The sequence below is a fragment of the Lutjanus erythropterus genome, chromosome 18, assembly GCF_056507025.1.
Source record: "Lutjanus erythropterus isolate fLutEry1 chromosome 18, fLutEry1.hap2, whole genome shotgun sequence".
Taxonomy (NCBI): Eukaryota; Metazoa; Chordata; class Actinopteri; order Lutjaniformes; family Lutjanidae; genus Lutjanus; species Lutjanus erythropterus.
The window spans coordinates 8,754,761-8,861,358 of NC_139334.1; the positions used below are offsets into that span (position 1 = coordinate 8,754,761).

The window sequence follows — 106,598 nt, forward strand, 5'->3', positions numbered from 1 at the left end:
TGTATTGAGTAAATAAAAGCAATGAAACAGACCAACTCTGCTAAACAAATTTATTTGAAAAACCTGAAATCATCAGCTAACAAATTACACAAATAACCAAATATAAATACCAGCTAACAAGACACAAAGATTACATCCAAATCAGCATCGGTGAAAGGAAAAATTGAATATCAGAAAAGGGACATTTGACAAACATGAGTTTCATTTCAGCTCTCAAACCTGCTGAAGGAGGTGGATGATAAAGCAAAGGGAAAATACTATCCCACTGAGGACGAATAGCAGCAACACTTTGAGCAAGAGGATGAACATTCAATTTTTGCTGGAGTTTGTAAACAACCACTGAAACATGATCCCACACAGCTCTGTGGCACTTAAAGGTACTTCCCAATTTCAACAATCACATGTGCAATGTGGACTGGGAAGGGAGGGAAATTTGCTGGGTCACCTTCTTTCCTGCTTTAGCCAACAAATGTTTATAATCTTTCGCAGCAGAGTGAAAGCTTTCAGTTTGCAGCATATCAGGTCCAGGGGATATTGTTGTACTACATTAGTGCAAAAAGAAAAGATTGGGAGGTAATTTTAAAGACATACAAACACATCTTTAGGTATTTACATAAAACAACAACAGAATGTGACCAACTAATGATCAGATTTAGAATTTTATACCATTCGTTTTGCCAACTTAAATGCTAAAACTATGTCTCCTGTCATGTAAAGATCAGAGGTCACCTCATGACTCGAGAGACTAAAGAAATATCAAATCTTACCACAGTGCTCTGATATCTCTTAAAGGGGAAGTTCGGAATTTTTGAAGTGGGGTTATATGAGGTACTTATTTACAATGAGTTTATTGTCTACAGTAACTGGAAGTTATTTTCACCACTTTACCTTGCTGTCAGTCAGTGTCTTCCAATGGGAAACCACCATTATATAAGTCAAATATCACTCACTCCAAAATAACCAACCTCCAAAAACAGCAATTTTACCTCAGAGAACATTGGAGGTGCTGGTTAACTGCTGCTACAATCGGTTAGTTTGTTTGTGTTCTTGAAACCAAAATAACCCTTTAAAAGTCTGAAGTCACACAAACAGAAATACAAGCAAACTAACTGATGGAGGCAACTGCAGTGTTCTGCAAGGTAAAATGACTATCTTTGCCAAAGGAGCTTGGTTGGTATGGAAAGAGCAACAGTTTGCTTATATAACAGCTGGAAAAGGCTGTCTTACGGCAAGGTAAAGTAGTAAAAGTATTCTGAATATAGTGTACAATTAAACTGATATTGATTCATTAAGTGGCCTTTCTTTTTAGGTGGTTAAAATACATTTTGTTGCTGACCCTGTCCACAACCGTATATTGCTTAGCTTCTTAGGGTACTGCACGGCCCTTTCACTCTGCTGCCATTCTGACCCCCATCTACTGTAGTTAACACACTGGTTATGAATAAGTACCTCATACAACCTCACTTAAAAAAAAACAGCCAGAACTCCTTTTAAGCATATGGAGGTTTAGGTGTGATGTGTTAGTACAAACTCAGATGGCTTTCAGTCATTTTATGATTGTCTTTGGCCAAAACCTCTGAACTATCTGTGCTTTTCAGACATGGAAAAAAAAACAAGTTTCAAGCCTCCAGCTGTAATAAATAAAAACACTTTTGAGAATGCAAGAAGGCAGGAATGCTTGAAAACTCTGTTTTATAGCCACTTGAGTTTGTGGTTGCCAGGTGACTAAATTACGGAGTCCCTCCTCCTATTCGGACTACGCATTCCTGAAGGATTTTTATCTCCACTAGGACAAAATATAGTGAGCTGGACAAAGTCACTCCACTGGGAAATGTTACCAGAATAAATACAAAAGAAACTGGCTGGTAGCAACTGTGCAATACAACAGTAATTGGTCTGGCACTGGAGTCTACTAACTCTCCCAAAGTCATGTTGTCTCGGTTACAGTGTCTCACAAAAGACCCCTAATAAATACTTTTTACATTCTTTGATTAATCTGGTCCACAAAAGAAGGAAAAAATATATAGGGAAATATAAAGAAATGCAATGATACAGGTACATAGTACACAGACATCTGCAAGGTGTTACTGTAGTTCTTTCTACTCAAAACAAACTAATAAACTAATATCATCTCAAAAATGTGTCACTAAACACACATAACATACAATATTTATTTATTAATAGATTTCCCTGAGATGGTTCTGCTCAGGCTGGTTTTCAAACAAACCAAATAATTACAATGAGCTTTTAAAATCTGCAATGCGGGTCATATCATTGGCAAATAAAGAAGTCAACCTCTTAACACACAGAGAATCAAGTATAGCTTTGAAGCCTGTCAGAGGTGAATGGGAGAAGTATTTTGTTACTTCCTTAAACCATCACCTCACATGTGGCCCTCTCACTGAGCGTACTTTAATGGCATTAAGTGCAGGCATCACTGTGTGGGTGTGTAGTGCTCATAGTGCAGTAGTGTTTGGATATCCGGGAGGCTACAGTTCTGTGTATCACTTCCCCTGGACTTGGTTTCATTGTGTGCACAACGGTGCAACACCTGGGTTTGTGGGGTTACAGCAGAAGTTCAGCCACACATCTCAGACCAAATATCCCTCTCTGAGATCGTCTGGCGTCACGGCTGCTCTCCTGACACTCTCGCTGGGCCTTGGGCCGCCGCCACGCTTGGAGGCAGAATGGACTGTTCTAAAGTCTCGAGAGGGGGGAGGTCTGGAAGACTGAACTCCAGATGAGGAGGAGACCTTGGATGCCTCAGGCTGTCCGCCAGGCTCCATGACTGAGTTAATGACTGGCGGGAAAAAAATGTAGTTTTTATCTTATTATTTGGGTTCACAATACAAAAGTATTACAAAAATTATTGATGATTTGCATCTATATTGCTTATAAAAGGTCAAGAGGACTCACCCTCAAGTTGTCGTTGAACTCTCCTGAGTTCTTTCAAGATAGATGTGATTTCCTGAAATACAGATGTTTATATTAACTCAAACTAGTAGCATTAAGTGGTATATTTAACTTGAAAATTAACAAACGTAAGTCACCAACCTTGTTGGAAGTTTTGACAACAGGAACATCATTGTCAGAATTAACCTTGGCCTCGATTTCTTGCCAGATATCCACCCTGTCCTGGAACAGTACCCTGTGTGCATAAAATGTGTTAGAAGATGAGCTTTTTTCAAAGGGACGATCCACACTTTTGTGTCCAAAACATTGTTGATTTGTCTCAGGCCCCATTACTAAATGAAACAAATTTCAATTAAGACATGCTAAAATACACTTTTTCTTTGATAAGTTATCGGTGTTTTTAAAATAAAAGTTGGAAATATACCTAATTGGTTTAAAGCTCCAGTTGGCAACATTGTTTTGGTACAATTGAGAAATAATTTCATAAAAACCATTCAGCATATTGTAAATCAGGGGTTCTGAGAGAGAACTAGATTTCTGGACCCGCGGAAATCATGGACCCGCAGACCGGCCAGACCAGAGCATTTGTTTTTGAAACTTCTGAGATGAAAAATTGGGTTTAGTTTTACTCCTGCCTCACAGCCCCTCTGCAGCAGTGGTTCACGAAACAATTACTGGTGTGCTGACCGTCCAGATAAGACTTCAGAGTCTGTTTATTAAACTTTTGGGATTAAAAAGTGGATTTATCTTCATGTTTGCTTGTAAGCCTGTGTGCAGCAGCACCATGGAGAAGCTGACTGCACAGTTTACAAGGTAAATAAATAACGCCGTGCTTTTGTACTGACATCTTTGGCCGTGTGTGTTTTTTACTGTCAGGTGTCTGTTTTATTACACACAGCTGTTGTCTGTCAGTCTGTGCTCGCTCACGATAGCCTTAGTAAACGGTTGCTTACACTCATGAAGGGCATGCTGCTCATCTAGTGGGAGGGGCTAAGGGTACAGAAAACGAAACCTAACTCAGATGAGAGTCAAAAATCAGTTTTCAGGCTTTCTACCTCCTGCAGCTTTAAACTTTTATTTTAGGAAAAGATTTACTAAGTTACAGTCAAACTGTGTGTCATATGTACAAAAGTGGCCGCTGCACTTTTTGTTTTGACTTAACAAATTGATTGGCCCTTTGTTGTTGTGTTTTTGTTTTTATGTTGTTTTTTGTTTTTCTCGCTTTTTCCCTAATGTCTCAAGAAAAGGTTGTCTGGCTTCCTAACCGGTTTTTGTTTTAAAGCTTAGATGAGCTACTGAACCAACATATTATTTGCAGATCTTTATTATACATCCCTCTTTCAGAATGTAAAATAGTTACATGAAATTTTATAGTAAGGTTATTGTTTGAAAAAGAGGAGAAGGGAATAGATTTAAATCATGCAGTTCATATGCTAGAGTCTTGTTATCCTTCCTGCAACTATAAGGCTTTGCCTTTGTACTTTAAATACTCTCAGAATATTTTAAATGAAGACTTGCAACAAACAATGAAATTAAAAAAAATGTGGCTTCATCTCACAACGGAAACTTTTACAACACCTCCAGTTTTCATCTGCATTAACCTTTGTTGAAGATTACATATCAGTCCCATACTGTCAGTTAGACTATATGTCTGTCCGCTGACTCACTCAGTTGTGCTACTTTAATAGGATTACAGGCTCAGTGCAGTCTCGTCAGACAAAATCATTTAAGTTTTTCATCAAACTCAGATTAAGTGTGGGAATAAAGGATGTTTACATAAGAGTGTGTGATGTGTGTTTTCTTCACAACTTACTTAATTTTGTCAGCAAGTTGCTCAGTGTTTTCTCTGATGGCCATGATGATCTGAGACACAGGATTGAGCATCAGATTGTCTACCATGACCTGGAAACAAAAAAACAAAAAACGAAGTACTTTATAATAATGATCCTCCAGACAGTCTTCATTCAACTGCTCTGCTCAGGATTATTATCATGTTCAGTATGTCTCACAAGTGCTATTTTGGTTGCTGGTCAACTCTCTGTGATTTACAGAATTTCTGATGGACACGTATCTTTACTTGTTGCTGAAGTAGTTAACCACCACTGATAGTTAGTCATGTATTCCCACAGTTTTTGAGCTCTTGTCCAGGCAGAGTCAGCTGCATGTAGGCTAAATGAGCTAACAAGCATTTAACGGCTAAACTAGCCAGTCACAAACACCAATCCCAGTTTTGCCAATCAGGAAACTCGCCAAAAGTTTGAACAGACAAGTTGGAGGAAATCACAGAGAAAAACAGAAAATATTTTCTCCATAAAATCCACAATCCAGCTTCTCTAAAATCAGAGAATAAAGTTCTTTTTCGGTGCAGTAATCAACACCTGGCACCCAAAACTCCACTCCCCAGTGACTGTCACTTTGGTGCTCACATGCACTGGGTGCTGCCCCTCGGCAGGCATCAAAGAATTTGCCCAATCGGAAGAAAATGGGTTTTTCTGGAAGGGCTTAAAGGCACAAAAGCTAAAACAGCTTGTTCAGACAGAGGATGAATTAAGGAGCTACATTAAGGGTCACTATAAAATAACTACTGTTTCTGAGCTGTGAATCATGCAAAACTACTCTAGTGGAATCCTAGAATAAATACATAGAGCTGAAAAATTAGCATAATAGGTCCTCCTTAAAAATGAGTTTGAGCATCCTATTGTGTCAGACCTCATCTCTGCTCCGAGCCCGCTGCCTGGAGGTGTGTTCGTGATCACTCAAGCTATAGTCAGGTTCCCTTGTAGTTGTAGAACTTGGTGGGACTCTCTGGTAGTTTAATCCAGCCTCCGGGATACGATGAACCAGCTGAAACACAACCAGACTTTAGAAATTAGTGTTGTGATATGAGACAGACAGAATGTTAGATGTCAGTGTGTTAGATTAAACAGCAACAGCCTCTAGGGTAACGTTTGATGTACTTGTTCACGAGCGGTCACCATGGAGACAGGTGCACTACTCTCCGCTGCAGGGTTCTGTGGATCACCATCACCTGCCACATCATGGATCTCTCTGGCCAAGATAGCAAGGTCTTTAGCCAGGTCCTGACTCAACCTAACAAGGAGGGAACACATTAGAAAGATGGCTGACGTGCTCAGTTTAGGTAATGTGTGCATAAGAATCTGTGCCATTGCAGTAATTTACCTAAATCAAAATTGAGCACTCAAATTACTGTTACTAATGTAATGTGGTATTGGCTCAATTTAACCTTTGGAATCCTATTAGCATCTACACCAGGAAAAAAAAATCCTTACCGAGCAATCTCAGCACTGTGGTTGGACCAGCTGTGGAGAGCTTCTCCCTCATGGTTCTCCTCCTCAGAGTCTCTGCTGCGGGATTTTGGACGCAGGGCTACCACTGGTTGAGGCCTGGGCCGAGGCTGACTACGTGGGCTGTGGGAAGCTGAGGAAGGTTGGGAGCGTTTGTGTTTAGGAGTGCTCTGGTTTGAGTCATACTCCTCGTCTGAGGTAGAGGTATAGTCAGAGCCTTTCTGTCGTCTCCTGGAGCCTTGGCGTCATGAATTGGTTTGAGTTATGGAGGATGAGGATAGAGAGGTTGGGAAAAGAAAAGGAGAGAAAAGGAAATACCATCAAAGAATACAGCCGAGAAAAACCACCAACTATTTAGGATGTGTCACCAAAATCCTCCCCACACCCAGAGACAGAAAAGCTTCTGTGGAAGAGCTCATTCCTACAACTAAACTTTATCAGAAAGATGGCTCAGATTTTTACTTCTCAGATTCAAAATTCATAAACTGAAATGAGTGCTTGACTTCCACAATGCAACAGATGAGTACGAGACAAGTGCCATACAGAGAAGCAAAAATCATTTTGTACATGTTAGTATTGTAATTTTCATCATGGCCACAAATTCTTCATAAATCATGACAGCAGGAGAACACTGTGCAGAGTCGAAAAGAAAATCTATTCTATCTATGTAGTATTGCACTATGAGGGCCCTTTTTAATCGTGCAACAACAAACACAAGGCAGTAGGTGTTGAGAGCACATCTGCTATCGTGGTTCAAATATGTGCAGCACTGAAGATGGATATAGATTGAAGGGCACAAATCTGCAGCCAGAGGCATACATGTGGGGTTTGTAACAGTTAATTAGTATGATGATGACAGGAATTAATAATAACTAAACAGTCTGGCTTTTACATGATCGAGGGCTGCCACTAAGGATTATTTTCATTACCAATTAATCTGTCGATTAAATTTTTTTTTTTGAAAAATCATCTGAACTTTCTAGAGCCTAAGGTGACGTCTTAAAACAGCTTCTCTTTTCCAGCCAACAGCTGAAAACCCAAAGATTCATAAATGGGGCAGAAAAGCAGCAAATCCTTACGTTTAAGATGCTAGAATCAGCAAACATTTTTGCTTAAAAATAACTGAAACGATTAATCGACTATCAAAATAGCTGGGAACTAATTTTCTTTCAATTGACTAACCTATTAGTCAACTGATCAATGCAGCCCTGATATGACTGTAGCAATGTAACAATTTTACGTTTTTCACGTTGCAAATGGTTACATCACATTTTATAATGTGACACAGCAGCGTTTGCTCCCTAATTCATTTCAAGAACAAAACATGAAGAGCTTTTAAAAAAAAAAATTGAAAAGGACGCCCTTAATGCTGATTTAAACAAATCTACTGGTTGGAGAGTATTTCATTAAAAGTCTCTTTACATTTAAGTATTATTACCTTGTTCCTCCTCAATTGCTGCAAGTTTTTAGGTTGGATTTCCTGACAAAACATTGAAACGGGAGCTGAGTGATGTTGCACCAGAAAAATATGGCCCTGAATGTTAGTGTTAATTATGTAAATGAAGTCCCAGAGTCAATTCCCTAATGATACTTGGATGAAAGTATAGAACCCAGATGTTGTTTCCTGAAACATACAATATATTAACTGAAGAAAATTACGGTATCAAACCAATTCACCACTGTGGTTGATTTACAGACCTTGTAATAACTCCAATCCAGTCATTTTTTTCAACAATACTTGGTTTGACTGAGGCATGACATATTACACTGAAACAGGTGAATGTCTGAGTATCTGTATTATACTCACTTGCAGTGCTGCTGGCATATTTGGCGCTGCTTGAACGTCCGCGAGTGATCGGTGTCTTGTTGAGTGGTGCTTTCTGCGGCCTTTCCACAGGCTTTGGCCCCGGAGCAGAGGCTCTACGCACAGAGCTGCCGCCAGATTCGGTGCTGCGGTTGGAGAATCCAGTGCTCCTGCCCGTCCACTGCGGGGTGGAGGAAGTCTCCGTGTCACTGGGTGTGTTGAATGAGCTTGTCCGCTTGCGAGGCATTGCCAGCATGTCCAGCCTGGAGAGTTTCTTGGGTTCCTGGGGCTGCTTAGCTGGGGCGTTGCCTGCCTCCTGGGACAGCCTGTCCGTTTCTGTGCCCTCATTGTCTGAAGCTTCTCCCAAGCGAGCACGCCGGAGCATGGACGCTCTGGTGGGCCTAGGTGCTGACAAGCTGTTGGCACGCGTCAAGGCCTGGGACACTCTGGAGGTCTTGCCGTCCTCCTTCTGAAGGGGAACTGTGTATTTTTTGCGTGTTTGGTGGCTGTTAGACTCCTGGTCAGAGTAAGGTAAGCTCTGAGGGTCATCACTCAGATCTGTGGAGCCACATTTTCCAGCACTACGTCTCAGTCCAACTGGCCTCCTGAAAGACTCATTCTTATTGTTGCTGTCTACTCCCAGAGTGCGCCGCTTCTCTGAGTCCTGACTAGCTATACTGGCTGAAGACTTTTCCCTGTGGAGGCCACTAACGGATGGCTTTTTAGTCAGTGTGTTTGGTCTCGTCTTACTGCTGTGTTGGCTCACTGTGCTGGATGTATCCACATCAGACTCCCCGGAAAGGGAGTCCATTATTGGAGACGGTGTTGTTTCTGATTGTCCTGCTTGGAGTTTGGCCTCCAGGACAGCCAGAACGTCCTCTGTCTCTTTGAGGTAAGAATGAGTGTCCTGATTAGAGGCCCCCTGGAATGATTCAGGGCTAGAAATGTTGGGTAATCTGGCGTTGCTAGGCCGCTCCTTGGTGAAGCTCTCTTGTCTGATTAATGGTGTGCCCTCTCTGGATTCTGGACTCTGTGTCCCCTGGCTGAGGACGGGAGCCGACACACTGGGTTTGACTTTTCCAGAGTCTTGGTTACTTCTCGGTTTGGTCAGGGTTGCTGTTGAGAATGTTTTGGTTGCTTGTTTTCTTTCAGTCCTGGGAGTGCTGGGTTGTTCAGGTTTGGACACAGCCTCATCTGAGCCGATGTAAAATGATGTAGACTTTCCTGTGAGTCTGTGTTTGTCCTCATTTTTATTCTTCTCTGTGTCTGACAGTGGTCTCCTCCTTTGCTCTATGATGGAACCGTCGTCTGACTTGCTGGCGTCACTAAGGCTGTCTGGCTCGACGTCGTCCTGCACCGATAACCTGTGAAGGCTGTCCTGAGACGTGGGTCCCATTAAGCTCTTGTCCTCTACATCAAACGTCGAATGCAAGTCGTAATGAACATGAATGCTGGGAGTTTGAACGTCACTCTTCTCCCCCTGTGGTACCTGGGGCAGGATGCGCCGAGCTCTTGAACCGTCTGAGTCGGTGCTGTCGTGGTGTCGGCTGAGGGTGGCCTTGTGGATGATGGTGCCTCGTGCTGAAGTGAAACAGTTTTAATGCATATTAACCACACACGCTGAAACTGAATATCATTCATATTCATCAGGGTGTCTCATTATCATTTCAAATAGACCTGTGTCTCGTCAGGTGGCTTACCCCCTCCCGACAGCTCCATCTGGGAAGGAATGTCAAAGAGGCCAGACGAAGGGCCAGATTCTGTGTAGCTGTCTGCCAAGCTGGCCCAGCAAGACATCCACTTAGGAGCCCCCTGTACCACTGCACCTGCTGGCTGAACCTGCATGACACAATATACAACTTATTCAATACCTTTAAAAAAGACAGAAGATGAAACAATTTATAACTTCCTTATTCAGAACATGGCTAATATGACAAACAACAGAATATCCCATCATTTCATTAGTAAGTATCAAGGAAAGTGGTTATTAAAACATGGATTTTTTTCTTACATCTGGTTAGAAAGAAAAAACACAACAATGAAGAACCCAGATCTTGTGAGGAAACATGAGACAAATCTAGAAACCAAGAGAGAAAGACCAAAAAAAGAAACCCCAGGAAGGCAGATCAAGACCATACTGATTTGTGTGTTTTAACATTTACTGACGCAACATATTAATTAATTGTCATATTGATTATTCCATCCAGTGATTAATCACACCCAGAGGAGGACAGTTTACAATTACCAGACTCTGTCCCTGCTCTGGCAACTGGCCTCACCTCCCCACAGCTACTCTGCCTATGCTGCTCTCTGCCCTGACCAATAACAGGCCTAAATGCTGATGATGTGTCAGCTTCACTCTGGTTGCTTCGCTCTGGACTCTCAAAAACTCCAAACACCTGTCAGGAACAAAGCAGTGCAAGTGGATAATAAGTGCAGGAACAGAGAAAGTGTGACTGCCAATGTCTCATTCTGAGATCTTGTATACACACATATAGATATTTTCGATAACGTGTTTCCTCAATATATTGGCCTCTCATCCACACAGAGTTAGATTTTAAGGTCACTAAAATGCTTTTTTTTTTTAAAACTCCTTCTAAAGAAGGAAAACCCTAGTCCCTGAGTATCCATGTGGACATGAAAAAAAGAGGATCATCACCTCAATTCACTCATGCCCATTGTTGCACATGCACCCGCAACAATAATGGCTGCCTTCTGGTTGGTTTACATTTTGTTAGCACCTCTAGGCTGTGTGCCAGAAGGGTGTTAAATAAATAAAGGTGAAGAAATAACTATAACAATTAACAAGCAAATATAAAATTATTTACTGTTGTTTGTATTTTTAAGGTACTCCTGCTGAAAAGAAAATGAGGTCACTACACACGCTCAAAATGTGCTTTTCTGGTATTGGACGTATTGTTGATGTAGACTCTATCATCTCCTAGTGGCGTTTGGAATCGTTTTTGTGTTCTCATGTATATGGAGATATTTTGTAAAACAAAGGTCAGGACAGAATTATTTTTTTTAAATATAAGGGGAAAATATCTGTTTAAAAAATATTTGTATACATGTAGACAAGACCTGAGATGGACTGTCTCCTAAGAGACAGAGGACACTAGTGAATTGCAAAAGTGACTTATTTCCTTTAAGTAAAATGTTGATTATTATAGGCCATAGCAACTTCATGCACAGAATTTAGGGATGCACAATAAACTGTGGCCAAAAAACTATCATCCAGTAATAGGAAGTGTATATATAATTTATTATTCCAATAATGAAATTAAAGTCATTCAATATTGCCCATCATAATATCTAATTTGACAGATTATGTTGTATTTTATTTGAAATCTTAGGCAAAATGCCCTATAAAAGCTAGTATACAGAAGTATATTTGTGAAGTTTTTTGATTAACTTTACTGGAAAAAATAATGGAATATTTGAAGACTCAGAACTGTTTTTTTGTTTTTGTTAAATAATGATGTCTGCTAGATTTGGTTTGGTCAGAGCAATGGAATATTAAATCATCCATGATATGTTATATGAACCTCTTTTAGAATGCAAAAATGTGAAATTATCAATTATCTTATTGGTATCAGCCATAAGAAACAGGTAATGGCATTGGCAGAAAAAAATCCATATTGTGCATCCCTAACATAATCTATAATAATTAAATAGAGAAAGACACATGCCTGGTCAATCTTGCCCCGTGCTTCTTCCAGTTCTCTATCTTGACTATCTGCTTCGATGGTGTAGGTTCCTGCATCGCTCAGACTGTCCTCCTCTTCATGTTTGGGGCCGACAGCGGGGCTCTGGACCTCTGCACTCTGAGACACCGGGGGCATTACAGGGACCTTGAGGGGAACAGGCTGGTGGATAGGAGAGGAGGTCTGTGGCTGGTGGGGGGTGTTAGATGGAGGCTGACTACTCTGCGATACTACCACTGTCTCTGTTTTTGCTGCTGTAGTAGGACTGGTTGTATTTTTCTCCCGGCTGGCAGGAGACGACTGTTTCGCTTGTTTAAGGAATTCAGCAGTAAATTCCTGGGCAAGTTTGGATCTCCGGCCCACGCTGCTAAAAGGCCTTACAGACACAGATGATGAGGAGCGAGAGGAAAAGCTAGTGCTGATGCGGTCCTCTGTCTTCTCCCTTCGTAGAGAGCCGGCTCTCTGGGGGCCTGTGGACGCAGGGTCCTTCAGGGGGATGGTGTATCGTTGTGTTGGGGGAGTGGTGGAGGCTGGAGACGGGACTAGTCTTTCTCCAGTCGGGCTTGAGCTCTTCCTCCCCTTCTCCAGCTGGGTCCTGAGGCCTGAGGGCTCAGGTGGGGATGCGTTATGGGTGAAGGACTGGGAACGCTTCTTTCTTGAGTTATCATCAAAGAATTCTATGACAAAGGCCTGGTGAGGCTCAGCCTTGCCAAGACTGGACAAGGATTGAGACTCTGGTGGACAGTGGGACACGGGCTCCTCAGAGTCGGGGGAAACGTAGCGCTGTGGTGGGGAGGCTCGGAGGGGTTCTGATCGGAGGAAATCATTTCCATTGATGGCAGGATTCCCTGAATCACTGTGAGTGCCATCTTCACGGTGGTTTCCTGGTGAGGAGAGACCATCAGTAAGCCATAGTTAGCCAGTTTTAATTTCACTGACAAATAATTTTTATCATAGTTTTCATCCACAACATTTTTTCACTGACAGAAAAAGATAACTACATAAAAACTAATTTATGACGACAAAACCTATAACAAAATCTATTAATCCACATAATCTCTTTGTGTGGTAGGAAGGTTAGTTACACACAACTAGACAGTACTGCCGTACCTGGAAGGCTGACTAGCATGCACTTCCTACACAAAGTCATAATTTGCTACCAATATTAACACTGCAATTAGCGTATTATTGGTATCTAAGCCAGTGCTGACAAAACAAACAAACAAACAAACAAACATATAAATAAACAGCAGCTTCTGTGCAAGCAACTCACCCTTGGTGGTCTTTAGAAGTAATGGGTCACTGGTTGTGCTATACAGGTCTTCAGCATGTGACCTCCTCCTCATCATGCTAGCATTGCTTTGGACCAGCCAATCAGCAACTTTGCTTTCTGCTGACATCACCTCAGTAGGTGTGGTGACCTCTGTGGAGGGTTGCTTGCGCTGCTGGCGAAAAGAAAACTTGGTCACGTGGTCCTTTATCTTCATTTTACCTGGTGTGCACTCATCAAATTCGATGGTGAAGGAGGCATGGCTTTGGACCACAGGAGGTGTGGGGGTGGAGGGGACACACTGAGTCTGATCGGGAGTGTCCTTTGTGGGAACCTCGTGAACCTGAGACTCTGGCTTTTTGGCAGGTCGCGTTTGGGATTCCTTTGTCGGGATCTCAAAGTAGCTTGGCTCCCGGCGGTAGGAGAAGATGGACTTGGCCTGACTGTCAGACAGAGAACCATTGACCTCATATCTGGACATGTCCTTAGAAGGCTCTGTTCGCAATGAAAAGTGGAGAGAAGACAAGAAGCACAGAGATACAAAGCCAGTATTAGTGATAGTTCTACATACTGCAACCCATTCAGTCAGGATCCCAGACTTTTTCAGCTTGAGAACCAAAAGAGAAATTTGGAGTCTCCCCATGACCCAAACTTACAATGCCAGAATGTCTACATTTATAAACTGATGAAGACCAAAAAAACAAACAAACAATCATGAAATTGAAATGTATATGAAGTGCATTTATTTCATTATAAAAGTACATCACAGCAATAATCAAATTTGCTGAGTGTGATGTTTAGTTTCTCACCACCTCATAAAAAACTTTTACTGTCCACTGAAATACTAGAGGGCTTTTAAATTGAAACAGATACAAATGTGTTGAGTTTGTATTAAGAGTGTAATGCAGTAACTTTAACAGCGCAAACAGGAGCAGATCAAATCTAGACTTCATACTAAAATATTCTAGTGACCACCCACAATCCAATCATGCATGGGATGAGTAGTCAGTTCAGTTAAACACACAATATGTAAATTCTGCTGTGAGGGATCTCTCTCACAAATAACACTAACAAAAGACTTAGTTTGAGGACGTTGTGAAGTGGCGTGGAATCATTATCATCATCATCATCACTATTAAATAACCACCATAGCTGATGAAAAAAATCTATCTGAAATGTATCAGACAGAAATCTTGTTCATGGACAAGGTTAGAGATGATAATGATTAATCGATGATCAATTACACATTGTAGCTTTAAGTTGTCTTTTTTATGTTCCAAACATAAATGTTTTTGTTAGTGTTTGCACCATGTTCTGTTCATCATGTCACTGAGGGTTACTTTATGTCAGTCATTCCATGATGCTTTTCAATATTTGAGAAAATACACATATGTGGTATGCATCTGACCCAATAAAAACAGGGCAGTGATCCATTTTGGCTACCAACCCAATGTTTGGAAAAGTAATGACAATAGAAAGAAAACAATTTTGGCACTCATAATAGAACTATATGTATATGGTATGCTCTTTTGATTCAAGTTCTTCTTCAAGCTTACATCAGTGCTAAGTCAATCAAGCTGAGATACAATGATTGGGATGTCACTAACAGTTTGTGTATCGTGTCAAAATCCCTGAAACTGGGAGTTACAAATCACGCAACGATTCCAGCTGTTAGACTGAGAAAACAAATCCGCCAGCCGGTCTCTGGGTGCTAGTTGGATGTGGCCAAATATCACTTTAGGAGCTCAGAGTCCAGCGGAGGGTAGCTGAGCGAGAATAATCTGTTTCAGCCTGGGCAACATGATGCAAACACCCCACCCCCCCACCCCCACCCTCAGCAGCTATGAGGGTCATAATCCATCACGAGGCAGACAGGCACTGCCCACTGGCTTGGCATGGTCTGGTCTGGCCAACAGACCACAACTGGTGGCATGAGGCCTGCCTTGGGCTCAACACCATCCATCTCTCAGTGACCCACAAAGGGCATCAGATAGCAGTGGCATAGAAAAACATGTCAGTACAAATTAGGGTCTAATTCACAGATGTGGGAAGATCTTATACAATTACTATATAAAATACATTTTACTTTAAAGATATAAAGACTTCATTATAAACACCATAATTAAGTCTGTTGCTTGTACATATATTAGTAATTAGTAAATATAAAACACTTTCTCTGACCTGGAGACTCTGGCGATTTTCCACCTTTGTCCTGCTTTTTGTTAGCTGGGTCCTCATCCTCCCCCCACCAGGATGGTTGGCCATAGAGAGGAGTAGGCTTGGATATCGGCGAATCTGTGGCAGCTAACAGATACACACACAAACACAAGCACAAACACAGACAAACACACACAGTTAGCCACATGGATACACTCAGGTACAGGGAGCAAAGAAGAAACAAAGGACTGAATTTATACGGCCTCTTGTATTTATATGGCTGTACGTTAATGTCACATGATCAGACCATGTTGTGTCCGGTTTTGGACTTGCAACAACAAAAATGTTGCAAAAGACTGGAGCTCAGAAAGATATGGTGTTACAATTACACACAGTCTCTGAACCTTTCACAATGTCAACATTTTCCACACATTGCCACACAGAGAGTAGTGGGGGTCAAACTCTAATACACATGCCACAAAAACATAATCCTTCTCGTGTGAATCAGGACAAAGCTAATCCTAATCTTCAAAGAAAAAAAAACCAATATAACACAGCATATAGGATAACAACTGTATGTACAGTGAGGCTTCTTGTAAACAGTAACACCTTGTTTGCAGACTGAGCCCTGCATACAGGTGTAACCTGGGGAATGATGGCTATTTCCCTGATGCTGTTTCTGAACTGATGTTTACCCGGTGACTTGCCAGTCCACACGTGCCAGTCAGCCTATATGCCACTAATCAGATCATCTAGATGCTGCTTGTTGGCTTCATGCTTAGACTAAACAAGCTCCCTGGATTTTAATGTGGAGGTTTCACTATTCTAAGTATTAACAGCACTTCACTGCACAACTGTTGCCTTGGACACGCACAATAAGACATCAACACAGTGACGGGAGAAGCAGACGGGCATGTTGCTAATTCCTTTCCCCTTACCCAAACCCCTCCTTTTAGCTAAAGAAAACATGGGCGAGTGTCCCGACTAAAGTTGACTGAGCACAACCCTGAATATAAAATGAAAATATCCCTATGTTAAGTCATTATTATGACATAAAAAGGCATACTTTTGACATGAAATGTTGAAATTATAAGATGAGAAAAGATCAGTTGGTCAAATGGTTAAAGGAAAAGAAGAGAATAAGCATTAGGACACACTGAATGAGACTCTACTGTATCGGGGACTATGTGAACAATCCATTTCATGCCCCTTTAGAAAATACTAAATTGCCCCTGGCAGACTGAAATAGGCCTGACTGAGTCACACACTGTACAAGTGAAGTGTCCTGCCCTGCAGACAGCTGGAGGATTGGACACACTCCACATCCTGTGCAGCTGCAGGGGAAAACAAGCAAGAGAGCACACAGAAAGAGATATACACAGCTCTCTCTCAGCACTCCATAAGTGACATGATTTGCATGATCAAAGAAAACAGACAGAAAAAAAACTCAACAGAACCAATCCAAAAAATACAGAGTAAACTAAAGAACTTTATCAAGGCCTCCAGTCAAATAAATTCAGCCAAAGAGAATCAATTTGCATGAAGTCAACAGAGGTATGCAGGCTCAGTTTGTGCTGGGCAGAGGCTAGTTCAGTTATCTCGTTCTTGGACTGGGTAACAACAACACAGAGCAAGGCTGCTGTCACACTCTCACCCCTTGTAAACATGACTTCAGTGAACATGTTCAACAAAGTGTATGCAGTCACAGGTTCACAGGATCCACTGTGGTTAGCTTATAGCTGCAGGAGATACAACCACACTCTCGTCCTAGTGAGAGACTTCTTGCAAGCCTCTCTAAATGTTTTCCAAAGTGCTATAGCTCAATGACTTATTTGTGAGGCAGTTTAAGGGATATGTGCCTGGAAATGTCCTATTTTAAGCAGCAGTTATAGTTTTCCCTCTAAGCTCACGGGGTGAAAAGCAGAAAGAGCACCAGCAAAATCAACAACAGCTGGAATAAGTTTTGTTGGCGTGAATGAGCTTCATTCACAAAGAACTAACAATTCTCTAACTGTTCCACTGCTGCCTCTACTGTACAACAGGATTTACTCAGCACAGCTCAAGGCCGTGAAGGCAACTGGGAATATGAGCAGCAACAAATCCACAAGTAGCCACATGGGCAGAACCAAAAAAGCCAAGACACCTTTCTAATTCTTCTACGACGCACGTTGAACTATCATCGGTGTGTTTGGCAGCACCCCACCTCTTGTCAGAAGTCAGGCGTGGCTCACAGAGATAAGACTGCTCGTCCTTAACTCTTCACCCTTCGGCCTGTCTGGCAGGCTCATGTATTCTTATTCAACTGACCTCCAGGATATCAAGACAACTTCTTCACTGATACCATGGGATTGACCCCTTAGCCTCTCAGCTCACATGGTAGCCTAATCTCACACCAGGGAAGCTCTTTATAAAAGAAGCCACAACCACTTTATCAAGTGATCTACAACCAAAGTCATGCAGCACATGCAGACAGAAAGACTTCCTCTTCCTCATGTGTGTCTGAACACAGTATTCAAATCCACTTCAGTTCCTCTCAGGCAACAAGAACAATTGACTTGCTCCTGTTATCATAAATCCTGCTGCCTTCCTGCTAATATCTGCTATGATGGATTATGTGTGTGGGCAGTGCCGTTTACCTGTGAGGGAGTGAGCTCTTCGCTCTGCCCTGTCCTGCAGTTTGACATTGGAAACAGAGGCCTTGCTCTTCTCGGAGCTCTGGAGCTGTTGTTTCTCCTTCGCTTTTGCCTCCAGGGCTTTTATGCTTAGCTGCAACTGACTGGTGTACTTCTCATGCTGCACAGAGAGACAGACGGGAAGCAGGATGTGAGAAATCTTATGTCAACAAACAGCACAGATGTAACTATCCTCAGACATATCCACCAGGGGCTTCTGTTCAGTGTTAGCTCTGTTTTATTATTATTAACAATGAACACTATTTACAGGATTAATTAATAAACAAATTTTTTTTCATACAATTTTCATCTTTTTTTTAAATTTGCAAGTATACATTTTAAGTCAATGCCCTTTGCAACCCTGTGGTAGATAACTAAACCCCTTTGACTGTACATAATAGGCCTTTAAATGTCACATTTTGGGGCATCTATCATTTGCTAGGTGTAGGCAACATTTAACTGGGATAGTTATTAAGGTGAAGCTAGAGACTGCACACTATCCTTAAAATAGATAAATCAGCACCAATTTGATTGATAGTGCCCTGAATGCACAAGTTAAAAACATAATTTATTAAAATAAAAACTGGAACTACTATCTTGCAGTAGTTTGGCAAAATGGAAGTTATTATTATACTGACATGTATGATTCCAATGAATAATTTTCAGTGAGACATAAGCTGTCAGTTTTTTTTTTTACAGAGGAGTTCAAAGGAGTGTTGGACAATGGAAAAGTGTTTCTACAGAACTTCATGATATTATTAGAATGTTACAGTGTAGCTGACCTTTGACCTTTTGAATGAAGATGTTTTGGGAGTTCACCATGACCTTTGATCTCACTCTAATTAGTTCTGCCTTGAGTCCAAGTGGACATTTGTGCCAGATATACTGAAATTATCAGCATGTGCTTCTGATTGGTGTCCCTATCACATTCAAGAAAAAGGGGCGAACTTGAGCTCACAGTGACCTTGAACTTAAACCACCAAAATCTAATCAGTTCATTCTCGAGTTAAGGTGATCATTTGTGCCAAATCTGAAGAAATTCCACTGAGGTGTTCTTGAGGTCACGCACTCATTATATCACATTTCACTTCTCAAACTAACACTTCCACATTGGATAGTTTAGTCTGTTAATTAATTAGTTAATTGAAATTTATCAGTAAAATGACAAATATTTTAATGTTATGGTACTTGCTTGTCTGTTTGCTCCTTGTAAATTTAAAGCCTCTGTGTTTTTGACCTTCTGTCAGATGAAGAAGTTCTGCCATTTATATCATTATCAACAGGGATCCTTGACAAGGATTTTTTCCAAGCCTAAAAGAAGGCACAAGCTGTCAATGTTACTTACTTTAAGAGCTTCCTCTGGGACCTTGTGTTGACTCTTCTCCAGGATATATACATGAGCATGTACAGGAGAAGTTAAAGTACACAAATATACTTTAATTTTAGTAAATAAATATGATAATACATCCATTTACACAGTACATTCACAGTTTAGTGACTGACAATCAGTCAGTGGGGCAGGGACTAAAGGACTCTGCCTAGAATTCACCTTGTCTCCTACAGAGGTCAAAAGTGCCTTCTTCTACTAATACAAGTGGAAGGAAAACAGATAGGCAGCAGCGACCTGTTACAATTCAAAGAAGCTCATATCCTCAGAGACCCACTCCTTGAATCTTGCTGAACCACATGCCATACACTGGTCCCAAACACTCCTAAATGTCTCTGTACTCGACAGCTTCAAGTTTCACCATTCATGAGTTTTCTGTTCTGGGGGTCAAAGGGTGCAAGAGATTTTCTGTCCACAGTTGACCATAATCTAAAACCCCTGACTGAAAAACAGAGGGGATTAACATGCCGATGAAGTGAAAGACCACAGAGTGGGGGAAAAAATGCTAAAAATGTGCTTGAGTGTGGGCAGCCAATCACCAACTTAAACTGTTCCAGCTGAAAAACAAAAAAGTCTGCATTACATGATTCAAAGTTAAGCCAAACATGTGACTAAGATTTTAAAAAAGGATATCATAACCGAAGCGAATGACATCAGAGAGCTTGAGGGTGATGTACGTCTGATCTGGGATTCTCAGGTCATTCACAAAAGTCTGCAAAACAGAAAAATAACACCAAATCATTTTCACAGGTCATTAATGAAGCAAACGTGTTGACTCACAGGTGACAGGCTCTCTAATTCCTCACAGCACGTACTGTAAGGTGCTTTGCAATTGGCCCTTTTCCCACCGAAAGTTAATCCAGCCACACATTAAAACTCTGATGAGATTAGGTTGTTATGCAACGCTCGTCTCGGTTTTTGAAGAATGCTTAAAGGCCAGGTAGAGGTAAACACATGCAACACTGCTTAGTTTACTGATCAATTAGGCTATCAGCTGCCTAAACTAACACAAGTAGAGACTGTGGTTCCAGAGTTTGTAAAGAAAGATAATGCTGCATGAGAATGCAGGAGGAGATCCGGTTCTAAACAGACTAAATGAAGATAACTGAGGGAAAAACAAAAAAAATCAAGCCTTGTTGGATTTCAGTTACCGTTCTGCTCTGATTAGTTTGGCTGCAGTTACTGAAGCCAAAAGAGACACTCTCTGAGAACAATGAATGGTTTCTCCCACTGCTCAAATCTGGATTTCACTGGGATGAAATGGTGCAGTGAAGTGGCAACAGAGCAGTGAAGGGAGAGAGGGGGAGGCTACAGAGTGAGAGAGAAAGAATGGAAAGAAAAAAAAGGAGGGGGGGTCCAGGCCAGCAGGAAAAGTCTCCAGTCTCCTGATTACAACTGTTCTACCAACCGTCCCCATCTCTGGCCCACAGAGAGGACAGGGGATTTTGTGCTCTAGAGTCTCCAGGGAGGCCAGCGCCTGGCTCCTTTATCACAATGGCCAGGGCAGGTAGTCTGACACTAGAGACAAACTCACTTACCCCGTTCAAGCTGCCCAGGTCCTTCACCATGTGCTCATCTGTGTTTGTGTCGTAGTTGATCACAGCATGCTGTTTGTCCACACTGCGAGACTGCAACGAAAGTAAAGCAAAAGTCATTAGAGCTGAAACCATTAGTCGAGCGGCAAAAATTAATCAGCAACTATTTTGATCATTGATTAAAGTTAGGGTAGGTAATGTATTTCAGAACCATTTTGTTGTATTTGTGGAAATCCTCATTCTATACAGATAGCAACTAATAAATCAAATGATCTGGTATCTGTGGCTGTTGCAAGCCTGTATTAAGACCAATCAGTCATTTCATTCAGCTTGAGTGACATTATTAGATGGTCTACCTTCTTGCTTACCTACATACCTGCCTCCCAGCATGCCCTCTGCCCGTGCACTCATAGTGCATGACCGGAGTCTTCCACAAGTCTTGTCAGATATATTGCTAAAGCAAGTTTGTTGCACATGAATGGCAGAGAATGTGCAGCCAAAATCTCCCAATACTAACATGCTAGTTTTACAGGTCAGAATAGTAACAGTAGCCATGTTTGTGGCTTATGTTCAGTATAATGATATTAGTTTTTTGTTCCTGTCATGTGAATAAGAGTTGAGGTAGTTGGAGGATATGGTTGGCAACTTGTACTCTAGTCAGGCAGTGTGCGTTCATGTGTTTTGGGGAGGTGGCTTCAGAGGGTGTCCTGTAGGCAGGGGGTGGGATTTTTTTGGTTGGATACTGACAAAATATATCTTACTCTTGCTGGTTTCACCAGTGTTACAAACCCTAGTTTTAATCATTTAAAATATTTTTCAGGCAAAAAAAAATAAATCAAAATAAAACAAAAATTCTGTTCTGTGTTTTAAAAACACAGGAATTTATGTTATGCACTTTTGTTTTATATCATTGTAAACTGAGATTCTTTCGGTATTTGACTGTTGGTCAAACAAAAGTCATTTTAAAACAATGCCTTGGGTTCAGGGAAACTATACAGGCTTTTTTTCTTGACACCGCTCAGACTAAATGATTAATCGATTTATTGACCAAATAATTATTAGACCTTTTTTCAGCAATAAAGTTAATTTCACACTCCCAGGACTTGTGGATAAAAATGTAACATTTGAGCAGAGTCAGATAGTACTTCCCCTGCATAAACTACAAACAAGCCTTAAAGGTGGAATCAGCAACATTGTTTGTAAATGCACCATTCAAAGTTGGCCCCTCCGCCTCAGCTCAACGAATGGGAGAGAGGGCGAGAGGTACAGATTGTGAATTAGGAGAGGGAGCGCAGGTAGTGAGAACAAAGCAGTGAATTTTTGAAATGAAATGTTATTTTCTCACTGTTGCACAGAATTTCTGACCTCAGAACCTGTGTGCTGTTAGCCTGGGAGCTACAAACCACTGCCAAAAAGACCAAGCCAAGAAGTGTCCCAAGTAAAGCAAGACATGAAAAAATAAAGAAAGGCAGACAGAGGGCAGGGTCTCTTCAGATACAGACACCACCACACACTTATAGTATGTCATAAGTGATGATTTAAAGAGATAATGTTTATACAAGTCTATAAATTGTTAGGAAAGTGGCATATTATGCCTTTAAATATTACACTAATAGCTAGTCTTCATCTACAAAACTCTGCCTGCATGCCTCAAGTCACTGTCCTCATGGTCTACCTGCCATTAATCAGGGGAAAAATGTGCTTATGTCTAAATCTGCTTTCAATAATTAAGTGCAAACTGTACACGTGATTCAAACTGACTCACTAACTCTTCTCTGCTCATTAGGCACTGTGGGCCTCCTCGTCACAAAGATTGAAGGTGACTGCCAAACTCATTTGCAAAATTACCACCGTCTTTCAATGGTCCATTTACAGGGTTGACATACACTCTTCCACATCGCCAACTAACTGGGATAAACAGCATTCAGAGGCTGTTTATATTGTCTTCTTGGGCCTATTCACTCAGTGGACCGCCAAATAACTTAATGCAAACACTGTACTGCATATAAATACATGTTCAGTTAGCTCTAGCACTGGGAAAAAATAACTACACCACTGTAGTAGACAAAATGCAGTTACTATTATTGCAGGAGGCACATGTTCCAATTACTTGTCATGGAGATACAGACATTGATCAGACGCCAGTCGTCATGGAAAGTCCAAACATTCAAGTCGAGGCCCACGGCTATGCTACTTGACACAACTTCACTTCCACTCTTAATCTCTGCTTTTCACGCCAAACAGGATTCTCATGTTACAGACATTCAGCTGTGGTTTGAATTTGAAAGAATTTAGTGGACTACAAACAGAAGAAAACAAAAGATTAAAGGGTTAAAGATGATTTGGAGCAGAAACCGTCTGTGTGCCAACTCAGGAAGCAGTCCTGAGCACTTAAGCAGAGCAATAGAAATGTCTGCATCATTTCAGACTGGGAGAAGAAGGCTGAGGTTTTTTCCTTGAACTGGCGACGCCTAAATGTGGACATGAGCAACTTTTGAATCTAACCAAACTCTGTGGTTGGCATGGCTTTTTCTGAGCATAACGTACTGCAGTAAGGAAAGTATAAACAACTGTTTCTGAGGCAACATTCCTCTTTCACTGGGCTAAATACAGAGTGAGGAGAAAATGGGAGGGAGAGTATCATACAAAGACCACAAAGAAGTTGTGTTTATGACAGACGCCGCATAGAAAAACAACACAGAGGAATGCTTTAGCTGTGTTTTAAGTCATTGTTTGAAAGGCTGTCAGGGGCAACTTTGTATGAATGTCACCAGGTTACACACAACCAAGGCATGCAACGAGCCTCCCACTGCTGTTTCACATATTTATGTGACGAGCTGTCGGGTCAGACATCAGTGAAGAGTCATAAAGCTCAAACTACAGTGAAGACCAGTTAGGGCTCATACATGACATGTAGGCAAACACACACACATAGGACTTTAAATAATGATTATTTTCATTATCAGTTAACCTAGAGATAATTTTATCTATCAATTGATTAGTTGTTTGGTCCATAAAATGCCAGAAAATTGTAAAAAAAAAAAAAAAATGTAATCATGTATCAGTGTTTTCCAAAGCTCAAAGTGACATCCTTTAATGTTTAATTTAATAGTTGACAACTGATGGACTAATTGTTGCAGCTCCACACACACACCCACACACAGCACTTCAGTTGTGCTCTTAAACAAACAAGGTGACACAAACCTGCAGCATTAGCTCGCAATCATCCCGGCCAACAAAGATCATCTCCCGTGGCAACCGGTGGCGTGTGCCAGAGCTGCTGACCAGGAACCATGATGTCACACTCATGTTGGTGCCGCCACGAGTCAGGATCTTCTTAGCATCCTATGAAAAAACAACAATAAGAAGATGAGACAAAATGACCAGGGAGGGCATTTCAGTTAGGACCACAAATAACAATTATTTTTATTATCAATTAATCTGTCAGTTATTTTCCTGTTTAATTGTTTATTCCAGTGGTTTCTTGTTGTGGGTAGTGGGCACTTAAAGCTGCAGCAATTAATTAGTTAAATGTAAACAAATTTATCCTAAATTATTTTGTTAAGTGATTAATTGGTTTGAGTAATACTTTTAACAAAAAAGTTAAAATTCTGTGATTCCAGCTTCTCAAATGTGAATATCTGGTTAATTTACTCCTCTATGACAGTAAACTGAATATCTTTAATTTTAAACAAGACATCTGAGGATACCTGTTTGGGCTTAGGGAAAAGACCTGCTTTAGACCTGCTTTTCCAACCAAGTCCAGTCTGGCTATGTTACTACTGAAATAATAATGCAATTAAATAACCACTGTGAACATACATTGTGTGCTGGTGAGTCATACAGGTTAGAGGCAGACAGGTTTCCATGTGTCAATAGAGGATATTCATTGTTTTCACGGTCATTAAATAAAAGCAACAGCAGATATAAGCCTTTTTAAACAGCATCTGTTTAATGACATGCTGGGAAACCTGTTGCTAACCTGAGTAACGTTAGCTAACAAACTTCCTGTAACCTTGGCTACCTTAAGACTATTGTCAAAGAAATATTAGCCAGAAATAGTCTTCATAAAATTAAAAATAAATAAATTTAAACCTACTATTTGTCTCATAATGACAGCGGTAATGTAGTTTCAAATTATACGCTGAATTGTGTGTGTGTCGGTGACAGTGAGGTTGTTTAGCTAACGTTCGTGAGCCTCCCTCTGGGCTAACATTACACCGAATCAAGCTTTTTTTTTCCCAACGGTTTGCTCCCAACATGAGCGTTACGTTACCTTTAAAGCCTTCTCCGTCTTACTCCTGAGTGAAGCCAGTATTTAAACGTCCAAAGGTAGGTGAAACTCGACGACTGGCATGTACAACAGGAAGGCCAGGTGACACTGAACAGGTAAACGTCGATCACACCCTCTTCTTCTTCCTCTGGGGAATGACACCCGGCCGAAACTCTCCTCCAACGCCCCTTCTGCTCCTGCTGCCGACACGGTGACGTAGACCGACAAGTCCCATCAAACTACAGCTTTACGAGCCTGAGCTGAGAGGTGCAGGGAGGTAAGAGCTCTCACTCTGTCTGTTTTTCCGGTGCAGAAAAGGTCAAGGTGGGGAAAAACGTACACACCCTCTGCTATCGTAGCTTAAACTACAATATTTAGCATAATTATAATACTGAGCATGATTTAAAATATTTCATTTAACACGCTTACTACCACTACCACCACCACTACTTCTGATAAAAAAAAAAAATTAAAAAAAAATAAAAATAATAATAATAAGAAGAAGAAGAAGAAGAAGAAGAAGAAGAAGAGGAACAACAACAACAACAACAACAATAATAATTCTGTATATTGCTTTTTTCCCTTGCCACAGGCAAAATAAAAATAATAATCAATAAAAATGGTGCACAGACAATGCTTAAGTAATTTAATTTAAAGACAGTGTAAAACTTGTGAATTAAGTGAATTCAGACCATAAATCCTGTCTATGGTTTTTAAGGAACTCCACAGTTTCATATTCTTAGGGAAAAATGACAACAACATACAACAAAATACAGTAAAAGTAACAAAAGAAGTACACATTATGCGGAAATGGCCCATACAGAGTCTTATTTTATAAATATCATCTTACTGGACTAATATTACTGATGCATTAACATGTAAGCAGCATTTAAATGTTGAATTAAGTCTAGTCAGAATAAATTTTGTCTACGTAATATTGGTGCTAGACAGATAAGTGAGCCAGACTTTCCTGGATCCAGACCTTTGAATCCACCCACGCTGGCTGAGGGAGATTCTGAAGATGGAAATGGAGTGTAATGAACTGACAATTCTGTCTGATATCAGGCATTAGCCAGACCAATATATTGGCCAATATTGGCTTATTGCAGATATCTCTATCAATATGTCAGCTGTTGACTAACAAGAAATTGCAGTACAGAAACTCCACAGGGTCATTTAGAAGCATTGTCTTTATCACATAGTCTTTGCAGCAGAGAGCACTGACAAGTAAAATATTTTTTTTTATTTTTTTCCCCCTAATATTCAAACTCCCCAATATCAGTGACAGCCAAAAAAAAAAAAAAAAAAAATCCAGTATTGATCTCAACATACTTTAGACTTAGACTATAGACTTTTGGATTAGTTTATCTTATCATTTGAAAAAAAAAAAAAATAATCATTTGAATCTACAAAATAAAAAGCTCATGTACATTAAAATTGGTCTTAAATACAGTGACTGAATGCCTTCATCCAATATCTTGTTATAATGAATATGAAAGATGAATAATTATGCATCATACATAAATTATAGATATTTTATATATTAATATTAAGGCCACAAAACACTTTTAATGTTAGAGTAGCAAGACACATCCTGCTGACAACATTTTTACCAGTCTTTAAATATTTTATTTAATATTTTACAATCACTGCTTTATTTATCTGCTTTATTTGGGCTCCAGTAGGAATCTGTGGCATTGCTTGATAAAATAACGTTGCAGGTGTAGAGCGCATGAGTACAGATAACAGATCATTTTTTTGCAGAGCGGGATAGTTTTAAACATCTGGTGAATCATCGTCTTCATATAGACGATCTTCGACTCGGCCTGATAGGACTTTGTTTATCCTGCGTTTCACGTTTGCACAGTCGTGCGACACAGAAGAAAGGGACATGGATCAGCTTAAAGTTGAAGAAAACAATTGATTTTCTTTGGCAACGACCTAAAATAATAGTTGAAACTGCCAGAGATTCAAATAGTGTGGACTTTCTTTCGTTAAAAATGTTTAATTGCATTCAAATATCATATCCCACGGTAAATTCAACTCACAGTACCATCTCAGTTTATCTTATCATTTGCTCTTAATTATAACCAAACAAAGCATCTGACTATGGTGATGTGTGGATGTGAAATATTAATCCAGCAGGAATACTTTTCACATGAGTCTAATAGCCGCTAGATGGGGCTCTAGTTCCAATTTACCACGTAGATCTGCAACCCTAAGATTTTTGTTACAAGATTAATTCAGGAAATTTAAAGACAATTCCACCAGTTATAGGCTATATCATTTCATATATTACCTATAATTGCACTGCAACAAAAATGCTGTAAAGTTTACTGTCACTTACTGGCAGCAATTAGCTGGTAAGTAGCTGTAAATACATTTTACAGTATGGTTACTGTAAAACAAAGATACTTTTTTAATCACAAAAATTTGATTTATTTCAAATATTGAACTTTTAAACACTTACATACATTTTAAATTTATTTTTTGAAGTGTTTTAGTTTGGCCGTTTCACATTAATCAGTATTAAGTATCTAATGATGATCATATATAATAATATATCAGACTTTTTTGACAGGGGTGGCCCAGGTGGGGCACCCACTTATGCAGGGGTGGCATGCAGCCTGCGGACACATCGACACACACGCATACATTAATGTACTATTTCTCATATCTACTTTAATTACTAACATGATAGTATCTTACAGTTTCTCGTTCCTATAATTAAAATGTGTATATCAAAAATAAATAGTCCAACTAATCACAGCTTCCATAAAGATTCCATTCTTTATTCTTTAAGTCCTTACAATTTAAGGAAACTGCACCACCATTTTTTTTTTTACATAACTAGGATTTACATGCAGGACTTTGCCTGGTCATGAAATGTTTTTTCATTGCTGTATTGGCACTTTTACTTAGGTAAGATATTGGAATACTTGTTTAATCGGTGGTGTAATGTCTTTTAGTTTTAGTTGACATTGCAGCTGCAGAATTCTGAACCATTTGAAGACTTTCCTTGTAATAAGTTTAGGTGGGTTTACGCTCCAGTTCACCTCTGCTCTTATGAAGAGACTTGTTAAACCTGTTTCTAAGGGCCCTGACCTTTGTCAAACTATAACTCCCCACCCTCATAATGAAAAAAAAAACAACAACAACAAAAAACACTCTTTCACCAGATCATGACACCAGTTTCTTCCACCAGTGCCCCTCCAGTTAGCAGTAGGACTATTTCCCACTGAAGACATTTTGACATGGTGACCTGCATGACACCACATTATCTGTAGCGGTCAGGTAGCGGTTCATGTTTTATCTCGTCCTGTCTTGCTCTCACTATCTCCAACTGTTTTTGTGATGTGTTTTGTTATGGTTGTATGCTTTTGCTGCAGTAACAGCAGGACAGTGCAGTCAGTAAAGAGAGCGCAAGTGCAAGCGCTGTGTGAGGCTGCATCTTGTCCATTTACACTGAGCGAGCTCCAGGCCTGTTTAGATGAACTGAGAAAGTTCCCCCAAGAAATGTTCTTAATTAGGAGCAGCTGAAAGTTAATGGTTTTCTCCCCACTTTCATACCTACTAGGTCCTGACAGCACTCAGATCTATTTTGTATTTATTTTAATTTGCATGTGTAAGCATGTCCACATGGATTTAAACCAAACTATTAAATAAACGTGGATTTTCTAAACAGATTATTTTTTTTAATTGTACAAAAGAGCTCTGCTTAATCTTAAATCTGGATTTGCTCATTTTAAACCTAGTTTTGCTAAACCTTGATTATAACTACTCTCATATCAACATTGTTGTATCTTATTTAACAAGCAGAAAATAGACGTTACTTAATCTTGATTTTGAGCTGCACCTGCTGTGTCTCATGTGTCTCAAAAATTCAGAATCTTCATATTTACATATATTCGGCCTACATTAATGTCACCCCCCCGCTGATCCTATATTGTGACATATAACAGGAACATTTTAGTCTCTAGTACAGAGAGGAGCTGTGGCTTGCAGGCCGTGTGAGTGACGTGTTCCCCACACAGCACAACACTACATCACCCAGGGGAGGCCTGCTGTGGCAGAGCTGCAGCCCCGACTCTGCGGTGTGTTTTGGGCAGTGCAGCTGGAGTCAGGTGAGGGATGGTTGTCAGGTGAGCGCCACACTGGGCCAAGCTTCGGTCTCGCAGTGTGGCGCTGTGTATTGTAGCTGGCCAAAAGACAGACTGTGAGCCCTGGCTGTCAACATCTGCTCCAGAGACTGTACCATCTGCCTGAGGCCCGGGGGGAGCATCCCTCCCGTCTCAGACCAGCTGCAGAGCCCCAGACATGGACCTGAGCGGTCCTGCAGAGGCAGAGAACACGGCCAAGACACAGTCAGAGCCGCTGAGTGCTGGGACATTTGTCTCACACACTTAAACCGTGTTTTATCTGCAGGGTGTGATCACACTGAGGTTTACATAAACAAACTTCCTCCTCCCATTGATTTATTGTTTACTTCTTAGTGGCAGAGTGAAGGTGCTTCCTACTGATGTGGCTATTAAAACTCAACGGAACAGTTCAAATATCTATATAAAATACAGTGTCTGGGATTAGTGAACCAGTAATTTAACATTTTGCAGTAGTTTGGTGATAGTTCAGCTACATTCATATTGGCATTGTGATTCAAGTAGTTAAATTACTTGTTGCCATTTTTGTGTAGTTAACTACCGAAACTTAATGCCACAAAAGGAAAGGAATGATTTATTTTCATTTTTATGCCTCCACACCAGCAGCAGCTATGGTCAGAGGAATTTTGTTTTCAGGTTGTCCATCTGTCCTTCCCTTTTTTTGTCAATGTGATATCACAAGAACGCCTTGAGGCACATACTGATTAGATTTTAGTGGTCAAAGGTCAGAAGTCAAGGTCACTGTGACCCCGTGTGCATCACATTCTCATGACTGAACCCTTGGAGGGAATTTCTTCAAATTTGGTACAAACATCCACTTAGACATGAGGATGAACTGGTTAGATTTTGGTGGTCAAAGGTCACTGTGACGTCACAAAACACATTTTTGGCCATAACTCAGGATTTCATACGCTAATAATAACAAAATTTCACACAAATATCTAACAGGATAAAATGATGAGGTGATGACATTTTATATTTAAAAGGTCAAAAGTCAACAGGATGGATGGAAATAGCAACTTGACTTGATAGTCAAGTACCTTTTTGCTAGCATGTGACTTTTTATATATTATTTTGTTATGATTTTGTATCACGTACATTGTTAATTTTTTTTTTTTTTTTTACAAAGCAGTTTGAACTATATTTTCTAAGCAGCTTTAGTGAGCTAATCTAGATATCTCTTGCAAAGCTTTGTTGTCAAACACTGGAGAAATGCAACTTAAAGAAACCAAGGAGAAAAACAAGGACTAAAAGATGAGGACATGATCAGGTGCAATCAATGGGACTGGGAAGGACATTTGAGTGAAAAAAAATACATAACTGCAGTAGAAAAGGATAAAAAGATGAAAAGATGCGATGCAAACTTTTTCTCCTTCCTAAAAACTCCGCTCATCATTGTAACACCATGCATTCAGTGGTTCTCAATCTGTGGGGCGGGTCCCTCTGGTGGGGCCTAGAGTCACTGCAGGTGGTGTATGGATGACCAGGGGAAAAAAACATGTTTATGACTGATGCAAAGAAAATAGACAAAACATGAGTTCAAACTGATGCTATCACGCTGATTTTTATTTTACTCAAATTCAACTTGGATTCTATTTCATTGGCTGCTTTTCTAATCACTGTTAATGATTGATAGAAAATTGCAGGTTGGGTATTTAGACAAAGTAACCAATATTTCATGATATAGTTTATTTAGTCAAATATGAGATTAATTATTTCTTGAGTTAATAATAATAATGTGGGTCTACAAGGCAGCAGTGCTTAAAGATTTTACAATAAAAGACAAGTCTACACAGCTTCTTGTTAAGACCTTTTATTTCATCAATTTGAAAGGAACAAGTAAAAACAGTGTACAAAGTTTATATTATTTGTTTACTAAAGCTGGTGTCCTCAGTCTCAGGAATATGGGAGGGCAGGTACAAAAAAAGTTGAAATAAAAAATAAAAAGTATAAAATGAATTTCCCTATTTTCAGAAGTGACAGCAAAAAGGGTGAGCGTGCATAGGAATAAGTAACAATGAGATTCAAAAACTGAACACAAGGTTTGCAAACGATTGAAGTGAAAACAATATCATAAAAACCATTACATTCAATAAACGTATGATGCACTTTTTGAAATCATCATCTCAAAAAAAAAAATTCTGAAGCGCTTTCTTGGAAGCTTCTTTGTACACTTTTGAAATAAGAGTTTCAGTCTCAGTTTAGCCTCAGCTGTCTGTAAAAAGGGGAGCAATCATTCAAACGAGCAATTCTTGTTTTATTTGTATCCACAACATTTGAATTTACATTATAAAAAGAAGCTAATTTAGTCTTTACCAACCATAAAGTACAAATAAGAGTCCAAATACAATCATTTTGGGGCAGCAAAGTGCATATCATTGGCACAGTAAAACTCATTTTAGTCAATGCTGGTCTCATATAAATAACTCAGAAGCTTGTGAAGGGAGAGAAGTCCCCCAAAGAAGCAAATCAAAGATGACTTTGTGTGTGTTTTTCCCCTGAAGCCCGGCTTGTTTGCAAAGTATTCCTAAAGATGTGTATTATGTTAAAGTGACCTCATTGAGGCTGCAGTGACTGCACTGGGTGGAAAACACCCAATACTCTTAACTGTACATGGAGGAAAAACCCAGAGGAGAAAAGAGTTTCTGATGGGTCAGCAGCTGACTGACCCTGATCAGAGGGAAACCAGGAGGTGTCTGCAGCACAGCATCGAGATAGCAAGGCATCAGGAACTAGAAGCACTTACTTCGGGGGGGCTGGAGGAGCTATTTATTATCCTGAACAGGAAACTACGGGTCTCTCAGTGACTCTGATGCGCAAACAGTGATGAGGAATCCACTGCAGGCCAGCTTTTACCTTAATGATTAATCACTCTGGCATTCCTTACATCAGACTGCGCTGCACAATTGATTGGTCAGACTAATGCATACCGATTATTGGTGTCAGTTTTGCATCAGGGAAGAAGAGAAGTGATGAGAAATCCTGTCCAGAAGACGGTGTTTCAGTCATAGGAGAATCAGCCAGGTGTTACAACACTTAAGTATGCAGAAAGATTGACTTTATTTGAGACGGTACATTCACCTTTGAAGCCAAAAATGTCTTAAAGTCTGAATTTGAATAGTTCAGAAGTCTTTAGAGAGGAAAACATGGATTCATTACTCTCTGCTCTTGTGGCGTTTTTGGTCCACAGTGCGCCTATTTCGATTTGAAATGGTTGATATTCAGTTGCACTGTAAAAAACAATGTTGAGAATGTTCATTAATTCAAGGCAACCGGCGTCACTAGATTTTTGAATCCAACTCAAACTCTTAAGTTTTGAAATGAACTAAAAGTTTTGCCAACCTATAATCTTTTGTTGAGATAATTTACTTTTCTTCTATAGATAAACTAGAATATTTGAGTTTTAGAAACCCACCAAGTTTTTTATCTGACACAATGGGCTGTGGACATGATTTGTCATTATTTAAGTACTTGAAAATGAAATGTTTGCAATTGAAAATATTAATTTATTTCCCATTATTACACAGCTTTGTTAAATACGCCACTAATTGGAATGGCACTCTAAGATCTGTTATTTCGGCACAGCAGACCGTTGCTATAAAAAAAACTGTTGCTATGGATGCTGTTCTGACCATAGACTCTTAAGGAACAATAAAATAATTTTGACATTAATATTTTGTGTCAAACTATTGATTTTCTTAAGTAAGTAGTTGTGTAACAAGTGGAATTATGTACAGTGTCATTACTGCAAAATAAACCCGTTTCAGGGTGATTCAAGGTCCTGGACCATGCTGTTGGGCTTTATTTCATAATAATTACCTGCTAACTGTACATGATCCCTTACTTATTCACTTTCATTTCAATAAGTTCACTCAACAATTTTTGAAATGCAAATTTTTTGGGTTTCTGAAACTCAGATAATCACGTCTGTCTAAAGAAGAAACATTAATTATTTCAACAAATCCTTATTAGTTGGAAAAACTTACTTAAAAACTCAAAAAGTTGCCTTGAAATTTTGAGTTTTCTCAACTTTTTCATTTTTACAGTGTGCATATTTTTAATACAAAATGGCCCTTTTCAAAATTCACATCCATGGCCTAATTTGTGCACAACATGACTACATTTCCCCTTTCATTATGGTGTATGGATGCCTGCTCAATATACAACATAATGACCAGGAAATGCAGGGTAGTGTTAACTCTGTCTTTCTCTGCGTGGTCAGTCTTCAAAAGGCCTCGCAGAACGACCACGGTTATCTTTGTTTTGTCTTGAATTTCCTCCTTCCTGGAAAACACACCTTGCAGATTGGAAATGTTACGTCCACCGACGGCATCTGCAGACAATGCTGGGAGGACAGGGGGCCGCGGGCCCCCGTCTTTCGAGAGTGCAGTCAGGTGGGGTGAGGGGAGACGGTGGGACCAGGGGAATGTATCAAAAGTCGTTTAGGCCGTCCCACTGGCAGAGTAGGAGAACTGGGGGAAGTGGGGTCTCCGCTCGCTGTCGAAGGACTCCATACTGTCATCTGAGGAGAGAGGCCAAAGAAATGATTACGTCTTGTAGAGCACAGGGATGGGTGATATGACAATATATAAAACTGTCTATTTTTAGTGTACTGTTCAGCTGTAGTATAAGAAAGTTAGTGACCCGACCCCAGTGTTAAAAAAGGATGAGCCAAAACCAAGTACTGTGTGTCTGCACCACAAATTGGTTAAATTTTCTGTACTTTGGTAAGTGAAACAAACAGTTAGTGATGCACCTGCTTGGTCATCAAATCCACATTTTTGTGTATCTTTTGAAAGCTCCAAATGTTCATCTCTGACAAAATGTTCCTTCAAAAATATAACTTTGTTTGATAGTGTCAATATCACCCAGTGCAAATAATCCAATATGAGGTTAAGGTTACTTTACTGTCTCCCACAGGAGAAATTCTCTTGTATTAAAGAGAAATGGTGCATCAGACCAGACATCACAAAAAGAAAATATAAATAAATAAATAAAAAAAAATAAAAACACATGTGCCTGAGGACAACCAATCTATTATATTACTACCATGTCATCTCTTACATTTTACAGACTTGCTGCCATTCACATGCATCTGATAACTGTGTCATGATATTCTGTTTCAATGGCACAGACTCTCCAGAAGAGGGGAGACTACACTCAGGGGAGCTCAGTACACCTGCAGAATGGTTCCTTTACTCACAAAACTAACCCAAGTCTCACACCAACAATGCTGTACAGAAAAAAAAAAACACTCAAGGTAACCTCTGACTAAGTGATTTTGTTCCATTTATAAGTTTCTCTTATGAGCCTGACACCTTACATTTCAATACATTCAAGAAAAAATGAAAGAAAGCTGTGTTGATCATTTCTAGTTTTCACATGATAACTGATACAGTGACCCTGAAACGCTGCTTTCGTCTTGGTGAAATGAAAGTGTAATTTCTCCTTCTTAATAACGTCTCACAGGAGGTGGAGGGAAATTTATCAAACAAGCACGGTGGCAATTCTTCTTCTTCTCTCACACAATCCCCAGCTCTCATCTGCCTCACTATCACTTTCAAACACCATAAAGCTCCACAATAAGGACTCTGATGATGTGACGTTGTGTAAGACCACCTAGCTGAAGTCGTGTCCAGTATACTGTATGCGTGTGTATGGTTTGGTGCTACCTTGTCCGGGTGGCGTAATAGTGATGGTCTGTGCTGTGAACTCCTCGTCAAAATATCGTGTATCCGTCTCCGAGGTAACTTGGGGCTTAAACGGCGGGACCAGCTGTTGGAGAAGAGACGCAAACATATCAGCACATCAGCACCGTCAATCAGTTTGATAACAGCTGTCCTCCTGATGACAATCTAAATGGTTTATACATGCTGGCCTTTCAAGTGACGCAACCATATTGATCCCCTGGGGGCAAAAGAAATGACGTTTATCTGAGCCTGGTGTCCTGTCAGTGACGACAAACGCACACAAAAAAAGAGGAAGACATGAAGCGACATGAACAATTTAGAAACCGACCTTCTTCTCATAAACATCTTGCCATTCAATTCCTGCGAAGAACTTGTGCTGCATGATTTCCTTGGCATCATCAGGCCCTCCACCTAACCTGAGAAGTGCAAAAGGACAAGTTATGTCAGATTATTAAACATTAATAGATATGCAAACTGGAAGCTGCCTCTTTTCATAATTTTATTAACACTTTTCTAGGTATTTGAGTTATTTGAGTAAAGATGTACTGATCTGATTTTGGATATCTGCTGATAACTATTCTATATGGTTAACAACACTCTTTTTCCTTGATGTTTATGATTATTGTCATTAATATTATAATTATTAATATTAAACATATTATTATCAATAGCGGTAGTAGTAGTATTACCATTACCAATCAACTATTGTGGGGTGCTGTGGGATTCTGCCTTGTGACATTCACATGCACAGCTGATAGGCTGAGAGATGGCCCTCATTTGCATAATTATCTCATGATGTATTGCTAAGAGTTTATCTTTGCCATTTTCAGGTATAAAATGCAAATGTTACTGTTTGTAATGTGTTTGTTCAGAACATGGTAGTTAATGTTGGTAATCGTCATTTTGTCGCTGGTTTATTGTTACACCATGAGTGAGGTGGCTAGCATATCTCTTCAATCCAGCTGTTTAATGATACGGTAACTGGAACATGTTTCCCTTGTATTAAGATGCAAACGCAGAGTAAAAGTAAAAGTGCTATGTGCACTGTGTAACCTAGTGCTTGCAAATTGAAAACACATAACAAAGATGTGGTGTTATGAATGAGAGCCTGACATGAATATCACCGATATCAATTCGATGTAGAAGATACAGTAGATGATCCTCACCTCTGCATCGGGTCTTTCTTGAGAAGGCCGGAGAGCAGCGAGCGTGCCTCGGGGCCGAGTGTGCGAGGGAAGCGAATGTCTTCCATGAGGATGAGCTCGAATAGCTTCTCGTGGTCCTGGTTGTAGAAAGGCAGTCTGCCACACATCATCTCGTACATCACCACCCCCAGACCCCACCAGTCCACAGCACGGCCGTAGTCGTTGTCTTCTAGCACCTTAGGGGAGAGATAAGTTTGTTTAATGCAGCTGTTTGTGTTGCACGTCAACTACTAAAGTTTTTTAGTATGCATGTTTTTACATGACAACACTATGGTCTTATAATGCAGCAAAAATGTCTGACATGTTTTTTCACTTAATTTTTGTACAAAAAGATAAAGAACATTTTTTTTCACTATCTGTGGCCATATAGGACGAGAACCTCCAAACATCAGACATTAATGTGAAGTGCTTCAGCTTTGGAATATGTCTGATGTCTGATCAGAGACATACTCAAAGATAATTAATTGGGAAAAGACTAGGAGCAAAGTGTTTCTCCTGTATAGAGAAAAATGATCTGTTGATATATGATGAAAGAATATTTATAGCGTAGAACCTTATGTGAAGTATAATTTAAACAAAAGACAAAGTTCCCTATATACACAGGTACGTACAGGAACATTACCATCAGCATGTTTAATGCCACTACACTCCAGGGGAGAAGAGACATTGTTGTGTGAGCTAGTTGAAAAAGACAGTGAAGTTTTGTTTTTGCTGTACAATCTGCAAGGACCTGAGAGAGGTACTTCTTTACTAATTTCATCCATTTATGTTGATTTCTTTTGGCTGGATGAGTATGAAAAACATGAGTTCTGCTTTAGAAAGGGAACATTTTTGTGGCAGACTTTATTTGTCAAACTTGGGAGAGAAGGCAGAATATTTTGTGTAAAAAGAAAAGTAATATTATACTGAAAGGCAATGTAATGAATTCTTTGAACACTGTAACTGTACTTTTGGTGTCTTGTAAACCCATGAGGGTCGGACACTTTGGGTGCATGACACAAAAGTAAAAATCAAGCCCAAGCACCTTTTTCCTGTATTTTATGTTCTGCAAAAAAGTTTGCATATGGGTAAACATAGGCCTGTTGGCAATACTGCAATATCTGTGATAGGCCCACATCAGGCCAATATGGGGCTTAAATATCAGTCAGGCTCTAATGTTGCTACAGTTTAAAGTTCAACCAATAAGGCTGTGTTTAAACATCAGAGGGCGGTGAAGACAGCAGCTCTTTAGGCTGAATATACAAACCCTAAAGCAACTGGGCTGTCCCCATCATCCCCGCCCCCGCCCCACTAAAATCACCTGCTCTCCCCCCTGGTCTGGGCTTTTGAGGCCGCCACAGCCAACACTGACTCACATCTCACATTAGGAGTGAGGATAGAGTTTCCCCTGGAGCCCTGCATATTTAATCACCACAGGGCCGTCCACACGCACGCACACACACACACACACACACACGCACACACACAGATCAACAAGCAGCAGAGGTGTGGGTCGCTTAAATAAGCAAATGTGTGGCAACAAACATGGCCAAGTCTTACAAACAAACCGCTCAATGAACTTGGGCAGAGTCACAGAGAGGGAAATGTTTAGTCTTATTATTTCCATAGGATGACTTTTCTCCACAGCTCCTAATGAGACAAACTCTTCCAGTGTTAGTGTGCTTACAAAACAGTGCAACCTGTTGCATGACTAATGTGCTGCTGAGCAGAGTTGTTCCAAGGTCTCTGGGGACATGTACTGGATTCTACCTCGCCAGGCGGATGTTGAAGGTGAAATCAAGACAATGAGAACAGTCTGTTCTCTTAAACCTCGAGCAGCGTGATGCTCGGCAATTCAGCCCTAAGAATAGACACTTAGGTAAAAAGACGTGGGCAGATTAATAGAATTAGATATGGACACAACAGTGCACAGGCCGAGAGAGGGTCCTGGAAAACAGATGGACGGATGTGTCCGTAAAAGGAACAAAACTGCTGCTTGTGTGTGCACGTGCACGCAGCCGCGCGTGTGTCTGTGGGCACTCCGCCTGGTGCTGCGGTGAGCGGTGAGCATCGAGGAGGAGGATTGGGAGGGCAGGGGGAGTAACGTGAAGCCGGTGTGGGGCTAGGATTACTGGGCCGTCTCTATTTCCAGCGCTGCTGTCGTGTGATTCACACCGTGCGACAGCTGGGCCCGCAGCTGCCCCATATATGTAGAAGAGCGCCACAGCTGTGAAGCTGCCAGGAGCGCAGGAGCCAAGCTCATCCCTCATATACGTAACCAGGACTGCTTGCCTGCCTGCTTGGGCCTCAGCCCCAAACTAATACTGTTACACTGCCCCAAAGGAGCCTAGACGGGGGAGGAGAGGAGGAGGAAGGAGCAAATAGAAGCAAAAACACTTGCTGGTGCTCTGGAGCTTCACTCTGTGTACTTTTTTTGCTCACAAAGTTCTGACAGCCATGTATCGTCTAAGCTCATAAACCCTGATCAGATATGTATTATATATGCCAATTTTAATCATGTTCAGGTGCCCACAGATAAGATTTCAGCAATCTTATAACTTTATTGCAAGCCACACTGTGCCACATGGATCTAATGAGGTTGCGTACGATATGAAGTTTGATGTATGTAGACTGCATGTTAATCACACCTAATGAATATTAGGCTACGACGCAAGTCAAGAAAATATCATCTGCATCATTCATCTTTGAATAATCAAGCTGCAGCAAAAGTGATAATTGTGTGTCTGGACAAACATTCAAGTAGAGGAGAAGGAGAATGTGGACCCAGTTGGGAACAAAGGCCAACTTAAGATGCTAATTTTGCAAAGACAGCTTGAGTTAACATTAAGACAAATTATGCCAATTTTTGCATAAGTGTAGGTCATGGCTGCTAGTTTTATTTATTTTATTAAAAAAGAAAGGAAAGGCATCTTAATTTAACAGGGAAAACAAATGTTATACTAATATAGAAATGTTATATACCTATTTCTTAGCATGCATAAATGTCATTACATGCTGTATACCTACTGTTAGTTAGCAATGTGAAAGATATCACCATATTTCTTTCAAGTTGGCCATCTTTCATCTGGGACGGCCCAAATTTGCACAGTGTATACCCAACAAAGCATTCATTGACCGCCATTTATCTTCCAAGTTCATGAATCCTGGTCAGATATGTAGAAATACGTCAATATTTATTCAGGTTTTAAGGTTTTAATCTTAGAGATTAAGGAAGCATGCAAAATTGATATATTCACTTCTCTGACAACATCGCTACAGTTTTTGTGTCCTTTGAGATTTCTAATCCGGGTCTGAAAAAATGTTTTAATTTGCCCATTTCATATTAATTAGCATTAAAATTAAAGTAGAATGTTCGACGAATGAGTAAGCATTTGTTTATGAATTGTACAAAATCAATAATCTTGTAGAAGGAGTAGATGTTTAAAACAGTTAATTTAGCAATATGTTGGAATCTGGCAGGCAGTCACTGAACTACAAGTCCACAAAGTGTAATTTCAGAGCAGTGAGCTTTTGTTTTTGGGATGACAGGCTTAGCTTTAGATTGACAGACAACTGACAGTTATAAAAAGCTGATCAACTAACAGTGTAGGACTCATCGCCATGTATTATTGTCATGTTATAACGTTACACTCCTCTTGTGCAAACCTGCCTGATCTTCATCGAGTCTGGGGAGGAGTGGACAGGGGAAACAATTCACTTCAACAATAGATTGTATATTAAATTGGGCTTCAACCTATTTAATATACTGTGTGCGGCTTCAACTCACTATATGGACTGCAGTACTAATTTTTAGACATGCAACTGCTACATATTGTTGCTTTAAGGAGCCCACAGACTGTGAGATTTCAGTTTCAGTGGCAAGATTAAACCTGCGCAAGTTTTTCTTTGCAAATATTCCCCAAAAAGCTAATTCCCTCAGCCAATAATGCTTTTCTTCTTCTAAGTACTTAATAAAAATGACAAAGTGAATTTGTCCCACTCCTTACTCCAGAGACAAACTGGTCAGGCTTTTGCAGATTGGGTCTCCACTCCCTCCCTCCCACTCTCTCCCTCTTTCTCCCCCCTGCTCTGGGTGGAATATTCCCAGACGTTACAGCATTCCTGTGCAGCACACACAACAAGGTCATTGTTTACTGCAGAACAACCTGTAACACTGCCTGGCCCGCACTCCATAGAGACGCTCGCCAGCGACCCTGTTGCCATGGTAACGCCCCCTGATGTCTCCATGCTCTCCGCTGCCGAGGCTGGAACTGTCATAGACTGTGCTGCTCTCTGTGGATGAACGAAGTGGAGCTAGACAAGAGTTAAAGGATGGACAGGTGGAGAACTCTGAGGAATGTTTAAAAAAGGTTTATGAAACTTTAAAAAACACACATTTTTCTATGTGTGATGTGAGGAACATGGATATTCACATGCTAGCCCAGCTGATGGTTAAAGGCAGGTTTGCACTGACTGATGGAATAAAACAGGTACATGTTCCTAACTGAGCCAACCTGAAGCACTGTGGGATAGCGTGCTCATGATGTTTCTGTCTCTGCCCAGGTCAGGCGAGGCATCCAGGGCAGCAGTGTGGGGCTGTAGCTCCCCTGTTGCCACACAACAGCTGTAACCCAATGTGGTCTCTCTTTTTTTTTTTTTCACTTCCAGTGGCGGAAGCTCACGTTTCCTGAGATGTTGCCAGCCAATCACCCCCTCCTTCTGCTTCTCCCCTGACCAGAAAATTCCAAATGGAGGCTAAAAACAACGATGCAGCAACTGTGTCAACATGGGCACCCTACTCCCGGAAAACATTTTTACGGCAACAGGCGAGGGGCAAGTGCAAACACTCACACACACAATGGCATATCGGGTTACACGGCCCGCTCCAACACTTGTCATACCTGCACGCAATAGGGAGTAGCCACACCCCTCCATACAGCAAATATGAGAGCAGGCTGCCCTGCCCTGGGCACACGGACTGCACACTCATTAACTCACAGTCTTCAGCTGCAGATTAGAAAGGCATTTTGGGACAGCTGCCCTTTCTTCAACATGCTTCTCATCCCCTGATGTCCAACAAAACACGCTGCACTTTTGTTTGGAATCTCAAGTCACGTGTGATTAGGACCAACATTCACTTTTGGCCGCATGATGTTATTCCTGGTCTACTTTAAATGATGTCACTTTGTAATAAGCAAGAAAAGACAGAGCTCCCAATACATACATACATAAAATATGTCAAAGTAAAGAAATATAATATATGCAGGAAACGAGGGTTTACTGGATGGGTTGATAGTGGCCTTACATGTAACTTTGAGACTCTAATTTGTCATCTATTTGACTTTGTTCCAAGAAAAGCTGAAGTCAAGACTTCAGGTAGGCTGAATCACTGTCGTGGTTACCTCAGGTGCTAGGTACTCTGGTGTCCCGCAGAATGTTTTCATGGTGGCGCCATCCTTGATCCCTTCCTTACACAGACCAAAATCTGTGATCTTTATGTGTCCGTCTTTGTCCAGCATGAGGTTTTCCAGCTGAAGGGGAACAGAAGGGAGTCAAATGTTAGCATCATCGTAAAATGACTCAGAAGTAAAATCATTCTGGGAGGTGATGGGGATATTAACTCATAATCATACAAAAATACAGGAAGTAAGGTGTCCATCAAATTACTGAGCAAGTATTAAGTGAATTTCTGACATAATTGCGTAATTAAATCTTAATGGGCCCTTTTTCATCAAATAAGCCCCGGTTCTTAGACTGGTTCCTTTCAAGATCCTTGGAACCTTGGAAGTAGGGGCTGATTCTCTAAATAGTACCACTAGTGGAGTGGAACCATTGTAATCAAGGATGTCTTCCACAGAGGACACTGCACAATATACAACAACCTGTAGAACATGACACACTCGCTTTGGTTCCCAAGGAAAACATGCTATTCACTGGTTTGTGTTGGGGACCCACTTTTTAAGGTTCTGAACCAGTTTATTTTTTGGTGGAAATGCTCAGAATAGTTCAAGAGGTTCTTTGTTGATCCATGAACTATCTTTATACAAATTCAAGAGGATGTGACAAGGTAACATAATCAATCATGTTACTTTGATGACATCCATCATATCACAATCCTTAAACATTAGTCATAATTTTTATTACTTAAATTAAAGATATACAACTCCACTTGGCCTTTTGACTTGAAAATACTTGATTAATTCCTCCGAGCCGAATGATTAAAAAGTATGTTATTTAAAGTGTGCCATGAATCAATTCACTTGCCTTCATTTTCTAAATTAACCAACTTTAATACAATTCATTCTTAGCAAGTCAGCACTTAATTCTCCACATCCATTTTGTTTGAATGAATCCGAAAGCATCCAACCAAGCTGTAGCACAGAACCATGAAGAACTAATGTTACGTTACTGAGCCCTAGTTGTAAAAAATTATACATACATATACATACACTATAAATAAAAACTGCAGTAGTCAAGAAAAAATAAATTGCAGTATGCAAAACATTTGGGTCGAGAATTACAGACGTAGATGCAACAATTTTCAACTTTGCTGGGCATTTGAAGTTGCAGTAAGAACAGCAAGTCGAGGCTCTTGGGACTTGGGACTTATCAGTCTTGACTTGGGACTTGGGATCAAAGGAGGATCAAGACTCTGGGACTGTCACAGTGCAAAGACTTGACACTTACTTGTGACTTGCAAAACAATGACTTCCTCTTAAGGATGTCTACATATATCAGCAAGGTCAATACAAGACTTTTTAATTAAATTAAATTTTGCAAAAATTCTTCACATCAAATGGGAAAAATAAAGGTGTAATCTTCTCAGTACATACAGATACTGTCCGTTCAAAATTATACAGAAGGCCAAATGACAAAAACTGGTTCAGTTAAAGAACATTTGTCCACATATGTTTATTATCATATACCTAACAGACAAGATAACATAGGCCTTCGAATTCAACTCTTGCACTGGAGTGAAATTTAGATCATTTTAGATCACCATTACAGCAATGGTTTAATTAGTAAATGTGAATTTAAGACATTTTAAGACTTTTTAAGGAACACTGTAGTGATAGAAAGACATGTAAAAAGGGCCTTCCCCTTGAATTAAACCAAAAAAGTTTGTCATCACACAGTACACCTCAGCTCTTTTTATTCTTAATTTCATGACTTTCCAGTGGAGCGGAGGCATGTAATGATGAATGCTAACATGTCATGAAGGGCTTTTCTGTAGCAGAGTAAACTGATGTGCAATGACAAAGGTCTATTAAAAAAATCTTTTTCTGTCACCTTCTCTTTTTTAAGAAGCCAAGTATCAACATTTTCTTGCAAAAGTTGAAAGTACCCTTAAACAGCGTACGTGCAGTAGTGATTTCATGTCCAGGTATGGGATGTGCATCATGCAGCGTCATGACATGAGGTTGCTTGGCCTTTTAATATCACTGTGTCCTCCCTCCCTCCCTCTCTGTCTCTCCCTCTCAGTTAAAGTCACCTGGCAGCTGTAGCTCACACGTGGCCGGCAGCGCCCGGCCAGAGTCAGCACATCCTCCAATCCTGCTACCCTGGCATTTTCAGGAGAACCCTAGCAGGCTGGGAGCCTGCCTCATAAACCCAAGGGAGAGAAGGGAGGAAAAGAAGGGAGGGAGGAAGAGAGTGAGCGCTGTGCTGACCTGACTGGTTTTATCAGCTGGAGGTAGTGGGGCTACAGATGCCCACTGCAGCACTGATAACCCCCCACAGCCCTCCTAAACCCAAACATGTCCTTATCAGTCTGCAGCATCCATCTCTGATTCCATCTTTAGAGTTTGAGAGGTTTGCTTAGTAAATACTTAAAAAGGCAGCAGCCTTTTCACTTTACAATGATAATAAAGATTTTCTCTTTGTGAACAAATAGAGTTGTCCTGCCAGCATTTAAAATGACATCAATCACACTCAAAGTGCTCAGATATCCCACTGTGGGCACTGTATGCATGCTATAACAGGAGGCGGCGGCGATCTGTTCAAAGAGGACTGGTGGTTATTTCTGTCGAGCTGCAATAAGCGTATGGACCAAGCCTCCCTCCAGCTGCAGTGAGGTCTGGAGACTGATCTGGGGGAGGCAGATCAATAAGCGCTGGCCACTGCCACTGCTCTGGATGAAGGCGAACCCTATTTATATCCTGCCAGCGGAGAAATGAAGGGAAAGGGGGGAGAAAGAGAAAGACAGAAGAGAGAGGCTGACAGTGAGGATGCGTCTCTTCGCTTACCTTTAGATCTCGATAGACCACGTTTCTTTCAGCATGCAGGTAGTCCAGGGCTGACACTATCTCTGCACCGTAGAACCGTGCCCGCTCCTCTGAGAACACGCGGTCCCTTGACAGATGGAAGAAAAGCTGAGGGGAAACAGGGGAGATTGGCAGCGAGAAAGCAGAGGACACAGAGTTCGTTAGTCTTTCACAGCCTGTTCAAGGTGGGACTGTTGCACTATTATTCCGCCTTGCCATTTAGTATAGAAGTTACTTCTACTTCCTACTTTGTAGTGCTTTGTTATGGGGGAATTACTGATTATTTTTATTTTAAATCATTGTGTGCCTCTTTCCCAAAATCAAGGCTGATTTCAAGGTAAATGGACGGACAATAACATATAGAGAAGAAGAGTCCTTGGTGTATACATCAGTACATATCACACATTACAGCCATAACAAGACAAAAACAACGTAAAAGATGTAACAAGACAAACCAGGCAAGAGAAGGAGACTCGACTAAATAGAGAAGGTGAGGTTCAGTTAGCTTTCCACAGAAACAGCTGAAAAAATGTCCTTCAGAGGGTGACTTTTCACTTTTATACTTTGAGTACATTTCAGAGGCTGTATTTTTTCACTTTTACTTGAATAAAGAAAGTATGTTTACTAGAGTCTTTTATTCTTTTTTTTTACACAAGTATCTGTAATTCTACTTGACTAAGAAATGTGTGTATTTTTAGGGGCAGAAACAAAACCAGATTGAGGTCTATGTAAAAGGGTGAGCCGGAAGAACAGGACAAAACACTGTTGTGTTACACCTTCACTGTTGTTTGTGATTAGCAATGGTCCTTTTATAACGTTACTATTGCAGAAGAATTGATGCCCCATTTATCCAGGAACACGTAAAAAGCTTTGTGTTAAATTATTAAGGTTATCCGCTCTACATGTGATTAGAAGAGAACAGAGGAGCAGAACTGCTTGTCGACCACTGTGGTCTTCACACTATATCTTTACAGTGTTGTGTTACGTCACACTGTTTTTGCTTCCACTACAAGGGGTGTCACAATTTCAATATCGAAAATCAAAGATAGAAACTGTGATTCTCCCAGTATTTTCTTCTTCTCTCCACCACATGCCTTCTTGCAGCATCCCACATGTGTCTGAAGAAAAAAACAACACTGACTAGCTTACCGGCCACTGTATCAAACTTAACAGACTTCTTTTTAGAGAAGAAGAATTTGAAAATATAAATGTCTGTCAGGGTCAGGCCATAAAAGCAAAGATCTGTTGTCTTTACAAATCAAGTCTAACTCTGTTCTAACAGTGGCATAATGGCATGTTTAAATCTAAAAATCTAATTGAATCGTAGCCTTAAAGTCAAAAGTCAAATCGAATTGTGGATTTGGAGGATTGTGGCACCCCTAACTGCAACCGCAGCATGCATGTCAATGAAAAATAGCAAAGGCAGCGTAGAGAAGTGTGTTTGTCGCCCCATCTCTTTGTAAAAAGGGCTCCTGAGACCTTCAAGTGCAGATTTAGTGATGGTTAAAATGGCTTACCTCACCACCGTTTGCATACTCCATGACGAAACACAAGCGGTCATGTGTCTGGAAGGAGTATTTCAGTCCCTGCAGACAGAGAATGAGAACGCTTAAAGCAGAACTAGATGATGTTTCAAGTCAATTCAAGAGGAAGCTGCCATTTCAGCAGCCAAATGAAACACATAAACATTACACTGCATGTTGCAGCTGTGACCCCACAGTTACATTTTTAAAACATAAATCAACATCTTTGAATTATCAGGTTCTATCTGTCTTCTGAATGGTTTTGAAATATTGAGCTTCAATGTTTTTGCTTTCCTCATAACAAAAATGATGTGTGGAAGAAGTCTCTTTCATGCATGAAAATGACAGACACCCTAAATGTATTTGAAACATACAACATAATCATTTAATGAACTTAAAGGCTTAATAAAGCCTCATATTTACGAAGTTTAAGACCATTTAAAATTTTTAAAGATAGATTTAAGATAGGATTTGTCCAAGCTGTCAGTAAACACACCAGAAAGATAGCTGATTGTTGAGTCTCATTCCCAGGACATCAAATACTGACATTTTAAGTTGCCAAAGCAGCCCAAGCACAGGTTCTTTGCGCTCTCTATAAATGATGACTAAATGAGATTATGTTTAGTCTATACATTATTTATATCTTTTTTGTTGCAGATAATGTCTTTAAAGGCCAAAATTGCTTCTAACTTCACACCTCACATAATGTTAATAAACTATCACAGAGAAAGAATGTGTGAATAATTCAATTTTGACAAAAAAGAAAAAAAAAAGTCAGGTAGAACCTATCTATCTGCTGTTTTGTCCAAGGGGACAAATCATCTCATGAGAAGAGCATAAAAAAAAAACAACAACATAATGTATTCAGGCCTTTCCACTACTGTTGTATGTTAAACATTGGTCCCATTCATTGCACAAAGCACATCACATTATGTGTTGCCTCCACCCACCACTCAGGCTAACATTGTTCGAGGAGCTTTTCACTACAACCTACCTCAGACATACAGAGAAAGAGTTAACTGATAAAAAAAAAGAAAAGCTCCAGTGTTGCCATAAAAGGCCCAGCTCGACTGTAGCCTTTGTACGAACAGCTCTTCAAAACATTCCTGGTAAAACTGCCCCTCTCTTTTTCTGAATGGATGCTGCTGGGTTGGAGTGAAGAGGCTCCCTAGGATCTGTGTGAGTTAAAATAAGGTTTGGTTTAGGTATACGAAGAGGCTCCTTACTGTCAAGAACGGATGCTTTGAATTCTGGAGGACTCTGTTCTCTGTGAGTGTGTGCGCCACTTCATCCTGGAAAAAAAGCCATAAAGAGTGTTTGTGCAACTCTCACAATGGCTAACCATTTAGGTATCAGTCATGTGCTCCACTGCCCTCCCCCCTCGTTGGCATCCACTCACTTTTGCTACGATCACCTCCTTCTTCAGGATCTTCATGGCGTAGTAGCGTCCTGTGGCCTTCTCCTTTACCAGGATAACTTTGCCAAAAGTGCCTTTTCCCAGGAGTTTGAGGTATTCAAAGTCGTGCATAGTCTGGAGAGCCAGAGCAGAGAAAGTGGCATCTGGTTACACACAGAAGCATTAACAAACTCATGCTCTAACTAGCCAGGACACACAATCCCACTGACAACAACACAGAAGCATTAAAGGCACTATTTCACCAACCATGCAATTTCCACTGCTCTAATGGTTTAGCCTATATGTGGTTGTGTCTCAGTTAACCTCTGACCTCGGTACTGACGAGAATGTTGAAAATGGTTGTGTGGTGGACATCCAATCCGGTGGCCTTGGACCTTTATGTCATGACACATGTGGGGGTTGTGAAACCTGGTGGACACGCTATCTGGTGCTAAGCCACCCACGGCTGATGTTAGGAAAGTAGAGAGTGGCTGGTGAGGGGCAAAAGAAGGTGAGCTGAAGTGGTGCAAGTGCAAATAAAGAAGAGCGAGGTGAAGGAGAAGAGCAATGGTCAACTTGGAGGACAAGGATATTCCACAGAGCCTACAGGTCTGATAAGTGAAGCCAATGCAGCAGTGTGGTAAACCTGCATTCTTTCTAATGGCCAGCAGGGAGCGACTCCACTGGCTGCAAAGTGAAGTCTGATTGTATGTACTCTGATGGCAAAATGATCCTACTTCTCACTTGAGATCAAACTCTCAAACTAGACAGTGCTTACCAAATTACATGTGTTGTTATATTCCTCTATTGAGAATAATTGTGGTATTAAAAAATAAAATATTCACATCATGTTAATAATGCACATATGATAATGTAATATGTAAATAATCCTAGCTCAAATATGAATCAAGATCACAACAAGATAGCCACCAATGTGTGTCTGGTTTCACCGTTTCACATAACTCTGATCAAACTGTCAAACTAGGCAGTGTTGGCCAAATGTGGATCAATATGCTGTTACAATGTTGCCTGTCTCTTTTCTGAAATATATTTTAGTGCACCATTTAGCTGTAATATGAGAAACTTTGTGGCAAGGCAGACCGCCATCATTTCCTGCTGAACAGATGAGCCAAAACGAAGCACCACGCACAGCTCCACGCTCTCCTTGGTACTGTGCATGCTCTCGTTGCAAAAAACAAAGATGGCAGCCCCCATGATGCCAAACTCAAGGCTTTAAAATGGTAGCCCACAAACCAGTGGGTAGTGTCATGTTTGTTTCACACTTCGTATTAGAGCTGTCACAATATCAGATTTTCACTACACCATTATCATGGCCAGAAGAATTCACAATAATGACATCATTGTGATATCTAGAGAAAATGAGGGGAAAAAATACTACCAGTCAAATTCATCTTTAACTTTGTTTATTGTCTGTTTTGACTCTTTTTTTTAGCAAATTAATTACACTCAAAATAAATGGAGGGAGATGGAGAGATAGTCTGTAGCTTTAACTGTACAAAAGCTACAAAAAGTGCAATTACACTTAACGAGTAGAGAAAAGGTGTGTTCAGGGGACCTTGGGGAAGGGAGATAAAGCGAGAATGTATAGAAACTGAAATGATTTATGGGCATACAGTATGTTTAAGGGGTGCTGGATTATTAACACAATATTATCATGTATGTATTTTAATACGATATCAATATTCCATCTTTTAAATGTCACGGTTTTTGTCAATACCAGTATATCGCAACACCCCTACTTGCATAGTGAGGAATAAAGGTGGCTAAGTTACAAGTTCATGGTAATGAACACTGAGATGTGTCATTGTGTGGGCAGCAGAGAGAAATAAGATACACAGCAGAGTGAAAATGTGCCGTACCACTTTGTGTCTGATTTTGGTCAGGTAGACCTCCATGTCCATGGGGTCCGGAGAGGAGTCCATCATCTCCTCCTCTTGTTTCTGCAGGCCTTCAGCCACTGCCTGGATGGCTTTAGTCCACTCTTCCCTGAGGAAGGCACAAGCAGAAGAAAGATTACATCAGCCCATTTACCATCATGCAAGCCCAGCAGCCCAATCACGTAATTGTCTTCTTATCAACAGGAAGGCAATTTCAAGTGTGAGTTCTGCCAATAGCCACTGGAGCTTGTGCGAGTGCATAACAATGATTAAATTTGTATGTTTGTGTGTGCTTCTACATGTTAGAAAAACAGAGCCCTTAAACTGCTTTCTAGCGATGAGGACACATTCTCTGCATGTAAATGATTTGTGTTTTACTGCTCTGCGAGCTGAGAGGTGTGTGCTTCTTGCTTGCCTCTCCTCGGGGGTCTCCACGTGGAAGGTACGCTCGATGACAGTGGTCCACTGCAGGCAGCGGATGATAAATGTGTTGGGCTTGGGCCGTTCTGTCTTCATCAGCTGGCACTCTGACCACAGCCAGGGAGAAAGGAAAGGGAGACGGCGAGAAGGGCCGATGTGTAGGGGGGCAGAGGGGAGAGACAGACCCACAGTTATAGCCATTTATCTTTATCGCCGCCCTAACAGACACTGTCGGCCAATTTGGAAAAGAACAGGTGCACTTTGGTGGAGGAAAACAACTCAGATCTTGTCAGCCTCTTTAAAACTTAACAAATGGTAATGTAAGTTTGGATAATAATAATAATTTGGAATCTGTGTAGTGTAACATAAAAACAACACTAATAAACAATTAAACAAACATCTAAGAATTGATTCATTCATTCATTCAGAGATAGACCTTGTTTTAAAAAGTAAGACACGTTTTGTTTGACCAGAAAGAGCGGTTTTATTGCTCTCGCCAAAGCCACCAGACTCCCTTTGCAGAAATGCTCATTTTAATGCTCATTCGTAATCAACATTGTCATTCAAACTCAACAGAAACAAACTGAAACTCAACAAAAACGTCCTGCCTCATCTTCCCACTGCTCCAACAAACACTAACTCTTTGGTTTAAACAGACCCTTTATTCACCATGTTACATGTGAAGATATTCTGGCTGTACATGCCGTTTCACCCTGCTGCTTCTCTACTGTCCAACCTCCCACTCGCTCTTCTCCCGACATTTTCACATCAGTGAATTAGGGGTTAATTTCATCCAAACCAGTGCTGATGATTGTTGGAGCAGTAATAACACTAGCCAAGCTGTTTTTGGTAGATTTTATTTAGTTTCCGTTGAGTCTGAATGAAGATGATGCGGATGATGATAAAATTAGCATTTCTGTAAATGGAGTCTGGTGACTCTGGGGAGAGCAATAAAACAGCTGTTTCTGGTTAAACAAAATGTATATGTCTCTCTGTAGTGATCATTTCCATAATGTTGTCACACACATGTAACAGTCTGAGCCTGTCAGTGGCAAAGGATATATTTTGATTACATTAGATTACGTTGTAGTGACTGCAGCACTCACCCTCAATATTGGACCAGTTTCAATGTCATTAGTCTCTTACACACAAAAACATGGGAAAATAGTCCAAGTTGAAAAATATAGAAATTATCCTTTAACTTGACAGTGATATGACATACCAAACCTTTTCTGGTTTGAGCTTCTCTTTTGCCATTTTGGCAAGTTTTGTCCAAATTATTACTTCTTTCAAGGATTTAAAATGATCACATCACTTCTCTCCATTTCCCTCCATTTTCACACTTTTGCAGCAAATAATTGTCTTGTAAGCAGTTTGCAAAACAATTACTCACAACAGTCTAATAACTGAATTTAGAAAGCAGAGATTTCCATCTGCACCTCCTTCACATTAACATCTGTTCCCAAAATGAAACATGTCAGCAAATATGTCAGAACGTGACACAAAATGGCCTCTTGTCTGATAGATGGAGGACAGGGGAGTGGACCACCACTGAGATCCAACATGGCTCCATCAGGGTGAATATGTAATCCAGCTGCAGCAGCCCCGTCAGCAGCAACACACCATGTGTCCTCTGCGGTTGGGGTCGCAGTGGTGACAAGAAGCAAAGCCACCGCTGATGGAGACGGAGCCTCAGAGCGGAGCCCCAGATAAATACTTGAAATCAGGCGGCTAATAGCCACGATAACTCAAGAGTGTCGGAGAGGAAACATTTTGTTAAACAAACAGTATGCTGTCTAATTGCTGTGTTCAGTCATCTGCACAGCTTATCACAGCAACTTTCTCTGATGTGAAGATGGAGTGGGCTGAGCTGCTCCGGGCATTTTTTGTTGTTGTTGTTATTTTCTGTCACAGTATAAAAACAGAGTTTGGGGAAGACGCATACAGAGAAGAAGAATGACATCGAATGTATTAATGTCGGGTGCCAGACATCTCGCATGCACGTTCGGCGGCAGAGCTTTGCCTTGGAGCGGTGTCCCTATTGAAAGAAACTTGCAGTGATGCTGTTGAGATGGTACTATGACCAATTTGGTACCGTTTCTCTTCATAATCATTTAAAATGACATACAATGATAGAGGTGACTCATGTTCACATTTTTACCTCATAGGCACTTGGACATGACTTCATAAAAAGTTTTTTCCTGTTAATAATTCTTTTTCATGGTGGACGGAGAAGCAAGACACCATAACAACAACAACTCTGATTCCAAAATATTTGGGACTTTGTGTAAAACATAAAAAGCAGAATGCTATGAATGATTCACAAAACCTGTTTAACCTATATTGAATTCAATACAGTACAAAGACAAGATATCTAATGATCAAACTGATTAACTTTATTGTGTTATGAAAACAGACGTAGTCTGGGTGGCAGCATATTTTAATCAAAAATCTGCATGCACCTTTCAGCATTAATGGTGCCTCACAGATGTAACAACCCCCCATACCATCACAGATGCTGTCTTTTGAACTTTGCACTGGTAACAATATGGATGGTCTTTTTTCTCTTTAGCTCAGAGGACACAACATCTATGATTTCTGAAAACAGTCTGACATGTAGACAAGTCAGACCACAGCACACTTTTCCAGAGCAGTCTGCAGCATCTCTGGATGTTCTTGATACATGGCTTTTGCTTTGCATGGTAGAGTCTTAACTTTTTTATAGTGAGTCTTAACATTTGTAGATGCAGCGCCAAATTGTATTTACCAACAACGGTTTTCCAAAGTGTCCCTGGGCACATATAGCCATATCATTTATGCAGGTTTTTAATGCAGTTTTTAATGCAGTGTTCCTAAAGGGATCAAAGGCCACATTCATTCAGTGTTGGTTTTGGCCCCTCAGGTAGAGAGATTTCTCAAGTTCATCGCTTTGAACATTAAATACCTTGTCTTAGTACTGCACTGAATTAAACACAGGAAAAAGATTTGCAAACTATTGCATTCTGTTTTTATTTATGTTTCATCCAGTGTCCAAACTTTGAATTGGGGTTGTAATATTAGATGACTCACTTTCAAACGTTTACCTCTTGGCAAAAGGTAAAAAGTTTTTTCCAGTTAACAGTTACGTTTCAGGGTGGATCGAGAGGTGGGATGCATGTAAAACCAAAACAAAATATGTGAACATATCTGTTACAACAATCCAAGTAAAAACAAGAAAGCAGCAAACAAAAAGAAGGGTAAAACAAGCTGCCAAGTAACAGAGGGGAAAAAATGCAGTGGTTTCTTAGAGGCAGATACTCACGTGCGACAGAGAAGTTATTTAAGGGGGTTTCCAGCTGGTCAACATCTTGCGGCCGCTCTTTGTAGCCAATGAATGTACCATCACTCTTCAGGAGAAAATACCTCGGCCTCCAGGTCTTGATGTATTCTCCTGATATGAGAAAGAGATTTTAAAAAGACTGGTGAGTAATAGGAGACCAAATAAAAACAACTCGTGACAAAGTAATAGAGATCTTCAGAGGGTTTTTCCTGCTCACAGACAAACCTTAATTGAGTAACTTCACGTGCTTTCACATTCCCAGAATGCTGACCAATGCACAAGCATTTTGTTTACATTGTGGTTTCATGATTAATGACAAAACAGTGTTGTCCTTTCTCTTTCTGTTTTAAATTCCCAAAGGTGCAACCCATTTCCTGCAATCTAATTACTATGCTGTTCACTAGTGCTCCCTAAAATGACCATCTTGTCACCGTCTTTCCTTTAGTGTAGGTCAGCTGCAGGACAAATGGTGGTTTTAGTAGGAGTCAGGACCCTTTCCCCCCCAACTCGCCTGTCCCCTTTTCAGCAGTCACTGCAATGTAGACTCTCAGGGAACAATTCAAAGTGTCCAAAAACTTCTCTATCCTTCTACCATTTCCTCGAACTGGTGAGTTAAAATGCTACCAGAAGGGGAAGAAAAGTTCTGTTGAAAAGAGGAATACTCAACAGATTTAGCTTTTCACTCCTATAATCTGTAACAGTAAGACATGTCAGGCATTAGTTTTAGAGCCTGACGGATACTGGAGTTTTGGGACAGATGCCGATTTCATGGAGTTAAAAAATTCTGACAGACGTATCAGCTGATGTTCTTTATTTCTATATATATCTAAAATCCAAAATGACATCAGATATACACAAAATGCTGCCTATAAATCTAACAAAAAATACCAGACTGCATACTGTATACATTGATATGATATAGATTAGACTGATATAGCTGTGCTAAGCTAATAGCAGGCCAATAATATCAGCTAACAGATACATCTGTCTAATTGTTTTCTATTCATTTATAAAGCCCTTAATGGCAACTTGCCATCATAGACAGCATCACTTCCTTACTAAAATGGTCCTATAGTCATTATTTGACTTGTTCAAATGATTGGCCAATGATCCAAGTCCTGTATGCAAACACCAAATCTGGTAAAACTGCTTTTAGTTTGTCTGTTGCACCCTTGGAACAGTTTACAACAACATTACAACTGAACACACTAGTCAAGGTCAATTTAAAACCATGATTACAAACTACTCGCTCTTGAATGTAACTGTTTTTAAATGTGTTCTGTTGTCGTCGTGTTTTTATTCTGTTTTAAGTGATTCCTTTAGATTTAAATAAAGGTTGAATGAATAATACTGCTGGGAGTCCAGGTGGAAAACTTTAAAACAAAAGTATCAAAATCTGTGGAGCAGAACCACAGACGTCGTCTTTTTCAGGCCATGCACATTCTTCTTCTGTGTCAAAACTTGTACCTACATTACCCACAATGCAAGTTTGCAAATTTGGTTGGAGATTCGAGTGAGTTATGCTAGTAGCAGCTAATGTAGCCTCGGGCCTGTAGCCATCTAGCAGAGATGGGGAGTGGGTTACAGAGATCTGGTAAACTCATTTCTTTCCAACTTGGATTATACATTTGTGATACAAGTCTTACAATACAAATTTTACACATTATCTTCTTTTTAAATTTTATTGTTGGTTGGATGTTACTTGCTCTTGTGTTGTTTTAACTTTGTCTTGAGTTGCTTTAACTTCTCTGTGTATGAACCATGCTTTGTAAATAAAACTGCCTTGCCTATCAATCATTTTGTAACCCCAACATCATGTTTGCCAAAACTCAATTCAATTTTCAAATAAAACTTTCCACAATTCTCATTTTCTAGACAACACCCATAACCTCAAGTCATGCATGTCCATCCCATTCACTTAGACACACTTGCATCACACAAATGAATCTCTCGTAGGCAGACAAAACTCAATTTATTCCGGTGATGCTTCAGGAAATGTTGCGCCAGATGTTGTGCAGACGGGGGAAAAAAATAGCTTACATACCATAACAAGGCAGCAGCACACAGTGGAGAGGGACTTGAATATTTATACAGGAAAAGTGTAATTTATTTTTAATTACGGAGCCGCATATTAACCCCATGCAGAGTTGTAGCAAGCTGTCCTTAATTGCCCCATTTCCTCCAACACAGAAGTGTGGTGTGTGTGTGAGAGACAGGGTGTGTGTGTGTGTGTGTGTGTGCGCGTGTGTCTGCAGGGGAGAGGTAGGAGATCTGTCAATATGAGCTTCTGTTAGCCTCCTTCAAACACACACACACACACAGACACACACACAAACTGATGAAACGGATAACGGTTCATGTCTGAGAGAGTACAGACCAAACAGCAGCTATTAATGTCTCCTCTGCTTAGTGTACGTCCTTATAAGATTTATAAAGGAATAGTTCGTATTGCTGTTATGTATGCCAAAAATCGCTCTCTGTCACTTAACCAGTAAAAACAGTAATTTTACCTCACAGAACACTGGAGTTGCTGGTCAAGATCAATCTGTTAGTTTGTGTTATTGAGTGACTTTGTCGAATCCAAGCTATAATTTTAAAACGCCAAAGTCACACAACCACAACACAAACTAACAGATCAAAGCAGTGGTAGACCAGCAACTCCCCTGTTTTGCAATGTAAAATTATTAATTTTGCCAGTGGAGCCTGGTTGAGTTAGAGAGAACGATATTTAGCTTATATAATGGTGGTCTCCCATTGGAAAAAGCTGTCTTGCAGCAAAGTAAAGCATGAGATTCGGGTGCGTTATGCTTATTTGAGGACATTTTTAAGGAAAAAAAAATAAAATTCTCTGATTTCAGCTTTAAATGTGGATTTTTTTTGTTTCTTTATTCCTCTGTGACACTAAACCAGTGTTTCCCAACGTTTTCTGACCGGGTCCCCCTTCAGAAGTCTAAAAAAGTTCATGTCCCATCACCCCACATTTTTTAATCAATCATTAACATTAATTGGAGAAGCAACTGATAAAAAAAAGGATTTAAGTTGAATTTTAGTGAAGTAATGGTTAACATGATACAAGCAAGCATCAGGAAACTCTTATTTGTTTATTTTCCACATATAAATCATATTGATATAACTTGGTTTCACTCCTTATTTCTCTCCTGGTCATCTATCCTTTGTCACTTTTGGCACCTCAAAACTATGAACTCCACCCCCCGCCGCTTTACTGTATTTTTTTGACATGAGCAGCAGACTAATAGGATATTTTCCATATGTCTTTTCTCTGTCGAGACAAAAAAAAAAGTCCAAAGGAAAAGGGCACTTAAAAAGAAACATTCTACTTGAACTCGACCACATACAGCAGCATGAAGCTGTGTCAAAAAGGTTGTCTGTACATCACCTTCCAGCTGAGCATCAAGCCATTAAACCCAAAGCAAACACCTGACTGGCAAGGTGGTGGCACCAATCACCACACTGGAGGAAACATCTGCCCCGGAGCACAATATACTTTAGTCCTCAATCCACAGCAGATGTCCAATATGTTATTACATTTTTCATCATGGCACGGGAGGAGATTTTTCATCTGGTTTTCTGCGGAGTAAGTGTTTCCACGCCAAACATAGCTCATTTAGAAATTAGCTCGACTTTGTCAGCCGTCAGATATGTGCTATCCTAATTGAAACACACACCGGCAGGAATCCGTTTGCTGGATTTCCCTCATGCCCGTTTCAATGTAACACAATTACCATGATGAGTCGTTTGTCTGTTTTAAACTACAGGCCTCACCAATCAACTTCCACATCAGTCACCCACACGTGCACACTGGTCTCCAGAGGATCCACATGCAGAGAGTTATTTATCACAGGCCTTCAACAGAACCAGACGTCCTGACTTCAGCATAAAATTTAAGTAGAGAGGTGCTATTTAAGAGTACATGAAGCCATGATGCACATATCAGCTTAGAGTTAAAGGGATCGTTCGGATTATTTGGAGTAGCAGGAGTACTGGTGTAGAAAGCAGTTACAAAAGGTATTTTAGCTACTTAAAGGTAGAATCAGTAGGATTTGTCCAAGCTGTTCATGAACATGCCAGATAGATGGTCTCATTCTCAAATATGGATGTTTTGGGTTAGTAACAGATCCCAAACACAGCAAAATTATATATAAAAAATACAGGCAGATGGTAGGATTTTAGCAGAAACAGCCACCACCACACACTTCTACTGGGTTATATATGATGACTGAAATGACTTATAAGAGTCTTTCTTTCTTTTTTTTGAAAAAATGTTGCATATTATGCCTTAAAAAAAGGTCCACAGGAAAAAAATCTAAATCAATGGAATGTACACTATATTTAAAATATTTTCACTGCTTCATTTTGCCAACACACAGCCTTTTTCCCTTTATATAAGACCAATATCACTCTCACCAAACAACCCAAACTCCATAGGCGAATTTTACCGTCCCGAACACAGGAATTGCTGGTCTAACGCTGTCTTGATCTAATAGTTTGTTTGTGTCACTGTGTCCAAACTAACCTGTCAAACAATAACAGAAACAAACTAACAGATCGAGGCAGTGATAGACCAGCAACTCCCACATTCTGCGAGGTACAATTACCGATTTCATCAATGGAGGTCGGTTGGTTTGGAAAAGGCACTATTTGGCTTATATTTGCAAGTGTTTTTTTTCCATCAGAAAAGGCTCTCTAATGGCAAAAAAGTGTTGTTTTGTTGCTGGCCCTGTTCACAGCAGTTCATTCCTTAGCTTCCTACACAGTATTCCTGCTGCTTCTCCAAACTGGGGGTGTGCTAGCCACCATCTACTGTGTCATTGACTATGGGTAAGAGTCTTATACAACCCCACATCAAACAATCCAAACTATTCCTTTAAGAGTACATGAAGGCATACAAGTATCAGCTGGGAGTTAAACCAAAAGCCTGTTCAACACAAACATGAGTTGACTAAATCTTTCACACTGTGGCCAGAAAGTCTCCTGAGCTCTTGGTGCCTCCGCACCGAGCCTTGTTTTCCTCAGCTGGGCCCCAGCTGGTGCCTCGCTCTGTGGTCAGGTTTTGGCTGACCCATATCTCCCTGCTATAGTTCATGCCAGCCCACAGTGAGGACAGTATGTGCACAATGCAGAGACAGCATAATGAGCCCCCTACCTGACACCACTGACACCAGACGGAGGCTCACCATACATGCTCGTCTCACCGGTGGAGACTAAACTTTCAGTGTACAAGTTTTGGTTTGGCAGCTGGAATTCAGCAAATGACTTCCAGAGTGAGAAAAGACCTTTGCTACATTCAGGTTCTCTGATGGGCAGAGACAGGTGTTTATGTGTATGCATGTGTGCTTGTGTGTAAATACATTTGTGTGTGTAGTGACAGGTATTTGTGTGTCACAGATTACAATAACATCCACTTTGGAAGGCTCTGGGCTTTTCCTGCTAGATCCACTGACGCACAGCACCCACCCACAGTAGCATGGGTGGTCATATGTGACGCAGCAGCGCATGGCATGGCGTGTATCAGCGAGACATTCTCCCACACTGAGGTGGTCTTGGTCACGTGGATGTCGGGAAGATGACAATGCCAGCTCACTATTCTCAGTCACTAAAACTTAAAACAGCTGTCACTTACTTGAGTTATGAAACCGCGATATTAAGAACATTGTGACAGGTCTGCGCAGTCACTCAGGCAAGACCACACAAGAAAATCGAAAAGGTAAACAGGTTTATGGAGGAATGTGACACTCAAGGTCTAAACTCTTTCTGAGATTAGTGAAACAATGACTTTAATAAAAACTGCATGAAAAATCACACTTTCCACAGGTGGATGTTAAAAAAGTTAAATTGATTGTGTGAGGTTTATATATAATCTTTTTCTCTTCTTTATTCTTTAAATTAATACTATGAACTTTGCACATTGCTGGCCAATATTTGCACAACAGCAATATTACATATAATGCATGCCTTCGCACCAGAACGCTTTGACTTTGAGCTTCCATTTTGCCAAAAAATGCACTCAATACCTTTTATAAAATTCCTTCCATTTTCACTACAGTCTGGACATAAATAGATGGATTTGTTATTCTTATGCCATTGTCAATCACTATTAATTGCTATCAATACTATGTTTGTTGTTATGTACCAATATTATGTTAAAAACCTACGTGGCAATTAAACTATTTCTGATTCAAAAACTGCAAAAAACAAAACAAAACAAAAAACGGTGGGTGTAAAAAGAAAAAGAAAATAAAAAATCCATCTGAGATGTATGCCTCTGAGCTTATCGATTCATTTTTATTGACACCAGCATGTTTTTCTGACACTGACATCAAACCCAGTGCTGCTGGAAGCTTGCAACAAGAACGAGTCATCATGGAGAGGAAGAAATGGTTCAAAGCATGGCTTCATTTCATGAGGAAAGACACCAGCGGTTGTTGTAATGTCTGAAAAATTATCATTTCTTTTTTAAAAATACTGATTTTTGTAATAAACTAATGATTCAATGCAACCACAAAATGTCCAGTATATTTACATGTCATAAATGTTTTTGTCTTTGTATTTTATACAAAGGCTGTAACAAAGATTCTGCACCAAGAAATGAAGCAACACCACATCTGCAATGCACATCCTTCGCTCAGTACATGCTCTTTCTAGACAGGAGGACACTGCAACTTCCTCGTATGTGACCACAAACAGGGTCACATGACAACAGTGGAAGCAGCTATATCCGGTTGTCTGTGTATGTGTGTGCGTGTCTGCAGTGTAACCTCCCGCAAACAGACAGCACTCAGTGAACAAACAACAAAGATGACCCTTGTCAGCTTCCTATTTACACCCGTTTCCCCTTCTTCTACTTTTATTCAGTTCTACTTCCCACACTGTGGCCTTTCTTAAGCACCTTCATGACGAGAAAGTGAAACTGACAGCTGTGCTTTTGCATTTTTTTTTTTTGTTGGCTGGAACACAAACAGCATCATATTATATTATATGATAGGGGTAATACAGACCCACAGAATAAATCAAAACCAAATCTATAAATTGAGTAAATATTACCCCTGCTTTCAATGTTTTATGAGACTTGACTTCAATGCTTTGTAGAGTAGTCCCCAAATACATCCTGTGTACAGTAAGAAACACAGTGCAGACTGCTGACAAAGGACAATGGGCCTCATAACAACACAGGGAGCCTTCTGCTTTTAAGTCAGTTCATCATCACTGATGTAAACTAAACCCTTTTGATGTCAATGTGCTCTCCAAAACAGGAAACTGGCCAACAGACAGACTGACCACAACCTAGATAAGATAAAGCCTCTTTCAAGTGTCAGGTCTGTCTGTTGCTGCTGAGACACACTTTGCTATGAGGAAATCCACTAAACGATCTGCGTCCCGGAATCAAAGCTTTTCTAATAAAAGTCAAGTGTGACAGCAGACATGTGGCTGAACTCAAGCAAATTAGGGGAAGGACAGAAGAATGGGATGACTGATTTGACATCAGATGAGAGAACTGGAGGGGATGACAAAGCCACGCAGAGTGTGAAGAGTTGCGCTGAGCAGAGTGGTAGTGAGACAGATCACTACATATGTTCCTCACATATGTAGGACTGTGAGTGTGGGGGGTGTGAGAGCAAGTGGAGTGTGTATGAGCCATGCGTTCTGTGTGTGTGCATGTGTGTGCATGGGAGGAGCTGTCAGGGCCTGATAGAGTGTCTTTACATGACAAGCAGCTGCTGAGGTCTGGGATGCGCGCTGGGCAAAGTGGAAAATAATGAACGGAGAACCGCTGCCAAACACAACAGAATTCATCTTTATTTGCCAACTGCTGTATGTCTCTGTGTGTGGACAGCTCCAGCCTGCCACCGCCACGCCCTCCATACCCCAAACACACACACATAAGGTAGAGGGGGAGAGAACAGGTTCAGCCACAGCTGTACATGGTGGAGCATCATCTTGTTTCCTTAATGCACATGTGTAAAAAATATATACATACGTACGTGTGTGTGTGTGTGAGAAAAGGTAGAGCAGAGAATGCCTTAGAATGGAGGTAAATCATTATCAAGGACATGTCTTATTCACCAGCCACCAGCCTTGTTTAGTGTGGTTGAACTGAACCCTTGAGTGTTTACTCGTTTGGTGGAGTTCGTTTATTTTTAAATATGGCTAAACCCCTTTCCCATTGCCAGTAGATAAGTTTGTTTTTTTTCCTGATATGCGCTGAAAGCCCAAGACTAAACTCATATCTGTGCAGGACAGCAAAGAGGAAGACACTTTGAAAAGTGTCTGTGTGTTCACTTCTCAGTACTTCCGTAGCTTCTAACTGAATCTCTGTGGTTTGAAATATTGTTTCTCTCCTGTGTTTGTACTTCCAGGTATGTGCTTTATTTTACAGTTTCATTTCCTGATTTTGCTGCATCATAATAAAAGCTTTTAGATAACAAAATAACAAAGAATTTTGAGGAAATTAAATGTTTATCCACCATTTTACAGGTGGTTGACTCAAGATGAATGTGAATCAGTTAAATACACATCTTCAAGGAGATGCAGACTCTGCATTGCTGGGCTGCCACACCAAGTAAATCAAAGCCAAGCAGCACGTGTATGAAAAAAGGGAAAAAGAGTTGCATGAGTTACAGATGCTGAAAAGGAGTGAAAACTGGCCTCTCCATCTGAGTATGATGTTTCCAGCAATACTGATCAGAGCTGGTGTCGATAACTACCCTTGACTACTGCAGAGTGATTTGACTTGTAAATAAATGCCAATTGAACCCTTTCCCATTGAAGACTAAAGCCAGATGTTGGTGTGTGGTAATGTTTTTTGCCCTTTGTAAAAGTGGTTTATTGTCATCATTGGTCATCGGTCATTGGATCATTGGTCAAAAAATGTTTCTTCTTCTTGTTTTGGTGACTGGTGATCTAGTAGCAGGTTTGTTACCAAAATGTGGACCGGCAGGGATCAAACCTAAACTCGTGAGAAAGAGAGAAATGCCTACATTATTCAAGTTTTTAATACTTGCTGTCTTCTGAAACATTCAAATGTGCAGTCCTCTAAAGTCTGCTAATATGCCCTACAGATCAACACCAACATAAACAGACCCTGACGGCGCTCCATGATGTACACTATCCTGGGAGAAACTGGGCTGTTCATTGTCCTTTTACCCTCCAACTGTTATAAATGAACAATATTTCCACCACATGACTGTTTGATCATCCCTGTACTGGTTTGATTCAGGAATCGGACCTTTAGGTGTGAATCCGCACTTACACAGCTTTTAAAAGTTAATCCAAGTGAAAAAATTATATTCCACATGCTGAAATGATCACAACAGCGTGTTCAAGTTCATGTTTTCTTTTAACACAGAAGCCATTTCAAGTCAACTTGGCTTAAAAGGCCTTTAACAGTAAAGGGCTGGCCAGGCAGTCAGGCTCGTTTAGGGGTCAATAAATAAAAGGAAAAAATGTGGACAGCTTTAGACAGAAGGGGGAGAGAGAGAGACTGACAGAGGTTAGTGGCTGTTTCCGAGGAGCGTCCTGTTCTATCCGTCTCTACGTGACAACGAGAGGAATGTTGAGGTCCCAGCTGCTGCGGCTTGTTGGCTTTTAATAAGACACATCATGCAGCATTCATCGTGGGCCCCCAAAAGGAGGCCACAGCGTCCTAACAATGTGTCCAAACTAACAGCTCTGTTGCACGTCATCCCTTTCTCTATCCATCTCTTTCTACTTTGAAGGATTTTAATAAAATTTCAGGAACAATAATTTAAACACAGAGGCCCACCTTAGTCATCTGGCACTAGATACACTGCACACACACAGAGAGTCACACGACATGTGGCTGAATGTAAGCGGACACACACACACACACACACACGGTGAGAGGAACCAAGAGAGGGTCAGACAAAATGCGCTTCTCAGTGCCCACACCCAGTGGTTGGACTTCCTGAGGGGGCTGCTGTTGGGTTTTGTCCCCGTCTGGCCATTCATGGCTTGGGGATGAGAGGAAGGGAGCCAGTGGTAACTGCGTGAACTGTGCATGTGTGTGTGTGTTTGAGTGGTGAGAATCGGATGAGAAGGGAAAGGGGGGGTAGGCGGAGGTTGAGGATTAGGGAATTAGAACTCCAAAGCGAGGGAGGAGGGGGGGAGCGGGCTGCGCCTTTTGTTGGTTTTTCCTCAGCCGCCCCCGCCATCCCTTCGGCCCTTTTCTGCCGGGTTCTGCCTGTAGGCTGCAGCTGCGGCCTGCCACCCTGTGCCCTGCATCTCAATGAGCCACGGGCCGCCCGCTCCAGAGGAGAGGGGGCTCCCTGATGCAGGGGTCACCACTGAGCCCCAGCAACCACAAACTCCGCCCCACACCAACCCCTGCTTGGAGCCACGGAGCTTCTCATGCTGCCCGGACACCCATCTCCCCATTTCTCGCTGTGACCATATAAGGCAGCACCAGGCTCGCATGCCATCCTGAACTGTCCAGGAATTTGGGTTCCTTCATTTTATTCCCTTTCTCTTTACGTCTTCCTGACATCCCCCTCCTTGCCAAACCTCTTTTGTTGGTCCCTTTTGCTCCCATGCAGCTGGATGGGGGGACTCCATTGCCAGGGCTTTGGCAGCAGCATCAACAGGTTGTGGGGAAGGGCCACCCTGGCCTCCAAATGTAGCCCTCTCTGTCTCTTCCCCTTATCCCTCTCGCTTTCTCTCTGTCACTGTGGTTGCCGCTGCTACCCCAGCAGGAAAAAAAAAAGCAAGGGGAGGTGGGGGGGTGCAATGGAGGCTGCCCTTCTTTCTCACGCTTGTAAGAAAGCCCTCACTTCTTCTCCGTGGTGAGTGACACCTGCTGATTACCATAGAGACACTGTGGGAAGTTCCCCCCTGCCACACTGGGGCTGAGATTTGCCCCCTCTCCCTGGGTAAACAAGCAGTCCATGGATTAGTTAACTGGGTTACTGCATGGCAAACAAATAAACACACATTATTTAGAGCAAATTAGTGCCAATGAACTCTCAATGACCAATGTAAGATCTAACCCGGCTTGAGCGAGGAAGGAGGAAACTCCAGAGGATCCATTTTTTTCCAGCTGCTGAAAACCATCAAGACCAACTTCCCAGCAAAAGTATGACAAAACTGTCTGAATAAATTGTAAAATATGTTCTGAGTGACAGAATAAGCTGATGTGCAGAACGTAGCACATATCTGAGCATACAGTCAACTCTTAGTCTGCAGACAGCTGAGCATCCCCTTCATCTCTCTGTCTCCCCCTGCCCTCCCTAAACTGGAGCGAGGTGCCAGTGATGTGATTGATGTCGGAGACTGTGAGCTTTTCGCTGGTCCATAGCCGCTTCCGCCATGGGTCTGAGTTGTCAGCAGGGTCATTATCCTAGCAACAGGGTGGTGGGGCTGTGGGTGAGGAGTGTGCGCTGGAAAGTGGGGGCGGGCAGGCAGAGGCAGAGAGGAAAGAGGGGAGTTAATAGAGACGAGGAGAAGAATGTGGGAGTAAGAATGGAGGACAACAAGAGGAAACGACAAAGACAAAAAGGGAAGAGGGCGACGGAGAGCGCTGCCGACTCGAGCACCACAGTTGTGGCGAGCAGGCGGACTCTGCACAGCAAAGTAAGCACACAGCGGGCTTGCCGTGAGAGGAGGCAAGCGGTGGAGGTGCCACCTCCCTCAGCCTCCTGGTCCCCCCCCACTATGCCAGCCAGCCTGCCTGCCGACAGCTGCACCCCAGTAATTTACTTCTCTCCACCACATTTAACAGGAAGACTGCTTCCCATTACCCAGGGCAGGGGGTCCGTGCTGACGGCCAGACACCCGGCCAGAGTGCCGGCTTCCTGGTGTGACACCCTCTGCTGCTGGACCCTGCCTACAGGGGCTCCGTTCCCAGATCATCCTGGCACTTCAGTTTCCACTGCTGGTGATCAACTGGGTAGCATAACAGAGAATTTAATCACCAAAGTTTGAGTTATCTGTTGTGAAGTTATTTGCAAAAAGTTCTGCAAAAAGTAATGCAGGCTACATCTATTAGTTTCAGTCAAAGTACTGAATTACCCATCATCACATAATTGTATTCCCCAATTTATTTACAGTTTTTCCTCAACAAGAATCCCTTTTATCTCCCATAAAGTTTCTGGAATTTATTTTCAACACACATACTGCCCTTTCATGACTGTTCACTGGTCATAATAAACACTGTAGAAAAACTCATTCCTAGTTTTGTTTTGTTAAATTTTTAACATGCCTCCACCTGCTCTCTTTTAAATTCCTTTGTCACATGTTGGACTCACTGTTAACTGTATATCTAGATGAAAAGAATATTAAGATATCTTGATGTTAAATTCTAGATCTTGTAATTACAACTTGTCCAATTCTATTTGTGTAGAGCTGCAATCATTAGTCAATTAATCAAGTTATTGTCAACTATTACATCTATTACCAATTTTTTGATAATCGAGTTAATGTTTTTAAGAAAAAAAACATGTCAACATTCTAAGATTCAAGCTTGTTAAATGTGAATATTTTCTGTTTTCCCTTTTTTTTACTCCTCTATGACATTAAACTGAAAATCTTTGGGTTGTGATCAAACAGGACATCTGAGATTGGAACTTTGGGAAACTGATCAATATTATATAATATAATTTTCAACATTTTATGTACCAAACAACTTATCAATTAATCAAGAAAATTATAAGCAGATCTTTCGATTCTGAAAATGAATGTTAGTTGCAGCCCTATTTTTGTTCTGTGTGTAAATTGCTGAGTACAGCAGTGAAAAGATTTTGTCAATTTGTACAGTAATTCTCAAATTGTTAATTGACTGAGGTTCATAAGTTGTATTATTAATTACTTTTAATTAACTGGACATCAGTTATTTAATTTTAATGGCCAGTTTAATGGTCAGTTAAAGATGTTCAGCAGACACAATCGTTCTTTAATATAAACTTTACACCATAAGGCAAAGAAGGTTTAATTACGCATATAACTTAATAACTATATAAATAATGTCATCGCATAACTATAATTTAAGGACCAGCGTAAATCTGGAATCTATTGAAATGAAATATAATATCCTTAAGTATGTTTTCATTCGTGTATAATCACCTGAAATATAAGATTTGTGTTTTTGTTACGGACAAACCAAACACTAACTCTAAATAGGGCCTTTCACATTTTTTTGCAGGCAGGCACAATAAATATTGGGGCTGATAAATTATCAACTTATACTTGCCCGTCAAATCTAAATCTGTTTATATCAGCATATATTAGTGGATAAATATCTTTTCTATTCTTATATCTATTCTTTGTTTTTGTTGTAATGGTGATGTCACTTAGATTTAGTTCAGTCAGAACTATGGAATGTTAAATCAGTCATCTTTGCTCACTGCATCTTAGCCAACATCGCCCATTTACTAGTACTGTCTGAAAAAAAAATCTATATCGCGCATCCCTACTTTTCTGTGCCCTTGTTTATTATGTAAAAAGCCTCACAATGTAGTGACATTATTAGCAAATTGGATGAGCTATCATTCCAGTTCTGCAGTACGCAATGTGTTTGATTGTGTGTGTGCTGCAGCAGTGTGTGGCCCATGACAGCCATAATGAGGGGACGTGTAGGAGCCTGGGCGAGCCCAGCACCAGAGCTGGCAGCCAGTCAAAGTCCTGACGTCCTGAGACAGTCAGCACTGCAGCATCATGAGACATTCTTAATCAGGTGGGCCTGCTCCTTTGAAGAGCTTTTAACTGTGCAGGAAACACAACATTCCCTCACTGAGATCACTAATACACAGAGAAAACGAATGCAAATGTGGAAAATGATGGATGAATTATTGAGGGCCTGGTCACCAGATGCAGAAGGCACAGAGATTCAAAAAAAATATTTTATCTACACTGACTACTGTGTTTGGAGACCCATGCATACATTTCTTCGCTTGTCTTCCCCCCTCCTCTCCTTCCCACTCTGTGTCTCATGCACTTTCCTGGACCACCAACAAGGTCTCGCTTAGAGGAGCAGCTCATGGGCGTCCTTCAGCCGCATGACCAGCAGAGGAGCCAATCAGCTGATGAGCTCCAAACCAAACCACGAGAGGGTCTCTGTGGCATGTCGCACATAACATCCATCCACTCTCCTAAGGCCGACTGGGTCACTGAGCAATGTTCTGGGAACATCACAAAGACGCTGCTCAACTTCTGTCACTCTCTCATTTTTCCCTCACTATCTCCACTGGTGTACTCTGCTCTTCCTCACTCCCTCTCTCACCCCTCCCCTCCCCCCGTGAGTCGGAGCCAGCTGAGCGTGCTACCCAAATCCAACAGTTGTTGCGGCCTTCGTTAGCCTAACGAAGGGGCCGGCTCTTTATACTTGTCAGGGAGCAAATGAGTCAAACAAACAAGGGCCAGGGAAGAGGGGAGGACAAGCGAGCGCTGTTCTGTTGAGCTTCACTGGGTTCTTGGCCGCAGCACTTCCCTGGAAACTAGGGAACCCACAATCTGCCTCTTTGATGTCTGATGATGCTCTGGCTTTGATGGAAACTTTGGAAAAACACACTTGCAGAAAAGAAATAACATGCTGCTTGGTCTCTGTGGCCACTAGAGGCCGTAGGCACATTCAAAGTGTGTGGGTGCTCTCTGTGAAGGATCTAAAAGGGAAGAAGTATCATTTGGGGATGCATAACAACTGGTTATGATAGTAACAAGAAAGTTACAGTGTTTTTGCAAGCCTGTACTTGTGATGCGGTCGGTGCATAAGGGCATTGGGTAATGTCCTGCTGGCAGTGTAACTTCTGAATAAATATGCTTCACACTGTCCATACACTCACACATTTGCATATGCATGTCCAGACGTACACACATACACGCTCCCCCCTGTCCTACTCAGCTGCTTTGTCTTGCATTCCAAAACCGTCCTTCCAAAAACAGACAACCACAAGATAACAGTCACAACAACACATCTCAGCCAGGCAGTGTCCACAATCCAGACACATTATTGCAGCACGAGGCTTAAGGAGAAAGTATGAAGGTGTGTCCATCAGAATGAGATCATTTCACTGAGCGCAGCCTGTCTGGAACAAATGTACGGAGCACTCCAAGGCTGAGAATTTGCAGCTCTAATGATAGATTAGCTCCACTGGAGGGTTTACAGGGTACTAAGGCACAATGCTTGTTCTACTTTCTTCCAGGAGCCTCCACAGGGTTTACAAGTGCACGCTGAACATGACTAATCAGACAGGAATCAAAGAGCAAGAGTGAGTGGCATGAATGTGTTCAGCTGACGTGCCAGAACTGCTGTGTGACTGGCCCACCATGAAATCCATTCATCATGTACCGTCATTAAACAGGCATTAGGGGAGGAGAGGGCCACATTTTAACTATACCTGCTTTTGTTACAGCAGCAGTATATAAAGAATGGGAATCTGTCAAAGGTTACTTAAAACAAATAGGGGGCAGCATATCACCAGAGTAATCGCTACCAGCTGCTCACTATACTCTCTGCTGTAACATTTCTGGTGAGTTTTAAGTGTGTTTTATGCACAAGCTCATCTTAGTTTGATAAAGGCGAGTACTTGAATTCAGAAGGCATGTGGTTTATTATAAATGGGTGTAAAAATATTTCCTTTCCTTACATTTGTGAGTGTTTTGTTTATTTAATTAGACTAAAAAAGCTAACAGACCTTGTGAAAGTAGCAACCTCACCACTCACATTCATTTCCCTGCTGAAGCTATGACATGATCAGACTATCACCTCTTGAGGCACAGATTGGTATTATTTGACAGAGATGGCCAGGGTTAACTTGTTAGCATGCATGTTATATGATATATATACATCATCCATGGTGTAAATATCTCTACAAGACAATACATAGATGTCTTTAACATAACATTACAACTCCTATTTCTTCACATTCTGTTGATAATTTTGGTTCATTTTTTGAATGTTAAAAATGAAATGAAAATATTTTACATATTGAACCTTTAAGTCCAAAACATACTGGTGGCTAAACCATCACACATTTCGCTTAGCTGCTAGACCATGTCCATAGAACACACACAAAATGTTGATGGAAACATGGAGGGCTTTCTTTTGTAAAACATTAAATTGGTGTTTTGAGTGCACACATGGGAGTAATGAGCATGCTGAACACACTTGGAAGCGGTATAAGCCATTTATTATTACACCCACATGGAGATGTGAGTCACTTGGGTGGCGCCACCACACAAAAAAAGCCTCTCTCAAGGTGCAACATGGGATGATAGTGGCTGAGCAGGGGCTACTGGGCTGAGGTGATGGACAGTGAGATGGGGCTACTGCAGGTTCACCTTCTGTGCAGTGGCTCTGGGGCAAAGACTGCATGACAGTGACGCGACACGAGAAGCCTTCCTGTCAAGGAGGCAGGTGGACGCCCTCCAATCAAAACACAGAGGCTCTGGGTGACATTTCACAGGGCACAGCTGCTGGGCTGCGACAGCATGCCAACTCACTATTCCTGAAGGGTTGTTTGTTTAGTGTGTGTATGAGTGTGTGTCACAACTAGAAGGGTGTCACTGCTAGAGCTGTGTGTGTGTGTGTGTGTGTGTGTGTGTGTGTGTACATTACCACCACACTACAATGACTGTTTTTCTACCAGTCACTATTTGACCACTCTTACAGTTATACTTTACACGGACTCTCTATCAGAATCTTCCATTCTTATCAGCACTGCTGAAGGCGTGGAAAAACAGACCTGGGCCTTGTTTTTTGTGGTACAAATAAGATATTAAGAAAGAAACAAACACTAGAAGTGGCAGGATACAAATGTATGGACTCAGAATGAATGACATGTCAGCCCAAATCTTTCAGTGTCAAGCTTAACAAATGTAAATTGATATGTTGCCTTCCAAAGAAAGGATGTTCCTGTTCTTGCTTTTCCCCAGAAAGAGGCACAATAACACATTTAGTGTCTAAAGCCTTTGACACGATATAATTCTATCTAATCACATAAATCTTGCTTTACACAACAAACGAATCACAATGTTTGTTTGCAATAACAGGGTATGAAAACCCCTGCGTTACCTAATTTAATGGCAACAACATGTTTATTGTTTTATTTTTTTCATGATGTTATTTCCAAGTGTGTACATTTCATTCATATAAAACGTATGGTTTCTGTAAGGATGTGCACAATCTTTCGACTAAACAGTTAAACATTGCTATTCTTGCTAATTGCCATCAGAAATACTAGTTTGTTAAAATATTTATTAATATTTTATTAATGTACAACACCTGTTGATCATTGCCTCAGAATAAACTAGCTTATAACCACTCGACTGGAGCAATGCAGAACCACATTCAGCATAGGCATGTGGAAGTCAACCTGCAAGCAGAGCAGGCTGCTAGTGCTAGCACTGCTACACTGTGACGGCTAATATTGCAATACAGGTAAACAACATCATTTGTAGTCCTAACATAGTAAACTATGCGGCACAGTTTTTTTGGACAATGTTCAACCTTATCGATTAATAAAATGTGCTTAATTTTCAGCTCAGTTTTCTTACTTTTAGACTAGTTGCCAGGAACATCCATTTTTTCTATAACAAACGGTGGTTGGAAACATATTTTACCTGTTGGGCCACAAACTAAAGAAAATGAAAGCTATAGTTTACAAAAACTAGCAGTTAGTCTGACCAGCAGTGAGATGTTGCTGTTGTGTGGATTTAGTTTATCAAAGACACTAGCAAAGCAAAATGAACAACTTTGCAAGTTTCATGAAGAGCTGTAGGAATTACAAGATAATAAATTGGTTAAAACTCCATATTTTGTCAATTATTTCCTAACTTTGCAGCACTGGTCTATACTCAACAGAGTAAATTAAGCACTAATAGCATCCAATGTTTTATCCTTTCACTCACTGGAAGGACCAGGGTGTGTCTGCCTGAGACCAACTGAGCCGAACCAGGCTGACCCTTTCCTAAAACAGCAGCCTGTTATGCTCTTAGCCCAAGCCTTGAGGAGGGGGAGCACGGGCTAACACACCACAGCGGCACACTGTTCCATCTAGAGTCCCAGGAACTCTCGTAGTGACCTGCTCCCATCACCTTATCCTCTGAGTCAGAGTCCTGGTTTCCCCCTCTTCCAGTAAAAGCCTGGTTCCTTGGCACTAGGCCCAGGAGCCTTCATGGGTTTTGGAGAAGTTCCTTATCCTATTTTGCCCCTGGTGGTGGTGGTGGAGGAGGCGGTAGTGGTGGAGTGGGCTCCGTGAAGCAGCCGCAGTTAGAAGGCAGAGTTAGTATGCACACATAAAGCTGCTCAAAGCCAGCAGGTATGTGAGGAATGCCTCTTCGTCCAAACAACAGGACTCACGCCCGACACAGAGCCACGCCACGCCACACAGCGCTGTCAGAGCAGCTAAATGGGGCCCACTGGGGACTCTGCAGCTGGATGGCTCTTTACATTAGATCTATTCAAACACATCTACCCATTGACCAATCACCTCATACTTATGTCATTCGGTTCATACATTTCTGCAGCATTTAGAGAACAAATGTGTCAATAATGCCGTACAGTAAACTCATGCTAAACCAAGTATACCAGGAATGAAAGTAATGCAGATTTGAGAATGTTTGAACTATTAGAGCATTTTTTTTTTCAATTTTTAAACTGTATTTGAGTTGAAGTCAAATACAAAAATAGGAAGTGCAAAACCAATTCCAAAAAAAGTTGGGACGTGTAAAAAACAAATAAAAACAGAAGGCAATCATTTGCAAACTCTTTCTGACTTGCATTCAACTAAATACACTGAAGACAAGATATTTAATGTTCAAACTCATAAACCTTTTTGTTTTTTTGTAAATATACACTCATTCTGAATTTGTGAATTTATGAAAATTTCTTCAAGTTATGGAATGCTCAAAAAACTCATGGACTGTTTAACTGGTAACAAATGCAAGTTAAGACTCTATGATGCAAAGAGAAAGACATATATCAACAACATCCAGAAACACTGCAGACTTCTCTGAACCTGAGCTCATCTGAGGCAAAGTGGAAAACTGTGCTGTGGTCTGACAAGTCCACATTTCATATTGTTTTCAGAAATCATGTATGTTGTGACCTGTGTGCTAAAGAGGGAAAGGTCCATCCACATTGTATGTGGGTGTGTTATTCCCCATGGGTAACTGTCACGTCTGTGAAGGCCCCAATACTGCTGAAAGGCACGTACAGGTTTTGGTACAGCATATGCTGCCAGACGACATCTTTTTCAGCTATGCTCCTGCTCACTTCAGCATGACAATACCAAGACACATTTTGCATGTGTTACAACAGTGTGGTTTCGTAATAAAAGAGTTACTAGAGGTACTAGACTGACCTGCCTTCAGTCGAGACCTGTCTCCCACTGAAAATGTGTAGCACATTCTGAATTACAAAATACGACAAAAGAGACACTGTACAGTTGAGCTCCTGAAGTTGTATATCAAGCATGAATAAAAAAGAATTTCACTTTCAAAATTCAACAATTAGTGTGCTCAGTTCCCAAAAGCTTACTGAGTGTTGTTTAAAAAAAAAAAAAAAAAAAAAGTGAAGTATGACAGCAGTAAACATGACCCTGTTCCAGCTTTTCCAGAACATATTGCAGGCATCAAATTCAGAATAAGTGTATATTTACAAAAAAGGTTTATCAGTTTGAAAGTCATATATCTCGTCTTTGTACTGTATTCAACTGAATATAGGTCAAAAAGAATTTCCAAATCATTGCATTCTGTTTTTATTTACATTTTACACAGCATCCCAACTTTTTGGCATTGGGGTTGTGCATTATATCTGCAATATGCATGTACTCCATGATACCAAGTATTTGTTTTGCAGTTTAAATGTATTTTTCCTTACATATATCAACAAGGGATTTTAAATATTCCCATAAAAAATATTTTCAGCATATTTTATGTCCTTGTTCAAAACACGTTTGGAGTTTCTTGTTCAGAGGTGACGATGACTATACTACATCTTTGGAACTGTAAAAAATACACCAAAGAAACTATAGCACATAATAGTGTCTAATTTCACCCTGGTTTCAAGCACAGCAAAAAAAATTAAACTATTTAAACTGATATGAAATCAAACTAAAGAGTACAAAGTTTATCTGTGCATTTACCTCTTTTATGCAGCCATCCCTCCTTGACAATCACCACATTGGTCATGTTGGTGGGCAGGCTGGAGGATCCAGGTTTCCCACGGGGAGAGACACAGCTTTGTTTCTCGAGTTTCCTTCCCTCAGCCCTGTGCAGGAGCCTGGAGACGAGGTCCTGGAGTTTACAACTGCCTTCTCAATTGTGGTTACCTATTAGTTGAAAAAGAGTAAAAATTAGCCCCATATTGAGGTGAAAGATTTTTTTCCACTTGTCTGAATATTAACCCTCAGGTCAACATAGTAGAGGGGAAGCAATGGAATTGAGCTTTATGGCCCAGTTAGTGGAGGATATGTTAAAACCACATTTCAGTCCCTTTCACATGTGGAACCTGCAACATTGCAAGGTTCAAATATCTGTGTAAGGCCGTGGTTTTTGGCATTCACAATGAAGTCTCCCCATATTGGAAAATTCCATGCTGTTCACACTCGGCACAACCATTCCTGATGGTTTTTTCTACACATGACCAGAACAGCAGTAAATTAGAAAATAATGACATGAAACATAAATGAAGGCTTTTAAAACTTATTTTGTAGTTTATTTTCCAACGGTTTAGCTAATGTCATGTTTTGGATCTCATTTGGAGCCTATATGACACAATGTATCATGATCAAATGACTTTGCAAATCTATTTTTCTGTATTTTTATCCTGTTTAACAGGTAGTAACAAAGTTCAAACTTTAAATGTCTGAGTATCATGTTTTTGTTTGTGCTGAGCAGATTGTAGGATGTGAGCTTCTGGGAGGATGGCATGGCAAGGACTATTATCCCACTTGCAGATTTCTGTTTTGGCAAAAACTTGGACTGGACTGGATGGCAGACTTAAAGGGCTTGAAAACAAAACAATTTTCTGATCAATCTGTTCTGAACAGAGCCTTCCCTCATGTGCACCATTGCATACCATAGTGCAGGGATGCAACAACACTTATTCTTATTATTGATTAACCTGCCTATGGTTTTCATGATTAATCCATTAATTATTTAATCTACAAAAATGTGAAAAATGCTCTTCACAATTTCCCAGAGCTCAAAGTGACATGGTCAAATTGGCTCTTTTTTCCAACTGACAGTCCAAAACCCATAGACTCTTAATTTACTATCATGAATGACAACGAAAAGCAGCAAACAAAAGAGACTTCAAGAACCTGGAACCAGCAACTGAACTACTCGTTGCAGCGCTACCACAGTGAAGTTCAAATTTCACTACTATTTCTTTTTAAAAAAATATGAGGCCTAGACATTGATCCTTAAATTCACTAAATTATACATTTTTGACCATTTTGAACTTTAATTACATAAAAATACACAGAGCCCAGGAACTACCAGACACAAAGGTAATGAACCACAGACAATAAGCAAAAAAAAAATAAATAAATAAAAGTTTCGCATCTCCTATTACTTGAAATTTACTCATTATTTTGCTACAAAATTAAACCAGACTGAAATTAGTTTCCTTGTGCATAAGAATCCGTTAAATGCAAAATACATTATAGATTTGCTGTCTTGTAGTAAAATGTGTGCTAAAGCAGGCCTGTAAAATTATTCCCTCTTATTGAAACCATTCTGGGTTAAAAACAAAATAAATGCATTAAATAAACACAGTTGAGATTCAAGTTAGTCACGTCAAGTCAGACAGAACTGATCTCGGAGCACTTTTCACACAGAGCAAGTGTAAATTGTACTCTAATATTTTGTATCGGGACCCAACAAGAACCAAGGCCACAGTGCCAAAGAACCACTTCCTTTTGACAGGCAGAAACCTCATGTTGAACCAGACTCTACGGTGAGTGGCCATATATCGTATCGCATTATTAAGACTGGTTGTAATGAAGGTCATGTATTATCAAAAGCTCCAGAGCAGCTACTGTACTAAATGGGCTTTGAGATGAGATTGTTTTGTTGACCGTAAAATGATCATGTTGACTTTATACCACCTGATTAAACAATATTCAGTGGCTACTGAAAAAAAAAATGTTTTGCACAACTCCATGACAACAAGGAAAACTCCATCTGCTGATGAAGATCATGTGATGATGTGACTGAAAGCTCCAGAAAAGCCACTAAATGGGCCTCAAGGAGATTTATCTGTTAACAAAATAAATACATTGTGAGGTGAAGGCTCTTTTTTTACTGTGAGGATGAACAGATTAAGAAAAAAACATTTGTGGACTTCATCTGAGTGTTGCTGTTTTTACTGACACCTGACCTGCGGTGGAAGCATTATGGCAGACTCTGATGTTTACAGAACAACTCAATAACAACCTATCCACATATGAAAAAAACTGTTTCTCTGTTGTTTCACAGTAAATGTGTGAAAGCCTTCAGAGAGAAGCGTGAGCAAAGTGCAACATACAAACTAAAAGTGGGTTAAGAGATCAAACTGAAGCAACAGTCTTAACCTATTAAAACTGAAGTCAAAACGCAAGATAAAAATGCACAGACAATCATCTGATAAACTAAACAGGGGTGAATTCCATCATAGGCTTATCGCTTATTCATCATCGGCACTCACTAGAAACCTGCAGGCTATCGTAACCAATTCACTTGACCTTTTGATTCATTCAGTACTTCTTCGTGATATAAAGACAGCTTTGAATGCAGGGCAGACGCAAAAAGATTGATCAATTGCCATGCTTGTTCACACAAATGTCACATAGTGCGCCAGGCAATCTCTGACCATCGACTGAAATCAATTTGCCTGCTGCTGCTCTGTCAGAGTGAGGCCATCAAAAGAGTGCTCTGTGCGAGTGGCCTCATCCAGCGTACTGGTGGGGACAACAACAGGAAGTGGATGTGACTATTGACAGACTACAAGTCATATCAGTACAGCCCCAGGCTTGAATACATCTGCCAGTGAATGCACTGATCAACACGCCTTTTTACTGCCGGTTGCCTCACTTCCATCAATGAAGCAAAAGTGAGTTTATGAAAGCACACAGTTTATTTTTGCTTCGTGTTTTTGTTTATTGCACTGGGGTTGTGGTCCTTGTGTCACCCAGTCGATGTTGGAAGGATCTAGCAGAAGGATTTTGAAAAAGCACACTGAGTGCTATTCAAACTAGGGATCACACAAACCGTTGGATCCCTTTGGCATCTTAGTGTGTGTACTCTGTGACACAGGCACGCACACATTATATACACATTGGGATACATCACACAAACAAACTTGAGCGAGCACACCACAGCCAAGAAAGCAACACATGCACCAAGACCGGCTCTGGAGCCACAACAGAGTGCTGCTGTTTTAATGGGAGCGACCTGTTGCTACTGCGGCCTGTGTGGAAAAGCTGGGCCGCTGCCAGCGCTGCAGCCAGCAGCCACTGAATGAACCCAGTACCCTGACAGTCGGTCACATGGTCCTCAGGCCTCTAGGCCACCGCCTGCCTGCCTGCCTGCCTGCCTGCTTGCTTGCCTGCCTGCCTGCCTGCCTGCCTGCCTGCCTGGCCTGCTGTCAGTGGAGCTTTCAATCATTCATCTTTCTGGCTTCAGCTCCAGGGGCCACCCCAATTCAATGCAAATCAGTGTCATGCAGCAAAAGATGCCACACACTGAGTCTGAGCCTGTCACTGGGACGCAGAGGACAGTACCATGTGTTTACGCAGGAAGCAGAAAATCAGGCCGACATCACCACACTACTTCCTTCATCTCATATCGATAGATGCAAGTCTGGTTTTGCTCTATTTTCTGCTGCCGTGCGGGTAAACAAAAGAGTCAGCAGCTGGTTTACGGTTACAAAGACAGAACGTCACACTCAAATCTTTAAAGCGATTAACAACACATCAAATATTCTCACCTGTTGCTGGAAAACAATCCTTGAAGTGGCACTTGTGTTGCGTTATTGTGTTCAAATGCCAGAGTGGAACCAGTATTAGTGTCATCCACTACACTGTGCCAAGTTCCTCTTTCAAGTTCCCTGAAAACACATTGCTAATGATAAGAATATTGTGGGTAGGTACGTGTAGCTCAATACCAAACCACAGCTACTGTAACCTTCAAAGCCAGCTGCTTTAATCCTCCGATGGCATAAACAGCAACCCTTTTGTGACTCAGGTCAATGTGTTCATTTTCACGCTTTTCAGACAAGCCAGGAACTAAATAAATAATAGATAACAAAGCTGGATTTATTAAATAAAGACACAATAAGCTATAAGTTGTCTTTTATGTATTGTTTTTATGCAAGTTTACATTTGGGGCCACAAAACTTAGGGGCTTGGTGGCCCCTGATTTCCTAATTTTTTTTCCCCTTAAATAATTACTCAAACTGATTAATCGATTACCAAATTAATTGGTGATTTATTTACTATAGGTCTGGGCAATGTGGGCAAAATCAAATATCACAATATTTTTGACCAAATACCTGCATATTGATTGATTGACTGATATTGTGACAATATTGTAGAGATAACGATTGGTGCTTTCAAAAAATAGACAAACAACAGAAGAGCTTGGACAGTCTGGTAAGTTCAGAAAATCACATCAAACCACAACAGTTACGCCATATCATGATATAACATTATCCAAAGTCTAGGACAATATCTAGTCACATATCATGAGATATAAAATCGATATATGGCCCAGCCCTAATTTAATGGTTGACAACTAATTTATTAATCGATTAATCGCTACAGGTCTAACACCAATTGCAATACACTCATTCAGTCTTTTTAAAAAGATCTAGATAATACACAAAATAAGACCATAAAAGTCCTGTTCCTCTTAAGTTGGTTGCTAATCAAATGACCTTGTTGTTAACTTAACAACTTGTAAACAAGATGAATGAAACAAGTATTTTAGGCTGCGGTGTTCTCAGTTTCATGTCACAGACCGAAAAGAGTACCGTCATGTGATGCTGACGGTGGGCTCACATCATTAGATGAAGCGTGTCCTCCTCAGTGATAAAACATCTAAACTCCTGTGGCACAGGCAGGAGGGACAGGCACAATAAGTCTGCCTGTGTACAGGGACAACAATTTCAAACAACATTCCTCAGATTCTGCATGCAACTAGTGGCACATTTGCGTCAAAGGGGCTGTGAAGGGATTGGGTGGGAGGTGACTGGTATTTTTTCTAAATAGAACAGGGAGAGCCAAGCAGTCACTGGCTGCATCATTACGCCAGCTTGTTGCGTCTTCCCAAGGTCACATGCCAAGTCTCCTTGCGTACACACACTGGACAGACGCAGTCTCATGACTGATACAAAAAAAAAAACAAAAAAAAAAACATTTTGACACTAAAGGCGTTACGGGTACAACATGCCCAGGGACAATGTTCTCTTTCCAGACTGTACACGCAGAGATAAATAGACAGCAACGGCAAAGCAAGGTTTATCTCATGTTGGACATTTAAGTTTTGCATCTTCCACGTGCATTGTTTAACCTGTGTGAAGATGTGTGGCTGACAAACCTTTTCAATTTGACTATTAGGGATGATGGGTAACAAGAAGGGGTACTAAACCAATACTGGTTCCTGACTGGTCAGTACTGAAATATCAATCAGCTCCTGGAGAAGTGATCAGGGTTGGGCGAATTTTACCTGACTGGCATATGACAATGTCCACAGTGAAACACTGCAATGGACAATGATATTACTGATGTTAGAAACGCACTAACAGTGGCCAACAGAAAAAAAAAACAAAAAAAAACACCACTGCCACCAATGTAACCAAGTGTCTTAGGTTCGCCTAACTGGGCTCATTTAATAAGAAAATAATAAACAGACATGGAGACATAAAGCAATGACCAGCAGCAACAGCTTATTTTAATTTTCTCTACCACATGTCAAAAACTGAACTTCACCAACAACGCAATGGCAACTCTAAGGGGACACACTACTTAAACACAGAAGGCTTTTAAAGCACGATATTATGATTGTAGAAGGCTCCGCCGCCGGTGACTGTCAACCATCACGATGGACAGTGCTATCGTCCATCGGCCCAGCCCTTCAAATGATGCTGCCATAGGTTAAAGCTGCAAATTGTATAGTTGCCAACTATTAAACTAACTGCCACCTATTTTGATAATTGATTAATGTTGAGTCAAAAATATCCAAATGATCTAATTTCAGCTTCTCCAATGTGAATATTGGTTTCTTTAGTCGTCTATGACAGTAAACTGAGTACTTTTGGGTTGTGGACAAAATAAGGCCATCAGCTTGGGTTTGGAGAACAGCGATCAACATTTTTCACCATTTTCTGACATTTTATGGACCAAAAAACTAGCAGATTAATCAAGAAAATGATGGACAGATTAATCAATAATGAAGATAATCCATGCAGCCATACTATCAGTATTCATGTAACATTACACAAACAGCTGACAGAGCAAAATGTTTGAAAGTGTGGGTTCACTTGATAAGTTTAATGAAAATGCAGCTAAATGCAATAATTCAGAAAACAACTTATTTCTGCAACAAAAAGGTAGTAATAAAATCGTGTCACGTCATATTTTTGAACCAAATCATGAAGAACAGTAGAGCTGTCAGCATATCAGATTTCACACAATTATCAAGGCCAAAAGCATTAGATAACAATACATAAACATATTATCACATTATCTATAGGAAATTTGAAAAAACAAAAACAGTACTCAGTCTAATTTATCTTTAACCTTATTTGTAATGCATTTTGTCTCTTCTTTGGAAAATGAATTACACTAAACATAGAAGTAAAGGGACATGATATCAGTAATCATTTTTTTTTAAATGTCACAATCATAATCAATACTGATTTGTTACGCCACCACAAGCAAGTAGTATCAATAAGAATTCAGGTAAGTATTGATATTGATAGGCAGCATCAGTATCAACACTGGCACCAATAAAATACCAACCATACCCATCTTTACCCACCACATGACTCTTCAACAATAAACCTTCCTGACAAAATTCCTGTAGTTATGCTTTAGAAGAGAAATGCATTATACCTGTCACCACCATAGATGGTATGAGTGATCATTTTGCAATTGCACTGATTACGGGGCAGGAAAATGAGAATATAACACAAGTATACCTTTCCTTTATGACTTCCCTGGTGTCCAAACTTTGGACCTAAAAACTCACTGGGCCCCATTTTGAGAGCCACTACAGTGTGGCATCAAGTCAACAACACAGATGCACAAACCTACCACTCTGTATCACCAAAAGTGACCGCAACAATGCTACAACAGAGCAGCAACAAGCTAGCAAAGCTAAATTGTTATCTGGCAATTCATTTCTCCCTCAAACAAGTCAACAAACGCAGTGGTAGTTCTCCATAACAATGAATGAGCTGCTCTCTCGTTGAGCTCATTTGTTTTCATTTGCCTGCTGGGCCATAAAGTACGAGCAAAAACAACTTTCTCGGTGGAGGTGAACCGTTTAAAGTAACATGACTGCAGATATTTTGGCCTGAGGGCTGTCTCAAAAGTGGTCATTGTCAAAAATGAATGGTTAACATCTGAGGAGAGACTCGCTGTTGTTTGTGGGGAAAAAAAAAAGCAACAACGCGTTATAATTCGCCACAGGACGTTTATAAGCTCTTGAGATAACTTCTACTGCGAGGAGAAGTCAGGAAAGTACCTCATTTTCAGGTTTGCATTTAGCGATAGAAAGGATATGGGGCCTAGCAGGGCAGCTTGGGTGAGAATAACCGCATCCCATGTAAGTACAATGGGGACCTACCCTGTCTAGCTGTCGACCTCTTGTAGTTAACCATGCGAAGGAAAGGCGGACATTTACCTGGGCAGGAATTCAACAATGTGTCCGTCTCATTATAGTGAGCTGTTTCGGCGGTATATTAAGTTGATAAGTCCTTCAACAATCTGGACAAAAGTGCTCTCATTTACTCCGTTTCTTTGCCTTTCTTCCACTACACCTCCCAAACGCGCTGCTGTCTGCAATGCCTCTGTGGCAGCCCGCTCTCCCGGGTCCTAGCGCCGACCACGTTTACGACTCTCAGTCACACTCGCGCTCATAGGAGGAGTAGTAAGTAAGGCTGTCAGCCGGCCCATTGAAAAAAAAATCCTGCAGTGTTGCCATAGGGGCTTATTCGGGGCTGCATGGCCTTGTTGAACTCTGCGTTGTTTTATCTGTGTCGGTGGTTGCCAAAATGAGGTTCTGGGACCCAAAGAGGCCCCTGTAAGTGTTCCAGGCGATCCTCAGTACAATGAGGTGATATCTGTTCTTCTCTTCCTGCAGCTATCGCATGAGATAATGGAGGTTTTTTTTTTTTTTTTTTTTTGTTATAGGTCAGTCTAAAGGAAAAATGAGAGGAGGGTGGGAAGACGCTTTTTAAATTTTTTTTTTTTTTTTTCCCCAGTCAAGTCAAAATGTTGAGAATAAATTTGAAATGTTGATAATAAAATTTAATTGGTAGTGTCAGGTAAACAAAAAAATATCATAGGAGGAATATTTTTTAAAATGTTGCATTTTGATGATAAAATCAAAATGTTGAGAATAAAGTTGAAATGTGGCAAACAAAGTTGAAATGTTGAGAATAAAGTCACAAATAAAGTTGACATATCGCAAATAAAATTTAAATGTCAAGGCTAAAGTTGAAATGTCGAGAACACAGTTGAAATGTTAAGAATAAAGTCAAAATGTTGAGAGTAGAGTTGAAATGTAGACAATAAAGTTAAAATATTGAAAATAAAGTAAAAAATAATGCTGAAATATTGAGAGTAAAATTGAAATGTCAGGAATAAAGTAGAGAGAAATGTTGAAATGTTGAGAATAAGTTGAAATACCATATCAAGAATTAAGATGAAATGTAAAGAAAAAAGTCAAAATGCAAGAATATTGAGAATAATGTTGACATGTTGTGAATAAAGTTGATATGTATGTAGTTGAAATACAATGTTGCAAATAAAACTGAAACATCCATAATAAAGTGGAAATGTTGAGATTTAAGTAGAAATGTCAAGTCAAAATGGTATTTCAACTTTATTGTCAACATTTCAACTGAAAAAATACTGCAGTGTTGCTATAAGGGGGCTGCATGGCCTTGTTGAACTCTGCGTTGTTTTATCTGCGCTGGTGGCCAAAATGCGGTCCTAGGACCCACAGAGGCCACTGTAAGTGTTCCAGGCTGCACTCAGCACAATGAGGCACACCACTTCCTGCAACAATCACATGAGATAATGTACAAAACTGACCTTTTTGTTACAGGCCAGGCATTTGGGAGAAATGAGAAGAAGATTTTTGTTTAATTTTGCATTTCAAGAATTGAAATGAATTGTTGAGAATATGGCTGAAATGTTGAGCATTAAGTTGAAATGTCAAGAATTATGTCGACCTTTCAGTATTAGTGCCAGGCATAACAAAAAATAAATCAGACTAGAATGATATTTAGCATTTTGAGAATAAAGTTGAAATACATTTAAAATGTAAAACAAACAAAAAAACAATTTAAAATGTTCAAAATAAAGTCTAATTATCGAGAATAAAATAAAATGGTATTTGGATTTTACTTCCAACATTTTAACTTTTTTTTCTATCAAGGTGCAAAATAAAAATAAAAATCTTTGTTTTATCTTTTTCTCTTATGTCTGACCTCCTCTGATGTTTTTGTTACAGCTGTACATTAGTGATGATGCTGTTCACTGAGCTGCATAGAGCTGCAACTAATTACCTCCATTATCAGTTAATCTGCATATTACTTTCTTGATCAGTCCGTCGGTTTGTAGAGTGGTGAAAAAAAATTATTTAAAATGTAATTTAATTATGTAAAAGAAGCAAAGCAGAAATTACCCAAGCAGCAACACTGTCACTAAAAATTGCACTAAAACTTTAGAATTCATCCTAAAATGGTAAAATAAAATACTCATTTAAATAAACAAACAAACAAAAAACATTAAAAGGGTGTACAAAGGGGGCTTTCCAAAAAAGTAAAAAATAAAGCAGCAAAGGAGAAGTAGCTAAAGTTCAGTGAATACCACTGTACAGACTGTATAATGTCATTTGTGCTAGCAGTTAGAGTTGGAAGTATTTACCTTTACATTCAGGAAGCTTACCACCTTTTGTTTAAGAGCAAAATCGACAAAAAAACATGAAAACAAAAGATTAAAATTAAAAGTTAAATACTGCGGTCCTTCTGCTACGTGTCAGCACTCATGCTGCAGGCTTACTGCTAGACGTGGCTTAACTCTGGAGATCGGAGAACATTACGGTAGTCAAGTCTGCTAATGCTAAAAAAGACATTCTTTCAGTCTGAGTGGCTGTGCAGTAGAAAGGGACACTGACATTTCAGATAAAAAACATGTAAACCATGAAGTGAAGTTCACACTCAAACACAATCCTCAGATTTCTTGCTTTGAGGCCACGGGTAAATCCTACTGAATGCACAACCATTATCTATTTTTGGGCAGTTTTACCGAGACACAGTGAAGTTCTTTCTGGGGCTTTGATCCACTTCACATGTTGGTCATCAGTGGACGGAATGAAATTATAATTATATCAACACATCAATTTCCAATATAAAGGAGCAAACATCCACTGATGTAGATGTGTGATGGTTCAAAAAGTAAGTGGACTTTAGGTTGGAATTATTTTTCTCCAGTTTAGTTTAATTTTGCCTATTAGTTATAAATTGCATCAGTTTTGTCAACAGACAGTGTAGCAACATAAAGTTACAAAACATCACGACAGATACGAGAGAACGTGGCACACATGTCCTGTCGAAACTGCAAAGGCCGAATGTAAAAGGCTTAAGATTTATCTGTGAGGTTCAAATCATAAACCTGGTTGTTATTCTGGATTATTTTAGATTAACAGTCACCCTGCTGCCAGGGAGGTAGGAGTTAAGGCAGTTTGGGGCAGGTACAGACAGGCCAGCTCAGTAAGACTTCAAAGAAGTCAGGGATCCTCTGTATCAAATGAAACACTCAGATGACTTGGTCTGCTTGGTCAAAGTGTCTAATATATTTTTAGACATTAATGTTTAGAAAACTTCTCTTCATTACATCTTAATAAAATTCCTATAACCATGCAGTTATGTTTGTGATCTCTTTACTTACTTTTAAAGATACATTTAATATCTTTCTATCTGCACTGTAAAAAAAACATACAGGAATTGAGTTGAATCAACTAATCTTTTCTCATTAACTTAATGTAAATATGAAAATTACGTTAAGTTCAATCAATTCATTAAATTAAGATTCTAAAGAAACATTATCCTTACATTATCACACTTCCCAGCATGTATTGTCTGAGAATACAGATTAAAAAAAAAAAAAAAAAATGCTTGCCCCCCCGGAGGCCTGGCCTCACTCATTATCAACCTGTACAGTGTTGGGCAGTGATATATTACTCAGTAATATAATAATACTTTTTCCAGTAACAAGCAGTGTAAAGAATTACAGTTTCTAAAACAGTAATTACATTACAGTTACTATTTTAAGTAGCTCTGAGTTACCGTTTGACATAGGTAGGCTGTCTTTGATGTGTATGTGAGGCAGGTCAGGGCAAGTCACATCAGCTGTTAGCCAAAAAGCTAAATAAAGGATGGATGATCAAGGAGAAGAAGAGAGGCAGACTTTCCACAGGTGGAGGTATTGTCATTACTTTAAGCTTGTTTGGCTCTTTGAGAAAGAATATGTGGTGATGGAATCTAATTTGAAGGCCAAACTTTTAAGGTCGACTTTGTTTCCACCACAGCCAACATCTGGAGAGCTAACAACAAAGCTTTTACTGGATCAGCAGGTCAACTTTGTGGAAAAACAAGGTTGTCAACAAGGCACAAGAGTAATATAGTACTATAATTAGTAATGTAGCCGATTACATTTGATATCAAGTAATAAGTGAAGTAAGGTTATTTCTTTTTAAAGGAGTAATAATTAAAGAGTAACTTATTACACTTCTTGAGTGACTCGCCCAGCACTCTGTACAAAAGCACTGGGTGGGGTGAAACTGCATCATATTTTATGAACAAAATTATTTGTGGTTTTCGCTCTGATGTCCTCCGGCTCTGGGACAGAGTTTGTGCAAACTGGGCTCAGCAGCTTCCCCGTCAACTTGGCCAGACTGGGACTGAACACAGCCTCCAACACCGACACCGAATACAGCTTATTTACTCCGTGACCTAATGCCCTCCTGAGCATCCTGTTAGCTTTACATGTTGATAAAGTAGGTAACCCCTAATGACTAAGCCCTGGTGTGCCAGGAGCCAAACTTGCCAAGAAAACCATGTTGTACTGTATTCCCTGTCATCAGACCTCCGTTGGTCTTGGACGTGGTGTTCGGTCCCAGTTTTGCTGTGTTCGCTGACAGTTCCCAGTCTTTGAAGAGTCAGAGGTTAATGGGCTGCTGTGCTATAATTGTTTAGCTGGGGGAACATTTCGTTAATGCTCATGCAGTGCTATTGGCTACTGCGAGAAGTTCTTCCCTAACTGCATGTTTTAACACGTAAACATGTCTTTAAAACTATCCCGGAATCCATCTTTTATAGAGTTTGAAATATATGTGTGAAATGAAGAAGTGACTCTTCAAACTGAGAAAATGTGAAATGAAAGTAGTTAATATTAAGTTCATTTGACTGGAAAAGTTTAATTGTTTTGAAACATTACAAGGTTAGGTTAAAATAACTTTTATTTTTACAGTGCAACACAAAATCTTTTTTATCAGTTTTGAAGTGCAGTGAACAGCAAACATGTAGGATAAAAAAAAAAATGCATTTGAACGGTTGTGCAATGACTGAAAAATGATGTTTGAAGAACAGGATAGCAGGGAGAGTTGCCAGCGTTCCCTCAGTGATGAAAAACTTATTGGCCTCTGCCCTCCGTCTCTCAGCCTCCTCTGTTGTCATTTCCCCTCTTTGTCACTTACACTGTAATGTGTTCCTCACTGCTACTATGTGTCAGCCTTGCCAAGCTGTTCCTGTCATACAAACAGAGCTGAGTGAGGGTATCCCATATTTTCTGCTGTTGTTATTCAGCAGTGCCCTCCTCCTCCTCCCCCTACTGATCCTCCTCCTCCTCCCTGGCTGCAGGACTCTGGTACGGTGATGGGAACGCGTACCCTGTTGTTTTGCAGGTTCAAAGCAAAAGTAACCAGATCAAAGAGTCAAAGTCAGTTAATAATGTCTTTCCTGTCAAAGACTCATCTGATGTCTTTTCTTGTCTGCTCACAGTATCTGTTCAGAATATAACAAACAGAGGAGAGAACAGAAGTTAATGGGCTGTTGAAGGAGAATAGATAACATGTGGGAGCAACAATTAGACACAGAAGGGCAGGAGGGCCATAATAGGGAGAGGAAGTGGTGGGGGGTCTGACCAATACAGCATCTCCCGGCAACTGCGGTGCAATGTTGCTTCAACTGTCACATTATTTTCAAGAATGTATTATCCACCTGTTATGCAGCTTTGCCTTTACAGCAGCAGAGATTTTAAGATTTAAGGTCGGATGCACAGAGAGTTTGTTGCATTTTCTAAAAGAATTCCCAGCTTGTAACCCTCTAAGTTTGCAAGACATAAAAAACACTTAAAGTCAAATCAAGATAAGTTACTTTTATTTATGTAGCCCCAAATCTTTGCAGTTTGCCACCTTCTATCCTTTTAGACCCAAAATTTAGTCAAGGAAAACCTCTACAAAAACTTTTAAATGCAGGAAAAAATAAAAAAAAATAAAACCTTTAATGGGAGAATACAAACGAATAAACAACATAAATAAGTATAAATTACATAGACTCTACAGAAATGCAAAACAGAGTTGTTTTGTGAGGTCCAACAGTTCAAATCTGTAGCATAAATGGTGAGTGTAACTGTAGTGTGTGTAGAGTCCGACCAAAACTGAAATTTTGGAGCTGATGCAATTGTGATTGTAAGGAGTAAAATAATCCATTATCAATATATCTGCCATTTTTTTTATTAAAATATAAACATCTGAAAGGACATCAAGGCACTGAAACAGTTTCACATGGTATTTTTAATAATAATAAATGACTATAAATTTAAAAAACACAAATATAACAATTTGGATTTAAAAAAGGATCAACTATACATAAAATGCTGCCTATAAAACAACAAAAAAATAAAAACAAACACAATTTACATTATGTTCTGTAAAAAAACAACAACAAACAAACAAACAAAAAAATCAGATGGATAGTGTACATGCCAATACTGATGCAGCATTTGAAGATCACAATCTTTTTACAGATACATGAAATGTTAGAGTGCATTTTGAGAAAACATGTACAAAATTATGCTCAAAACATAAAGAATATCACCATCAGGCCTGTAGATACGGTAAAAAAAAAAATCATATTGCAATTATTTTCACAGATATTCCAATTGTGATATGGTTCGTGATTTGCGGGAATGATCATTTTTGTATCACAAATTTCATTTTCACTGACAAAAATAAAATAAAATAGATAATAAAATTATAATGATGTGACATTTGTTGGGATTTGTAGTAATCAAACTTGTTTTCTTACATCTGCCTTTATCAAAAAACTGCAGCCTCTGTGATTTGGATATTGGACTTAACCATGTTGTGATTTTGATAATATTTTGATTAACTGTGCAGACATAATCATCATTTGATGGAATTGGTGCAGCATTAAAAAACACAGACTGTTGGGTTTATTTCTGGAGAAATAATCAATGACACAGTCAGACAATGTGGAAAATTTTGACCTTTCCAAAATTAAAGCTACTGAAGAGAAAATAAAATTAGGAGAGCTGCATTTTAAAGGGTTTTCAGATCATTTTTTTTAACACAAAGGATGCATACATAAGGATGCATTTTAAGCATCTTCAGACAGACTCCTACCACACAACTCCAGCCCACCCCCATGGTGAGACTCTGGTCCAGCGGGGAGAGTGATGTGGTTGAACTGTGGCTGGATGGCTGGCTGGTTGGCCGGTCAGGCTACACTGGAATGCGGGGTCTTTTGTTTGTCTGAGAGAGGAGTGGGTCAGGGGGAGAATGCCATTGATGATTGCAGAGAGGAAGAAAGAACCTCCAGGAAGTGTTCTCTCTGTCTCCCCCGCTCCCCCACTCTCCCGCTCCCATTCTCTCTCCCTCTCTCTCCTCTCTGTCTCTCTTTCTCTATCTTTTTCTGTGTGTGAGAACCTTCACCGTGCCGAGCCTCTCTCTCTGAGGCCACGGTCCCCAGGCACAACCACTGCTTTGTCTTGCCCTGTGAACACATACCCCTCCTCTACTGGGCGCCCACGTTTGCCAGGGCCAGGGAAACACAGGGCCACTGCTCCTATTCTTATCCACATCGCTGCTCCTGCATGGATGGTGTGAGTGTGTGTGAGTGCTGAATGGTAAATTGTTTTTCATGGGGCGCACACACATCTGATGCTTCAGTACAAACATTTAGTTTAAGGCCGTATTAACTTGCATATCCTGTCTTTACTGTTTGGTAAGCATGGTAATTGGGGTTAAGACCTAGTTTTGGGGAAAAAAAAAAAGCCGCTACAGATGAACATTTCCGTAACTTAAGAAAGGAAAAGTGTTAACATCCTAACATCCCAAAATCTTTAACTTTCCTAACTTTAGTTTAGCTGTTAAGCTGTACTAAGTTTTACTTTTATCTTAGTATTTAACAGTAGTGTTTGCTCACAGTAGCTAATGATAGTTGTAGCTAACAGTAGCCTACAGTAGTGTCCGGTAACATGATACTTTTATCAAACAGTAGATAACAGTAATTTTAGTTAACAGTAGTTAATGGTAGCGTCTACTAACAGCAGCTAATCATAGTGTTAGCCTGGGCTCAACATCAGGAATTGTCTGCATGCCCTGGCAACTCACTTTGTGACCAGGCAAGTTGTAAAAAAAAGTATTAAACTATTACAATGTTTTCATAATAAAAAAAAGTAATTAAAAAAATTATTTAAGTAAGTTTAAGTTGTTTTTTTTTTTTGCAAAATTGGCAGAAAATGCTATTATCAGTCTCTCAAATACAGAGATCTACCACCTTTTTTTGTTTTATCATTATATTTAACGGAATATCTGAGTTTTAAACTGACAAATTAAGACATTTTAAGACACTGTCTTGGACTGGGATGGACATGTTTCAGTATTTTCTGACATTTTATGGCTTTTGCAGCCCTAGATTACACATGACAAATAACTTAAGTCTTTAAATAAAATAATTTGTACAGAGGCAAATAAAAATTGACTTGGGCAAGAAGATTTCTGACCCACTTGCCCCAACAGGCAAATTAAATAAAACATTAATGTTTAACCCTATTAGCTAACAGTAGCTAACAGTAGTGTTAGATGAAAGTTTGTTTGTTGTTTCACCCGTAGGCCTGCTCTCTTATTGCTTCTACACAATGGATGCCAGATATGGTGGACACTGTGTCTGCTATCGTAGCCCACTCTCTTTTATTTCCTGAGTTATCATTGTTGTAAATTTCCCCCAAAAAAGTCTTTGGATTTCTCTACAGATGTTCCCAACACCTCTTATGCATCTGTCTTAAGGTTAAGTGCTCATTGTTGTTTTTGTTTTGGTGTTTGGTATGTCTTCCTAGAGGAGATTTCTGCAATACAGGCCCTGGTGTTTTGTGAAAAAAGGAAGAACATCATCATCATCTTTTTTTTCTTGCTCAATACCAATTAAGCTCTTAGAACAAATAAAAGAGTTTTTATTTCGGGATCATGACACTGTCTTGCTTATGATCATCTGGACATGACCAGAGTGCAGATATCCACCCGCTGTAACAGCAACAGCCAGACTAAAAATGGAATAAAGCAGTAAGTGGATAAGAATCTAGCCGGTGGCCCCTTTCGACCAGTGGCTGCCGCCTCCCGTCACATTGCTCATTCCCCTCTGTGTCAGAAGGCTGCGAGGAGCTGCAAATGGCCCTTTCAAAACACACGGCAGCTGGAACACAGGGCAAAGGTGACTGAAGCAGTTGGGGGAGCACGGGGAGGGACAGGAGGAGGAGGAGGGGTGGGATGGGGGTGTGGGGGGGGCCACGAGATGAGCAGCTGCAACCTCGAGCCCCTGTTTCTCCACTGTGCCACCATCTCTGGCTTTAACAATTACTGGACTGGACAAATTTGCGACTTTTTTCAAAGTTAGCCCACATAAATCAGCGCAGTTCCCATCTTAAGACAATTTAGGCCAAATAAATCACAGCCAGGACCTGGTGGTGTGGTCTGGGACAACAAAGGCGCTGGGTGGTGTGGTGCCAGGGAATTCCACAACCCAAAGTAGGATTAGAGAGAACAGCCCTTAAAAGTTCCCAATAGTCCACTGACCCTCCAAATCACAAAGCATGATTTATAATTCTTTGTATCCATTTGGTTACCTTCACAGATAACAAGTCTTTGTGGAGATAAAGTGTTTCTTTCATCCACAGCGGATGTATTAAAAAAAAAACAAAGAAAAAAAAAAAACACAGGCAATGTTTCTGGGAAGCCTGCAAATTGAATTTACATTCTGGATCTGAACACTGTAAAAAATTAACTATTTGTTTTTGCTGCCTTAAAAGTTGACTGAATTTGCAAAGACAGACTAACTTGATATCAGTTCTGTTCTTGAGAAAACATGCTCAACAGAACCACCAAGTTTTCAGTCATAGTAATGAAAATACAAACAATTGCTTTTTTAAAACAACAATGACTTCATTAGAGACACATCTGAGTTTTCTTTAAAAAAGAAGGTTCTCAGAGGGGTTTTACCTCACAAACAATGCATGATGGGAAGTCAAGTTTCGTTAGAACTTTCTTATCTTAACTTCTAAACAACCACCATAGCTGATTAAAATTTATCTGACTCAGGCAGAAATCATGCTCACGGAGATAATCTTAAAGATTTTTTCACACTACATTTAGTCACATTCACCAACTTCCTTCCTCACTCTCTTAAGTATCTGACAGAGTTTTCCCAGATTGTATAACAACTAGTTAGCAACAGCTATCAGGAAACACATTGTTACATTGAATAAATCATGGATTTCTCTGCATTTGAACATTCCTGGACCATTTGGGATAAAGTAAGTACACAACATAATGAAATATATAACATATGTCGACTGTTTTTATACATTTTAATATGGAAATGTTACAAATGTTGACTCTGATGAAGACCTTAGTCTGTTTGAACTAATAAAGCTGTAAATTGATTAGATGTGCTTTTGTTCCTTCGAGTTACATGTTATAAAAGTCCCTTTAAACTATAAAAAAGAACTGTTTTGGAAAGTTTAAACTCATAAACAATGATTGCTGGGAAGTCTGCCAATATGCCAATCACATTTCTTGAGAAACCTGATTTAATAAGTTGATTGAACTGAGTATAGTACATTCATTCAACTCATTTCAAGTCAGTAGAGTTTGAGTTGAAAGAACTCAACTTTATAAGAGCAAAACTATATACATTTTTAATTGTTTTGAAAAATAAATGCTGAAAGTTTTCAGTTTAATTAAGCTGAATAAATAAAACTTGTATATTTGCCTGAGCGAGAAAATATGAACATTTAAAATCCCATTATCTTCAATCAGGTCTTGGTAGGAAAGGAAAGATCAATCTAATAACACATTTAAACCTGCAGCATTAAGGATTAAGCAGTCTACTTGTAGCAGCATGTTACCAAAAAGATTTTGTTTTTATTTTTAGATTAAACCTGTGTGTTGTCAGCGATCAGCCATTGTTCTACATGTCCAGTCCTTCGCCTCGCCACACTTTAGGATTCATCACCCTGAACGCCCCCCCCCCCCCCCCACTTTCCTGCTCATGGGACAGGTGTTTTAATAAGGCAGCCAATTGATGTTCCCAGTGTACTCTGCTACTTGCTGCCGCTGTGTGAATTCACGGAGTAGTACAGAACTTATTGTGGGGCCGCGCTGATATCGCGAGACTTGTGCCATTATCAACCTGCTTGACACACAGCAGCGCTGAGTGCAGCCTGCCTTGCCAGGGTCGGGACTGTGAAGCTCAAGAAACGACAAGGAGAAGCGAACATCTGGCCGCACATCATGAAAGGACGCCGGGGCTTCTAGGAGAGAACTCGACGATCCGGGCGGGAGTAAATGTGAGTACTGCGTTTTTGTGCTTCGGTAGCGGCGGAAAGCGAAAGTTAAAAGAGTGTCTGTCCCCTTCGCCGCTTCGTTCAGCGCAGTTGGCTTTGCTGCGAGTTCCTCTGCTGTTTAAAAGGCTCCCAGCAATGCGTTTCCCAACACGGACATGGAGCTCGGCTTACTGCGCCTCCAGGCTCTGCTTTCCGATACTCACACTTTTATTTGTCTTCAAAGACGCCGCTAAAAATATACTTATGCATTGTTTTCGGCGGCATCCAACTTAAATATCAATTTCACACGACTTTCTTATAACAATCTGCCTTTTCTGTTTTAAATGAACCCCTTTAAACTAATATCACACAGTTGTGCGCTTGTGTCTCACGAGTGCCACAAAAAAGCTTTTTATTCCCATGTGCGGTTGCAGTTTTTTGGAGATAAATCGTCGGATTGAAAGAGTTAGAAATGGCGTGTGATCTTGTGACACTTATAAATCAAATCTTTCTTCTTCTTCTTCTTTTTTTTTTTTTTTTAAACAAGTTGTGTGTCTTGTTCGGACTGCGTGGCCCAGAGTTAACATATGGCATAAAGGGGAGCACAGCTGGAGGTAGCGTTTCCATTGCGGTGATGTCAGAGCAGCTGACTCCACAGCTTGCAGTGTAATTAGCAAACAGAGCACCAGTTTACTCACTAGTCTGCACTGCTCTTATTTTTTCACCTTCCTTCTCTCCTCTCGATGGACCAGCAGCACTCTCATTCCCAGTTCCGTCTGTGTTATCTGTAAACACACCGCTGTTTGGCCGCTGTGCGTCTGGAAACGCGGCTCCGGTGCGTCACTTTTCGCCAAATTTTGGCGAAGCTCAAGAAGTAAGGCTGAGTGCTAGAAAGCGGAATACTTCGGAGAATTTGGAGAGTGGATCCGTGATAACATGGGTGGGTGAGCGCAGCGTAGCGTGTCCTGCACCACTGGAAAGAATGTGGGATTTATGTTTGTTCTCAAGTTGGATAAAGTTATTGATGCAAAGCCGAAAGTTTTAACCATTTTATGAACTTTTATTTAGGTTTAAGCTCTTGCACGCTTTTTCATACTTTTAAATAATTTATTTTATTTGTCTTAAAGTTATTCCTCTTATTCTGTCTGCTTTAGTTTCTTGGTGTTTGCCTCTGATATGCTTCAACTGCTCAGCTCTGCCCTCAAATGGCTTCATTCCGTTTATCCAGTATCCTGTTTTTCCTGTTTTTCATCAGGTTATGAAGGAAGAATGGAGTTCCCAGACCATAGCCGCCAGTTGCTGCAGTGTCTGAGTCAGCAGCGTCACCAAGGTTTCCTCTGTGACTGCACTGTTCTCGTCGGCGAGGCTCGATTCAAGGCGCACAGAGCCGTGCTGGCCTCCTGCAGCATGTACTTCCATCTCTTCTACAGGGACCAGCTGGACAAAAGGGACGTTGTGCATCTCAACAGTGACATTGTGACAGCCCCGGCTTTCAGTCTGCTCCTTGAATTTATGTATGAGGGGAAGTTGGAATTCAGCACTCTCCCGGTGGAGGATGTCCTGGCAGCAGCCAGTTACCTCCACATGTACGATATAGTCAAAGTGTGTAAAGGCAAGCTTAAAGATAAGGAGCTCTCCTCTCTGGATGAAAAGATGAGCGAGGGTTTGGGACTCAGCTGTCTGGACAGGGAGAACTCCTCCGACAGCGAGCTGCACAGTAAGCAGCTCATCCGGCGACAGCCCCAGACACAGTCTCAGGGGCTGCACAGGGCCCCCCCGGCGGAGGAGTTTGACATGGACAACAGCGAAGTCAGGCTGGCTGTCACAGATTGTGATAGGTCTGCGCAGAGCAGGCAGAAGGCGAACGGTCACTCTGGCAGGTCCCCGGACCTTGTAGGTGTCAATTATGTGTCAGCAGAGGCCGAGCCCTGCGTCCAAACAGCTGGAAAAACAAAAGCTGATGTCAGTAGTTCCACCGTATCGCTGTCCCAGAGGTCCCGGGCTTCAGATGACATGGACTGTGCACTGGATTTGTCTTTCAAGCCTCTGTCTAGCAGAGATCCCTTACACCCCTCCTACGTCTCGGGACAGCTGGCCCTCGACAGCCAGCAGCAGGGCACTGAGCCACTTGTTAAAGACGAACACGACTTGCTGTCAGAGCAGGAGGACAGTGAGCCGATGAGCCCTGAGAGCCAGCGCTTTGGGAATAGTGCCAGGAGCTCAGTGGTGACAGGGTTCGCTGCCCTCTTCCCAGGCAACAACGGCTCCACAGCCGCCCTGCTCTCCCAGGAGGAGGACCTGATGGACGAGGAGGGGGAGGCCTGCAGGAGGAGGGAGGGCGCCCCGGGCAGGGAGGTAGAGGAGAGGAGGGGGAGGCTGCTGGGGGACAGCGAGGAGGAGGAGGAGGACGACTTGGCCTCTTCAGACATCTCCACCTCCAGCGGGGTGCTCCTGCCCCCGGGGCAACAGGTGTGCGTGTGCCCCCTCTGCAGCAAAGTCTTCCCCAGCCCCCACGTGCTGCAACTGCACCTCAGCTCACACTTCCGCGAGAAGGACGGCGCCCGCTCCAAGCTTTCCCCGGACGGCTCGGTCCCCACCTGCATGCAGTGCAACAAGACCTTCTCCTGCATGTATACGCTCAAACGCCACGAGCGCACGCACTCTGGCGAGAAGCCATACACCTGTGGCCAGTGCGGCAAGAGCTTCCAGTACTCCCATAACTTGAGTCGGCATGCGGTAGTCCACACACGTGAGAAGCCTCATGCTTGTAAGTGGTGCGAACGGCGCTTCACCCAGTCAGGGGACCTGTACCGCCACATCAGGAAGTTTCACTGTGGCCTTGTCAAGACTCTCGCCATTGGATAAAACCCCTCTCAGCAGTGCCATGACATGAGACAGAATGTCTTTTCATACACAATATTACTACTGAACTATTTCCCCATTAGTACACACACACTGGCAGTTTGTTGGAGACATATCTTTTGGATTCTACCCCCCATTTGGCATTTCTCAAGTTAAAGATGTAGCAACTTTAAAACTGGAGCTGTTTTCTGTGTTTCAGAGGCAGGCAGGTGGAGGTGCGCAGGCTGTTAGGATAAAAGATGGGTGCTGTGAAACTCTGAAGCTGGATCTAGTGTGGACGAAGGTGAACAAATCAGATGATGCACTTGTTTGTTTTCTGTCTTGTTTGTGTCAATCTGTTGAGTTTATTTGAGGAGTTGCTGAAAGCATCCCACGTCGGGTGATAGAGCTAATGCTAACATATGTTAATACAATCGTCAGGAGTGAGTGAAACTTTTATTTGTGCACATGGGAGATCAGAACCGTCCGTGAGTAGCAATATATGATTTTTTAACTCTATTATTATTTATTTTTTTGGGATTTGTTTAGTCCTTAACAAGTAAACTATCATAAGGCAGCAAAACTAATGAAGTCTGACTACTGGAAGTGTAATTATTTCTTTTTTCATGGAAGTAGATCTTTTTGTTTGGTCAAAATGAAGTTTTTCTTATAATAAGAGGCAAGCAGCCCATCATTTCACCGTATTTCTTTTTTCTCTGCCTTGGGGAGAGCTCTTTAGTTGTGAGTGAGCACATATTGATGGAAATTGCCTTCTTAGGGCTGGGTATCGTTCAAAATTCTGTACTTTGATAGCAAGTCCTGAATTGCAGGTCCTGAACTTCTTCAATGCCAGTGTCATCCCACCCATTTAAACAAAATGAAAATGACATTATAGTACAAATCTTTTAGTTTTATTTTTGAGCTCCTTTTACACACTCAAAGCAGTTTCATAACAAAAATCTATCACAAGTGGAACAATATTTAACAGTTGTGCATCCAAAAATGAGTACAACAGTCCAGATAGCAAGTTTGTGCCATAGACTGTATATTAAATAGGTTGAAACCTATTTAATATACAGTCTATGATTGAAGCAAGTTGTTTCCCCCTTTCCCAAACTCGAGGAAACTCAAAGAGGCTGCAGGGACACTGCAGAAGGTGAACACAGCATCGTAAATCAACAATAACGAGTGAAGACCAGTCCTCCACTGTGTCAATGCAAAGCTAAGACTGTTATCCTGAAAAAACCCAAAAAAACTCCACTGCTCCGAAAATACACACTCTGGAGTTTGAGTCCAGTGACTGCCTATCTTACTGTCTGCCAGACTCCATTAGCATATTGCTCTAGTTAACCATCATAAACATCTACTCCTTCTAAAACATTATTAATGATTTCTTATTGCTCGTAAAAACAGGCAAACAGTGACACAAGTTATGGTCTGGCATGAAAATGTCAAAGAGGACACCACCACCACCACCACCGTAGTATTTACTGTGAGAGAAGCAAATATTTCAACTTAGCGTGTTTCCTTAATCTCTGATGACATATCATCAGAATTTTATAATTTATTGCAGTAATATAATATATTATAGATTTCTCCCTTACGTTATCTGTTTCAAATCTCTGGTTTCACATTTCAGCACACTGGCATTTTTTCACTCGGAGCAGTTTCATAAAAAATAAACCACAAGTTGGAAAATTCACTCCTTAGTGTCAAAATTTGTTATCAAACGACAAAGCATTTTTCAATAGTCAATAGTATTGACGCAGTTTAGTAAAAGCACTGAAGTTCGGTACCTAGCCCTAAGCCTTCTCATTATTACCTAAAAAGAAGTTAATCGGACGAGGAGGGGTGGAGATGATCAAAAGCTAATGCCTGTAACTCTGGTGCCTACTGAAATCTTTTGCATTTCACCTCGTGTACTTAAACAAGAATGAGATATATCACCATGCCTTGAAAAAAAAAAAAAAAAAAAAAATCAGGATTACACCCCACATACCAGGTGGTAACAAAGGTAACTCATCCATGAGTGTCCTTAATTAAATCATTTACAAGAATGTTATAAAAGTATGTAAATCATCTTGTCCATTAAATGTTTATTGACTTGTTTGGGTTAAAAGCGAATAGTAAATTACCTTGTTATTTCCTGGTGTGGAATAAGGGGTGCGCTGGCGAGGTGTTTAGCAGGCAGGGAGGGGACAGAGTTGTTGTTGGCGCTGTTCATCAAAGCTGTGCTCCACACGTGCCATTCAGCCCAATCTACTGACTTTTCTTTCTTTGAATTAACTGTTTTCATACATCTTCTTACTGTATGTGTGTAAGTTACTACTGATGAGCCTTTAGCGATACTGCCCTCGAAAGAAACCGATTCAGGATTCTTAAACGGGGGGGGCGTTAGCACTAAAAAGCTCATGATATTTGTCTAATCTGTCCTGAGAAGACTTGATCAGAATTTATTTATTAGTTTGGTTCAGGGTTTACTGTAGGTGTAGTCCTCGTTTCTATAAGCTTGAGAGACATCGCGTCTTGCCTAGCGATCTTGGTACTCATTAACTGGTATTTTTTGGGGCTGTCTGTTCATTTTCTCTGTGCAAATCAAGTTACTGTAATTGTATTGTGTAGAAATCTCTGCGGAGTGTTCAAGATTTGTCACATGGAAAATAGAGAAGCACTTGTTTTTAGCATGCATATAGTTTCAACACTATTGTCTAGGCTGCTATTTCTTACTATTATGTATATTTAATGTAAATATATATTCTATTTATCAAACTGTTTGTTTTTCCGTGTAAGGTGGAAGAGAGTCAGGTGTCTTATAATTAAGGCTGCAGTCTCTTAAAAAGTGTCACGTCTTCCCAAGGGGGTTCGGTTCCTTTTCCATATTCAAGACTCACTACAAATCAGAGCAGTTTATACCTCTCTGAGAGCTGTTCTGCCACAGGAGACAGTTGTTCACAAGCACAGCCACACTGATACAGCACTGGCTACCTATAGAAATAAGACAATACAGTCATTGTCCCCCCCCCCAACCACCACCACCAAGTCCCAGGTAGTTCTCAAGGGATCATTGTGTATCTCCCTCCGAGCTGTGGGGAGAAAAGGCAGCGCAAGTCTCTCTTTGCACTTTTCTGTATTGAATGGAGCCATTGGAATGTGAGAAATGTATTTAGCAAAGGGAGACCAAGGACACTGTAAACAGGTGTATTGTCTCGAGGCATCAAAGAACAGGGCCCCCCCCCCAATCCCAGCATGCAGTAGATAAACGCTTCATTGTTCCTCGACATGGAGGAGATACCACGGTGATTTGATTGCACATCTATCAAGAGAATATCACAATAATCAGAGTATTGTTTTCCAAGTGCTTGATTTAGAAAAGATTGTCAACAATGTGTCTGGCGACTGTGACGATAAGAGGTCTGATGTAGGTGCTGACAACCTGTCCATTTCACACCCTAAGGTGTTTTTTTTTTTTGTATTATACATTTATCACACGGTAAAAAAAAAACAAAAAAAGTTGGGAAAACCCACAATTTCAGGCAACTGTTCACTAAATGGTCGAGATTGTAATCAATTTCAAACTTTTAAGTTTCTAGATTAACTGCGGAAAAAAGGTTCCAAAAAAGTCTGCACTGTAAAAAAAAAAAAAAAAAGGTTGAGTTTTCTCAAAAATGTTTTTTTGCTTTGAATTGAACAAAAGTTTTGCCAACCTATAATCTTTTGTTGAGGAAATGTATTCAACATGAATCTTTGAGTCATAGAACCCCCCAAAATGTATTTCTAAAATTGTTCACTGTGAACCAGATTTGCCATTATTTGGATTGACGTTAAATGGATGAAAATGTTAAATTAATAACCACTATTCATTTTCATGTCGCTGAGTTTACTCAACAGTTTTTGAAATACAATTTTTTGAGGGATTCAAGTTTATCTAAAAGTAAATGATCTCAACAAAACGTTATTTGTTGGTAAGACTTTTGAGTTGGGCTGAAAACTAATCTATCGAATCTGTTGAAGTTGCCTTGAAATTTTGATTTTTTTAAACTTTTTCACTTTTACAGTGGACCTTCTTATCTTTTGTTGGGATGATGTAATTTTCTCTTTAAAAAACTTGAATCTTTGAGTTTGAAAAACCAAAAAAGTATTTCAAAAATTGAGTAAATGAATTAAGCTGAAAGTGAATAATGTTTTTCAGCTGCTACCATTTAATTTTCAACCACATAAATAATGACATATTGGACTCACTGTGAACAATTTCGAAATACAGAATTTTTGAGGGTTTCTAACACTCAATGATTTAAGTTTATCTATTGAAGACAAGTAAATTATCACAACAAAAGTTTGTAAGTTGGCAAAATGTTCTCAACTTTTTTTTTAACAGTGCACCAAGACTTCTTTCAGGACACAGAAATGAATTCATGCTTGATTTCTCAACATTTGCAGATGGTTTGTCAAGCGTTTTGTAAATGTCGGAGCCCAAGTCGAGAAGGAATCAAACCATTTCTCTCAGAATTACTGCAATCTGTTTTCATTCTCCTCCAGTGAATGAGGCTGGTGTGTAGTTTTTGATTTATAAGAAATGAGATTTTGGCTCCCTGTTTACTTGCACAAACACTCCCTCTTGTTCGCATGAGTTTAATCACTTCCGTTAGTCGTCAGAACAATAGATAAATGTCAGATGTTGTCGTGTTAATAATGTATATTTCAATCAGAACACACAGGAATGTAGATTTGGTCGCCGTTTCAGTTTTTTAAAGAAACATTTCTTATGTGGTGCAAATTAAATAGCTTGATTCTCTAATGTACATGTGTACAGAGGTAGAAAAACTAACGATATGTGAAGAATTGTTTCTTTTTATTGTTTGCAGTCTTTATTTATACCTCCAGGATGATCACCAAATGTGCCTTGTAGACACACGGATAGGTGTTGCATCTGGAGAAGCCCTTTTTCTATATTGTGTACATTTTTGCCCTGGACTGCGGTGGTAAAGTTCACATCACAGCAACAGTGGCCGCTGAAGTTATTCACAACTGTTTTTCTATCATATCAAAATGTTCAAATCAGACAAACTAAAAGGTTTAAAGTCCATTTATTTTTGCTGCTTTGCGAGAGATTACGTTGAAGTTTTTGAGATTTATTTGACCAGTTTTGTTTTATGTGAATAAATCTGTTGTGGACGTGTTCAACTGAAGACAAGCATTTTTGTGATTTGGCTTTTTGCAGCCGATACTACTGGGAACTAACAGTCCAGTCCTTAGTTAATGTCACTGTTGAATGTGAAACACTGAGATGTTGATTGTTGACTTCTATGGAAACAGTGCTACTCTTGATCGAGGGCTATGTTTGCCTAACTCATGCTGTATGATCTTTTAAGTCTAAAAAAAATGACTTTACTGATACTGGAATTTTTGTCCTCTGCAGGTTACAACTGTGAAATTGTGTATAATCATGATGAAAAATATTTATTATTGCATTTTGCTTCTTGTGCAACATTTGACTGTCTCAGTTTTAATTTGGTTAAAAAAAAAAGGAAAAAAAGCTTCTAAATGTCAAACGGAAATCTTTTTAATAGAATTTGTAGAAGTGCCATTAGAATTTAATATAATTTTTTAATAAGAAAGGTATATTTTATAGTAATCAATTGCTTCAGTGTTAGTGGTGTAGAGATTAGAGGACAATCTTTATGCAGAATTGACATTGCTTAGATATTGAGGCAATTTACTTTGATCTATAACTGTATGTGCATTTTTCCTTGTTTGCGCTTTTGGAGTGTGCTTGTGTGTGTGTGCTGTGGAAATGTGACAATCTTGATTTAGGTCTTTCTTAAGATTATGCATAGAATTAAATGGAACAACTTTCTTTCTTTGTGTGGATTTGATTCATTCACTGACTTTGCACTGTCACACTAGTTTTCACACCCTTTAAGAATATATATATACACACACATATGTATGTATGTGTAGACTGATACTGGATTTTTTGGGGCAGATGCTGATACTGATATTAGGGAGTGAAAAGATTCTGAGAAAAGACAGAGATGACTGGTTAGTCTGTATACTCATCTGTAAATGGACAATGTACAACAGGGAAAACCTACCAATCCAGGTGCTTCAGAAAATAAATGGGAATTGAGAAAGAGAAAATGTTTCAATGTTGGCATTTAAAAAAAAAAAAAAAAACTATATAAAAGTCTTTTTAATTTTGTCCTTCCTTGTCATTACCATCATTTTTTGTGCCTGAATTGCCTTCCAAAGAAAACTCTGATATCGATATATGGGCCAGTATTCTTTATGTCTATATTTTATATACAGAAGTATGAATAAAAAACAACTTTAATTGAGAAAAGAATCAAAAATACATAAAACACTGATGCAAAAGAACCCCGAGCAGGTCTAATCAGCAACATAACTGAAAACCCTTGTGAGAGTCTGCAGGGCCTTTAATCTACAACAGTGCATCATATTTAATAAGGTGATCATATGTTTGAATGTAAAATCATAGTGTAGTAAATGTAGTGAGCTAAAAAGTACAACGTTGCCCTCTGAAATGCATTGGAGTAGAAGTATAAAGTAACCTAAGTAGGACATACTTGAGTAAAGTACCTCTAAATACTTCAAAATTATACTTGAGTAAATATACATATAGTTACTTTGCACCACGGCCTGTCAATATATCAATTTCAGACAAACAATTTTAGTCATCAGCTTTGAGTTGAATAAAAGTGAAAGTAAGACTCTGGTGCGGTGACAACAACAGCACATTACAGAGGAGCCCTCGTCTGACACGCAGCAGCAACACTCATCCAGACGGGAAGCACTGCTATGTGTACAGAGACAACAGAATGTGATAATACTGCTGGTCTTACAGGCCCGATCCCTCTGAAACCATAAACTGAGCTCAAGGACGGACGGAGCAGTTTCAAGATGGGCTCCCATTGTTCCTGACCTGTTGCCAATACTCTCCAGACAAGATAAACCTGGAAGAACAAAGCTAGTTGGCTTTGTTGTGTAATTATTACTAAAAGTCAACACTACACACACACACACACACACACACACACACACACAGGTGGTGGAAAGTAACTAATTACATTTGCTCAAGTACCATACCTAAGTACAATGTTGAGGCAATTTCCATTTTCTGCTTCTTTATACTTCTACTCCACTACTTCTCAGAGGGAATTATTGTACTTTTCACTCTGCTGAGTTGTATTATTAAAGATAAGGAATAAAAGTTTACAACATAAACAAAGTACAAACATTTCATTGCTGTACTTCACGTCTCTATAATTATTTTTACTTTTTACTCTTTTTTTTTATTCCTTAACACAAATAAATGTCCCTTCTGCTTTATATTTTCAAAACAGGCTCATTACTTAATTTTAATGCATCTGAGGGCAGTTACTGATTATTTTATTTTGCATCACTGTGTGCCGACTTCCTAACATCAAGACAGATTTCAACCTAAATGGATGAGACAACACATAGAAAAGACGATTCCCTGGTGTATCCATCAGTGCATGTACGCATGATAGACATAACAAGATGAAAATGTAAAAGATGTAACAGGACAAAACAAGATGAAATCAATTTAAAAGACGTAACAAGATGAAAATTATGTTAAAGATGTGACTAGACAAAAAGATTTAAAAGATCTAACAAGATGAAAATGACGTAAAAGATGGAAAAGGCATAACAAGATGTAACAAGATCAAAATTGCATAACAAGTCGAAAATGACATAAAAGATGTAACAAGACAAAACAGCATAAAAGATCTAACAAGATGAAAAAGATATAAAAGACATAAAAAGACAAAATCGATGTCAAATATGTAATACGACAAAAATTACATAAAAGAGGTAAAAATATAAAAACAACTCGAAAAGTTGTAAAAAAAAAATGTAAAAATGTAAAACGTATCAAGACAAAACAGAGAGTGGGAGAATCAGCCATGAGGAAAAATAAGAAATATCCTTCAGAGGATAACTTTTTACTTTAATACTCTGAGCTCATTTCAGAGGTTTTTATTTTGTTTAACACATGTATCTGTACTTTTACTTGAATGTGTATAGTTTTGCCACCTCTGGTATTTCTACACTGTGGTATTGGTAGTTTTACGTCAGTTAAGGGTCTGAGTACTTCTTCCATCTCTCTCTCACACACAGATCTATTTGTAAGTAAACAAACACATACCAACTATGTGTCTAGTTGAGGAACTTCATACCAATTCACTGGACACTTTGAATGGCGAGAAGTTTTAATTATTTCCTCGCTGCACCATGAAAGAAATCCAGCTGCTCTGCTACGTGATCCCAATGGGGATGTGCTCGGGTTCCCACCGCCCTCCCCCCAGATCCCAGCTCACCCATTCTGGGAACGCCATATAGACAAGGGCCGCATCCAACTGCCCCTGCCCCCATCTATCCTACCTCCACCCCCACAGCCCCCAAAACCACGGCCCCAAACCTCGGCCTCATCCCACCACTCTATTGTGTGCGTGGGTAGTAGCTCAGCCAGGCTATTGTCTGGCCCAGCTCCCCAGCACGTACTTTATGCACAAACAGACGACACAGCGGCGCTAGCCAGGCAGCTCCAACATAAAGAAAACAATGTCCTCCCAAGATCATTCATAAACACCCCGAACAGCTCCAGCCAGCTCACAGTAAATAAGGGCCCTCTGCAACGCTGCGGCCACCTCACACTGTAAACATCCACAGCAGCAGCAGCAGCAGCAGCAGCAGGCCTCAGAGCGCTCACTGGCACCAACATCTCACATCTGCCTGACGGGATCCAGGGCTTACTTAGACTGCCTGGTGTGTGTGTGTGTGTGTGTGTGTGTGAGTGTGTGACTCTTATGAACCAAAACCTTCACATGGAAAGTAGGGCCCATGTGATAGGGCTTAGCTGCAGGGTGACGAGCTGGGATATGTGCAGTGTAACTCGATGGTGTAATAAAACATTCCTCTCCGAGGCTCAAAGCCCGGCTCATTTGGCTGTGAGTGGCTTTCTGCGTGTGTGTGTGTGTGTGTGTGTGTTTGTGCGTATGTGTGTTTAGAGGCACTTCAGAGAAGTTGAGAGGAAAGTTGTAAGTGTCCACCACCTCAACAAGGCCAGCGGTGGGAGCCCTTGACCTCTGAAGGGACGGACTGCCAGGGACAGCTGGTGTGGCCTGTGTTTATTTATTTATTTCTTAACAAAAGACAGGTGGTCACACTTGAAAAGGGCACACAAACACAGTCACACATGCGCTTGTGTACAGACAATGCACACTCACGCCCACACACACGCATGAGTAGATTTCTTTTTCTCTCTCCACATGCATATGGTTATCATCCACTTAATTTTGGAGGAGCCATTCTTTTGACTTTCAGAAAATCAAGATCACATTGTGCCCAAGAATAAAAAAAAATGAATTCCCAATTATTAATAGAAGAGAATAGTCTGGGGCCACATTACAGAAACGTCCTTAAATTTAGACAGTTTTCCCTATTTGGTATTAGAGAAGCAAATTGTAAGTAATTTAAGGAATCCATCTTATCATAGATTAGGAAATCCTCTTATCACCTCTTACCACCATGTCCAACATAAACTGTGTAAAAACAATAAAAGAGCAGCCATATAGATTAACAAGTTCGCTAACACTACAGTTAGCTACTGCTAGCAAACTCTACTGTTACTAGTATTAGAGAACACCACCATTAGCTACTGCTAGCTTAAACTAACATTAGCTCAAACTACCAACTACTGTTAGCGAACGCTATTGTTAGCTTCTGCTGGAGAACATTACCATCGGCTACACAAAGAACACTACCGTTGGTTAGCTAACATGAACTAATTTATAAGTTAGCTACTACTATGGTGAAAAAGTGAAAGTTAGGACAGTTTAACAGTGATTCTGTCTGCCGGTGGAAAAGGAGAATCATCAGTTCATCACAGCAGAAGTTTTTAATAAAAAACTTTTGGTGAAAGTTACTTTGTGGATGTACAATATTTTTCCTCTGCTGCTTTTTGTCCACAGAGGCCTCTAAAATCAACAAAATATTAAAGTTCCTTGTAGCAGCTTTAAATTTATTATTGTAAATATATCTATTGTATTATTAATCACTGCACATATGTATGTTTCTTATATCAAAACATGCCAATTGTATTTCAAGTAGGAAAATGTAAAAAAAAAAACATATGTGACAATAGTCTCCCCTACACCACATCAACTGCTACAAGTGCATAAATACATATCAACTAGTGCTCCCACACTGGGTTTGCCTTTTTTGGAGTGGCTCGCCCTGACAGTGCCAAGACAGTGTGTCCTTGGTCCACTGTACAGCTGTCACTTACTCACACTCGTTGACGCATATTTATAGCAGCAGCATCACTGGGCTCGTCGCTCGCCACACACTCAGACCACAGCTGGTCCCCGAAAGAATGGGTGAAAGACAAAGCCACGTGCTCCCGCTGGCCGACTGCAGTTGGTCCTGTCTGGAGCACCGTGGGTGATTATGTGGCCCCCTTCTCCTTTGCAGACACCCAGCCATACATGTACCAAGGAGAAGATGAGGACCATTCGTAGGGGAGGGTGTGAGGGTGGGGGAGGCACACCACTGTGACCTTTTTTTTTTTTTTTTCTCCTTTGGGTGTCTCGGATGGGGATGTGCTGAAAACCCAGACAGCTGCAACCTCTTGTTTTGAAGGTACATAAACAAATCACATCATTACGGAGTTAAGAGGGAGCAGAGGGAGAGAGCATCCTTTGTTCAACAATCAATATAGTAACATGTTTGGGTAAATGCATCTGGAGTCCCAGTGATTTTTTTTACTCATATTTGGGAGAGGGATAAGACACGAGAAGCATATCACCAATACTATTTGCCAGAGCTGTGAACAAATTTGATGACTTTAGACTAAAGTCAACAAAGTCAAATCACTCGCAACTTGACTTTGCTTGAACACCAGTGACTCATGACTTCACTTGGACTTGAGCCTTTTTCCCTGAAAAAAAAAAGTCCCCAACTTAAAATGTGTTATTTAAAGGTTTAATTCGTAACATTTTTGTTTTGAGAGATATTTTTAAAAAACAGCCACAGAACTTTTAGAAAGTAAAAATATCACTTTTCTTCAAACAAAATCAATGGTAAATTAATAATTTTACAAGTTTGTAAGGGTCCAAATTGAATGTTTTGTTTATGTTTTTGTTTTAATTAATGAACTGGCAACCGCTGGAATGGAACTGAAGGGGGCAGGAGGAGTGTGACCTCTAGTGGCTGGATGTTATCAATAGTGCCTTTAAGCAGTGTGTTATGGATCAATTAATTTCCCTTCATTTCCTGAATCAACTGATGTTAATGCTTTTCATTCCAGGACAGCTGACACCCAGTTCCCCAGAGCCACGTTCATTTTAACCACTCCAGCAGCAGTCAATCACGTTGCAGGACACGAGGGTAAAAAAGTACAGATGGAGCTGCAACAACTTCTAACTTAATTTGACATTTGAAGTTGCGTAAAGAACAGTAAGTCGAGGCTAATACTCACTGTTGCATTTTGACCTGTTTAGGACTCAAAACTCGGAGTTTAGGACTTGAGATTTGTCAGTCTTGTTCCACCTCAGCTTTACAGATCCTCTCCAAACGTGTTAATATACATATAAATTTCTCTTCTCCGAATATTAATGTGTATCTGTATCCTTTCACACATAAAGTTAAATTGTTAAGATCTCTTAAATGACATCTATTCCTTCTTATTCATTAATAAATCCTGAATCTATAAATATAAGTTGAACAGCTGGGCAACAGGTGTTTCCTACGTCACTGT

General features: G+C 40.3%; 3 protein-coding genes across 8 annotated transcripts; 1 reads left to right on the forward strand and 2 right to left on the reverse strand.

The window, feature by feature from the left end:
- Positions 1-2,589: 2,589 nt before the first annotated feature.
- On the reverse strand, positions 2,590-25,230 carry cep170ba (centrosomal protein 170Ba). Of its 4 annotated transcripts, none has more exons than XM_084743308.1 (19): positions 25,024-25,230; positions 23,952-24,092; positions 20,751-20,840; positions 19,844-19,924; positions 19,171-19,227; positions 17,790-17,946; positions 15,178-15,300; positions 13,000-13,491; positions 11,712-12,610; positions 10,302-10,421; positions 9,723-9,861; positions 8,026-9,603; positions 6,204-6,351; positions 5,871-6,003; positions 5,623-5,757; positions 4,727-4,815; positions 3,055-3,148; positions 2,917-2,968; positions 2,590-2,800 (listed from the first exon to the last, which is right to left on the reverse strand). In XM_084743308.1, the coding sequence occupies exons 2-19, from the start codon at positions 24,054-24,056 to the stop codon at positions 2,592-2,594; spliced, it is 4,701 nt and encodes a 1,566-aa protein (XP_084599434.1). In that variant the 5' UTR covers positions 24,057-24,092; positions 25,024-25,230; the 3' UTR covers positions 2,590-2,591. The 4 variants fall into 4 exon arrangements, with proteins under 4 accessions (XP_084599434.1, XP_084599433.1, XP_084599432.1 ...); XM_084743307.1 differs by having other exon boundaries at positions 5,889-6,003; positions 6,204-6,456; XM_084743306.1 differs by having other exon boundaries at positions 6,204-6,456; positions 25,024-25,229.
- A 7,108-nt stretch (positions 25,231-32,338) lies between these two features.
- On the reverse strand, positions 32,339-80,945 carry akt1 (AKT serine/threonine kinase 1). Of its 2 annotated transcripts, none has more exons than XM_084743301.1 (14): positions 80,730-80,945; positions 72,983-73,168; positions 52,854-52,982; positions 49,548-49,659; positions 49,115-49,241; positions 47,238-47,369; positions 47,065-47,130; positions 45,833-45,901; positions 44,298-44,423; positions 41,454-41,582; positions 36,034-36,248; positions 35,196-35,283; positions 34,850-34,952; positions 32,339-33,699 (listed from the first exon to the last, which is right to left on the reverse strand). In XM_084743301.1, the coding sequence occupies exons 2-14, from the start codon at positions 73,026-73,028 to the stop codon at positions 33,620-33,622; spliced, it is 1,422 nt and encodes a 473-aa protein (XP_084599427.1). In that variant the 5' UTR covers positions 73,029-73,168; positions 80,730-80,945; the 3' UTR covers positions 32,339-33,619. The 2 variants fall into 2 exon arrangements, with proteins under 2 accessions (XP_084599427.1, XP_084599428.1); XM_084743302.1 differs by having other exon boundaries at positions 80,673-80,945.
- Positions 80,946-91,803: 10,858 nt separating this feature from the next.
- Positions 91,804-95,688, forward strand: zbtb42 (zinc finger and BTB domain containing 42). Of its 2 annotated transcripts, none has more exons than XM_084742425.1 (2): positions 91,804-91,981; positions 93,213-95,688. In XM_084742425.1, the coding sequence occupies exon 2, from the start codon at positions 93,227-93,229 to the stop codon at positions 94,820-94,822; it is 1,596 nt and encodes a 531-aa protein (XP_084598551.1). In that variant the 5' UTR covers positions 91,804-91,981; positions 93,213-93,226; the 3' UTR covers positions 94,823-95,688. The 2 variants fall into 2 exon arrangements, with proteins under 2 accessions (XP_084598551.1, XP_084598550.1); XM_084742424.1 differs by lacking the exon at positions 91,804-91,981 and adding an exon at positions 92,041-92,897.
- The last annotated feature ends 10,910 nt before the right edge of the window (positions 95,689-106,598 follow it).

Bases quoted from the DNA above. Each gene is read 5' to 3' on its own strand.
- akt1 (XM_084743301.1), bottom strand. From the start codon at position 73,028: ATGACCAATGTGGTGATTGTCAAGGAGGGATGGCTGCATAAAAGAG. The intron at 47,370-49,114 runs GTACGGCACATT...CTGGCTCTCCAG, and splicing joins CCAAAATCAGACACAAAGTG to ACTATGCACGACTTTGAATA. The intron at 47,131-47,237 runs GTGAGTGGATGC...CTTTTTTTCCAG, and splicing joins AGGAGGTGATCGTAGCAAAA to GATGAAGTGGCGCACACACT.
- cep170ba (XM_084743306.1), bottom strand. From the start codon at position 24,056: ATGAGTGTGACATCATGGTTCCTGGTCAGCAGCTCTGGCACACGCCAC. The intron at 19,228-19,843 runs ATCCTTTTTTAA...TCTCCTGTACAT, and splicing joins TCATTCGCTTCGGTTATGAT to GCTCATGTATATATCCTGGA. The intron at 2,969-3,054 runs GTTGGTGACTTA...TCTGTATTTCAG, and splicing joins TTGTCAAAACTTCCAACAAG to GAAATCACATCTATCTTGAA.